This window comes from Mytilus edulis, chromosome 4 (assembly GCF_963676685.1).
Source record: "Mytilus edulis chromosome 4, xbMytEdul2.2, whole genome shotgun sequence".
Taxonomy (NCBI): domain Eukaryota; kingdom Metazoa; phylum Mollusca; class Bivalvia; order Mytilida; family Mytilidae; genus Mytilus; species Mytilus edulis.
The window spans coordinates 22,272,792-22,403,960 of NC_092347.1; the positions used below are offsets into that span (position 1 = coordinate 22,272,792).

The following is a 131,169-nucleotide window of genomic DNA, read 5'->3' on the forward strand; positions in this document are numbered from 1 at the left end:
AAGGTATACTCCTGGAGCAGTGTTTCGGGTGACAACTTTTTGGAGAAAGGAACTGGTGTTTATCAGAACTGATAAACTGATAAACACCACTTCCTTTCTCCAAAAAGTTGTCACCCGAAACACTGCTCCAGGAGTATACCTTACAGTAAAACAACTATTTGTTAAGATTTAAAAATTGTTATGTACAATAAACGGCAAAAATATGTTTTATATAGATCATCAATCAATATGTTAAACTTTTACACGAACTTTGTGTAGCTAAAGCTACAAAGATATTTTTTGTCATGCATCCGATTTCACCTAGATAGATGCACACGCCCGATGAAGCTAATTTGTTTAGCGAAATATTGCGTGAATAATATATAAAATATAACAATTAATTTTATAACACTCATTAGTGTGTTAAAGTTACATTCTTAGACACCTATATATATAGATATATAACTCGTATAAATATCAACCCAACAATGTTAGATCTGTAAATTTGCTTTCGCAAACCTTTTGTTCTTCCCTCGACGGGATTCGAACCCATGCTACCGAGATATCGTGACACCAAACCGCCTGCACTGTAGCCGTCCCGCTAGACCACACGACCACATGGGCTTCATTAAAATGAAGTTTTCGGTGGCCGATTGTTACCTTTCCATGTCAGTTTTAATCTAGCGTCGTACTGCAGTACATGATATATAAGGCATGGAGATGTTATTTTTTACAGATCAGCTAAATTATCTATAGTAAAGGATCCTACAAATTAATGTAAGATACAGTCACAGAAAATAATTATGTTTATAAGTACGTCTGAGCCAGTGACAACTCTACAACAGATTTATCCATCGGATCACCAGCAGTGATGGTGATACATGGCTGTGTACATTATTTATATACAACTCGTCTAAACATCAACCCAACAATGTTAGATCTGTAAATTTGCTTTCGCAAATTTTGTGTTCTTCCCTCGCCGGGATTCGAACCCATGCTACTGAGATATCGAGACACCAAATCGCCTGCACTGTAGTCGTCCCGCTAGACCACACGACCACCTGGGCTTCATTAAAATGAAGCTTTCGGTGGCCGGGTGTTACCTTTCCACGTCAGTTTTAATCTAGCGTCATACTACAATACATGATATATAAGGCATGGAGATGTTATTTTTTTACAGATCAGCTAAATCATCTATAGTAAAGGATCCTACAAATAAATGTAAGATACAGTCACAGATAATAATTATGTTTATAAGTACGTCTGAGCCAGTGACAACTCTACAACAGATTTATCCATCGGATCACCAGCAGTGATGGTGATACATGGCTGTGTACATTATGTATATACAACTCGTCTAAACATCAACCCAACAATGTTAGATCTGTAAATGTGCTTTCGCAAATTTTTTGTTCTTCGCTGTAGTTAGTTTCTAGGGGATATATGTTAAGAATTCCAAGTGAATTATCAATACCTAACTCATTTATCAACCAGTTTATGAAGTGTGGTTTCACACAAAAACAGCAATATATCAACCTCACCTGCATATCCGATTACTCATTCGGAATTTTAAAGCTTGCAGCTACTACTCTGTAAAACGTCACCATTGTCTGAGCAGGAAGTTGACGAACCAGGGTTATATCAAAGAACGTCTCGTAATTTTTCAAAAAAAAAAGTCTATTGAAAGATACCAAGACCTTGATAAATATTCTGTATCAACTTCACAAATAATACACGATGGTCTTTATTCTGTTACGCCATTCCTCAATTTATGTAGTTAGTTTGATTATATTCTGAATCTGTTTATGTGTTCCAGTCTAGGAGGATTATTCATCTTTAACCTTACAAGAACGTTAAAACATCGTATCATCGCTACCTTTCCCTCTCTCACACGTATCCGTTACAGAAAACTGCAAGGTCATGACGATTACGAAGAACATTTCGTTGAGACGTCAACTTGGACACAATGTATGGCTAACCACAGAGTGAGTTATTTATATAACATTGCATTTATAGCCTTTAAATTGCCTTTCGTATAATTGAACCTTTTCTCCTTGAAAAACTGGAAATTTAACCGTTCTTGAAAGTATAACATTTATCGGATTCAACGGACTGTGCAATCAATTATTTTGGACATTTCATACACCAGAAACATTCATTCAACACATTGTAAAATTGTATTTTATTTGTTTTTCAGCTTTTTACCATTTGTTAGATTGACTCTTGACAAAAGTATCAGCACCTGTTAGTCTTTTCTGCTTGAGCCCAATCGTCGGTTATACTAAGTGGTCAGGCCATTACAGTCTTGCAGTTTAAATTCTAGTACTGACGTTGTTTATCTTCTTTATTATGAGTCATATTGTTCTTTTAATTGTCTTTGTAAAGAATTGCTTTTACTATTTATAAAAAAGAAGATGTGGTATGATTGCCAATGAAACAACTATCCACAAAAGACCAAAATGACACAGACATTAACAACTATAGGTCACCGTACGGCCTTCAACAATGAGCAAAGCCCATACCGCATAGTCAGCTATAAAAGGCCCCGATAAGACAATGTAAAACAATTCAAACGAGAAAACTAACGGCCTTATTTATGTAAAAAAATGAACGAAAAACAAATATGTAACACATAAACAAACGACAACCACTGAATATACAGGCTCCTGACTTGGGACAGGCACATATATTAATGATGTGGCGGGGTTAAACATGTTACTATTTAGTCTATTTTTGGTAATATCTTTTTGACATGGCTTGGTACTTATACATCCCGTCATTGCATTATTGTGCTACGATACATTATTTATTTCTGTCTTTCGTTTTTGACAATGAGGTTTGTCATGTTTGTCTTTATGTCTTTTTTGTTATTCTTAGTTTACATATTTGTCTGTTTTAATGGTGAATAAGATTATAAGACAATATTGACTGCTGTTTACTCCTATATTTGATATTTATACATGTAACGTCTGTTCACATATTGTTGTCAAAATAATGGATTTTTTATGTGACTGTCATACAATTGAGAGGGTTAGCTAGCTATAACACAAGGTTTGGTCCACCCTTTTCAATATAGATAGTGCCTTGCGTTCGATATGTCAATATTTTACTTTTTCATTAATGTTGAAACTGAAAAAGTAAGAATTGTATCTTAAACCTCTCTGTCGAGCTGCTATTGAATTAAGGCTACCGTAGTTTACCGATGTAAAATTTTAGAAATCTGTCATAGATTGAGTTTCACTAGTGTTGAGTTTCTTTGTTGTTCGTTAAACAAAAACCGATAACATTTGATGAACTAAATGTTTACTAAAAATTCACAATAAATTTAGTTCTAAGAACTTAAAAAAAAAAAAAGATGAGTTTAAGCTAATCATATTTTCGATTGTTGAGACCTATCGCTTAGTATTGCCCTTGTGATTTACTTTTTTATATAAGTAGTGTAATCAGTTTTATTTTCTCATATTTACATGAAAGCAGCCTTTGGAGCGCAGGTGATGAATTAACACTCTATCATTTCTATTGTTTTCAACTATAATCTGAAAAGGAAATGTGTCTGTTGAAATGACAATCAGTCGTATAATTACCTCAATATGCTGAAATGGATTTAAGTGTCGTGCTTGTTATCATACATTGTCTGGAGATAGATACTTCTGTGTGACAATACGGATAATATTCCATTCGTTTCTGTTGAGTTCTCATCAGTGATTAGTGTTGTAAGTGAACTCCTAGTAGGAGATAAATGGTAATCTGGTGTTTGTCTTTCCATGTTGCATCAGTATATATAAAGTTCTGATATAGTTTTAAAAATGATTTTCCACATGTTGAGTTAAATTAGTACTATTATATTTAAGAAGGAATTTATAATTTTTAGAAAGGTAATTCTAAATGCTCTGGATTCCTTTCTTAAATGGAAATATGATTCAAATTATTAGATAGATTGTTGCACGCTTATTAACTAAAAGGTTATTTCATGTAAACGCAAGTGAAACAGCAAAGAACTGTAACTTACAGATAAAAAAGGGAAACGATATTCAATATCAAACAAGTGCCTTCACAATAGGTTAAGTCCTTGCTTCTCTAAAAATCTTACCATTACTAGAATCTACTTAAAAACTAGTACGCCGTACCTTCCCAACTGAGTAACATCAACAGTTTAAGTATAGACTAAGTACAATGCAATAATGCGTCAAGCATTTTAAGCCGTTTACAGACGATAGTACAAATATTATGCTTGAGAAAGAAGAGAAAAGTTATATTTGAAAAACTTATAATTAAAACATCCAAATATTTAATTTAAAAACCATCACCGAATTTTAAAATCCTATCCTTCTTTCGTAAACACACACGTATTTTGCAGATTGTATGTAAAGTCAGCGAATTCTCCCAATCTAAAGGTATTCATTATCATTTTTTCAAATCAGACTATGTATAAGCGAGAATCTCTATTGCATCTGAATAGTGCAAAGTGAGAAAATGAACAGGGATAGTGCTCAGAACAGAAGTTTTTCGATATATAAATTCCATACGGAAGAAATATTCTTGAAATATGACAGTATTTGATAATAAAGGAATTAAGGGTATACAATATTTGTTACAATAGCAACATATGTTAAAGCACTGGGTATATCATAGTTTCCAGCAAAACTTCTGTTAGGCAGAACATAATATACGTTGACACTAGAACTGTCTTGAGATTTTATTAGAACAATTAAGAATCAAAAGAGACGTGTTGCTTCCATTGATTCAATTTCATACGAAATAAAGTATAGTTGTTTTTCCTTCTGCAAAGTTATGTTTAAAACTAGATTTATGAGATATTGTAATTTATCATTTCAATTAACATTGTTCTTTTCTTTTTTAGTTTGTAAATGGCACGATATTCAAGTTGTGTTATTTATTTTACTACTCTGAAACATAAATGCCCGTTACGTCCTTATGTTCTTTTATAGTTTAGGGTTAATAAGAGTTGAATGGCCTTTAGTCATTCTGTGACCAACATTCTTGTTTCCTTGTAACAGAAAAATGTAAATTGTTTATACAAATTTATATATTGTCAGTTACAGGGTCCCATAGTGTATATCATGCTACTGTCTGCTAAAAATTGTGTGAACATTTAATATTAGATATATATCTTATGAGAATATACCACTCTGTCATATCTTAAATTAATCGACTGAACTTCCCTATCAATCTGCTTCTAGATAAATTTCATTTATTCTGCTGCAATTTTCTGGTGTGAGTAAATAGCAATTTGTCTGTGGGTAAACACAAAGAAAATGGATAGGAATCTGTTCCATAGTTTTTTACTTCTGTTGACAGTTCATTGTAGAAATAATTGTTTCCTGATAATATTGCAAGAAATCAATGAAGAATTGTTTGAAGATAAGTTGAGGCAAATCAAAAATCAAAAATAAACACTAGATAATGAAATAAAACAGACCGAAGACTTCTTAGAAAACTTAAAAAATACTAAACATTTGGCAACACTTTAAATAAATTTACCTGTCGTAATACCCGATTTAGCTTGAATATTCGGAGGTTCAATTCTAGAATTTAGTTTTTTGAATTACAAAATACTAAAAAGAATGTGCATGTAAAATTACACCTTATACAAGAATGCCAGATTTTGAATGGTTGGTGCCAGTGCAGTTTTAGCATATTCTAACCCTTTTTCGAATTTCAAACGAATTTTCCTTTTTTTAACCACTGCTGCTGAATATGCCTCAATTTCTCCTCTATACCGTGATATTTGCCATTTTGGATATTCAATTTGTACCCTCTCGAGTCGTTGCCCGCCAAAATTATTCAGAACATTTCTTACATGTACCTTATCTCGTTTATTATACAACATGCATGATTAAGCAATATTGATAGATATAGGTAATGACGAAATGACAATATTACATATCAGGCAAAGGCGCAAGCTTATATTTGATTCAAATAGTCAACAAATGATATTTAAAATATTCTCTGGCAAGATGCATACACGTGCAATCCTCCATTCAAATATGTTCGTTAATGTTATTATGAACCTAAACAGTGCTAAACTATAGTCCTCAAGTTTTATGATGACATTGGCATATATTTTTTAAGTAAAAGTGTTGTTTATTTTTTAAACAAATACCGCTGTCAATGTTAAAATAACACGCATTTAAATCGTCCACTTACAACGTCATTTGCAACAGAGCAAAATTGTTTTGTTACTCATATTTGTGTTTGTGACAGAAATGATAAAGAGGCAAAAGGACATGCAAACTCAAAAGTCGAAAATAAACTGATAACGCCAGGTTAAAAAAAACCAACAGTTTACAAAACACAACATAGAAAACTGACGACTGAGCAACACAAACCCCATTAAAAACAGGAGGTTATTGCAGGTGGTCCAGAAGGGTTAGAAGATCCTGCTTCGCATGCCGTTACTTGCTCTGGAAAGAAATATGACTAGGACTATTACATCTGCAAAATCAAATGTTTCGTATAAGTATTTAATTATTTAACATATACATTGATATGGTTTGTGGTTGTCTTTATTCTTCAATAATTTCTGTATGTAAAGCAAAATATGCATTTTTTTTCAATTTTTGCGTCATCGACATCTGCGAAGGACCGCTTTGCTCTTACAGTGAGGTTTTCGATAGGTGTCTATGTAAACGCCATACCAGAATTTTGAGATGATGAAAATAACTGCAATAATACCGCTGATCTTTTGATTATTATAGTGTATAATAGTACGTAGGGATTTTGTATTATAAAGTACACTTTATTCTATTAGTTTAAAAAGGCTTCATATGCATACTGATTACATCTTAATATGATCGAGCAATTACAAGAGTGTTATGCAATACGTGCCTGGACGGTGTCTAGTGGCAAGCGAGATTGGTTTCAAGTTTTCTGCACTTCATTGCAATGATTAAATTAAAAGAGACGTAGCAAGTGTTTTTTCTTATAATTACTTTAGTTGTTATCGTTTTAAACAGACAAGGTGCAATCGTCTATGTAATTGTTTGTACCATTTGTACTATTCTAACTTTTATTGAATCTTATATCAAGAATACTTGTTTCAGACCAATATAATTATAAACGTTCGCTGTAAAGATGTTTTCTTTGGAACTGTTCTCTTTCATACAAAAGATGTTAAAAATATCAAATACAATGTAGAGTATCTATTTAGATAAAAAATATAACTACCATATAAAGGAACAGGTAGTTATTTTATTATCAGTTGCATGCATATTGTAGTAACTCGTTCTAAATATTTCATTATAAGTATAGAAATCTCGAAGAATATTTTCCTTCCGATGTCCTCCAAAATACCGTAGCTTTTTTTTTTTTAAACTTATGGTCTTAATAAATGCAGTGGTTCCATTTTCAGTTAATTACTGTTTGATGCCATGCTTTCTTCTGAAAATTTTCGGTTGAAATTAGTACTTCTTTCTCTTGTCATTGAACGAATTTATTGACCTTCAAAGATGGATTTGTAACCGATTTCTAAAATTCTACATTATATATAAATATCTGTACAAGACAGCATTTACAAGGCGATGTCATAACAATGTATAAACATTGTTGTTCGCAGGGTTCCTAATAGAGTAAATATTGTAGCTAGATACTGTGTGAACTCACAAAGAAGATTTCCTTAGAGGAAAAAGACTGTTCGCAACATCTCAAAATTAAACCCAAAGATGTGCAAATGAATATTTTCTTTTTTTTGTTCAACTAGATTATAGAAGAATATTTTGATTTATGGTCAGTTTTTTTTTACTTAAAGTTACGATTAAACTAAGATAGACACTATCAATAATTCTTGCAATCAAATGTTTAATTTGATAATTTTCTTAGATACATTTTTTATCGTAACTATGCTAGGTATAAATATACCTTTTCATGGATTTTACAGCCTTAAAATGAAACTAGACTCAGTAAGATATAAAAATTACCACAATTCTTCCATAATTGTAGCATTAAGAACGTTTTGGATGAATTATTATAAAGTGCAAACGTCCCTAGATTTACAGTTTGACATTGAATTATGATAAATACAAATTTGGCTCGTATATGTTAAAACATCATATAAAGCAACCCCGCCCCAAGATTTATTCAAAATAAAAAATATCTGAATATTCACTTCTTGAAATGAATTTTTAGGAACTCTACTATGTAAACCGTTATGGAATATCTGACGACAGGTATGCTCCAATCGTCATAACCACATTTCCTTGTCCCCGAAAGTGACCTGTTTGTGTTTCGTATACTTTTGTTAGTCTTTTGGTCTGTCTTATTTTTGTCATAGCGCTGTCGGTTTACTTTCGACTAATTAGTTTGGTTGTCCTTAAAATGTAATCAATGCTCTTAATTTGGCAAAATTGTTTTACCATGTAATGACGTCACCCCAATGACATCAAACTTCAAAATATAGTTTCTTTCATTGAATACATGTATTTACCATTAAAGATTGATTTTTAACCGATATCTTTGAAATATTATTCATGTATATTCGTAGAAGACAGATGCATTTTTCAAAAACTCTTATCTAATTTTTATGCTATTTTCAAAATGCTCGATGCAAAAAAAAATTATGTCTCCTACTTGTGAAATATCTGTTCTCGGCAAATGGTTGGTCGAAATATAATTATGACGTCAAATTTTCTTGATTTCTTCTGAATTTCCTGTTTGACGTCACGATTATAGGCGACCATGCCTGATGACGCCGCATAGAAAGATAACAATTTTCGGCAAATCTACGAAAGTAAGGATAAAAATCATCGATGATAACAATGTTTCACCACATTTACTCATGTATGACGATATTTGTCGACTCTCAACAGTTAAAGTTGAATTATTCTAAAAACAAGGTAAGCCTTCCGACTTAAATATTAATCTTATCTGTCTTGAATTAGTGAATATCGTAACACACTTGTTGCAGTGTAACTTAGGCATCTATATTGCTAATATTTGTGAAATATTCCAGAAAGATTTTTACCTCACAGTTACCAATTATCTCTGACAGTTCGAATCCTTGACCCCAACGAGAACGGCATCGCTGGATTTGGTTGATTGGCATTGAACACATCTGAATGTTTCTATGTCAAGGTAGGTGATTTGCCAGCGGCATTGTGTATTAGTGATATTGCATTGTTGATGCTGTTTGTATTTACAACTTATACAAAGGGGGGCGTAGATTTCGAGCTTTGAATATATAGAAGATTCAGCCTGATTTAAAGTTTAGCATATAGTAGACTCGGCGTGATTAAGAACTCTGCATATGGTAGGAATATTTAAACTAAGAGCGTAGCATATAGTAGACCTGGTGTGATTTACATATTGTGAGGCATTTGTGTATCGTTATATGTAACCTGGAACATGTACAAAACTTTACTTTGAGTAGAAGAATTTCTGCCTCAGTATCGTAAATAGTTTAGCTCTTATCGTTCGTAAAATGTGTTACTTAGTATTAAACTTAAAAAGCTGAATGATAAAAAAAACGCAAAAAATTATTTTTGTTGATGTACAGTAAAAAAGACTCCCTTACATACATCTGTTTTTTAAAAACTGTGCTGTATTAAATCTCGAGTTTGTTAATAATTATATAGGTTTTGAAATGTAATATGTCATTCCAGTGTGCTAAGTAAAGTTGTCAAAATACTTCTTAGTTACAAGAAGAGCTGAACGTTCACAAAATCATCTAAAATAAATACCTATTGGAAAATCATACCAACGTTAATTTTTTCTTTTGCCTAAATTTACAAATCTAGATTTTGTTTTAGTCTGCCATAAAACCATGCAAAATCTCATATTTCGTCCAAATTCAATTTGGTAGTTATAACTTGGCAACATTATATAGAATGAAATTCAAAACAATGTGGCTGTGGCCATTGATTGACACATTAAATTCATCCATTGACTGGGACAATTTAGGTGAACGTTTGTATGTAACGACCACTGCTCACTATGTACTTTTTAAAGACACTTAAACTATGGAATCACCAAAGGTTCTCAACACCTTAATAAAATAATTCGAAAAATTAATCAGAAATAACACGATGTTTTGATTTATATCAATTATATAAATCAAAACATAAAGGTTATTCCTGATTATTTTATAATTAAAGGCGTTAAGAAACCTTTGGTAACCCCACAGTTTAAATGTCTATCGTAGGTACGTCGTGAACAGTGGTCGTTACAGACAAACGTTCACGTAAATGGTCCCAGTCAATGGATGAATTTAATGTGTCAATCAATGGCCACAGCCACACTGTTTTAAATTTCATTCTATATTTCCAAAATCTTTGGGTATTAAGAAGTTAAGATAAAAAAAAATGTTTTTGTTAATTCACACTATTTCCCATTTAACAGCCTTATTTGCATATTTGAGAATTATTAAAAAACAAAATGCGATAAAAAAAAAAACCCACCATATTTAGGTACTTTTTAAAGGTCTGGATAATTGACATATTTCTTAAATATAACATTATCTTGCTATATTTTGCAAAGAATATCATTAAAACCAAAATGCATTTTGAGATTTTTTTACCTTTTGGCAGGTTGCCAGAGAGGTTCGTGCAACATATGTATTAGATAACTTGCATGTAGTACATGTACTCAGTTGGGGTTTTCTCTCAAGATCATGTTTATTATTTTTAACTTTTAGGATTTTTTTAAAGGTGCATATCAGTTCTAAGACAAGTGAAAAACTTTTGCTTGGCAAATAATGGAAAGTTAGTAAAAAATGCTCCCAAAATATCTCTAAAATGCACTAATTGTAATAGTTTTGATGAGTTAAGCCTTTTTCAACTGATTTTTATAGTTCGTTCTTATGTTGTATTGTTATACCACTGTCCCAGGTTAGGGGAGGGTAAATGGGATCCCGCTAACATGTTTAACCCCGCAACATTATTTATGTATGTGCCTATCCCAAGTCAGGAGCCTGTAATTCAGTGGTTGTCGTTTGTTTATGTGTTACATATTTGTTTTCCTTCATTTTTTTTTTAACATAAATAAGGCGGTTAGTTTTCTCGTTTGATTGTTTTACATTGTCTTATCGGGGCCTTTTATAGCTGACTATGCGTATATGGGCTTTGCTCATTGTTGAAGGCCATACGGTGACCTATAGTTGTTAATGTCTGTGAGTAGTAGGGACGGTTCAGTTTTAGTCCCCCAAAAAACACAAGGCGTTAAGGCGCTGACCTCATATGCGCATGCCCCGCCCCCAGTATGATATATGGGCATATACTAGCCCTAATGACGTCAGCGGAAGTAAGAAAGATGAATCACGACGGATGGACGCCGGTCAGATTTGATCATGACGCAACCATGAGTCATCAGGATGCAAGATCGGGGCATGACTTACTACATGAGTAATCAGGATGCAAGATCAGGGCAACGTATATGACCATATAAGGAAATAAAGGAGGTTGTCATATGACCATATCAGGAAAATATACCCAAATAGGGTCAACACTTTATTTTCACTGGAAAATCGAAAGAACCACATATGACCATATAAGGAAATAACCCATAGTATGATATGACCATATAAGGCAAACATGTCCAATTAAGGTCAACACTTTATTTTCATTCGAAAATCGAAATAAACACACATTTCCATATATAAAAGTATGATATGACCATATAAGGAAAATATGTTCAGACAATGCATGTCATTCAAAAATCAACCTCTTGAAAGCGATGGAGAGGGGAGGCAACTCGGGAAATGGGAGATAACTCTAGACGAACCGACATTGGTCTAGCATATCATTCTGTTTAATCATATATAGGAAGGAGTGATGAATGGCGTCCACAATAACGACATGCCTAGTTTTAAACGTTTATTTATTCACAAACAAATTCATTGGTAAATGTTTTTCAATTCGGATTCGATCGTCTTTGGGTCTCGGGCGGTGAGTTCGTTCACGATATCTTCCAGTGTGAAGTGCTTGTGTCTGTATTTGACGAAATGTATGCAGTACAATCCACAACTGTCGCCGTCGTCGGGCTGAACTCGCACCCGACTGAACTTGTATCGGGGTACGTTGGCGTCCAACACGTCTCTGATGCGAGATCGATACTTTTCTGACGCTCGACCGAACGAATCGAAAAATTCGCCGGGTCCCTCTCGCGGGAAGTGGAACGCCACTCAGTGAATGCCCTTGCCGTCGCAGTCGTCCGTGTTGACGTCGAAACTGCGGGGCCTGTTCGAGACTTCATCAAGCACTTCATGGGCACAACACACGGTCGCCGGCAGGTCTTCGAGATAACACTCCAGTTCGAATCTGTAGGTTCCCTCCACGCCGTCGTCTTCCGTTCTGCATCGTTTGGCGGATGGTTCGTCGCCACAGTCCCTCTCTTGATGGATCTCGAGTCCCCGGGCGTGCGCAAATACCAGTCCGCATGCGCGGCAAGCCATCGGGTCCGATTCGCTTCCGACGTCTTCTTCCCAGAATTCCATGGTGTTCGATTCGCTTCCGGTGGAATCGACGTCTTCGTCCTCGGCTTCGGCGTCGTCCTCGCCTCCGCCCAAGACGTCGCTACGTAATCTCAAGTGTTCGGGTGTAGCGGCCTTCAGATCCAACAGAAGGTATCCGAAGGGTCTCCTCGTGGCCTCTCGGAACGTTTTCATCAAGAGGTGTTTCAGACTCGGATACATATGTCTATCTAGCGTGGCGACGAGCTGGTGATCGACTAGATTGTCGAAGAAGACCAGGTAGTGACAGTTTCTCCTCTGAGTCGGATCCTTCCCGAAATACAGGTTCTGATTCACAGCCACCACCGACAGGTTCCGATGATGCGATCCTTCCGTGAACAAGTCGTTGATGCGACGGTCTTTGGCCGATGTCGACATCAGGTCGTACAGCACGAGTAAGTTTCTGGTCCGTGCATCGAAGAAGTGATCGGCTTCCAACTCGGTCGGGATACCGCGAACGAATTCCACGGTGGACACCACCGTCTTTCGAATCTCGTCGTAGAGGGGTTGCCGTTGTCAGTACAGCCAGACGATCCTCTCCGGCACCGGGTTGCACGTGGTACTTCGCAATGCTTCCTTCACGAAAAACGTCTTGCCGCAGGAGGTCGGACCGGAGACGATCATGGTGAACGGGTGTTGAAAACGAAAATTTTCTTGCGTCGCATTTTGCGGCGGCGGTGGCGGTGGTTATAAAAGGAAGAGGATCGAATGCTTAATCAAAACCATGGACGAGTTTTACTTATTCGTCAATAGTGGAGACTCGCTCCAACTTTTTCCCCAGAATAGGGGAGGACAGTTCAGAATACGTTTACCTAGATCACACTTAATGAAAGGAACGTGGGAGTGTGCTCTTTTGGAGATAACCTTTGTACCGGCTTTTGAAACGTCTACGCAGATGATGTACGTGTGTTGCGATCTGTCGGTCTGTCTATCTGTCGGTTCGGCAAATCAGACATTTTTTGTGCGTGTAGATTTTGATTTGATATTTAGTTTATTGATTTATCATGACAAGTTACAGGTCAAATTAATTTTTCACTCTTTAAGCTTTTCTCTTTGTTCAGTTAAAGTCTTTTTCCTAGAATGAAATTTTTGATGAAATACTTATTCATTAGAAGATTTCTGTTCAAACGGAAATAACTATTTTTTTTAGCTCACCTGGCCCACAGGGCCAAGTGAGCTTTTTCTCATCACTTGGCGTCCGCCGTCGTTAACTTTTACAAAAATATTCTTCTCTGAAACAACTGGGCGAAATTTAACCAAACTTGGCCACAATCATCATTGGGGGTATCTAGTTTAAAAAAATGTGTCTGGTGACCTGGCCAACAAACCAAGATGGTCGCACACCATGGCTAAAAATAGAACATAGGAGTAAAATGCCGTTTTTGGCTTATAACTCAAAAACCAAAGCATTTAGAGAATATCTGACAGGAGGCGAAATTGTTTATCAGTGTCAAGATCTATCTGCCCTGGAATTTTTAGATGAATCGGATAACCGGTTGTTATGTGACTGCCCCTCAATGGGTAATTTTAAGGAAATTTTGCCGTTTTTTTGTTATTATCTTGAATAAAATTATAGATAGAGATAAACTGTAAACAGCAATAATGTACAGCAAAGTAAAACCTAAAAATAAGTCAACATGACCAAAATGGTCAATTGACCTCCTAAGGAGTTATTGCACTTTATAGTAAATTTTTAACAATTTTCATAAAATTTGTAAATTTTCACTAGATTTTCCACTGAAACTACTGTGCCAAGTTCATTATAGATAGAGATAATTGTGAGCAGCAAGAATGTCTAGTAAAGTAAGACCTACAAACTCATCACCATCCCAAAACACAATTTTGTCATGAATCAATCTGTGTCCTTTGTTTAATATTCACATAGACCAAGGTGAGCGACAGAGGTTCTTTAGAGCCTCTAGTTTAAAGACCAAATGATATTTTGGATGTTTTTGGTATTTAGTGGTTCAATTTTGTTCCAGTCTGAAATTTGTGTGCAGAGTTGTGGTCTTTCGACATAGGTAATTCACTTAGATAGTCAGAATTCAACAAGTTTTTTCATTATGGTTGAAGATTTTGTCTCGATATTTTTATGTTGTTTACACCATGACAAATTATAGAGTTAAAATTTTGTTCCATTACAATGAATTTGTCTCGGGTTAGGGACTATGTATTGCCATGCATTACTCACAAAATGCTTGTTTTTATCAAAATTTTCTCAACTCTGATGCTGCAAAATTGTTTGATATTTAGTTAAAATAGATATTGATGACTTTATTTTGTTAATTTTTTTCGAGATCTATCAAACTTTTACTCTTTTTTGCTAATACCTTCATCGTTTTCATTCATCACTAAAAACTTGTATTTAAACCATGTTTCACTTCTTTTTACGGTTAATGAAATGAATTGTATTGCAATTTGAAATATTTGTGTTTGTCTCAACTGTATCTTACATGTCTCATTCCCAAGCCTCAAATTGCTAGAGATTACATTCTTGGAGGAAACTTAACATCACTGTTATGTTAACTGTTCTCCAAGAATTGACATAGGGATTACTAACTGGTTTATGTCAGCGTCACAAAATTTGTGTTGCATTTATATCAGGAACTATTCGGAGTAGTCTCTTTATATTTGGCATCAAGCTTTATCACAATATACAAAATATAGCACTTTTCTAGGTAAGAGGCACAATTCTATGATATTCATAAAACTATTAAATCTTCCTCTTTTCTGGTAATAGATAACATGAATGTCGTTTGTTAAGAAATTTGTTATCATTTAGCTGTAATTTTTCTATAACAAAAAAAAATCAGGTCAAAATACCCTAAAATAGGCTTAAAATTTGCCTTTGGCAGTACAGAAATGGACAATTCTCGAATGTTCGGCATACACAAATAATGGCTGAATATTTTTTCAAAATATTTTGCACAAGTAGTTATTACATATAAGGTATCTAAAATACAAAATATCAGTCTGATTGGAATATTTTGGATTTGGACCATTTTGCATGGTTTTATCACAGACTGGCTCTTAAGCCTTAGTCCTATTGATTTCATAATTACTATACTATATATAATTAAGAAGAAAAAAAAGTTTTTTCAAGTTTACAAACTAATATTTGTTTATGTGCAAGATACATGTACAATGTAGATCAATAATAATAAAATCATAGGAATTAAAAAGTGAATCATTCACAATATCTACAATAAGATTTGTGTTTGTTCTATAAATCCTGCAAAAAAAGTATTCATTAAAATCATTGCAATAAGATTATGAAACACGTGCTACATTGCTAATAAAACTTCAGTATTGTAAAAAGGCATTTGCAGCAAAGTTCTTTACAAAGAAACCTGAGATCTGAACTCGGTGACGGAGTTTAATGCAGTTCCAGTCACGGAGTATCCATCCTTCTCGACCTGTGTCGTACCATTCGCACCATTCGTTTCCCGCGTAAATATAATAACTGGCACTTCAGTGCCTTCTATTGGTGCACAACAATTTTGTACTGATGCCTTAAATTTATAACAACACTTACAACACAATACTTTTATAAACTCATTTCGAAAGTTTTCATTTAGCCATCCGTAAAGTACTGGATTTGTGCAAGCAGAACTGAGAACTAAAATATGGCAGACGACAAATGCGACGGAAACGTTTTCTTCTAATGCTTTCAGTTTACCATTTGATACATCTAGTAATATATTTAGTATGTTTAATGGAAACCAGCTGATTGCAAACACGCTTGCAATAAAGGCTAGTAAAATGTTTGTTCGTCTTTTTCGTCTTTCTTGACGTTCATTCTTCCTTTTCTGAAAGGGTGACCGACCTGTGTTTTGTGCTGGATTATTTTGATTGACCATTCTGTATTTGAGTTTATGACATATTCTTGCATGCGCAACAACTACAATAGCAATAGGTAATATGTATTGAACAACCATAGATGCGATTGAGTACGCTCCTTTCTCTTCAATTAATGTTAGATCTTCATGACAATGATAGAAATAAACAGGAACAGCAATAGGCTTTGACACCTTATATACGTTGAATATTAATAATGGACTTGCCATGAAAAATGAAATGATCCAAATTGACACAAGTGCTGCTGCTGCGCCTAATTTCTTCATACTGTCTTTTGTTGGATATACAATTACCTGAAATCTGTCAAGTGCAATGGCCGTTATACTAATTGTTGAAACAAATATATTAGTGCCTTGGCACATCGCTACAAACTTGCACATAAATCCTCCAAGAAACCAGTAATGATTTAATAATCTGTATAAATTTAATGGTTGTGTGAAAAGGCAAAGTGTAAGATCTGATATCGACAAATTGATAATAAATATATTCCTTGGTGTCCTCATGTGCGCGTTTCTAGTCACAACATAACAGACAAGCCCATTTCCGGTTGCACCAAATACGATTAAGATGGCGTAAAAAGCAATTATGACTGCTTCTGTTGTTTCGTCAAATCTCCGCGTTTGTGACATTTCCGTTGCCACTTGAAACATATCTTCATAGTTATACTTGGAAAGCCAATCTGTATGATTACAGGTCAGGTTTGTGTTAGAACAATTAGTCATGGTTATATTCTGTATAATGGTGTATTCAGTGTCATTTGTCATCATGAATAATCTGAAAAATAAAAGTATCATATGATTATATCGATCAAAGTTGTTTCCGGCTAAACAATATAAATTTGAATTACAAATGTTTGGGTTAAGTCCAATGATAATACAACTTTTTCTATCAAATATAAACAAAAATAACTACTTTTTGTCATGTTATAGTAGGTTAAGGATGCACACTTCCAAAAATTTCTAGAATTAAACTTTCTTTCTTAACCTGATTTTTGGGTTTATATGACTATGAAAAAATGATTGGTTAAGAAAAAAACCATATGATGGTGCACTTCTTTTTTTGCTACGACCCTTTAAAAATAACCAATTTTGATGATTTTCCCATTTTCATCAATTTTTGCCTATTTTTTGGGCTTCTATCGTGAAAGAAATCACAGTTCCACAATTAAACTTTTTTTATCATACTTTCAATAAAGATGAAGTGAACCTATCTGAATAAATTTAACTTAAAAAAATATATAGATAGATGTTAATATAAGAAAGATTTATCATATTGTGATGTTTCTTAGTCAAATTTACCATGCTGTCAATTTTGTCAATTTGTGATTCTTCTCAGTTTTAAAAACAAAATGTATATCATTTCAACATTCTTGATATAAATGATTGAAAAATACATATCTAAGAAATTTGAATATTTTATGACTTGCTAATTTCAGGAAAGATATCACTGAAAGTCTTAGCCTGAACATGCCGTTTTGACAGGACAATTTTGTTTTAGCCGTCCCCTCTCTTTTTCAAAAGTCCATTATTGCTTGTTTTTTCTGTATACTTTGAACATACATATACTAGAAAATAAAGTGTATTTGCTATTTACTATCAATTCCTAATCTACTATCCACGGCAGTCACTGATATGATATATCAGAGACCACATCAACAACCGCCGTGGTAGTAAACTTGGAATAGTAAATAGCAAATACATTTTATTTATAGAATATGTAAAACCGTGAAAATGATTGTCCTGCCCCAAGAACTTTTGAAATGTATGTGCTATTTTAAAACTGTTCTAAACGGAAGTCTTGTTTATGACTTAAAAGTCCGTCCAATGACGGAAACAATATCCGGACGCCTTTTTTTTTCGTGTTTCTCCTAAAATAACCTGAACTGAATAATCATAAGAATGGATGACAAATGCGACTATGCTTGGTACCTATAGGACACAGGGGTATGATTATTAATTTATTGGGGAAGGAAGAGAAGCTACACACAAAATGAGGTCTTCTCGTTAATAGTATCGATTAGCCAAACAGATTCCATCACTATAACGTGTTTATTACGACATTTCACCACTCTCGACAGTTAAATTTTTTACGATATATGTTATAATTTTGACTAGAGATGTGATGACGTTAAAACGACATATTTGTCAAAGAAGTAGGTTCAGTAAGACCCCTTTTTGGCCCCAAAATATAGCAGTTTTACAAAATTGTGAAAATGTAATCTTTTAGCTATTTACTGGAAATAAGAATGCTTCTGGTACATAAATATGGGTTGTTTTTGACAAAACATTGCACACATATCGGGTACTAGCATCATTAAGTCATGCTAAATTACTGAAATCTTCAAAATTTTAGTTTAATTTTAGACGGTTTCCGTCTTAAATGAAAGTGGCCGCATTCGTGTTCATTCATAGTATTAAAACGTAAGTTGTATTGATGATAATACATAACATATGCAAAGGTTGAGGATAAACACAGATGCGGCCACTTTCATTTTTGACAAATACCATCTAAAAAGTGACGTTTTTTTAGCATATTTGATAGATTTTTCATATTTAAGCTTGAATCGGAGCGTTTTTAATAACAAAATCAGTTAGAATCTTTCACATAAACAGTGTTGTAAAACCTTTATAACTGTAAAAACAAACAAATATGTAAAAACAAGAAGCAAAAGGGCATAAAGACAAAGCTCATTACCCTCCCCCCCACCCCCACCCCACCCCCAAAAACAGTATACTGAAACTACCAAAGCACACCAATACAATGAAGGGACTTAAAACACAGAGCTAGGTAAAATATATAAAACCAAAAGTAGACTGAACAGTAAAAAGAATAATTTACAATGACAAATAAAAGAAGCACACTATAGCACCTAATTAAGATGATAAGGAATCTCAGTACCTAAAACCTATACATCAAGACCATCGTGTATATTTTGTGAAGTTGATACGAAATATTTATTAACAAGGCCTTGTTATCTTGTATAATTTTTTAAAGAAAAAGAACGAGACGTTCTATGATATAACATCGGTTCATAAAATTTCTGCGCCGGTTCATAAAATGTCTGCGCAGAGACTGATAAGATATCCATTGACATCAGGTCAACTGTCAGTTTAATTGTATGAGGCTATATAATTATATATTATAATTATATAATTGTCGGGTTTCAGTCATTTGCTCTTTTCGACAGTTCACAATTTGTACGATGTAGACCAATGTCAATTATGGAAAGTCAAGTGCCCATAATGCATTAGTGATTATTAAAACCAAAAATGACATAAAATGATACGACCTTAAACAATGAGCAAAAGCCATATTGTATAACCAGCGTTAGATGACAACTAATTGACAAATGTAAAACATTGTAAACAGGAACACTGAGAAGGCCCGAATTATATTCAAAACAATAAACAAAAAACACATATGATATACAGTAACAAACGACAACCACTGAATTACATGCTCCTGACTTTGGACAGACATTACCATTACCTGCTACTGTTGGGTAACAAAACAATATAAGAACAAACTACAAAAATAAGATGAAACGGGCTTAACTCATTAGATCGATAAGCAGGTCTTTTCAGAATACACCACATTTTATGTTATTCTTGAAAATCATTGATGACGTCACGGTCCATGGACAAAATTATGTCTATGGGCTGATTGACAAAGCATTGTCAGCCAATCAGAAGACGCGTTACATTCATAACTTAATTTATAAAAATAGTCTACTAATTTAGAGTCCTAATGACATTTACATGTAGGTCACGATAATACGGGGGATACTTTAAAGCTGTTAATCAGGTCTGTTGGGACAAGACCGTCTACAAGCCGTGAATGCTATCCAAGTAAAAAAATGTGAATAATACTATTTCATTGTGCTCGCAACGTGTTTTCCAAAACAATATTATAAATTTCAAGACAAAATATTCAGAAGGGCAATTAGACTGTGCATAAAACAATAGCATTTTAAACATTGTACTTTCTAAGATGACACTAAAAACGAAACAAATGGAATTTCAATGCAATCCTCTAAGCATGTATAATGCAAACAATAAAATTGTGGGGTGTTTACAAAGGTTTGATATTGTAGGGGCTGCTTCATTTGTTCTAGGTCGGGCTATGCCCGGTTCGCCCTATCATGTGACCGGGTTAAATATGGCTGCAAATAAAACGAGTGGAACCGGCTGATTTAAAGATGGCAACAGAAGTTCAAATTTATACTTTTTTGCTTTCTTAGCTATGGAATATAAAAGATGAACCTATTAACAATAAATATATATTTTTAAAATGCAATCTTTTTTTCTGAGGCCTTATTCATCATAAAAACGTTTTTCGGAGATAATTTTATAAATTTGAAAATAAAATATAGCATGGCAATTTAATATCGTCATAGTGAACCAATGCAGTATCATGTAATATACTAGTCTGATTGACAAAAATCAATCTTCACCTTTTAAATTCCGATAATTTATCTAAAATTGCGCTTCCCGTCATACTTTTATGACCGGCTGATTGCTTGCCGGTGAGTGAAGACCGGCGAGGACGGCGTATGCCTATTAGCGCCGGCGGCTGATTTTACAGCAAATGAAGTGACTGTGCCTATACCGGAAGCATCGACCGGGTTAACCCGGGTTAAGCCGCTGTGGCAAATGAAGTACTACCGTTGTGTCTGTTTCCCGTCCATTAAGTTTATTCGTTTTATAGACACGTGACCTTTGTTACATCAATGATTCCAGTCACGTTACATAAGACATAAGACATATGATGATAGATAAAAAATACATCTTCCTCGATATTGTTTATGAAGACAATGTTAGTAGATTACGTATGCACTACCATTGACGATTACAAAATATTCCCTGTTGTCGAATGACTTTTGACAAGGCAGACAATCTTAAAGACACGATCAGTGTGATATTGATATCGTTTCGAGTTTTACACCATTCAATTCCGATAAACAGTGCTTATGGGATTTAAATCATTGAGTAAGGCATGACTGTAGGTAGCCTTTCAATGTTACTGATTGCAGCCGATCATGTTATCTTTTCGAGTGTTTAAGCCATTCAATTTCGATCGGGAATCTAAATCATTAAGTAAGGCATGGCTGTTGGTAGCCTTTCCAATGTTACTGATTGCAGCCAATATTGATATTAAACGTACTTTAAAATTTATAGAGTTCGGTATTTTTTAAGACTTTTTTGCTGGTCTTATGCCAATTTTTATTTCATTTGCGAATGTGTGGTTTCAAGTCGAATCTCGACCTCCATGTGTTGACATGTGAAATGCAAGAATTTTATTGAAATCGAAATACAGCAATAACTTTTATAAAAAAATAGTTTTTTAGATGTTCCTTAAATATTCAAAACTAAATATCAAACATAAGACTATACATGTTCAATTTAGATGACACTTCCGTATTAATTCCAACTGACTTATTCAGACCATAGTCTATAGAAAGCAACAAGTTAGTAATTTTGTAATACACCGGATTACATTTTGTTTAATCATTTAGTAAGAAGCATATTTCTTACAGTATTTCTACAAAATGCATTTTCTTATTTGTTTTGATTGTTTGTGTACTGTTATTACACATTATAAAGTATAATAATTGAGAAGAAAATATAAAAATGAAAAGATCTCCTAGTGGTGCTTTCTATGTGTATATTTTATTGATTCTCAATTTAAACTGTTTATCTAAACTAGCGTCTCCTGAAACATTTTCAACATTTTGAAGCTCTAGGTAAAAACCTTATTTGAGTTTTACAGGTACAAAAACACAAGGAATTAAGGAAATTAATTTTTTTTTATGCAAAACAACAAAGTGAAGAGAGATTGATTCAAAAATGTATTATGAAAACATCAAAGAGTTTTAAGTGTGACAATGTATGAAAACGTTTGTCAACACGACATTCATGATTATGCTTAAAAACAATTTCATGTATCAATTCTTTGTCATGCATTCTCAAAACAATTATTATTAATTAGTAGAATGAATTTCCTGGAGATTTTACAATAAGGGTGCATGCTAGACTTAACAGGAAAGACAAAAAACAGTTAATGATATTATACACAAGTCTTGCGTGTAAGACATTGTAGAATAAGAGTACATGTAAACTTGCTTTCATGTTCTTGAGATAAATAAAGATGGAAAAATATATCCAAATGAGGCAGATACAAATCGTTGTAAGATAAATAGACAATCAAAAGAACACTATAAAGACTGCTTGTAGATAAACAATAGATGGCATATAGAGAATGTATAATTGAGGCACCTACAGGACCGTCAACGTGATATGAACACAAATATATATAAAGCTAACTACATAAATAACACACTATATTGTAAACATATGTGCAATTGATTTTCTAATAGATTCCGGTAAATACGAGAAGGCAGATTACATAAAACAACAATATAATATATTTGGAATAAGTGTATTATATAACAAAAAAAAAGAGTTATAACGTTTCTAGGATAAGAAATACAATTTTAAAAGTGCTCAGAAGACTTTCTGTGCTTGTACCAGACGACAAAGAAGTTATTAAACAAAATACGCAGTCGTTATATAACGTAAAAACTTTTGGTTGTTATCAAAAAAATGAAATTATCAATTCCTTTACATGAAAGACCGTTCGCTCCACATACAGTCAAATAAAGATTAATATCATCATTACCCTATCACAGCTTCTGGTCTCACCAATGCATATACAGATCCCTACTGTGTATTATATGCATTAACTACACAAAAAAGTACATGACAATGTTTCCTTATTTCTGGTCAGTGAACTACAACTAATTTTCAAGATATTTTCAGATTGCAATTAAAGCGTTCAGCAATAAAGTTTGCAATAAAGCATATGACAATCAAGAGATCATCGTTTTCTGAGGTATATTTAACTGTTTGGATATTAAGATGGTTTAATGCCGTTGTTGATCCATTCAGTTCGGTTGATAATCATGGCTTTTGGTTTCTCTACGCTAATTTTTTCAAACAGTCTATCCAGAATTGATCGGTGGATACGATATGTCTTTGCCTCAGTTCACGAAAGACATGTTTTCACATTACCTGATCTTTAGATACATGTCGTCTAATCTGTAATGCTACTGATTGTTTCCTATTCCCGGTTGCGAGATTTTAGCTCAGTGAGGATTTTCATTGCGGTTAATGCATGTTTAGCAGGAGATAATCATAGTCGACGAACACGATATCGCTCCCTTTGGATTTCATACGATTACCACAGTTTTCGTTTTTTACCTTTTAGTTTTATTTTCAAAATCGATTTACGGGATTTGAACATCGGAAACTACTAATGCCTTAATTTATCAAAGAGAAGTTTTTTTATTTATTCAGATATATGTAGTCTTTTGTAGTAGAACTGTGATGAGATTATAAAATTTCTCAATCAGCAATAAAGTTTATCAGTAGGTTGTAAGTATTCATTTGAGGGGCAATTGCGTCCTTTTTAATTGCAGACTTGTTCAAGTAATGTTGTGAGGCACATGTTTTGGCCAAACTAAGCACCGATTCTTCTTATCCTTTTTAATAGCTCCAGATAATCAAGTGTCATCCAGTTCTACTGCGAAAATTACTCTATTGTCCTTTTATAAATTTGACTGTTTCAGTTTTACAGGGGAAACATTCACAGCAAATAAGAAGATTTGTCTTTCCGTATTGATAGTTTTCTTTTTGATAAAATGACGATCCTTTCTCTCATAGTTATGGTATTTATAACTCGATTACATGTACCTTGCTCGTGTCTGTACACATATTTATTTCTATGAATGAAAACTATGTATACCTTAAATTGGTAAATTGTCAGGAAAAAGTAAAATCACAAAAATACTGAACTTAGAGGAAAATCAATTCGGAAAGTCCATAATCACATGACAAAATCAAAAAACAAAACGCATCAAAAACGAATGGACAAGAACTGTCATATTCCTGACTTGTTACAGGCATTTTCAAATGTAGAAAATGGTGGATTAAACCTGGTTCTATAGCGCTAATCCTCTCACTTTAATTAACCACAAATGATCTTTTATTAAACTTTTACAGATACTTTTATATGATTTAAAGTTGGCAGTACCTAATTGATTTGAAAGACAAAAATATGTTAGATTGCTATTTTCTATTTAGTTATTTGAATAACTATTATCTTCGATTAGTTGCATGGTAATGTCGTCTTCATGTCAGTATGTAAAGATAATAATTATTACTAAATCTTTAATATTTTTTTCTACATAATCACATGACAGTTTTGCAGGTGTTTTGATAATTGGGGTCCTTTAATTGCTAATCATAAAATATTGTTAGTAGAGATAATTCAGCTGTTGTAAGATTATCTATAAACATCTTCACATTAAAGGAATGTTATGAAATTGATATAGCGATTTGTGCTAGCAGCATTGCATTTCAACATTTATTTTTTTAAATTAACATATTCTTGGGAAATCCAATGTTACTAGTGACTTTTTAAATTTTTCTTTTCATGAATAACGCTAGTTTTTTTGCTATTTTGCTAATTTCCTCTCTTGTGGCTATTTTATCTCAATGTTTACATTTTATTACTAATCAGCTCATTAGGGCATCAAACTAATATGAATCCATATTTTTGTATGATAAACTCATCATAAATACCAGGATTGAAATTTCATATTTACGTCAGACGCGCGTTTCAACAAAAGACTCATCAGTGACGCTCGAATTAAAAAATGTTAAAAAGGCCATATAAAGTACGAATTACTAAAAGTTAAGCAAAATACAGCTAAGGTTATTTATTCCTGAGATAGAACAATTTTGTAAACAGTTAGTTTATAATTTGAAATATCAATGATAACTCAAGTCAACAAAGAAGTGTTGACTACTGGGCTGGTGATACCCTCGGGGAAATAAATCTCCACCGGCAGTGACATCGACCCAGTGGTTGTAAATAAACTCATAATTGATTCCAGGATTGAACTTCATATTTACGCCAGACGCGCGTTTCGTCCATATTTTTGTATAATTGAATGTTAAATATGCGTTTAAAAATGTTGCTTAAGATTTTTTGTGAAGTTCTATTAATTCAATCTACTCATTTAATTCCATTTTATTTCACAGTTTTCCATTTAAAAAGAGTACCCATCTGCCATTGTATCAAAGATAACAGTAATCAATTTAATATACACGAATTAGTTTTGTATTGACCCAAAAAACATTATGTGTTGATAAACTTTGTTCTAGCTTACAGTTTACATAAATTGTACTTTTACCATTACCATTTTGTTGTGTGTATTTATGTTTTTTTTTTGGACCATGTAAAACTGTTTATAGAGGTCAACGTATTTTGTTTCAACTGTTCACTTACTATCACATTATTTTTTATTTGTAGTGACAAATAAGTAAGATTTAATTCTACATTTCAGATTTCAGTTTCATATATTTGTGGATGTTATTTTTTGTTATTAACAGGAATGTTGGAATACAATAATAGTTAATAATTTTAAAAGGTTGTTTGTAGTTTGAAAACAATGGCATGATTTATTTCCTTAGGTTGCCAGATAGTTGAGTTATAGATATAAAACAGAGTTAATACTACTCAAAAAGTATTTTCTATGTTAAAAGGAAACATGTCGACTGTTTTCGACCTAGTTGATGTGTTTACTTCAGTTTTAGTTTGTTACCTGGATTTGTTTTGTCCCAATCGATTTATGACTTTCGAGCAGCGGTATGCTACTGTTGCTTTTTTTTTCATTTACAAGATTAAGTACCTTTATGGGAAAAGGTAAACAAATCCTAAAATTGGGCTCCTCTCTTCGGGGGATATTTAGCATTTTTTATTTCAAGATTTGCTTATTGAAGAAGTTATCATTTTTTTACCATATTGTATGTGTTTGAAATAATTTTATTTTCCTTTTTGAAATAATTTTTAGATACATAAAGTCTTACTTCTCTTAATTAATACAGACAATCGGCAGTATAGCTCTGATTTTTTTTATTTAGATGCATTATTATTTTAAAAAATCTGTTTCTTTTGTTAGGAATCATAGCTGATAAAAATACAGATTATCTCAAAGTCAAACATATTTGTTTTTTTAAGTTATATTTTTGATCATACGGAAGTCTTAGTGAATGCAAAGAAGCTCTAGGAGATTATATTTTCAATATATATATAAGCTTGTTGACATCCACTAAAAACGTGAAAGTCCATTGCAAATACCCGCAATAACTGACGAATTACTTTTAGTATTATCTTGATTAGGATTGAAGTGGTTTGAAAGATATACCTTTATGATTTCTGTTTGATGTTTTTATAATTATTATTCGACTACCATTATAAACTTACATTTTGCTGAAGTACAAAAAGCTTGATATAGGCAGATACCGCGAGATTTTAATCCTTCCATAAATATTTTTTGTTTGAATCATTGTTTAATTATAATTCTAAGATTATTTGTCTATGCGATAGTTATTAATGTTGTATGTTATTCCGATTGAAAAAGATTATTTGAAATTCTAGTAAAATGATGTAATATTTCGATGACAGCAAAAATTAAAATCACAAAAATACTGAACTCGAATGAAAATTCAAAACGGAAAGTCTCTAATCAAATGGCAAAATCCAAAGCTCAAATTTGCCGTTTTTATGATATTTGTATTCATATAGCCGAAACATTAAAACACACCTACAATGGTTTACTTTAAAAAAAAATTGTGACTTGGACGGCGAGTTGTCTAATTGGTACTCATACCCCATCTTCTTACATTTATCTACAGAGACAATTTATATTGTGTATGTCATTGTCAATGAGATAGAAACCCATCAACACTAGTTCACTAAAGGATTTTGTGCAGGTTAGAATATCAATTGATCGGAAACATTCAGTTTCGGAAACATTTTGATTCGTAATTTCAGACCACATTACAGATATATCAATACTAATCTGCTTGGAAGGTTAAGATATTCTTTTATTCATTTTTCTATTGAAGATTCGACCAGTTTGATTTGAGTTGTTGTAATCAACCAACGTTTCACCATGATATACTTCTCTTGATGAGTTACGCACAAAATTTATTTGCTTTTCAAAGTAAAGAATAAAACAAAATTGTTTAGTTCTCTTAAGCATTGATCAGTCATCTGTAAACAGACCTTGTTAGTTGTGATGTAAATAAGCTCCCATCTCGACTAATCAAGGAAAGCAGTTTATCAAATCTTAGGAGAAAACTCGCGTAGAAAAAATAACAATATATAATGAAAATTTACGAAGTCAATTAAGATGCGTTAATTTAAATTTATAATCGTAACCTTACCTAATGCTTCCTATCAAAAAAAAAATTTTGATAGATAAAAACCATTCTTTGTAATTATAAGATGTCAGTCTTATGATATTGTCTTGTAATATAAACATGTGATGGGTCGAAAATTTTGAAAAAATATCGTGGATATGTCATATTGATAATAAAATTGAGAACGAACATGGGGGATGTGTCAAAGAGACAACAACCCGACCATAGAAAAAACAACAACAGAAGGTCACCAACATGTCTTCAATGTAGCGAGAACTTCCCGCACTCGGAGGCGTCCTTCAGCTGGCCTCTAAACAAATATATACTAGTTCAGTGATAATGAACGCCATAATAATTTCCAAATTGTACACAAGAAACTAAAATTAAAATAATACAAGACTAACAAATGCCAGAGGCTCCTGACTTGGAACAGGCACAAAAATGCAGCGGGGTTAAACATGTTTAAATATCAGTATTTAGTTCAAATATATAATCTTAAATTAATCCTAATTCTAATGACGTCATTTTTTCGTCATTTTTCATTTTTTGATGCTCTGTTTTACTAATTCTAATGACGTCATTTTTTCGTCATTTTTCAGTTTCAAATAGGACGTCACTTGGCGTAGAGGTTTAAACGTATTCGGATGTGTCTACTTTTGTGTTTCAAATGTCTGGTTATGTAAATGTATTTCAGTTGTTTCCTGTAATTAGTTAATACTTCAGCTTTATCATGTACATCTTTTGAATATTCATTTTATTAAATTTACTGTTTGCAAAAGTATAAATTACTCTAAATTATAGGGATTTTCTGGTAACTTAACGGAAAACCCTTGCCGTTTTTGGCACAACCTTTTTGATCTTTTGGTCCTCGATGCTGTTCAACTTTGTACTCGTTTCGGCTTTCAAACTTGTGTATCTGTGCGTCACACATAGGTCTTGTGTGGACAATATACACTTCTGGCGTATTAAAATTTTGAACTTGTTGCCTTTTGTTGGCTGTTGTTCGTGTGATTCTTTGTCAATTGTGTTCTCCAATTTATTTATATTGTAGTCCTGTGTTGTCATTTTGATGTTATATTTCACATGGCCATAAAAGTGCGAGGTTTGGCATGCCACAAAACCAGGTTCAACCCACCATTTTTTCCTTTAAAAATGCCCTGTACCAAGTCAGGAATATGGTCATTGTTATATTATAGTTCGTTTCTGTGTGTATTACATTATTACGTTGTGTCGTTTGTTTTCTCTTATTTTTGAGTGTAAATTCACATTGCGATAAGACGTGTCACGGTACTTGTCTATCCCAAATTCATGTATTTGGTTTTGATGTTATATATATATGTTATATTTGTTATTCTCGTGGGATTTTGTCTATATGTGTTACATTTTAGTGTTATGTCGTTGTTCTCCTCTTATATTTAATGCGTTTCCCTCGGTTTTAGTTTGTTATCCCGATTTTGTTTTTTGTCCATGGATTTATGAGTTTTGAACAGCGGTATACTACTGTTGCCTTTATTTATGAGATCTCAACCCCCCCCCCTATACCTCTAGCCAATGTAAAAAAGTAAACGCATAACAATCAAAATTTAAAAGTCAGTTCAAGAGAAGTCCGAGTCTGATGTCAGAAGATGAAACCAAAGAAAATAAACAAAATGACAATAATACATATATAACAACAGACTACTAGCAGTTAACTGACACGCAAGCTCCAGACTTCAATTAAACTGATTGAAAGATTACAATATACTACTTACACCTTAAAATAATATATATCTGTGTCGGTGCATAGGAAGACTTTACAGTTCATCCACTATTTAAACATATATAAATTGATACAACCTGAAAATGAACATCTTATAAATAAAGTCCGACGTAGACATTATTGAAGAGGTCGTTTTCCATAAATTCATTTTTATCGAAATGTTTGAATCAATTGAAACAGTATTGTCATTCTAGTACATGTACATGATGCCACTGCTGGTGGAGTTTTAATTCCCCGAGGGTATCCCAGCTCTATAGTCAGCACTGTTCTAATTCGAGCGCCGCTGACAAGAACATGTGACTGTAAGCATAAACACAACATATTGTTTATGAATTTCAGCAAGGCGAACTTATGAAAGAATTGAAAATTTACAAACGTTCAACTGCGGATACATTGTGCTGTACAATTTTTCCATTTTCATCTATGACTGAGTTTATCTTCAATTAATGTTTCACGGTATACTTTTCGTATTGCATTAAATAAATTAATTTCTTATATCTTCAGTTGTTGTGGCATTCGTGTTTATCTCATATCTCTTTTTGATAGTAAAATTTTGAACTCTTCCCTTGTAAATGAAAATGTAATATGGAATTAACAATGGAATCTTATTTATAATTTGAAATGTTTAAATAATTAAAAACAGTTTCCTTTTTTGTTCCTTCTATCAGATGAACAGAACCGTTACAAATTAAATGTCAATAAAATTAAGCTGTACAAATAAACTCATTATTATTTTTTTCTGTAAGATAATTACTTTCAATGTATGTAATCTACTGAAATGACATTCTGCTATTCAAGTTAACACCACATGTCATAATTTTGAAAATATTCGATGAAATACTATACTGCTGTGATTGTTTATTATGTGTTATATTGCTTGCTAAAAACATTTTACGATTCAATGCTCAAAGTCAAATCTCTAGGATTAATTACTAATGCAAAGACTGAGATGCTTTATATTTCATCCATCTCCTTTTTGCATAGCAAGTAAGAACCAAAAACATAAGTATCCAATTGAAAAAAATTGAAGACTAACATTGTTCGGCCATTTTAAACATTTTTTATCAAGCATCACTGATGAGTATTTGTAGACAAGGCACGTGACTGACGTTCAACATTTTAAGCCTTGTATTCATGATGGTATTAATTTCAATAACATTTGTTTATGAGTTTTTAAATTTAATCTCGCCATTGTTTATGTACAGAATAACAGGATTTTTCAAATGTAAGGATTTTGACCGAAAGGCTTTAAAATGCAGCAACTTGTTTCATTAGAAATTTAAAACCTGAATAAGAACAACCTTTGTTGATTAAAATTATGTCAAATATGTTATCCGTTTATAGTTTTGTACATTGGCTTTTATCCATGCCCTTGATGAATGCACTTGTTTATACCTAAGTCACGTCATGCGACAATAACATCCCACTGTTCTGTTTAGTATTACAAACAGAAGACTGATTCATACGTTTTTTGTATTAAGGGTTGGAAACAGACTTGTGTAGGAAAAACATTCTGTATTGCCTTACGCTTGTCTGCAGATTCCCCAGTACTATTATGTAATTAATCTAGCAATAACACTTTAATAGTCTTTACTGCAAAACAATATGACCCAAGAGTTGGAAACGGATCTTTTGAAAGAAAACATCACGTAATGTCCAGACGTATGTAAGCAGATTTTTCATTACTATTTGTTATTTAATAGTAATCTAGCAATAACATTTTAATGCTATTCTGCGTAGACCAATATGATCGATTAAGACATTTATGTAATTTAAATTAAGATGCAGTACGATATACAAGTAGACAACTATTCACCAGAGACTATATGACAAACATCCAGATGTAAAAAAAATAAAAATTACAGTGTGCCCTTCCAAACGCTATACCTTTTAATAAGTTATAAAAGCTCTGATCAATTGTAAAAAAAAATCAGAAAACAGAAACAAACACCGGCCTGTTTTATGTCCTAAACATCAAAGGAAAAACGGAAACACGTATGATATAAAGACAAAGACACACCGGAATACAGAGTTTGAGAGAGCTCAACCCTCCTGAAAATAGAATAGAGGTATACGATAATTACAAGAATACATGTTGCTAGTCACGACAATACTGACACTAAAATTATATGTTATTCATTCAGTGCGTGAGTGACGTTTTTCAGAATTTTCCTTCAACAGAAACCCTATAACCCACAAAAGTTAAAAACAAGAATGCATGAGACATTAAAATGTGAAAAGCTATATGACCAAAATTGTCCTTATTATAGCCAAATCCATCTATGATCAACTTTTAGTTAGCAAGCACTCTACTCATTGAGAATAAGGGGTAATTAACTTGTGCATCTTAAAGAAGGCGGTCATATAATGTATCTTGTGGGTCTGAGCACCGTTACGAAGTTAATATTAGAATTACATACTTGAAGTTGAGAATTTGTTTATTCGAAAAAATATTTTGTTTTGTAGTGAATCATGATCATAAGTAACGAGTATCACATACATCGTCACCGTATACATTAGGATGTGAAATTGCAATTTCAGAAATAATTGCTAGCGCTCATTATAAAGATTGTTGAACAATCGATAAAAATTCGTAATGCAATTTCAAAAAATACTGCATAAAAATAATGCTATCAAAATTCAAAATGTCATTACTCGTCACAATTTTGACAATAATAAAAAGTAAAATATTAAAGATACCGGACTTCGAGGAAAGTTCAAAACGGAAAATAAAAAATAAAACTGATCATAATTTCGGTTTCAATCTTATTCATTTTATTCATTTTATTCATTTTATTCATTTTATTCAATTTATTCAATTTATTCATTTTATTCATTTTATTCATTTTATTCATTTTATTCATTTTAGACAAATATCGGTAAATATCCAAAGAATACTTGACATATCAATAAAAGTTACCCTTGATGATCTAAATATAAACCAACGATACATGCAACCGATATTATTTATCTGCGCATGAAATGTTTTAAAGTAATTGTATTCAAACGAGTTAGGTCAATGAGAATTCTATGCGTGTCCCTAATTGTTTTCAACTGTATTATTCGGTTAAATATTGCAGTTTTTCTCCATTCGTCTTATTCAAGATAAAGTCCTTGCAGAATGTTTTTTCTTCTTCTTAACCATCATTTAACATTATCATTGGTATGTTGACAATTTGTCATTTTATAACACATGCCTAAAGATGAAATCGAATTCATTCCTTATACAGCTAATTGATTACAAACCGTACTTATTAATTCGTACCTTATTACGTCATACTATATGTGATAGATGCAGCAATGCGAAAGGAAGACATTGTACATAATATATACAATTACATTACAGTGTGCCCTTAATAATAATGTCTATTTTTTGTGTTGGATTGTGTTGGATTTTGTCGGGTTGTGTAATGTATCCGGTTGTTTTCTGTAATTAATTAATACTTCAGTTTTATCATGTATATCTTTTATATAGTCATTTTATAAAATTTACTGTTTGCAAAAGTATAAATTATTCTGAATAATAGGGATGTGTTGGTACCTAACAGAAAACCCTGGCCGTTTTTTGGCACAACTTTTTTGAACTTTTGGTCCTCGATGCTGTTTAACTTTGTTCTTGTTTTGGCTTTCAAAATTTTGTATTTGGGCGTCACTAGTAAATAGTTATCAAAGGTACCAGGATTATAATTTAGTTCGCCAGACGCGCGTTTCGTCTACATAAGACTCATCAGTGACGCTCAAATCAAAATATTTATAAAGCCAAACAAGTAAAAAGTTGAAGAGCATTGAGTATCCAAAATTCCAAAAAGCTGTGCCAAATACGGCTAAGGTAATCTATGCCTGTGATAAGACAATCCTTGTGTGGACAAAACACACTTCTGGCGTATTAGATTTTAAACATGTTGCCTTTTGTTAGCTATTATTCGTGTGTTTCTTTGTCAATTGTGTTCTCCTATTTTTTTGTATTGTAGTCCTGTAATGTTGTGTTGTCATTTTAATGTTATATTTAACATGGCCATAAAAGAGGGAGGTTTGGCATGCCACAAAACCAGGTTCAACCCATCATGTTTTTCTTTAAAAAAATGTCCTGTACCAAGTCAGGAATACGGTCATTGTTATATTATAGTTCGTTTCTGTGTGTGTTACATTTTAACGTTGTGTTTCTTTTGTGTCGTTTGTTTCCTCTTATATTTGAGTATGAATTCACATTATTATAAAACGTGCCACGGTACTTTTCTATCCCAAATTCATGTATTTAGTTTTGATGTTATATTTGTTATTCTCATCAGATTTTGTCTAATGCTTAGTTCGTTTCTGTGTGTGTTACATTTTGATGTTGTGTCGTCGTTCTCTTGTATTTAATGCGTTTCCCTCGGTTTTGGTTTATGACCCGGATTTGTTTTTTTTTTCTATCGATTTATGAGTTTTGAACATCGGTATACTACTGTTGCTTTTATTTACATGCCAATTATTTTGTTTTCATGATAGGAATTTGCATTTTAAAGATATATTTTTTTATATTATTTTATTTTTGAATATACTCTTTAAATACGATATAGCTTGTGTTGTAAAATGCCTAAAGAAAGTAGCTGTGTCTTTTTCTAAGGAGTACATGAACAACATACATAGTCACGTATTTTTACTCAAACAAAAGGGTCTGCTCAACATTTTGATATATTTTTTTATAAATTATAAAATAATCAAGAAACATGATGATTCTTTTTCTTACTTCAGGAATATAGATGTTGATTTTAACATATCTCATACCAAAAAATATGATATTTATATGTCTCGCAAAATGGAATTAATCAAATAAGAATTAGGAAAACTTTACCAATTTATGTTTATTGATTAAACTTCAAAGTACATATACAATAACGATACTTCGTAATCATTTTGAGAGAGGGTTTGAAAACAATTGGAAACAGCTTTAGCGACTTCACGATTGATCCCGGGTATTCTCTTCCATTTATATAGTCTGTCTTGTACGACATATCTGATCTGTTCCTTACGACTCGTTGAAACCGCCCTTTACAACATATTTAATCATATCATTGTTAACACAAATCTTGTTACGAAAATCTAATATTTCCTTTATGAAATATCATACATCTCGTTTACGATATATCGAGACAGCTGTCGTTTACGATATTTCATAGTGTCCCCATTGGCCGGAATTTAACGAATACCTGGTGGTCCCATTAAGCTATATCTAATACATCACACGACATAATATATACGGCTTTCCAGAACTTTAAACCTATCATTTATACCAATATAACAATTCTGTACGCCTGACTCATGTTGCTACTACTAAAGGCGTTTCAGTGACGGTCGAATCAAAAATGTAAAAAAGGTCATATTAAGAAGGATGTCGAAGAGCATTGAGGACCAAAAGTTACGACATATCTATACATGTACTGTACTCGTTGAATTTTTTAATCTGTCCTTAAAGCCATTACTTTTTTGTTTTTGTTTATATATCTTATTACACAGAAAAGAAATATTTCAGCATTGAGACTAAAACAATCGAAAGTGATGCTCCAAGTAATATTTTTGGTTATGTTTCTATGATTCAAAGTATTTATGACAGAAATATGTATTGATTAAATACTGTGCCGAAACTTTGTTTTCTGTCGACTATCACGTTACGGTAAAACTGACAATGATTTGCTAATGGACTTTCGACGAAGAGAAATTGTTTTCATCACTCACCTAATTAAATAATATATTTACTTTTAATCATTTTAGTGACAAGATATACCCAATAGCAACAGCAAAGAGAACAAATGATGTAAACATGACCTTCGGAACAGAGAGTTATTGTTTACACCATGACGTAAACATCCATATAACAGCGTGTGTTTACACAAACATATGAAAGCATTGTAGAGACAATTAGGACCTAAAGAATCAGATAATTGCGTTCATTGTTTTACTCAAAGCTATTTTACATGCATTGCTTCTTCAAATATATTCGGATAAACATTTATAACTTATTCATTGTTACAAGTATGTTAACATTTCTCTAATTGTTTCCTGCCCTGTCATCTTCAAAGATTTATACTCGGCAGTACACAAGATCGGGACTTTCTTCACTGATCATTTTTATTATTTTGTTGTTTGAAATCAACTATATATTTATGTACTTTTTAAGCGAATTTGACATATCCAATTGAAAGTGCCTTATCATTGCATACTGAATGTTGTTATCTACATACTTGAAAAGAGGGACAATATATATTCATTCATTACATAAACTTCACATATTCATGAAGAATAAAAATCAGAACCAATGAAGCAGCACTCTTAAAGTTAGTTTTTATTTACATTCGTATTTTGGGCTTTGCGAAAAACTCACATATCACTGAGGTTTAAAAACTCTTTAAAAAGAGGCAAAAGAAACTAGGGGGACAAGTCCAAACAAACTGACAACACCATGATTAAAAACGAAAAAGATTACAGACAAATAATAGTACAAAAAAAAACAATATTAAAAACTAGAGTAAGCAATTCGAACCACACCAAAAACTGTGGATGAAATCAGGCGTTCCGGAAGGATAAGATCTAGCACAGGTCATGTTGCTTATGTTACTATAAACCTTGTAATAATTTTCATTCGTATGTCAAATTCAAGAGAAGGGGACGGGATTGTAATTTTGACAGAAGGAACATGTTCGTTATCATCTGTTAAACGGATATTCTATAACGGTCAACCAAGTCGTGATAGCGTCTATAGATCTGACGAAGGAATGGTTTCTACTTTTTGCTGAAACGTTGCTACATAGAAATTGAGAATCTCTTTTGTCGTAAAGTTTTGTTATCCACCCATCATTATTGTCAAATTTTAGATTTCATATCTCTTGTTCGATAGAATAGATGCGTAGTAAATATGGTACTAGTATTACTCAAGAGATAAAGCATCTTGATAATGTAAGTTTCAAGGAGTTTATTATTTATTATAAGAATCAGAGTGATATTCTTCAACGTAGGATTTATCCCTCCTTACGAAAAGACAATTGTTTCTACGTTGACCATTCTTTTTTATGAAACAATGCAGGATGTGTTTTTTTTTTAATGGAAAATACTTGGAGAAAGTGTAAAATAGTCAATAGTTATCAAAAGTACCAGGATTATAATTTTATACGCCAGACGCGCGTTTCGTCTACATAAGACTCATCAGTGACGCTCAGATCAAAATAGTTAAAAAGCCAAATAAATACAAAGTTGAAGAGCATTGAGTATCCAAAATTCCAAAAAGTTGTGCCAAATACGGCTAAGGTAATCTGCTCCTGGGGTAAGAAAATCCTTAGTTTTTCGAAAAATTCAGTTTTGTAAACAAATGTTTTGATGTAATAGTAAGATGAAAGAGTCTTAGATTGTATGCACTGTATAAGATCTTTTTACAAATTTCAGTTTTCATATAATTTATGAAATAGGGCAATTAATAAAAATGCCAATTCCGATAAATTACAAATCTGAAATATTAATATTCAGTCATCTCTTAAATGAAAATTACATACCATTAAATAAACCAAATTAAAAATCTTTTAGTATATTCTAGGATTTTACAAGTTTTTCTCGGTATCTCTTATCATTAATATTCAACAATCTTGTATTCGTAAGCAGTATACACTGAAATTGCATTTCCATAGAGATTTTATTATTACTTTTACGCCATAGATATGCCATTTTAAACTTTCCTTGTTTGAATCTAATGAGTAGTTTTCTGTCATTATCAGAAAACTAATAACACTTAGACAATAATTTCCTATCTAAGTCATATTTGACCACGGGCATGCGTTGATATTGTCTGTTTATCAGCTGTAAACGTGACCTTGAAGTAAACATTCAACAATATGTATCACTAAACGATTCAAAAGATATTGAAAAAAAAGTCGATTATTGTTTAACATTTCACATTAATATGTTGTATAAAAACAATAACACAAAAGTTCCATGATGCACATTTCTGGTAAACAAACGTATAATGTTTCATGTCAGAAGATACTGTTCGAGTTCCTCAAAATGCAAAAAAAAACTTCTTCCTTAAAAAAAACATAATCGGAATGACCGGTAACAAAGTTATGTTCTCTATTGAACAAAATAAGTATTTCCATGAATTAATTGGAAATATTGCATTGAATCAGATTTCTTCCATTTACTCCGTATATAGGCCCCGTTGGAACGTTGCTACATAGAAATAAGAAAGTTCACAATAATTATTGTGATCTCCTATGTCGGTAAGTTTTGATTTCAACCATCATTGTCAATTTCTAGTTAAGTCAAGATATGATTCAGACTTAACTGTACCTTGGGTAACTTTATCCCATAATTCGATGTGATAGATGCTTAGAAAATATGTTGTTACTCAAGAGATCATGAATCTTCATAATGTCAGTTTCAAGGAGTTTATTGTTTGAATCAGAGTGATATTCTTCAAACAAGGATTTATCCCTCCCTACGAAAAGATACTTGTTTCTAAGTTGACCAATATTTTTTATGTAACAATGCAGGATTTTTTTTAATGGGACATACTTATAAAAAAAAGTCGAAAGTTTGTAAGATGCAACAGTCTTGATTGTATGCACAATCTATGAAAATTTCAGTATTCACATAATTTATGAAATACGGTAACAGATTCGAAATGTCAATTCTGATAAATTATTAATTTATAATAATTTGTAGTCATCTCTAGAATGAAAATTAAATACATTTAAATCAACCATAATAAGAATCTACTATTATATTTTAGGGTTTTAGAATTTTTTTTCGTACATTTTGCCATTCGGTTTATGTCTTATTCATTAATATTCAACCATCTAGTTTTCGTAAACTGTATACACTGACATTGCAGGGTAGTAATTATGGTGTTTACATAGGAAAAAGACTAAGGTTTTATTGAGATGTTATTATTTTTACAACGCCATTGGTATGCCATCTTTAACTTTCCTTGTTTAAATCTAATGTGTAGTTTTCTGTCATTATAAGAAAATTAATAAGTGATATATTCCAACGGTGATGCGTAGATAATGTGTGTTTATAAGCTGTAAACGTGACCTTGAAGTAAACATTCAAAAATTTGTATATCTAAACGATTCAAAAGGTAATGAAATCCGTCGATTATTGTTTAGCAAGTCACATTATTTCGTATAAAAACATCACACAAACATTCCATGCCTATTTCTGATATATATGCATATTATTTGTCATTCAATATATTGCTTGAGTTCCTCAAATAAAATGCATAAAAAAATACCTTCTTCTTAAAAAATTGGATTGACCGGTAAAAAAGTTATCACTGGGGTAAATCTGATGACCGTAACTGCATTCACGGTCATCCCAAGATGTCGGATGAAAAAAATTAGGTCAGTATCTGTATTGTCTGTTAAAGTGTTTCTATATCATTTTCTTTACAAATAATACATTCCAACGATGTAAATTTATAAAAGATTCACACGGAAATCACTAATTACTACCGAGAAATGTGCATAAAATAGGAATTTCGATTTGAAAAAATCGCTCAGATGACCGTAAATCACAATCGAGATGACCGTAACAGAATCAGCGATTCATAACAAGGGTAACCGTAATTGGTTTTAAGATGACCGTAATTTGGAAATGATGACCGTAACTTTTAAAGGATGACCGTCATTTCTAAGAAATATCCGTATTTATATAACTACCTTTTTGTATCCAACTAAGTTAATCGTGTTAGTATAAACGTATTAATATGAGAGTTTTATGCTATAAGTAGAAGAAACTAGATGTGCTTCAAATGCATAGTTCATCATATGTATCTTTTTTAAAAGTAGAGGGTTGAATTTTTAAAATGACATGCACATGAAGAAGTGGGGAAAACATGCAACAAAAGCGCGATAAAATGACACCTTACAAGTATAATTGAAAAAAATGCGGTGCACAGCCTCCAACTACAAGACGAAAGATATTTTTTTTTATTTCTGGGATTCCTTTAAATGACGTATAATAAATACACATTTTTAAAAATGCCAATGCATGTACACCCATTGATATTATATCGTCTTCCATTTTGTCGTGTAAATAAAATAACAGAAAATATTGTGATGTTGTCAATTTGTATATATTTAAGGAATGACTGTAATATTTTTTCTGTCTATGAAGAAATAACATAAAAAATTTGGTGCACACGGAATAACGTGCGTAGCGGGTTGTTTAACAGTGTGCACCACATTTTTTATGTTATTTCGAATAGACAGAAAAAATATTAGTCATTTCTTATAATTTAATTCTAAATTCCATTTTAAACCGAAGAAAACCATGAAAAAACGTTGATCACGTCACGGTCACATGACTAAATTATGTCTATGGGCTCATAACAAAATAACGTCAGCCAATCAGAAGACGCGTTACATCCAAAATTAAATTATACAGAAATGTTATTCATACAGTCAGGATTCTACTTCGTCAAAATTATCTCCCCATTACGTCAGGCAGTTCATTTTCACAATCGTAGAAATAGAAGCCATTGTAGGGATGACGCGCTGACAATTTTGCTCTTGAAAACCGATAAATTTATCCACATAACACCATTACGATCCTTATATGTCAGTTGTATTTTAAAAGACAAATGTATCTACTAGCTAATGAGTATCAGTTAATGATCTTGTTTGTATTGATTCAACTTAGGCAGCAACCATTTGATTTTCTGGGGGGCTATGGATATTTTTTTCGGACAAACTTTTTTTTTCACGACAAGTCGAAAACAATTGGTTTTTTTTCAATTTTAGCATAACAAATAGTGGCAGCTGAGGGTGAAACACCCTGAGAAAAAAAAATTGTTTGTTTCACCCTCAGCTGCCTTTTAAAACTATTGTATTATCGGATGTCAGGTGGAATTTTTGAAAATTCTTAAACATTTTAAAAAAAAACTGATTAAATATGTCGTGGAAGGGGGGCTGACTAAAAATTTTCAGTGGTTGACGATCATAAACCCTAGTTTTTTCGAAGATATGCATTTTCATCATCCAAATTAAAAGACTGTCGTCAAGTACTTTTAGAAAAAAATAGCTATTCGAACACACCAACTCTGTTTTTGTGATTCATTAGATAGGTATTTCACTTGACCCAAATATTTTATCTTTTCTTACTGTCATTTTTTATGTTATAAAGTCAACCTGTAGCTTTGATATATTAAAATTATAGAATCTGAAGCGAGATGCTATATCAAATACTCTTGCTTTGACTGTACGTTTTTAAAAAGACAAAATATACACCTCAAACACGCCCTAACATAAAAAGGTGCACTCGATTTTCTCTTTTCGATACAACCGTTACCTTCTTGTGGGATTTTTTTCTTGATTCACATAATGGAAGAGCAGACCGAAAATTTCTGAACTAATAGGTTGATATGTTGTCCCTCCGTGGTAAAAAAAAATCGGAGGTTATGCATTTTCTACATCCAACTTATAGTACCCATGTCGTCGACTTGATATCTTATTGTTCTGCATTACTATGTAATAGATACATTGTAAACTTATGCAAATGGTGTTTTTAAGTTAAACCTCGTAATTGAGAAGAAAATTGTCGTTTTATTTGTTTCTAATAACTTTTAAAAAAATTTGTTACTATAGTAAACATTACACTAAACATTTATCGCCTTCTCTAACAAACAGCTACGAAAATTTTAACGTCGTTATCAATGAATATTTCATTGTTTACGAGAAATATGCAATTTACTAGTATATTATGATTGTCATGAACCCAAAATACGGCCAATAGTTAAAAAAAAGAATTTTATGAATCATATTAATATCCGCTAACCGAGCCCCTATTGAGATCGACAAACTCAACAAAAAGCTTGGAATACAAGTACGAATATTTCTTAGAATCGACGGTCGTCCTTTATAAATTACAGTCAGCCTTTACAAATTACGGTCATCCTTTACAAGTTACGGTCATCTTTTTACCAATCACGGTCATCCTTGTTATATGTTACGGTCATCTTGAAAATATTTTGATTATGATTTACGGTCATCTTAACGATTTTTTCAAATCGAATTTCCCATTTCATGCACATTTCTCGGTAGTAATTTGTGATTTCCGATTGAATCTTTTATAAATTTACATCGTTGAAATGTATTATTTGTAAAGAAAATGATATAGAAACACTTTAACAGACAATACAGAAACTGACCTAAATTTTCATCCGACATCTTGGGATGACCGTGAATGCAGTTACGGTCATCAGCTTTACCCCAGTGAAGTTATGTTCGCTATTGAACAGAATTAGCATTTCTGTGAATGAATTGGAAATATTGCACTGAATCAGATTTATTCCATAGGGAACTACAGATAAAAAAATCCATCATTAATTTCCTTGATATTGTCGTAATTCACCCGTCTATAATATACAATTTGCAAAATACTTTTTTTCCTAAACTAGAGGCAATCATCATAGAATTGTTCGCGGAGAAAGTAAAAATGCGACGAAAACAATCAAATAAATGCGTTTTATGATATCTTCCATTTTCATTATTATAGTAAGTACAGATGTGACACTACGATTTAACCTGTATCTTCCATATTTCAAAAGAGTAATTTTATATGAGATGCAGAACGATAATTAAAACAGTTAGTCATTAAGATTCATTCACATGCTTTGATTGTTATATATCTGGAAACGGACAATGTAAGACATAAATATATTTTATTACATTACATTTAACATGCATTTAACATGGAACGATATTCCTCCATGCGATATAAGAATAACGAAGCCTATAGTTCTACGTAAAATTGCTTCGATGAATATTATAAAACACAGAATTATACTGCCGAAGATATGGTTGAATAGAATCAAACGATACCCAATAATTATATAATTTAACAAAGAGGACACACGTAAACCATAAGCAGCATATTTCAGATTGGTAACTGAACTCAATATAAGTACTCAATTATGAAAAATGTGTACAACCAATAACAGGCAAACATTTGCATGTAAGTCTAAACGACAAGCTGTCTGCCAAGTCATACAGAGTCAAACATACAACCGTAAGTGTAATCACACGCATACATTTGAGTGTCTGTCAAGTCATAAACAGACAAAGATTGGCATGTAAGTTTAATCATAGGCATACATTTGAGTATCGGTCTACTCATAAACTGGCAAATATTGGAAGGTGATCAAGTCGAAATTGATTAACTAAGCCTTACCTGTTGGTCAATATCACATTCGCACAAAGCGGCAAGGACCTTCATTTGGAACATGACACATTAGGGAGTGATGATATTTTTTTTGTTTTTCGTGCTGAAGATTTAGATTTATCTTTTCTTCTTTTTTTCTCAAGCTATGGTGTTTAATTTTCCCAATGATATCTTTTTTCCCCTTTTTTTTGACAGTTGAATGACCTAGATGTTGATACTTATTGACTTAGTGGTGTTCCTTATGGACATATGCAGTGATAATTTTTATATTCTTCTTCTTAATTACCTCTGCAGAATAGTTGTCCCCTATCCACTGCGGAGATAGAGGTCATGTGTTTCCTTCTTTGTCTATTGGTATTAGGACTTCTCTACATCTGGGGACTGAGTTAAAGTAATTCCCTGTTCGTACATTTATACTTGAAATTACCAATTTTCTGAGATTGAATTTATTTATTGCCTTTCTTTTTTGTAACATAGGGACAGAGAGTGAAGAAGACGAAGCGCTTTGAGAGGCATATACTTTAATTAAGATACAAAAGACATCCACTGGCGGAATCGCTGACTTAGGACTGAAGCAGGAGTAGGGTAGCGAGGTAATAATACTTGTTGTGACATTAACTATTTATGTGATGTCTTCTTTGTTTAATTGTACAAGGACTACCCGACTCCAGATACTGAATTCATGTGATTGCTTGATTCCTAAGATCGTCGCCAAGTGATTCCTTTTTTGTTTATTTATAACTAGACTACCTGACTCCCCAAAACTGAGTAATTGTTAATCCAAATTTTTCTAAATGAACCTGGACTTTTTGACTTACAGAAAATGAGTTCTGATTCCATTTTCGTCTATTTTTCCACTGACTTTCCGATTTTTAGTAACTGAGTACATATGAATGAATCAATTTTTTTCTGATTCACTTATTATTTTATTAGTAAAGAAATTTCCTGATTAAATTAAGGTTTGACTGGACATTTCTTTACCAAGTTAAGAATTTGAAAGTAGTTTTTCTACTCGTTCCGGTAGTAGATAACGTTTGATTTGATATTTATATAGAATTCGTTTTTTTTTTAAATAATATTGGAATTCTTTAATTTTTTTATGGAATATACAGATCATATAGTAACAAACTTGAGAATATTACGCGGACAATAGAATGGTTATGGTAAGATAAGGTCGGCGGATAGTATGTCATCATTCCGTACGTAAACAATATTAGTAAGCAATATTGACAGGGAAACAAAACTCATAGCACAAAGAACGAGCAGTGTCGTATATCTGACAGTTCCATCTAAGACAATTTGTTATAACATAGACTCGTTATCGATCCTTTTTGTAGAGTGAAGCCAACGATAAATGAATTCAAAATTAAAAGAATACTTGGAAAGAATTAAACTTATAACACTTAATGAAGCAATTATAGGGAAATGTGTCGGCTGAAGAACGAAAACAGATTCCCTGGAGAAGTAATTGGTCTAGTAGGGTCGAACGTTTCCTTGCTAATCTACCTCGCGATGAATTTTAATGAACAACAAAGGCTTTATTGGAAGTAATTTCCTTTCTTTTCCAGGGTTATAGATGCATGCATGTATTATTCTGTTCAAGGATAGCTGTATAACTTCGAGCTTTTCTCTTTACACGTTTAAGAATGTCCTTTCTAAGAATTTACTATTACAATATAATTGTCGCCTAATTGGTTTAAAATCAATTCTAATAATCAGGCTTGCGTGCATGATTTTGTTTTTTCCATTATTTGTATCTGGCTTTGAAATAGCTTTTAGTTTCTGCGGGTACCCTCAGATCTGTATACAATCTACTTCTTAGTTAGTTTGGTCTTTTTTGGTCGATCTGATTAAAATATTCTATTTCAAGTCATTTTGTTGAGTTTGATTTATAAATAATAGTATTTGCTATTATACAATTGTTTGTATATGTTGTGTTGCAGGTAATGCTAGTGTTACATTTTGTAGGCACCAGTAAACAGGTTAAACCTCACCACATTATGTATGTTTCTGTCCAAATCCGTAATTTTTAATGTAGTCTTTTTAAGGTTAATGTTTTTCTAGTGATTTGTCGACTTTTGTATTGTCGGGTAGTGTTTTAAAGACGTGTAATGTTTTGTATGCTGTCTGTCGTGTACTGTTTTAACTACTTTTCCATGTAGTGTACTATTTTGTCAACGTTTGTTTGTGGTGTGCTCTTTGATGCTTTTGTTTGTAGTAAAATGTTTTCAAAATTGATATTTCAAATGTAGTTTTTATAACTTGCTTATTGTAATGTTTTATTTTTTTTTTTGTAGAATTTTGCTTGTTTCTGTTATGTAGTATTTTAAGGCAGTATTTGTCGTGAAGTATTTTTGTAGAATAAAAGCAACAGTAGTTTAAAAACTGTTGTTTGTCGTGTATTGTGCTTTTCTGAAGCCATATGAAACAGTGAATGAAAATGTGTAGACTTTTTATAACAATGAAAGGGATAACAAGATTTATTTTGATCGTTACAACTTATATGGTAAAAAAGTTTTGAACGCTTCTTAAAGCAACCATTTCTTTAGAAAAGAGGTCAATATATTTTTCTCTTTATTTGTGAAGAAGCTTTTAAAGTTTGTTTTTTTGTATTATGTAGCTACAAATAGTTGTAGAAATCGTCTGTAGTATGTGTTTATTGATATAACAGCTGACGGAATCATCATAGTCCTTGTAAATTTCTTTATCCATCCTATATATTATTTTATCTAACAAAAAGAACCTTTAATTATGATAAGTTTTAATGTATAGGAAAAAAGTAAAATCACAAAAATACTGAACTAGGGGAAAATCAATTCGGAAAGTCCATAATCACATTGCAAAATCAAATAACAAAACGCATCAAAAATGAATTGACAAGAACTGTCATATTCCTGACTTGGTACAGGCATTTTCAAATGTAGAAAATGGTGGATTAAACCTGGTTTTAAAGCGCTAACCCTCTCACTTTAATGACAGTCTCATCAAATTCAGATATATTTGTATATTTGTTTTTTTTCTCCAAGATTTTGTAGAAACATATCAGTATTTATCTATGAAAATGTGCATTTTTGTTGATTATCAACATTAAAACATATATAATGAAGGAAAGAAGATACCAATCAAAAATATGTCAGGATGAAAATACAAAAAGTGCCGACAACAGACAACATAACAGTAAATTGAAACTGAATAGTATATAATTTAGTTCAAAAGATTCAATTTGTAATATATCTAAATTTTGAACGATCGAACAAAAAGTGAAAATATTGAACTCCAAGGAAAGAGACAACACGGAAGTTCATCAAATGGCGAAATCAAAAGCTCATATACATTAACCGATTGGAAAACAACTGTCAGAACTAATTTAACTAACGCCCTTTTTGGTCAGTATTTACTTCATCATTTAAGGTAAACAATATCTGCTATGTTTTTTTGGAGAATATTATGTTATTTTACCTTTGGTATCTACTTCGACTTCAACATATTATTGGGTTTGTTGTCTCCATTAGGTTTTTAGTTCTATTTGTTTCATTTGTCATGAAGCTTGACCTACGTGTTCGAATATCCAGAATTTATTTACACGAATTTGAATTAATTCTTATAAATATCAAAATTATTATCTTTAAATATGTAAATGTGAATAGAAGTATTATCTATAAATTGAAAGCATCGAAATCATACATCAAAATGGGGAAATATTTTAACGGTCTAACAGATCTTTATAACAATAGTCACCAAATTAAAAAGAAAACAGAGTCAGTCTGTTCGTTTATCTGTCTAAAATTACTGTTAGAACTTAACTACCTTTACATAATTGTAACATCCACACTCAATATAGTTTTTTTTTTATTTTTTCAGTCCCCCATCTCTTGCCAATATTAACACTATATATCATAAGAACGACAGAGATATTATTATACTTGATAGACGTATCTGAAAAGTATCAAATATGAATACAAACTAATGCTTCTTACCGTTAAAATGTCAGAAATTAGTCCTGCAGGTTACCGCCATTTTCGTAATACAACTCGATTTTAATGGTATTTATAATTAAACCAATGTGTTCAATTTTAAACGATTACTTCCTTGTAAAAGACATTTTCTATAAAAATCAAGCCGAGTTGAATTGGCATATCGATATTTTACTGTAGACTGTTGTGAATGTTTCAAAGAGTGGCAATTTAAGTAAGTGTAAAACCCCTTGTCAATAAGATTGAAGTATATTTCATTCTTTGACACTTCTTTTCCGTTTTGCATTTAATCAAACTGTCAGTTGTAATGACTATTGGCTTCATTGTTTTAAATACTTTCTAAAGACTTTTTTAGAGTGGTGTTACTATAGATTTATAATACGTTTTCTGCACTTTAGATCTTCGTATTAAAATATCAGATCAAGACAATTTTATAGATAAAAAAAAGACATGCAAATAAGATTAGAATTGACTTACACGAAAGACCAATTTATTGACCAAATAGAAAGCTAAACCCATTACAAAAAAACGGGTTCACATATGTTATTCCTTAATCCTCTCAATCAAAACATGTTTCAGTACATATTCAAATTATTTGTCCTTTAATATAATAAATTTTCAGCATCATTTAATCTTCAATTTGCTAAGGACTATTCGTTTGGAATTTTCATCTGAGATGGGTATTTTTGTTATTTTACGTTTTCCTAAGTTGTCATTGTTATTTTCGAACTAGTATTCGTTTGAATTAGAAATTCAAAAGTACACCTTTTGTCAAAACAGAAGGCAATGACTCAAACATGATGCGACAAGGGAAATATGTTGACGTATCGGTATTGGGAAAGGATAAAGCCTTTCAATTATGACCAGTAAGATAAGAAGTTTATACATTGTTTACATTGAAATATGTGAATCTTGACCTGACCATGTAATCCTTAGGAAGTATATTGATGAAACGTGTGTCTAAATTGAATACAGTAAGGATGCTGACCATCAATCAAGATACCATTCAATCGTGTTAGGAGATGTTCTGTAATCTTCTAAAACTGCTAACCCTCACGATAAATCCTCCTTTTTTCATATAGCTATTTATTTGATTGTATCTTCACTCCAATATTTTTTCAATATAAATTGATTACAACAACGCAATTGTTAACAGTGAGTGTTAGTACAAATGTTTTCTGAAGGTTAACCAACACTATTCGACTCTAAATAAGTTTAGTATTGGTTTAAAATATATATCACTTATTCTGTTTATTTGGATTGTAATATCATTCCTAAAAAATGTTTAATCTAATAATGATGTTAAATCTCGATACTAATGATAAGTATAACGTCTATAACTTTTTAATTTATTTTAACATAAAAAGAAGTTGAAATATATAGAGATCAAATACAAAAGAAATTTACTTTAAAATATGGGAATGGTTGAATGTAATTTGCTTAATAAGAATAATATCTTCTGCAAATTGTTTTGTAAAATCAATTGCATGTACAAATATGTACTAGTACATAATGCTTTGATCAATTTATGTAAATGGTGGATGAGTTAAGCCTTTTTCAACTGATTTTAATAGTACGTTCTTATGTTGTACTGTTATACCACTGTCACAGGTTAGGGGAGGGTTGTGATCTCGCTAACATGTTTAACCCCGCTACATTATTTGTGTATGTGCCTGTCTCAAGTCATCAGGAGCCTGTAATTTAGTGGTTGTCGATTGTTTATGTGTTACGCATTTGTTTTTCGTTTTTTTATTTATAAATAAGGCCGTTAGTTTTCTCGTTTAAATTGTCTACATTGTCATATCAGGGCCTTTTATAGCTGACTATGTTGTATGGGATTTGCTCATTGTTGAAGGCCGTACGGTGACCTATAGTTGTTAATGTCTGTGTCATTTTGGTGTCTTGTGGACAGTTGTCTCATTGACAATCATACCACATCTTCTTTTTTATATGACACTTTATACAACAAGGGCGATTTGCAAACATAAATTACTAAAACACGACAGGAATATGAGAATTGATATCTATTCGTTTGATATGTTTGAGTTTTTGATTTAGCAAATTAATTAGGGACTTCCCGTTTGGAAATTTCCTCGGTGTTCGGTATTTTTTCTATTTTACCTTTTTGCACTACTTTTGGAGACCTCAGCAATGTTACATGTAATATTTTAAGCAATGTCAGAGATGAAGAGTATTAAATAAATTGAAAACAACACTTTTAATAATTTCATGCGTCCGAGGCGCTTTTTTGGATTAATCTTCTTCAAGAACGATCAAGGCCAAACATTTGAAATCCGAGGGATGTATAAGTACTGAAACCGTTGAAGAGCTATATGACAAAAATACCTAAAATAAATAGCCCAATTTATCTAAAGTCATCTTTGTCTCAGGGAGTTAATTACTAGACAATGACTATAAAAAAGAATTTCAAAAAACTAAAAATGATTATGATAAAAAAAAAACTTTAATAAACCCATCATATATACCAAGATTAAATTTTGTATTTACGCCAGACACGCGTTTCGTCTACAAAAGATTTAAATTGTTGAACTATAACAAATTTCTGTATTTGATGTGAAATGTATTTTAGGAAATGATAAAATGACGTTCAGCGTTGACGTCTACGTTTACTCTTAATGTCATATCTATATAAGTATTAAATTGTTGCCCAATAAATGATATTTGTATCTGATGCTAAACATTGTTTTAGAATTTTGGAAATTTTACCTATTATGTGTGTTTGCTTTTTTACGTATCGTTGTCAATATAATGAAATGTGATGCGACTGTCATAAAAGTGAGAGGTTTGGCTAGCTATAAAACCAGGTTCAATCCACCATTTTCTACACAAGAAAATGCCTGCACCAGGTCAGGCATATGACAGTTGCTATCCATTCGTTTGATGAGTTTGAGCTTTTGATTTCGCCATGTGATTAGGGACTTACCGTTTTAAATTTTCATCGGAGTTCAGTATTTTTGTGATTTACTTTTTTATAGCGTTTATCGGAGACGTCTTCTTTCACTCTAAAGGTCATCTTTATTTCAGGTATTTCTGAAGCCCGCTAAGTTAGAATCGGTACATATTAGCAGCAAATTATATGTATGGCAAAATATTAACGTCCTGTATCCATATTGTTTTTTTTTTTTTTTAAACTTTTCTATTCCGTCTCAGTAGAAAATCAAAGAACGGGATATGTTTTGCCCTTTGTTTCCTTTTTTTTTGGAATTAAAGCAATGGAGAGTCTAAAACTTTATTAAGTTAGCAAATAACATATTAAGGAAAATACTGTACTATAGTACTACTTATAATGACAAAGAAAATAACATTCAGATCACACATCAATCAACTTTTGGCCGATAATTTATTTAAATATAATACACAGCGTGTTGATGAAAATTTTTGAGTTTTTTTTCCTAAATAGAAACGTTGATCAATTAGGTTCATTGATGTGTAAATTGTACTGTGTTTAATTGCAGTAAACAATACTTAACGGTCACTATCGTCATTAAACCTCTGTGAAATCAGACGTAAAGTGTATCTATAGGGAATTCATCCTTAATTTACAAAGCTAACAGAGATTTATTTACTGCGGACGAAGGCTTTATTCATGAAAATGAAAGACATTACTTGGTTAGCAAAAACAATTACTGTCGTATCGACGTATAACCAGTACTAGCGCTTTGTTGAGAAATAAGATCAGTATGTCAAAATTGTGGATTAACGTATTTGCTTGTATACAACATGCCCTAGTGGCCTGAAGGCATCGAACATTCAGCTTCTGAAGAAAGAGAGACATTAATGTATAGATTGATTGTAGCTTGCTTATGGTCCAGTGACAAATGTATAATTGATGTTCAGGACAAGAACAAATTAACAATAACTACCATATATAACTTTTTATATGACAGAAGATAAATGGCTGAAACTGTGGGAAAAATTGTATCTTGAATAGTCATAAAGAGAGAGAGAAATAGAGAAACAGAGATCGTAAATCTCTCCTTCATGAAGCAACGTTCTCATTCCCAAAAGTTAATCCATCGCAAAGCACTTTAGCAGGAGTTATGTTGTCGGAAGTTAGAAATTTAAGGATGACGATATTTCTATACAATAATCAATCACAGTGATTGTTGTTCGTGTATAACATATTAAAACAGGCCTTTTTCCATTTTGTTTGAATCTATGTAGTTTTTTTTGTCCGTGATCAACAGATTGGTCGGTACCTAACAATACAAAAGTACGGCCTTCAAATCTCCATTATCTTTATAAGAATAATACATTTTTTAAAGCCAAATAGCAGTGATGTTTTCACATAAGGTTCTTAAAGAAAGCAAAAATACGAAATGCAATCTGTTTTTTCTAATGAAATCATATAAAGACGAATTGTTGGTTTTGTAATTTAGGTTGTTTTTTTACGTTTTAGTGCATTTTTATCTACCAACGAATAGATATTGGAAGGGAAAATTTCAACTAAATTTATTTCACACCAGGATCATTTCTTTTTTTAATCTAATTATCACAGTCCGATGTATACTGAAATGTTTTACAATATTTTGGCTTATAAACAGGTCATCAGATATAGTTTTGTCTTTTACATAACGATAAGAAGATGTGATATGATCGGCAATTAGACAATTATCTACCAAGGTTAAAATGAAGTGAGTTTGAGCAATTATAGGCAACCGTGACACCTTCAACAATGAAATATTCATACCATATAGTCGGCTATAAAAGACTTCGACTGAAGCATATATAAAACAATTAAATAGAGAAAAATAACGGTCTAATTTATAATTAGACTTTTTACCGGGTTTGTAATAAAATGAACAACACATGTGGAGCAAGATGTGCTTTCTTCGTACTTTATTTGGCTTTTTTCAACTTTTTGGGATTCGAGCGTCACTGATGAGTCTTTTGTAGACGAAACGCGCGTCTGGCGTATATATAAAATTTAGTCCTGGTATCTATGATGAGTTTATTTACCCTTGCGGAGCACCTGAGATCCACCCCAGGTTTTTATAGGGTTCGTATTGAATAGTCTTTAGTTTTCTATGTTGTTCTTGAGTACTATTATTTGTTTGTTTGTCTTTTTCATTTTTAGCCATGGCTTTGTCTGTTTATTTTCTATTTATGAGTTTGACTGTTCCTCTGGTATCTTTCGCCCCTCTTTTATAACAAAACAATTTACGAAAAAAAAACATGACGGACGTAAACCAATGATAACCATGCGAAAACTACAGGCTCCATGAAATTATAATGTTTACCTGTATTTATCCTACGCTTGAGTTTCTATAAAAGTCTTAAATTTTGTATATATTTATTAAGATAAACAAATAATAAAATTTACGACTTCATATTGTTTTCTCATGAATGCTCAATAAACGGTCTAGTGTTTAGATTTGTTATTTTAATTATTTAATCCCCAAAAGTTTACATTCTACAATACACATTATTGATTTTCCATGAGGTTTTTTTTTTCATTTCTCTTTGAAAACTATATCTTATATTTTCCAAGGTGGCGAAAGTGATTGAAGCAAAGTTTTATATTGTCTGCTAATTTGATTTTCAATGATCGTTTGCCAGATCCGTCAAAGCATTTTTTTAATCTAATCTTAATTGAATTGTTATATATCGTCAGCTGATATAGTCATTTCGTACGTTCTTGACTTGTGGGCAACTAACCATTCACTAAATCTCATCCAACGTGTTTGCCACAGTGATTCTATGGGTTTTCTTTTCAACGAATTGCAAAGAAGAGTTTTTTTTTAATTGTTCAATAATCATTCGTCATCGTTCAAGGCCTAAATTGTTTATTAACAGTGTTGTTTTCGGAATGATGGGGAATAAAGATAAAAACATTGCATCGAAGACGGCATAAAAGAGGGGCGAAATATATCAGAGGGACAGTCAAACTCATAGACCGAAAATAAACTGACAATTACATGGCTAAAAAAGAAAAAAAATACAAATAATTGTACACAAGATACACTATAGAAAAAAGACCAAGCAAAACGAATTCCACGATAAAATATTTCTAAATATGACAATTTGATAATGATCATATTCAATTTAAAATATTCTACTGGCACCTGAATAAATATCTGGGATGTATGAAGGAGACAAATTGAGTAATGAATTTTGCATGTGTAACAACGGTTTTCATTACCAATTGGTTGATAATCTTTAGTGATATTGTCATAAATCATACTTATTTCTATACGATTAAATCGGCTAGTGATTTATTTTTCATTACATCTGCCACTGTTGTTTCCGAACCGATAATTTTTTTACCTTTAGTGACTTACAATTTATAAATGATTTTTCCTATTAGAAGATTATATTCAAGCTCCATGTCTGATAGAACACATTTGTTATGTCTCAGCGAGCTTTCAATATTTCACCCGTAGACGGAAAGCGGGATGATTTCATAATTTGTGATAATTTTCAAATGCTTTCTTTTATAATTTTATCAGAACAATACTGTAAAGTAATTAATTTTCTTGTTTGTTTCGTGATACAAAGTAAAATGATAAAAAAAAACTAACTCTATAGAAAAAATCAAAACGGACAGACCCTTAACAAAACCAAAGAATAAAACATAACAAACGACTGGAATACAACTGCTATCTTCCTGACTTACAGGTGTTTCATTTAATCAAAAATGGTGGTTTAAACCTGGTTTTGTATACAAATGTTCGGGTATTTCATAAGTAAGGTTACTACTTCATTGTATAAAGAAGACATTAATGATTGCGTATTCATTGTGTCTGCATAAAAAACAGTGGCGTACGAAATAAAAAATGACTCAACGATGATGATTATTTCTCATGCATTTCTTTATATTCATTATTTAGTCCCTTTTGGTCCAATTATATCGCTTCTTCCTCACAATTTGAGCAAATTAGGCTTATAAATCATTGTTTTATGGTAACTGTTACACATACCTAGAAGAAGTGTGATAATGAATGAGCTATTGAAATGTTCAAGCTAAATGATCTAGCCCTATAGAAATTTACCGACTGCATGAAGTTTTCATAAGTCGGTACTTTAACATATAGTTTCCGTTTGTTCAAGGGATGCAAACATAACGATTTTCTTTTTGATTTATAGTTCATTGTTGGGACTTTTATAATAGTTTCTATTGCTTCAAGTATAACTATTTAATTCTTAAAGATTTCTTTTGTAGCCTTAAATGAAAGAGAGTAAACAAGAACCCATTGAAGATACCAGGCTTAACATTGTGAACGGCTTACATGCGTTTCTTTTACAAACAACTTATATTTGACACTCGAATCAACAAAGTTGAAAGATTAGATAAAATTTGATGAGTATTGTTGAACAAAACTGCCATATAAACATTTAATGACAAAATGATAGATATGACCTGGTTTGGCTACTAGGTTACTACTGATAATTCATTCAAAACTCCTAAGCGGTACCATGTAGATTCAACACGGTTCCTCTTTTATCTAAATTCTTCAAATCAATTATGGAACATAGAAATTATCTCTTATGTTACAGGTTTTTAATTTATTAATCTGAATATATTGTTTATATTTCCTTAGGAGCTAAAATTGAGTTCAGTACCACGAAGGACTTCCGCTAGATTGTGTTTACGAATAGAAAGCTCCTTATTAAATTTGTTTGTGCCACTTTTTACTTGTCTTATCAAGCCGTTCCAAAGTGTCAATTAATTGATGTCTTTCATTACAGGTAGTATAGCCCCATCTTGCAATTAAAATACTCCCGCATGACCTTTTACTAAACAATTACTATGTCCGATGTATAGAACTAAGCAAATTAGCTTGCTTAATGTGGTAGTATCGACGGAGAGAGTTTAACCAAGCAATTATAATGCAATTTATATAGCCATAACCTTACTGTGAAAGAAAACATAATGGAATTATTTATTCTTGTAACAATATTAAGTGAGGCATCAACAAAAAGTGATGATGAATACGATATCAGGGAGAAACTGATAATGGCGTTCTTCGTGTAAAACAATTATTTTTCTTATTAATCTGAAACTTTTCCCGATGCATTTAAAACCCCTTTTGTTCAGCTAAGGAAAACAAAGCAAGTTACAATCGAATAAAATGCATTTTTTCTGCTTATTACGAAGATAAACTAAAGCAACAACTCAATTGAATTGTTCATTCACAAAATAGAATAATAAAACACACAGTCATAATGACTGCTGCTTTTTAAAATTAGTTCATTTTGTAAGCTTATAAATGTAAAGAAAGAAGATTAACAGATTAATAAACAATGTCCTTAAAAAGAAGATTGTTTAAATAACTATGGTTGATTCGGTTATATCGTTTACATAAACCGCAATATCACAATTACTCGTAAAAAAGTAAAATAACAAGAATACTGAACTCCGAGGAAAAATCAAAACAGAAAGACAAAAAAAATTGTTTTAAAACATCATGTTGATAATTAAGGGAAACGTTATCTTCTGTTTGCGCCTCTTCAAGGGTCAAGCTTCTGTATTGCAGTGGTCGGCTTGATTTAAGCTATAATTTATAAACGAGAAACAAATATAATAGAGAGCAACCACCGATAAACACTTTCGACAGATACACCTAGAACGTTGCGGGATAAAACGTGTTTAAAAGCCCTTAATCATAACCCTTCCATGGAATAGGTGTATAATAGTACAACAATTTAACTCCGCCACATTATTTATGTATGTGCCTGTCCCAAGTCAGGAGCTTGTAATTCAGTGGTTGTCGTTTGTTTGTGTGTTACATATTTGTTATTGTTCATTTTTTTTATGTAAATAAGGCCGTTATTTTTCTCGTTTGAATTGTTTTACATTGTCATATCGGGGCATTTTATAGCTGACAATGCCGAATGGGCTTTGCTCATTGTTAAAGGCCGTATGTTGACCTATAGTTGTTAATGTCTGTGTTATGTTAGTCTGTTGTGGACAGTTGTCTCATTGGCAATCATACCACATCTTCTTTTTTATAATAAGTACACAATTTTACCAATCAGTTAAAAATGGCTACTCAACAGATCGACACGAAGCACAAATAAAAAGTTTACGGAAAAGAACTTTGTTCCGATCAAATTCGATCCGATCTCAATTTGTCATTATTTAAGATTAAAAATTACATTTGCTCCAGTACAAGATCAATCACGATATTAAGGGTACATATGATTTGCTCTACAGAATTAAAGTTTTAGATAAAACGTTATTTGTGTACGGACTCATCAGATCTCATGTCCTGGACATGTTCAAAAGTATTTGACATATGTGAAGAACTTTCTAAATGGATACATTTAAAAGTTCATCTTGAACTACCACTAAACTTAGAAATAGTCTATTTGGGATAATAGAGTAAAAAAGGAAAAAAACACTAAATGAAAAGCCTTATAATAATATTAACTAGATCTTATATATACAGAACAAAAATGCAAAGTGGACGAGTAAATTGTGTTGCTTTAAAAGATAATCTTAAAGAGCACTTGTTATTATTACAAAAACAAATTGTTATAAAAAAAAGCATAGCAAAGAGTGTACTATTGCTTCAATCCCTGGTTCTAACATATAGAATAGTTACACAAATACATTTTAAAAGTAATAAAAAATATCGTCCCAACCCTAGGGTGCATAGCTAGAACTTCAGTGTATTCAACAAATGTTTGTCTATCATGTTGTTGTTATTGATTTTTTTTTAATTCAAATGTTTCTTCATTAACCTTTTACCTTATCGGTGAAGCATCGTTTTATCATTTGTTATCACATAAGCAACACGACGGGTGCCACATGTGGAGCAGGATCTGCTTACCCTTCCGGAGCACCTGAGTTCACCCCTAGTTTTTGGTGGGGTTCGTGTTGTTTATTCTTTAGTGTTCTATGTTCTGTCATGTGTACTATTGTTTGTCTGTTTGTCTTTTTCATATTTAGCCATGGCATTGTCAGTTTATTTTCGATTTATGAGCTTGACTGTCCCTTTGATATATTTCGTCCCTCTTTTATATTTCCTTAATAAAACCAAATTAAACAACGGAAGCTCTGCACATTTCTCTGCGATTTCTTTTTAAAGCTTTTTTTTTTGTTTTTTATAACACATGACTTGTACTTATATAAAATGAAAAATAATCTGTTTTACGCAATTGTTAATTTATTCACACATTTAAAGCAGCTGTATCGCCCGAGCATGTGCATCCTATCATTAATGATCTGTAAGTGATGTTTCGATTACTTCCCTATTCTCTAACACACTAATTTTAGGATTCATTTTACATATTTCCCTAATTCAAATCACTCAAATATGTACATGTTAAGTTCATAACAAACAAACATAATTCATTAAAAAGAAAGCAGTTGATAAAGGAATGGTTTGACCCAAATTTGTCAATTTATTTTAAAACATAACAGTTGACAAAAGAATTGTCATACTCCTCTATTTTAAAATTATCTATGAAGTTTCCACTAAGTTGCATGATGATAATTTAAACATATAATTTCAGGGAATCTGTAAATATCTGTACTACAAATTAAACATTCTATTTTTTAGACCGCCATAATTGTAAATAAATAACACAAATTGTTATAATCATTTAAAAAATATAAATATAGACTCACCACTTTCATAAATTCTTTTTGGGAAAATCCAAGATTTTGTTTGTAAAATTATGTCCGTCGAAAAAAAGTCATAAAAACTGAAATATAAACGTCATTGTCAGAATCACACTGTCTACGTTTAACAGTAGATACAATTAGATAACCGTTCACTTGAAGCTGTTTAACAGATAGCTTGCAACAATACTAATGCAATAATGCTGATTGTCTTTGAATGTAGCTCGTTGCATGACAGTTTAGTGACACCCACATCGTATGATCACACATCTCATAAACCCAAATGATGTAGCAACAGCCCTATAAAATCCAATATTTTGTCAAATCAATACGCTTAGAATGATGATCATACTAAAGTGTTAAATGTCAGCATTGTGAATTTTTTTAATTCATTTTCTAAATAATTGATTTCCTTGATTCTAATTTTTAAGCTTATTTTATTCGCTTAACTGAGCATTGACTGTGCTACGACGGAATCATTTCATGCTTAAGCCATAGTTCTGATTTATTTCTATGAATGGCAAATAAGAAATAAGCAACAAATATACTGTGTTCTTAGAATAAATCTTTTTCTCCAGCATTAAAATGAAGGTTATTAACCCTAATCACATAATACTTTCCGCTATCTTACCGAAACATTTGCATCTCTATTCTTTTCTTTAGACAATCTGATTTCATTGAACAAACAGTAAACAGAATATATTTTGTATTGTTATAGACATTGTGTTGATCAACCTTGATAGAAAGTTAACAAATGGAATGATACAACTGAAATGAATGTTCTCGTCAAATCTTGTGAATGTAAAGTTTAATTTTTTAAACCGGAGGTAATGTTTCAACAGGTACACAAACTGTTGAATTATTTCAGTTTAGATTTTTAAAACAATATTGGGAGCCTTAAATGGTGACATTTCTTGGCTTTTGGTTTAACAATACTTGGTCATTTGGTTCAACTGTACTTTATGAAATTGTTTTCTGGAAAACGGTATTCGAACGCAATCATACTTGGTTTTATAATAGGTGAGTTTTTTTCCAGAGTTGTTCAAAAACATTATCACGTATTCGATGTTTCAAAACCTTCAGACGACGAAAACCTAAAAATGAATCGAGTCGGCCAATATCATGATTCGAAAGAATATATCTAAATGAAACTACTTTTTTCTATCTTTCTATGTAAAATTTTTTTAAGAGGAACTATCTTTTTTCATTTTTAAACATTAACTAATCAATTCATTATTTGTGACAATAGTTTTTGAATGGCTTAAAGGCATAGCTAACTTTTATAGGCGCAATCATAATTCCGCTAATGCAGAACCATAAAAAAGGACCAATAATCAAATAAAACCATTCATAATTTGAATAAAAACAAATAATACCATGGACAAAAAAAAACCACCAAATAGAAATGCAACGGTCGGAAAAACACTTTCTCGAAAACTAATGATTGTTTTTTACAAAATTTTCACAGAAGTCTTTCAAAATGATAGCTACTTCTGAAGAAAATCAGTAAAAAATATAATCACAAAAATACTGAACTCCAAGGAAAATTCAATCGGAAAGTTCCTAATCACATGGCAAAATCAAATGACAAAACACTTAAAAAACGAATGGACAACAACTGTCATATTCCGGACTTGTTCCTTCATAGGTATTGGTAAAGTTCATTATAACAAGAAATCAGTCAATAACATTTTGCATTCGGGGTTTTCTGAACTGAATTGAACTGATTTGTGACTAGAAGTAACATACTTTTGTGGTACATTGTGACACATATATTCCATAACAGTGACTTCTTTATAACTTTCGAAAGGATGACAAACTTAACTTTTCTAATAAAATTCATGTTTTGGCTTACCCGTTATCCCACAATATATACATTACATTTATTGTGACATATATTATATCCTTTATCATTTGGTAAAGAAAATTTATATCTGTTATTTTGTTTTATAGAAATTAATCTTTATCATTATTTCAATAAGCGTTTTATTGTGAAATATCTATTGCAATACTGAAATTGATACAAAAAACAAGTTCGCATATACTTTTTCCTTTGTAAAATTGTTATTGAAAAATAATAAGATGCTTCATTACATAATTGTATTGTGTATTTGATTCAGCTTATCAAGTGCATCTATCGATGACAACCCAATTAAAGATACCGAATTAAATTTAAAGAACCATTTGCTAATTTGATTATTCCTTCAATGTTTCATTTACATTAGCACACGAAACCTTTCATTGGAAATTAAAAGAACCAGTATTAAAGTTCAATGAACCAACAATTAAAACCCAAAAGGATACTTGATCCGATATTATTAACAAAACCTGTGTATTATGGAATAAAATGTGAATTCGACACATATTTTATATAATAGAGGCGGAAATTACCGAAGGGACATCCAAACTCATCAGTCTAAAACAAACTGATAACGTCATTGAAAAGAAACATAAGACAAACAACAGACTACAAAACACAACATCACAACATAGAAAGCTAAATAATGAGTAGTAAAAACCCAACTTCAAACTATTTAAGGTTGCTGCTCACAAGGAAGCTATTAAACCAAGAGTTCCAAATTTTACGGACGCCATCACGAGTTGATTGACCATTATGGAATAACCGTTTCACAAATGTTATCGGATATGTTCCTTACGTCGTAACTACAATCCCCTCCCCTTTCAGGAATGTGTCCTACTGAATAAGTTTATTTACCAACACGATGGGTGCCACATGTTGAGCAGGATCTGCTTACCCGTCCGGAGCACCTGAGATCACCCCTAGTTTTTGGTGGGGTTCGTGTTGCTAATTCTTTCGTTTTCTATGTTGTGTCATGTGTTCTATTGTTTGTCTGTTTGTCTTCTTTCATTTTTAGCCAGGCGTTGTCAGTTTATTTATTTTTGGTTTATGAGTTTGACTGCCCCTCTGGTATCTTCCGTCCCTCTTTTAAGGCACATGCATCAAGCACCAACTACAAGGTCAAATAATATGACTAAAAGAAGACAAAAACCATTTGTATGCAATTTATAAAATGTTTACCCATATGACTATCCCGATGTCGATACTTTTGGAGTTCATGCAACTCCCCCAGTTAGTGTTTGTCCTCTTGTTTTGCCACTTCGTAATCGATTTGCTAGATTTAAACATCGATAATATATTGGTATCTCCTGCACACACGATAAAGTGTCCCCTTGTTGTCCAATAAACTACAAATATTTAAAAATTCTTGAACACCGCGGGGTCTATTTGTGGGAATAAATGTATAAATCAGGCTCAAGTGACAAGAGTTTATTAAGAAAGTTGATACAATCTCTCGTATCAAAATGTACCGCATTTACATGGATAAGCTCCATAATGATATTTTCTATGAGGAAATAGCGCGAAATTATACTATGAATTTCCCCTAATGTTGAGGATCGACAGGATTCACGCTTTTGTTACTGTTACATTTGGGTCGTTATTGAATAAAAGATATATATGATCTATTACGATATCCAGTCAGAGACCTTGGTGGACATATATATATATATGTACTTCTTGAACTGCACGGTCGTAGCCTATGGATCCATCAATTATAAATCACCACTAGCCTTAGCTTCAAAATTATTTAAAATATCAATTTATGTTTGAATCAATGACGTTGAATAAAACAGTTATGTACTTATTACTTTCGTTCATTTTTCTATAGTATAGCTTTACCGAAAATTTTATATATTTGATGTCAAATTGGTGTCTAGAATCATAATGTTGTTGTCTGATTTCTTTGTTGTTTGTTATTAACATTTTATCCCCTTTTTTGCCAAACTTGCAATTCCAAATTACGTCGCATTAATATTGTTTTAACCTTTATAAGGATTCCCTTAACTTTAATCCACTTATCATCAAACAAAGACAACTCCATTATAAGATAAAATCTTCATCAACATGATTTTACGTTAAAAATTTTAGTGATATGTATTGATTTTAGCAGTCATCCTACAAGGAATGTTTACATAAATCTGAAAATTGTAAAATGTCTAAGATACACGACAGCCATTATTTGCCTACATCTTATAAGGTTCCGCCGGCTAAGTAGAACATTTGTAAATTGAGGTCGTTACTTTCATTGATTCGTGTGTTTCTTATAATGGTTCTGACAAATGCAAGAGTTCGCTTAAATATTGCCATTATACAGACTACAATATTTTATCTAATCAATTTGCAATTTTTCATTAATATTTCATGTCATTAATGTTTATTCGAAAAATTTAATAATTCATTTTTCATGTTGCTGTCTATGACATTTCGCAATGAGAATATTAAAAATCAGCTTTACAAATAGAATGAGTTTTTACGGATTTTGAATGCCAAATTACTAGCATTTATCTTTTTATTTAACTATTTATATTCTAACTTTTTTTCATATTACACGCCATGTCCATTGATCAAGTTGATATTATTACCGTTTTCACCATGCTCTCTAAGCTTTTACACTTGCTTACAGATACTATTTTTGGATGAATGTGAAACTTGTCGATGCATATGGTTCTATCCGTTGGGTTTTCATGCAAGAACTGTTGTTTAAGGCAAAGGAAACGAAACGTATTAAACTCATTTATCAAAAACAAACTGACAATGTCATGTTAAAAAAAGGAAAACGGCCAAAGGGCAAAATATAGACAACAGGATACAAAACACGACAAAGAAAACCAAATGATTACGTCATATCTTTGAAAGACAGTCACTCATCCTATTTCCTCATATAGTTATTTGGTAATGTTTGTCTTTCGATATCTTATGGGGTTTTTTTTTCTTCCTTAATCGTATTTGTAAAAGAAAACTTCCTTTTATGCTATAGTAACTAGCAATTTCCTGTTCTTTGCACATTAACAAAATTTTAAGACTAAAATAGATTCAGTTAATATCCTTTTAAGAATATGCGAGATATCTGGTTGTCAATAAAAATAAAATTTTGGCGTTATTTTAGTTTTCTTTGAAGTGTTCTGTTAAACGCTGTTTATCTTTCGTTTTCTTTCCCTTTCTTCGTGGCGTTGTCTGATTTATAATTCTAAATGGTCCAAATGTATAGCTGTGAAACCGACCGCGCTTATGGTTGCAGTATTTTATAACAAAAGAAAACCCATTACGTTGAGCAGACGACAAGGCTGAAATTGGTATAAGAAGGGTTCTTATTGGTCTGCTATATGTCATGTATATGCATAATATGAAATGGACAAAGTAGGGCTTTTTTCTTTGATTCCACGCTGTCGATCTTTGTTAGTACAAATCCAAACATTGAGAGAAAAAAAAAAAGAAAAAAATAAAGATAATCAAGTAAGCGCCAACATTATTAAAATGACGGAAGATTAAGACAGTTCTATAAAGATGGTATTCTTATGAATTGACATGCCTCCGTTTGTAATGCAATGTTTTAAGATCATAAATAGCCATAAATCCTCCTGTCCCGATGCACTGTGCAATCTTCATTGCGTGGTTTGTATTGCAAGAGGAGTCACACTTAAATATGTTTCATACAAATAAAAGCAACAGTAGTAATCCGCTTTTCAAAAGACATAAATCGATTGCGAAAAAACTAATTCAGGCTACAAATTAAAACCAAGATAAACACATCAACTATAAGAGGAAAACAACGGAACAACAAAAACAAATGCAATATACATAGAAACTTACTATTAGATAACAACTGCCATACATATTCTTGACTTGGTACAGGACATTTTAAAAAACAATGGTGGGTTGAACCTGGTTTTATAGCAGGAAAATAAATGTTCTTGATTGACTGTTTAAAATATGTGCGTACATACGTGTTACACTTCAGATGGTCGGTCAGTAACTCTAACAGGTATAATAATAAACATAATTTTTGTTATAAGACTACAGTATAGTATCTCTCTGGTGGGTTTAATTGAAGTGATGATGAATGGTTGTCTTATATTTAAGCATTGCTAAACCGTCATAATAGTAGTCGCCTTATGAATTTATTCCAGAATTATGAATTTAATCATTCAGTGAGCTATGGAAACGTCAAGAATAATGTATCAAAATTATATATTATATTATAAACGTGCGCACAAATATTTGATATTGGTTCTTAAATTTGACTTACCCCCTTTCAAAGCGTTCATGTTCCTAAGATTTTGTATTAATTTTGTCAGATACTTATTTATTTGCACAATATATTGATAATAAGTTCATGCTTGCTAGTGGCCATTTCTTTATGTATATCATACATATTAATTGACGACGGCTCGAACTTTGAAAAATTATGTCCGTCCAATTTTAGAATTTTCTTTTCATAAAGACATATTTATCTACATTTGCATGCTAAGGAAAGAGAATTAAATCGTGAATAGATAATAAACATATATGTTATGTCAGCAAAAGCTTTATTGTTAAAGAACATATTTGGGATAACTTAAGACAAAAAACAAAGTTATTTGTCAAATGTCCTTGGTTTTATAAGAATAAAATATTTTTATACTCTGTTTAACACACTCTTAGTAAATTGATTGTTTTGTTCACTGAAGTATGGGGTTTAGAAGAAAGATGATTAATGAAGAATAAAAGTTCATGCCCTTAAATGGTTGCCTTTTATGATTTATTAATAATCTTCCTGTCGAGAAATTAATTAATTAATTAATTGCTGTATCTAAATAGTAAAAAAGTACAAATCTACGCAAGTGATTAGCAGGACAACTTTATACATTTGCTTTCATGTTTGTCATGATATTTGTGTGTATCATATACATGTGTGCTTAGTATTAAATCCAGGTTAACTGTATGTGTAATATAATAATTGGGTGGTATCAGCCATCCGTTATGATATTGATATCAGTAACTGTTGTATAAGCTATATCAAACCACTTCATACCTCATACTTCTCATTTTCGATATCGGTAACGCTTTTGAAGGCTTGATCGCAACTTTCAACTGTATTACATCAACGCACGTGAAAAAAAACATCTACTTCAAGTTTATAATATAATGTATATGCTTTAAATGTGTTTTATGAATTTATTTCAATCTTCATCAATTTCTTTGTCTATTGAATCCTTTAAGCCTTTTTCTCGGTACCTTTTTATTTTTATAAAGGGACGTAACACCACTACTAACCGTGTATAGAAATAACCCTATTAACCTAATATGAAATATACACGGTCTCCACGCGGACGCTTTTAACCCCTCATATTCCTAGAAATGTATAGGATGTAAGATAAAGGAGTTATTCTTCGTATACGTATAACTTGTTCAGTACCAAATCGACTTTCTGTTTGATTGTGAAAGTTGTGTATAAATATGTTTTATTGTACTGAAATAAAGCTTATAATTATTTCAGGGAAAGTTACCCGCAGACTTTTTAACTCCTGTCTTTCTGCCTTTGCTAGTTTGATGCTCATAAACATTAAGAGCATTTGCCATCTTTCCTTAAGTCTCGGGCATACGAACAGAGAAATTTCACTTAGCACTTAGGTATCATGAAAAAACAAATAAATGTTGCTGTGAACTTCGATGGAAACTCTAGAATTAGAAATTATTTACCTCGTGAGAGCTAACAAGTCGAAAAGATGAGAAGTTTTATCCATAAAAGCATAATTAAAAAAAATATATCACTTTTAATTTCATGTGCTTTTGCTATCAATTTTTCATTGAAACACTCAAACCTAAACATTTGAAAGCCAAGGATGTATAAAACTTAAACACATAAACAGTCATGCTATCCCAAAGTAATCTCAATTCGTAGGGGTCAATGATGGGAACATGACAAATGATTATGCCAAATGTTTTATAGTAGACTCGTTTGGATCTCTTGCAGATGTCAAAATTTAAAACAGGAACCTCCAAAAAATAACAAGACACATTAAAACCCAAATTAGTTATGGAAACAGACAGTATGTCGAGTAATAATGTCAGTGTTTTTGTTTCTTCTAATATTATAAATGAAGTAATATAAGAGTATGGGGTTTAAATTTTCGCTTCATATTGATTTCTATCTTCATAACAAGAAGAATCTGGTGCATGTATATGACGGGCAGGTATGGTAACCATAAGCCCAGAAATTCTATTCTGTCAAACAATATGTTTTTTCCAAATTCCTTTAGTTTAACAATGTTGTTAATTCTGAGAATTAAATGTTCAAGTATTGTATTTTCATACGAACACGGATGTGGAGATTCATCTACAACCGTTAGTATTATGCTGTCAAACGGTTTATATGTTTCCCTCAATTTTACAAATACTGATTTTAGGGAGAAAACGGGTAAATCGGTAAAACCAATTGTATTGACTTCCTCCGTAATTGATCAGTTTGACAAACTGATCCAGATTAATGTTTCGGTACTTATTTCAACTGATATATACTTTGTGTAGTGCATACATTTCTTAATTACGGTTTGTGGATTAAAGCGATAAGTTTCAAATCCCTTAGCAAAATTAAACAAGAGGTTGTGCCGTTTAGTGTACGTATTTTTTAAAGTTGAATATTAGTTTTTCCTTTTGTTCTTTTATCCTTAAAAATATAGCTCAGTTTCTAATCTAATCACTTTCTGAAAACCAAATTCAATTTTAGAAGAAATCTGTAAGATAATTAATTCTATAAAGTTTACTTTCAAGCATTCCATAAGGGTAATTGAATTTTCCATGACGAGATTTTTAGAAGCGTAAGACAGTATATAACTCTTTTATTTTTATCAACATTTCTATGTGATGCTTGCATTAAGTTCGTTGTTGTTGTGATTATGGGTAATGCTATAAGCAATTGGATTCTATCAGAAGACTTTTCTTATGGAATCATTTTAGTTTTTGACTTCACAAACCTAAATAGGATTAATGATTCTGTTTTTGCTTTTCGCTGTTTCTTTTTATCCGAATTTTTTATTCCATTAAAAGACTTCTAACACTACTACTTAATCGCATGAGACTTTAGAAAGTCGTGGATTTTCATGTCTTAATGTGATTTCTATCGCCTTGTTTTTGTCCAGACATTCTCTATGGGAATGTTGTTATACCAATTTAAAATCTCATTTCCTCCATTTAGAGACTAGTTTCAGCAATAAATCACAATATTTGTCACATCTTGAAGACTATTGATATTCTGTATCAAATTAATCTAATAGTATTCATCATAAGTAAGGATGATGAAAAATATAGTTATATTAGATATAGGTATATAACTTTACATCATCGTACAGTGTTTTCATAATAGTAAACAAAATGATTTTATTTATCAAATTGACGACTCTACACATTAGTGATTAATAAAACATGATTCTTGTAATAAACACGTGTTTCAAGAATAACCTTTGATAAGTAAGATTTTGAACAAAACTTTAAGAACGTTAAAAGAAAAAAACTTCTTATGAGTATGACAACTTTAGGGTCCATAAAAAATATTTGAAAGAACATGTCTGATATCAATTTGTTTTGTGTAGCTAGATGTTCGAAACATAACAGCTAGCCAAGAAAAAATAAACATACAAAAATAAAAATTACTCACAAAATAAACGAAGCATGTGACCATGAGATGCTTTGCTTTTTGTGTGTTTCTTTGTCGTGATTGCACCACTGATTTTGTGTCATGGATGGATTTCCAATATTTGGGTGGTTTTTTTATCATACAGTTTGACATTTAAAAAAATTAATATCAATCAGACATTTCAATGAACAACTTATCATTATCATTTAATATATATCTTTTTAAAATATGATGTATAACATTCTTTTGACTTGAGTTCAAATGTCTTCTAAGAATTTTATTTTTTTAGATTTTCGAAAGTTCGTCTAAAATGTGTTTGGTTTAGATTTTTATTCGTCCCATAAAAAGTACCTTCCGAAAAATGCAAACAAAGCCACTTTGACCAAACTCTGCGCTTTTGATTTGAGAAGATGTACCGAATATTAAAGTTTAATATAGAAAGACTTTATTTTATAGCGTGAATACAACCCTATTTTGATAATTTATTAACGAAATAAAAATTAAGAACACAACAAATGCCACGAAGGTACGAAGGTACGAAGGAGCAATAGCATAAAGACAAGTGATGAATTCAATGCTTTTATCATAACATCTTAATTATGAAATCCGTGCATTCATTTCAGTCTGAACAGTGTTTTATTCATCCCATTTTTAAAAATGTCGTATTGCATATAAAACATCATGTTAAACGTGAGATGATATGCTGAAATGTGTATTTTACTTTATAAGATCGATAATCCCTCAAATTAAAGCATTAACATTACATTAATAGTCTAGAATCACAACGGTAAAGTTGGTTCATTTAGCCTGTGCATGAAATCGCATCGAAATTAATGTGCTTCCAAATTTCTATCGCAATCATGTTGGTTTATCCATAAATTTTCCTGAGGCTCCAAAATTGCTACGTTTTTAACAGATATGTTGTAAACAAAGCAATATAATCTGATCAAATTTCCCCTTCCTTCCACTTTGCTCTGTAAATTACTCGTGTTCGTCTATCTTCCATTTATTTTTACCATTCGAAGATGGTCACTTATCAATTACCGAAAATTGCAAATTAAAGACTGTCATTGACAAGAAGTCATTTATAAAAATGATAGATGTATAGTTCCGTTCAACTAATTACAGCGGTCGAACCTAAATAACATCCGGTCATTTGTCCCCCCGACCTACTTTTTTATGTCTTTAGTTCTATAGCTGTTAATGTTACGTACAATATATATATACATCACTTGACAGATTACTTATAGTTGTAAATATAGTTTATGGTGTCTTAGGGTTGATTTATAATAGAAAATACTGCTCATGGTTATCCTTGCTTTGGTACAACAGGACTAGAAAACTGTTTACCTAAGCATACATAATTCAATAAGATAGGCTAAATCAGAAGTTTGTGTTCGCTTTTTACAGATTCGATGTTCTTGACATATATTTGCACAACGTTTTGATTAAAAGCTCTCCATACTGGTTTTCATAATATCGGTTTGAATTCAAATCATCTTTATCAAGAAAAACGATGGCTTTATGGAAAAGTAAATGCAATTTAGAAGTCAATCAGATGAAAATAGTTTTTCTTGATTATCAATCATAACGAAAGCCAAAAAGTAAACGTCTAAAAGCCTAAAACAATAATATAGACGTCAAAATAAAAAAGCATAAAGATTACTTTTCTTAAAAAAAACAAAAAACAATCAAGATGATACTGGAAGAGCAATATAGCATACTTGAATAAAAGACAGACAAATGTCAGGGCCAAAATAAATTGGACTAGCAGAAAAACCATTCGAAATTTTTTAAACATAATGTATTGCTTACATCAGATAACAATCTTTAACAGTCAAAGTATCACTGTTCCGTGTTTTAATAGTATTTTTCCAAGAGGAGCATATACTTAGCTGTTAGGTTATATAGATAAGTTAACATAGCAAAATTTGTTTGAGTTTCTATTCCACGGAAAAATTTCAGACCTTTCCAGTATATTATCTCTTAAGTGACAGTCATAACTGCAAACTCTTTTAAACGGTTAGCTTTCCTTTGCAGAACTGCCACTTCGATTCATTGTTTATTCGTACTCGTCATTAGTGAACATGTTAAAAAGGAAAACACGACGTTATAAACTTCTTGGTCCGAAGTTCTTTCCTGTATTCACTTTCATCAGGAACGCTACATGCCAAAAAAGGAATTTAGAACCCGACTTTCTAGATAATTTCAAAATTTATAAACACGTAATTTAGAAAGGTTTAATATAAATCATGTCAGTACCGAAGTGCTGACTTCTGAGCTAATGATACGTTCGGGAACTGATAGTCCACCAGCACAGGTATTGCCTCTTTTTGTTAAGCAATCAAACCTTATTGTTTAAATCAAAAAGTCTTTTCTCAATATTTCCCAAAATAACTTTAACAGTCATCATTCATAAAGACTGAACATATTTTGTATTGCTCCTTGTATCCATAATGTTAGTTTACGATTCAGTTGACATGTCAAAAATATTACAAAAATATATAAATAAATTCTAAGTCAATTTTTAATGCAAAACTAAATAGATCAGTGTGACTTTTTGTGTATAGAAATTGTTTACTGGGTTGCCTTAAATAATATGTAAGCTAATACTATCAGACTGGAACATCAAATTGTTTCAGCGTTACCGAACTTCCAATCCTTGGACTTGAACTTCTTAGTAATCAATCTAATTTGACACGAAGCTTTCCTTAAGGCAATGTAATCTTAATATCAATAGTAATTTGTTTTTGGATGAAGGGTAAAAGGAGTACTCGATCATCCTCGTACATTGACATTATTAGATTCCAATGTGCTAGAACTCTAATTATATGTTAACCAAATCATATTGCCATCTTGTACACTATGTGTGTGTGCTTCTTGAAAGCATGCAGTAATTGCAAAAGTACAGTAAAATGTAAGAAAGAAACTTGAATCGAAAACATCAATACCATTTTATCTTAATCCGTAGATGCTAAGATTATTCATGTTAAATTTGATTAAAACAATGGCCCTTGGTATTCAACTATATATATATATAAAAAGTGATTATTTTTGTATATATATATAATTCTATAAATTTAGTATCAAACTTCATGTCCTGTAATATTATAACCCACTATGTCATTTAAAATTGAATGTGAAAATGTTCAATACAAAACTTTTAGGCAATGAAATGGATTAACTGCAGATTTCTTCGTGACATCAATTTGCAATCAATTACCGTTTTAAAACAACCCAGCAAACGATCATTCAAAGAAGATAAAGTTTGCCCGCGGAGATCCTAATGGAACTTTATTTTGAACATGATTTTACCTCTTTCATTGAGAAAATAATATCATGCGTGATTAAATTGTAATTAAATTTGAATAACCAGTAATAGCAATTTAAGGAATATTTTAAAGTAGAATTACATTAGAAAAGCCCGTGGAAAGCAATAATTTATACGATAAAACAGAAAATCAATCTTCATTGAGGAAAACGTGACTTCAGATTTCTTTTGTAGAATGCAATACTCATTTCAAGAAGGACAAATTATATATCTTAATTACAATACAGTTTCTTCACGGTAACCCTGACATGATCAATTATGTGGATCATAAGTACGAAGTAACACGTGACAAATTATGTTACAAAGAATCCATCAGTTAATAAGACGGTAATCACATTGTCTAAATTAACAAAATATATTGTATTAGATGAAAAGACGGTATATCTCATGAGTTCCAAAATAATATGTATATAGGCAGGGTGTGTCGACAGGGTAAGGATCTTCTTAAGAACTACGTTGCAAAAGAAAACAGTTGGTAAGACGGTATCATATGGGTATGGCAAATGTACTTTGTAACAATGAAAAAAGTTGATAAGATGGTATAACATGAATGTAGAAATATGTTGCAATTAACCAATGAATAAAACGGTATGACCTGAATGCAGAAATACTGTGTCGCAAACAAATCAGTAAGTAAATCAAAAACAAACATGGGATGAGACTTATTACATCGGTGTACAAATAAGAAACAGTTAAAAGAGGATATCAGATGATTGTATGTATACTTCGTTTGTAAGAAACAAAAGATTGCATCACATGCGTTTATTTACACTATATGCCAAAGAAACATATGATAAAACGGCATCCAATTGGTGTATAGTTAACATGTAACCTACCGAATAAAACGATTTGTTTTAACAAGAGAAACACGACGGGTATCACGTGTGGAACAGGATTTGTCTAACCTTTCGGAGCACATGTGATCACTTCCGTTATTTGATAGATTTATGTTTCTCAGTTTATGTTGTGCCTTGTTTTAAGTATACTGTTGTTTGTCTATTTTTTTCCATGGCGTTGTCATTTTATTTTCCACCTGAAGTTCAATGTCGAATTGATAACTTTAAACCAGTATTTTACGAAGAAATACTTGATAATACGATACAACATTTGTGTATATATGGAAACCATGTTACTTATATATTTAACAAGACCTTATAAGCCCGGGTGTGCATGAGTAAGGCTTTGTAAGAATTGCGTAATGATAAAAGGCAACTCAAGTATACAACTGTTAAAAAATCGGTACTATCTGTTGAGTATGTTGAAATAATTATTATGGCGAATCCTTTGAATGGCCTATATTTTGATAAGTCGTATTTATTGTTGTTCGAGTTGAATTAACTTTTTTCTGTAAATTCGTTTTTCTTTATCTGGTTTAATGTCATTTATGAATTTTTCCCCCAGGAAAAGAACATTCAATTTGAATATCAAATAGTATTTTTCTCTATTTGTATTAAAAATTGAAACATTTTATTGACAGATTTATTGCAAAGATTCAAATTTCCACTCATCTAAAGTTGACAGTTGTAAGATTATTGAAGTCATAGAATGTCAAGGGTTCCATTACCAATTAATGTTGATGTCAATCAAACCGCATCAGAAACACTGTTTATTATGCGTTATATTGTTTTGTTTCTGAAATTTCTTAAGTCTATTTCAACGATATCAAAAGGGTATCTGTTTCTAGAAAAGGAACTATTTAAAGTGGTATTCTCAATGATATGAGCTTCTTTAGTATTTACTGTCCAAAGAAAGTACAAAATAATAAAATGCTAGTTTCACAATATGATTTCTTCATTATTCTGTAGATCTAAAATATATGCTGATCTGTAGATTTTTTTTTAAATGCAGGTGTTTAACCAATTCATTTTCGTTCAATTTAGTTGAAATATGTTCCAATACACAACCTGAATTTTGTGTGCCGATCTTCATTGTTAAATGTATCTACTTGCACGCAAACGAATTAATTCAAAAATTAAGATAGGGAAAAAAACTTAATAACTTGATTTAATTGACGGTATGAATCCATATTTACTAATTTTACCTACAAAATGATAAGGTTGGGATGTAATCAAAGAGGTCTTCTTCATACCAGCATATACCCCTTATCATAGACAACTCTAATGCTAGAAAACAAAACTGAAAACAACCATTTAAGCTTAAGTTTTCAAATTGAGAAAATACTTATCCCGAATAGAATTTCGTTTTTATCTTATTTGTATGTGCCCATTACGTTCCCCTTCCTGCAAATTTGCTGTATTTCTTTCATATGCACCTCCTCAGTTTGTGTGTTTTATACCTTTGGCTGTTTCCCGCTCTTTGATCGGATGGTTTCCTCTTTGACACATTCCCCATTTCCATTTAAATTGTATTTCATACAACATTAATCATACATCTGAATGTCGCTATAAAATAGCTGTTGCAGTGGAGTGTTCAAATTGAAACATTTGGTTTTAAAAAGATGTGTAATGGTAGCTATATCTCTAGTTCTTATCATCATTACGTACACATTTCCTAGACTGTCTAGCGACAAGTTTCAGATGTTACATAGATTAGTCAAAAACTTCAAATTTAAAAAAAAATTAACAGTACTATTGCAGAAGCAGGAGTCAATACAATTTCATGTCCAACTTTTGTTTTTTGAAAAGCTGTTTAGCGAAAGTTATATATTTATTAAGTAGACATAGAGAAAGGAAGTAGAAAATGTACCAAACTGAATAGAAGGAAATTCGGCTTAAACATTCCTTCTATCCATTTAAACCTCTTTGTACTTTTACCGTTTTGAATGCATTAACTTTTAACTTCCGCATCAAGAGTACTTACCCAATGACAAATTAATTTATTTTGATTCCTAGTTTTATTGTTTATAGTCAGGAATATCAAAGATGTTTTCCATCTGTTTGATGTGTTCTAGCTGTTTATTTTGCCATTCCATTAGGGACACCCCGTTTTGAATTATCTCGTAGTTCGGTATCTTGGTTATTTGTACTTTTTGTTTAGACTGGACCTTGTAGTAAAATTTTAAATACGGTTTAACTTCTATTTTTCTTAATTTCCGTATAAAACTCTTAACAAAACAATAATTACTTCAATACTGCACGATTGTATATTTCAATAGCTTTTGACGTTATGATTAACAGATGAAAATACAGTCAAATGGACGAATATACTTAAGGGGTAATGGAAAGCCTAAACTTAAACGACAACACCATTAAAAAAAAAGAATAAAAAATCATCAGCTTTAACAACACACCATAGAAATTAATTATGATGCTTATCAAAAAGAGCCAACAAAACATACATTACACAGGTGATAGACTAGTTATATTTGGGAACTACGAACATATCGCGAAACGTGTTTTAAGTATTTATGTAGTTGCACCAATTTTTCTATCACAACATATATGTAATTTCGTCTCGCACAGCATCTTCTTTTTTTCTAAAATAAAATTCTTTGATTTTCTCAAGACCATTTGCTAAGCAAGCAAAAGATGTTAGGATGCACCAAAAAGGAGATTTTATATACACGATTGATAAACGGTCAAGGGTCAACTTTGTTTGAATGCGTTACAAATAAAGGCAACAGTAGTATACCGCTGTTCAAAACTCATAAATCCATGGACAAAAAACAAAATCGGGATAACAAACTAAAACCGAGGGAAACGCATTAAATATAAGAGGAGAACAACGACATAACACTAAAATGTAACACACATAGACAAAATCCCACGAGAATAACAAATATAACATATATATATAACATCAAAACCAAATACATGAATTTGGGATAGACAAGTACCGTGACACGTCTTATCGCAATGTGAATTTACACTCAAAAATAAGAGAAAACAAACGACACAACGTTATAATGTAATACACACAGAAACGAACTATAATATAACAATGACCATATTCCTGACTTGGTACAGGGCATTTTTAAAGGAAAAAATTGTGGGTTGAACCTGGTTTTGTGGCATGCCAAACCTCGCACTTTTATGGCCATATGAAATATAACATCAAAATGACAACACAGGACTACCATATAAATAAATTGGAGAACACAATTGACAAAGAATCACACGAACAACAGCCAACAAAAGGCAACAAGTTCAAAATTTTAATACGCCAGAAGTGTATTTTGTCCACACAAGACCTATGTGTGACGCACAGATACAAAAGTTTGAAAGCCGAAACGAGCACAAAGTCGAACAGCATCGAGGACCAAAAGATCAAAAAGGTTGTGCCAAAAACGGCAAGGGTTTTCTGTTAAGTTACCAGAAAATCCCTATAATTTAGAGTAATTTATACTTTTGCAAACAGTAAATTTAATAAAATGAATATACAAAAGATGTACATGATAAAGCTGAAGTATTAACTAATTACAACATCATGTTAGTACAATTAACATAAAGTATAAGAAACTTTTATTGTAATTATATCTTTAAATCTCGTGCGACTGATATGAGATGGAGTTAGCAAAAGCTTATGTTTAAATGTGTGATTCTTACTCGCTCTTTTATTATACATAAAAAGTAATTCTGCCTTACTACGCTCATGCTACTAATTTTGCATTTGACGTTTTGCATTCTTTTTAATATATATGTAGTTTGATACATGCTTCCACCTATTTGCTGTATGTCTTTGCTTCAATAGTATCTTTAATGTCTGCATTTTTCATGTTTCTTGATAAGCAACTTCCTATGTTCTTTAACCGGGTTTATATTCTATACTTCAAGGTTTTACTTCCGCTTCAAGAACACTTATCCAATGACAAACTAATTAATCTTCAAAATCAATGACCTACAAATCCATTCTAAAGAAGATATTTTCATCTGATAAATATCTGCAGGGGAAAGAAAATTCTTAATTCCGGGTTCAACTGATCATGATATATGTTATGTCAAAAAGGTCCAATTATTTATGTACTAATTATAGTAGAAGGTTTTCTTAATCACATATCATCCATAACGTATACAATGTTGTTTATTCTATAAAACCAAAACGAAAATAAAAATACAAAAAATTAAACAGGTGAGAACATAACAGAAGAAATAATAAAACGGATAGTCTAATTGAATATCTGAATATAGATTTCACCTCATCTGAAAAAATATTTTCTTCATCAGACATGTAACATACACAGGCAATATTAGAGGTAAGTGCCTGTTAAGACTTCCAATTGATATTTTACGTGTGGTTTTCTATGTTTTGATGTTATGCTTTTGTTTCAGAAAAAGGAGAACGTTTGGTACCATTAAAACGTTTAATCCCGCTACAAATATTTGCACCCGTGCTAAGTCAGTAATCTGATGTACAGTAGTTGTCGTTTGTTTATGTAATTTATTCGTGTTTCTCGTTTCTCGTTTTTTATATAGATTAGACCGTTGGTTTTCCCGTTTGAATGGTTTTACACTAGTAATTTTGGGGCCCTTTATAGCTTTCTGTTCGGTGTGAGCCAAAGCTCTGTGTTGAAGGCCGTTCATTGACCTTTAAAGGTTTACTTTTATACATTGTTATTTGGATGGAGAGTTGTCTAATTGGCACTCACTTCACATCTTCCTATATCTATATACTGTGGATTCATTTATTTTCGTGGGTACCAATTTTCGTGGATTAAGGAAAATTTACATGTTCGTGGATATTTGATTTCGTGGTTTTGCAGAAATCTGCTTACTAGCCTATAGAAAATGTGATATTCGTTGAACATTTAATTTCGTGGTTTACCTGTTCCCACGAATACCACGAAAATTGATATCCAACGAAATATAATGAATCCACAGTAAAGGCAAGGTATCAGTTTTTAAGAAGTGCCTGTGGTCAGATAGCGGAATATTTAACATCACCATATGTGTATACGTTCCGAACAATATCAGTATTTGGACCAAATACGTTTTATACTTTTTAAAAATCAATCTCGATATTAACTGTAAAGCAAGAAGACAATTATTTAACTAATAGGAATGTTGGTCTTTCTTTTTAAGTAAATTGGTGTTAAACGTTGTTTTCATAAAACAAATCTGAAAAAAATCAAATTGTTTTTAGTTATTTAACGTGTTACTTGCTTATATGCATAAGATCTAACAATAACAATAAGAGCGTATGATTAGGAACAAATCTTCCTCAATTAAACGTAAATTAGTTAAAATGTTGTTACTAAAATAATAATTTAATCACTACGAAACAGGAATATAAGTTCACTCACGGACGAACAAATTCACAGGAGAAAGGCGGTCTTTGAAATTGACTCGTGAGATGGCAAGATAACAGATACACCGAGATTTAGACAATATGCAAAAGGTAGTGAAAAGTAAAATCACAAAAATACTGAACTCAGAGGAAAATCAATTCGGAAAGTCCATAATCACATGGCAAAATCAAATAACAAAACGCATCAAAAACGAATGGACAAGAACTGTCATATTCCTGACTTGGTACAGGCATTTTCAAATGTAGAAAATGGTGGATTGAACCTGGTTTTATAGCTAGCTAAACCTCTCACTTGTATGACAGTCGCATCAAATTCCATTATATAGTCACCGATGCGTGAACAAAACAAACAGACATAATAGGTAAAAATGTCAAAAATAGGGGTACAGCAGTCAGCATTGTGTTATCATCTTAATCACTATAAAAACAACAAATGTAACGAAGAAGCACAAAAAGGCATACATCAAATTAACATCCTCATTTTGATTATATTATACGATTATATTTGTCTATGTAAAATGCACCCATCAAGGAAGGAGGGTATGGGTACTGGTGTAAAATTGCGCGTTTGAAATTCGCACAGGTAGACATGAAATAATTTTGTCGTTTAAAGTATGACGGGATGCATAAATAAAGTCACGCAAAATAGATATAACAAACACTGACTTAGCAGTTAAAGTAATAATAATAAATAAAATAATAGTGTGGTTCAAAGTATGACGTGATACATAAGTACAGAGTCACGTAAAATGTATATCACAAAAAAAGTTGGTTAACAGTAAAAGTTTTTGACAAGTGTCTGAAGGAACTCCGATTCATATGAAAACAAGAAGAGGTCAGCAAGGAGAGGCGCGCAGTTCGTTCCCATAGGAATGCCGACAGATTGTTGAAAAAGTCTACCTCCAAACTCAACAAATATGTTGTCGATAAGAAACTCCAGCATACTGACCACTTGTTCTTTTGTGTAGCAGGTTTTACCTTTTTGTTTGTCACTATTAACGAAATATGCCTTATGAAATCCCAAAGTAATAAATTTATAGCGTATGCTACCATTTTTATGTTGAAAGGCATTGTGGATTATTTCTTTTAGGCGATTTTTCAATTTCACATGGGGAATGGTGGTATACAGGGTTGAAAAATCAAAAGTTTTGATAGAACTAATTTCAGAAATAGACCGAGATTTAAAATTGTCTAGAAGTTCTTTAGAATTTTTAAGAATCCACATATGGTTAATACCACTACGCGAGTAAACAGTTTCACAGTATTTCTGAAGACCCTCTTTCACTGCGGATAAAATTTTAGTCAATCTAATGGACATTTCTTTAGTGGAACATGAAGATGAGCCAGCAATATACCGTTGTTTGTACGGAATTTTATGAAGCTTTGGTATCCAATACAAACAAGGTAAGTCCTCCGATTTGGTGTTCAATGTAATGTTTATGGAAGCCATGAAGGACTTATGATTTGCTAAAATCTCATCCTTGTCAAATGATATGTCTTTGTATGTGGGATTACCTGAGTGCTCCTTTATACCCAATTCTTTTACAAGACATTCGTAGTAATACGATTTACATACAAAGACAATATTATTTGAAGCTTTGTCCGTCATGGTCTTTAATAAGTGTCAATCGCGTGCTGGAAATTCACGCCAACTTTCTTTTTTCAATTAAGTAAAATAAATAGGAATCACGCTAAGTTATAAACATAACATTTGTAAAAATGGTTTGAGTATTTTAAAGGCGATTATGAAATAACACCAAATACGAATGTTTCTACCCATTCGTGTTGACTTATTATATAGTCTTGCCTTGGACATATTATGCCCCAGGTCTTGCAAAAAATAAATGGTATTTGTTGAATTTGTTGGCTTCTTGTATTTGAATACATCCAATCTTCTTTTGGGAAAAGGTCATTATCATGCTTGTACTTTTAACTAAGTACACAAACCCTAAAATGGAATTTATTCTAAAGGATTAACGTAATAATTACAAACGTCTACAGATCAATTCTAAAGAAATTTACTGCGTGTCTTTGGAATCCTGAGACAATTACTAAACTGAAAAATAGAATGTGCATGAAACTCAAACCAACGAGGGAAAACGTCTATAAATCATTATATTTACAGAAAACACATTATGCCAATATTCTTCTGCCAAAAGTCTATAAATGTTCTACATACAGATCAGTTATACTATACAATGGTCAATATGCACTTTTCATTCCAGGGAGATAGTAAAAGTAAAAATTTTGTTGGTTCTTGTCATAAACTTAAAAAAGAATGACATGTCATTTTGAAGTTTAGAGATTGTCTCATCATAATTGACTCAACTGTTGATGTTCATAAAGATTAAAGTTCCCCTATTTAGTAAACCTTAACCCGGATTTGTTTGGAAGGCAAATTAAAATTTTCACACAATGGGAATTTTATAGAAATTCAATCGTCACAAAAATGTGATAACTTTAAACGTGTAGTTGAAATATCTCTAGTATATGGCTACGCTTTACAGATGCAATAAAAGGACACTACGGGCAATATCAATATGTTAATTATCCTCATCATTGTTATTGTAAATTTACAAATCGTAATTGTGTTCCTCAATCTAAGTAAGTAAAAAAAAAGTCGTACTTCATATATAACAATAAAAAGGGATAGAAAATCAACAACACAAATGCAAGAAATGAACAAAACAAAGCATAGCATAACTCAACATTTTCCTTTTATATGTCGCTTACTGTCATGATATTTATCAAAGGTAGCAGGCTTATAAATCGATAGCCAGAAACGCGTTTCGTCTACATAAGACTAATCAGTGACGCTCAGATCAAAATAGTTAGAAAGCCAAACAAGTATAAATTTGAAGAGCATTGAGGACCGATAGCAAAGTAACATAAATAACGTACAATACCAGAACAGAAACGGTCAAATAAAAAAAAATAACAGAACTAGTTTAAAAAAGAAAAAACATATCAAATACCACATCATCATGCAGTGACTAAATTTTAACATACAATATTTACCCTCTGATATTGGCATATAAATATTACAGTAAGACCATTTGGTTGTGCATAGACTTTAAACAGTACAATCGCCATTTCTATATGTTGAAGTAGAAAACTCATTGTCAGTACAATTGTCGATGAATTCTGTAGAAAATTACAGTCTCTGTTCAGCAAAAAGCAATAATTAGTAAGAATTCTTTCACCAAGACACAATGTCAAATAATGAAACAGAAAGATATTTACAACGAGACAGGTTAAAAAAGAAATAATTAAGCTAAGAAAAAGACGGATATTATCTTTTTAAATTAATAACTCGTATGTGGGATTATTTTTTCTCGTTAAAACAAATAGCTATTCTGGAAAATGTGTTGAAACTTATTTAAAGACATCCGGAACGAGCAGATATCAGATATTTGTATTTAGCTCTACTCTTGGTATGGTTTTGGTTATGGATCTCTTTTACTTCTCATTCCGAAGATTAATTGAAGGAGTTTGCAAAGCGTTTTCATAGTAACATTCAATAAATTGGTATTACTTAGTTTTATTGCCAAAACATTTGTCAAAAAATATTTTGCATAGATCTTTATTTGGTTTATCATATTAAAATCTGAAGACGGAGAAAACCTTTTACTGAAGTGATAAACCCAGTAAAGCCGTATGAAATTATTTTCGTCAAACTCCTTCGACTCATCTTAGAAATGATGTTTGTTTTTCTTCGTAATAGTGATTAAAAATTCGGGAGATTCGAACTTAAAATCAAACACAAATATTCAGGTTAAATTTTAGTGGATAACAGAAGGCTAGCGTAACAAGGATTCTTTCATTATTACTATTTTTATTTTTATTTTCTATTAATTAATAATATTGATTAAACTTACATTTGGTGTTGTAGTCTCAAATATTTACCCTTGATATCTTATACTTTCAATGAGAATGCTGAAACTTATTATAATATTCATCAAAATTCCAAGATCACTTCCAAACTCAAAAACACTAATAAAGCAATAAAAGTAGATAAAAAGGAATGTTCGAACAATAAACGTCGGTGAAGACTACTATTAATCTTTATAATGAAGTACTAACTTCATCAAATACAAACTACAGTGATAAACATCTTTGTTTTCCTCATCACGGAGTTATGATATTTGTATTAAACTTGAGCTTCCTTTTAAACGTGATATAATTGTTATTTGTGTGTCTACAAGAGACATAAACAAAGTCTCAGTTACCCAGCATACTACTAGTTTCTTATCCCAATGGACTCTCAAACGATATGCATTAGATGTGTGAAATAAATATCCAAAGCAAATTACATTAAGGGGGCTATAAAAATCGCCATGTACGGTAGTTTTTCATCCTATTAATGTGTTTTTGATTTTCATCTGATATATATTGAGGTAAAACTGTCACAAAAACAAGATCAATGACTCATATTTCACTATTTTTTCCGATAAAAAGACCTTGAAACTTTCAAGAATTAAGATAAATATTTATCTAGCAAGAGGATCGAAGATATACGACTACAGATTTACTTATACTAGTGTCAAGTTTGATATAGTTTATCGTTTTCCGCAAAAACAAAAGGCAAAATAGTAGTAAATCTATTGAAAAAGAAATTGTTTTTCCCGTTATCCATTACATATTTTTAACATGGTGCCAGAAACTCTTCGTCAGAAATTATCTAAAGGATTGTGTTACAATTTTCAACCGGTTTTTATTATAATTTAAAAAGAAAGACTACTTAAGTCTCAGCAGTGGCGTCTTATTTGTACATATGATCAATAATGTGCATTTCTGCTAAACGATTTTGATTGTCGTTAATATCAAACTCATCATAGATACCGGGATTTAATTTTGTATTTACACCAGACGGGTGTTTCGTCTACTAAAAACTCATCAGTGACGCTCGAATCCAAAAAAAGTTAAAAAGGCAAAATAAAGTACGAAGTTGAAGAGCATTGATGACCAAAATTCCTAAAAGTTTGGCCCAATACAGCTAATGTAATCTATTCCTGTGGTAGAAAAGCCTTAGTATTTAAACATTTCAATTTTGTTTTTGGTAAACAGCTAATTTATGAATATTGCCATATGAATGAAAATGTATGTGAGCCAGAAGTGCTGACTACTTGGCTGGTGATACCTTCGGGGAATTAAATCTCCACCAGCAGTGCCATCAACCCAGTGGTAATTATCGATGTTTATTTTGCATGCTCATGTGAAAATAGAAAAAGCAATAGGAATTGCAGATAAATTTCATATGGAGTGAAATTAGATTATACTTTAGAATAAACAAAACAAGATTCTAAAGTCACAAACAGTAACATGTCACGCCGCTATGTCGCTTGGAACGCCAGAAATAAACGAAATTACGAAAAACGAGATTTTTTTTTATATAACACGGATTGACATACAGAATAAACATCTCTAAAATGTTAATGTATATATGTATATATGTATATGGAAGAAAAAACAGAAACGTGAAGAATTTATACGTCATAACTAACTCATAAATCATATAATTCATATTTTTGGCTTTAGAAGATAAATTGAAAAAAAATCCCTTCCTTTATACTTGAGTATGAACATTATAAAGTTCGAGAAAACCAGCACCAAGTTTTTAAGTACTAAAAACTTACTAATTCTTAATGGCCAGGAAGTGGACAAACTAGCACAATGACAAGTAGCAAATGTTTCGGCTGCATGTTAAATAGTACCTTAACATTGATATATACACAATGAGAATGAGAACCAGATTAAACCAACGAAAAACGATAAATCGAAGAAATAAGACAGTGCTTCTCTAAAAAGAAAAAGTACGAACAAACAAAACAGTGCAAGAACAATAAACAAAGATACAAAATAACCACTGGAGCTCCAAAAGGTTACAAAAACTCATGTTCTACTAGTGCTCTTGGTAGGTAACGTTGAAAATTCGTTGTTAATTTGTGTTGATATGCTATGTAATTATATGTTTAAGACCTCGAAAACACGGGGATGAGCAAAAGAAATTAAAAAAGAAACCCCTTTTTTCCCAAAAGAAGTCATGACTGCACTTTTCTTTGCTTCTTAGCAAAAACAAATAGAAGAGAATATTCCATTTTTTAAAGTTGAAAACGCCAGATCAGGGAAGGCAGACATTTCAATTTTTCATAGAGTTGTTGGTAAAATGACAGAGTCTCATTCTTATAAATGTCTTCTCAAATTTACAAAACATCAATTTGGATTAATATGTTAAAATTATTAGAGTTGTGTATAGTCAACGAGACAGAAGCTTAACGAAACTTATAAAAAGAAACGTCAAGTGGGCAGCCTATGAATAGATACTTGTGAATGCATGACCAGTTGCCAAACTGGTTTAGCAGTGGTTGATTTGAACCCTTACCACAGTAGACTTATTTGTTGGAAAGTGATCCAAAAGTATTAAAAATAACTTTTCCTTTTTTCTTATTTTGAATTTCGAACCTCTTTGACCATTGTTGTTCATCAATGATATATATATGTTGACAACATCGAAGACAATTAGCATATGTATTGCTTCGCAGGTATGCTGAAACCGATTGAAATAGAGATAATTGAACTAGGTTTATTTCTATGGTTCCCTTCAGCGAAGCATGAGACATTCTTATTAGTTTATTCCGCTATCAATGCAATTAATGACTAAAAATCTCAATTACATCTCATTTTTCTGTTTTCAAGGAAGTTCCCAAGAGAGTATTATGGTTAACAGTTTAATGTTGGAAATTAGATAATTGTATAAAGAATTATTAAATCTCCAATGCAGCCACCTATACAATTACAAAACCTACTGCGAACGAGATGAGAATACTTACAGACAATATATATTAAGCTTTTTTTGTATGTATTCATTCTTATAAATGTCAAAATTAATGTTATTCATTTATAACTGATGAAGATATGATTCATTATAGTTTTGTTTTCCTACTTTTTTTAAGCCAGAAAATTTCTTTATCATGCAATTTTATCTATGTAAAGCATCCCGCTTTGACTTTATTGCATATTTGATATCAATTAAACTTTGGTTTGCAAAAGTATAACGGTACATTGTAATACGTTTTTGTAAACAAATCAACAGTCGTCGTTCTCAAAGGGTTATTCTTTAGTAGGTTAGTTTTATTCAATATTGCACGTGTATGTCTCCCCAATGCAAACAAGTTATATTGGCCTTGGTATATATCTTTGGACCTTGAATCGTAAACAATAAAATGAATAACATCGAGAGTTTACTAGGTGCTGACAACTTATTCCATGTAAGTGATTTTATTAAACTGTGGTAAAAATCAAAAATGTTAAATATCGTTAATGTTTGAGATCAAATAATGCTCCAGTCAAAGGAATGCGAATGAAAAGAAAATAACAGAAAACGCTACATCTATGATCAGGAAACGGGCTTTTGATATTCGGTAAGGTGGAGAGGAAAGGAACAGGGGGTTTGGAAATTAATATTTCGGTTTGTAGGTGGGTGGACTTTTGGCGAGATATGTGTGTGTGTATTTGTGTGTCAATTCTCGGCTGACTTTTATTGACAGTTTTTATGTTTTGCTGTTACACTGTCCCATTTTATTAGGTTTGTTTTTGTGATCTCTTCACATTCTGTATACATTCCAAGTCAGGAAGCTGTAGTTCAGTGATTGTCATGTGTTGCTGTATATCAGTTTCATTGTTGTTGCTGTATATCATTTTTATTGTTGTTGCTGTATATCAGTTTTATTGTTGTTGCTGTATATCAGTTTTATTGTTGTTGATGTGTATCAGATTTATTTTGCGTTCATTGATTTGAACATAAATTAAACCGTTCGCTTTTTTAATTGATTTTTTTTTGTGTGTCATGTCAGGGGCCTTATACAGAAACGTCGCAAGATACTTGTGTCACCTAACGTTACTTTTAAAAGTACTGGAAGACGTTATCCAAAATAAAAACGTTAGAATGCACGTTTTTCAGATGGCTTTCTAAAATTAACGGATTTTATGAGCGAAATTTATGAACCTTAGATTCATGTTCTCTTAGATAATATACTTAACTTTTTATTAACAAATAAAAAAATAAAAATTGAATTAAAACTATTTGTTTAATATACATTTTACTTACAAAAGCAATCGATTTTTTTTTAATACACTACGCACTGCTAACATGGCTGATGCACTCATTTATACACTGCAGAATGTCGAGGCGAATGGACTACGGTATATATAGCATGACAGTGTCATTAAGTTCTGAACAAATATATACAATTTACAAAGGAAGCAGCAGGAACAATAGCTGTTTTCTTTTCTATGGTTATGTATTGTAGCGGATCGGCCTATCAATCATTATAAATTCCGGAAAACACTTCATGCAGTTCCGCGAGGAACAATTGCCCCTTCCCATGAATCGGTATTAAGCTTTTACCTAAAACATTTGAAGTTATCTCAACAAGCAACAAAAATTACCCGTATTTTGAAACGTCTGTGAAAACCGCAATAATGAAAATTGACGTAAATTTTGTATATTTTGTTACATAACGTTAAAATCGTATGTGGGGACATTGTATCGGACATTATAGTGTTATGTGATATCTTGTATTTTAGATTAAATTTATGAGAATTTACTATCAAAATAGAGATAACTTTTTGTACTTCCACTTATATTTTGATTTATGTAGCGAATAGCACTGTACTAAATAAATATCATGAAAAAGACAGAAAAACGTCATCCTACGTCAATTGGGTTTGAAGGGGACAAATTGTCGGACATTGATATTCGACTCGAGGAGTGAGCTTTGTACAAAATGCTAGTATAATAATTATTTACTTACGACATCGTGATTGCTCTGGTGTCCCTATTTTATTGGAAAATCTAGAAAAATTACGGCAATTTTTTGTGCATGGGACACATACTTTGGATCATCTAGATCCTTTTTTCTCGACATTCCGTCTTTTCAAAGAAAAACCGATATTACATCATCGACCAGTTATGTCGTGCTTGTTCTAGACAGACTTTTATATCGTTTGGTGGAATTTTTTATATTGTTTTTACAATATTCCGAATTTCCCAAAACTTAAAGTGTAACGCGGGACAAGGAAATAATATTAAAAAATGAAGGTTTAATTGATTTTCACTTAATGAAAAAATTCTGTTACATATACAAAATTGCTATTTTCTGAAAGTAGAATTTAAAAGCTTTAAAATGATATATAAAACTTTAAAAGATCACTTTTAATATTTATTAATTAATGACTTGAATGTATCTTGTCCGCGATTTCACTAAAATAACACCAGCTTGCTTAGAGTTGTATACGTCTACGTCATTTGTCTAAGATAGAAGGTCGTCTCATTTACATCTGATTTTCTATAAATTCAAACAGTTCATCAACTTGTAATTGCTTTCCACTTATACCTACATGCGATGAGGTTTACTCAACAAGCGTTGTCAAACAGGTGTGAATAATATCCAAGCGGGGCAAATTGGGGGAACTAACTGTCAATCTATTTTGAGGTTTGGTTCGCTTTAAAACCTAGTCCAATTCCAAACTTTCATTCGCAGTTACATGTGTCAATTCTTGGCTATAACACGTCGACAATTGTTCCTAGGATTATTGATCCTAGTTTTTTCTTTAACTAGGCCGTTTATTTGACATTTGTGACAAAAGCAAAATGAGGTTGTTAAATTTGATGTTTATTTGTGCTTCTTTGTAACATATGTTTGTTTTTATAATGATAAAGATGGTAACACAATGTTGACTGCTGTACCCCTATTTTTTACATTTTGACCTATTGTGTCTGTTTGTCTTGTTCACGCATCAAAATAATTGAATTTGATGCGACTATCATACAAGTGAGAGGTTAAACTAGCTTCAAACCAGGTAAGGAATATGACAGTTGTTATCGATTCGTTTGGTGTTTTTTAGCTTTTGATTTTGCCATTTTATTATTTCCTTTTTGAATTTTACTTGGAGTTTTGCAGTTTGTGATTTTACTTCATACATAATGATAAACCAATATATTGAACAGTGAAGATTCAGAATATATATATATACTTCAAGGTCACTCTATTGCTATCTCTTTTCCAGTTATTGCACTTCAAATACAACCAACAGTTTTTAATGCCTCCCAATATAGAAACTTGACCACAAAAACTATTCCAACAAAATTGCAATAATATTAATGTAAAGGATTAGAAATAATGTTCATTTTATGATATTTGTAAAAATGTTAAAAGTATTTGATGTATATTATTTGGAATAATTGATCTTTCAATTCCCTAATGCGTCATTCAAAACTTCAGACAAACATTTAAAAAAACAGAAACAAGAGATATTATATCTGGGTTTTGAATAATTTTCCGTATAATTTGTATCCGAATAACACTAAGTACATGTATTTGACGTCTCGTTGACCTTCTCTATAGATGTAAATGAGGATTAAGGCTTAAAGGCTTAAATTATTCTAATTGCATTACAATTTTATTACTTTTTCTTCGTTTTCCTTTGTATGCTCAGAACTCAGATAACATTTATTGGTCCTCTGTGTGTAATTTGTAACAGACAATATATTTGTACGTAGTAAAAAGTATTATATTCATTCCTCAGAGAGTTAAATTGAGGATTGTGAAATATTTTCACTAAATTTCCATAATGGTGTAAAAACAATAGTTTAACAAAATATTTGTGTCTCTCCTTCTCAAATTATGAGTTTTTGACTTTATAATTGCCCACTTGGTGTCTCTTTTGGTTCATTCAATTCAAAACAAGGAATAATAGAAATTTAAAAAAAGCATGGAATTATACACAGTTACTGTTAAGTCGTTTTATTATTTTCTGAATCTATAAGATTTTCAACTTTCAACTATGCCAGATACGTTAAAACCCTAGCTTTTTTACAATTTCAAAATCTGTAATCGGGCAAATTTGTCGGGGAACTTTATTTATCATGTCCGTACTAAAGTACTGACTTATAAGCTGATGATACCCTCAAGGATTGGTAATTATCCAGCATCGACCCAGTGTTGTAAAAAATGACAACAAAAACAATTATAAAGCATTTTTTTCTGGATTTACCTTCATTCAACAGAGGACACTGTAAAGCGCTTAAAAATGACGACATTAAAACTGATTATATCGAAATAATATTTTTAAATCGCACAGAACAGTTACCTTTTTACAAGATATTATCCTATATCTAAGGCAAAAAAAAATAGCTCGATGAAAAAGAGACACATTGACGGTATGATGTGTGAATCTTTCATTTATTCTTTGACATATCGTTCAATCATTTGATTGATGACGTCATACCGATAGTTCGAGGTTAAATTAACCATGTTAACGTTCTTTCACTATGTTCGACAAAACAAAAACAAGTAGTTTCTGCGATAAAGCTGTCTTTTTATTTATATTCCGTTTGCTCTTAAATATTTGGTCCTCATAGTTCTACGATAGACTATCGAGATCATTGGATTCATTAGATGTGTTTAGCAAAGAAGTTTGGTCAATTGCCCATGACCTTATTTTGCGCTAGAGTAAGTATAAAAATCCATTTAATGGTTAATAAATCGACAGTATTGCATCTTTACGTTTAAACAGAGAGGTCTTTAAACTCTGAAAATCATAAAATCTAACCAACTTAAAACTGCTTATAGATGGTTCAAAATATCAACTTGAAAGATTTTTGGAATTGTTAGAGTTTAACCAAAAAATTAATAGGAATGTCAATCTCAAAATTCAGACATTTTATCTAAAGATGCAATATGTCTTTTACATCGAAAATAATTCATTTTTGCTATTTTCTTCATTGCGAAACTTTATCATACATTTATTACCAAATAAATTTATAACATAATATTAAATTGTCAAAAACAAAATATATAATTAGGACTCTTTGATAATCAAAAGTTTTCATCAACTGTATTAGTGACTCCGCCTTTGAAATTGTGATCCAAGTTTTGTCGATTGCTATCAAATGATATTTGACTTGTCCAACATATGACCCATAATGTTCTAATTGTGCCCGTATTACTCAGTCAAGTGAGGAATATAACAGTTGATTTTCATTTGCTTGATGTGTTTGAGCTTTGATAAATGACTTTCTGATTTGAATTTTATTTGGAGTTCGGCATTTTTTGCAAATTTACTTATATGCCATAGTGTAAATGATATGATATATAATGACTATCTCATTTCGATGTTTTAATTGTTTGGTTATTTAAAAACCATATTGAATGGGTTTTTTTTAAGTATATCTGGTAATGAACCGTTGAAACATTTTTAAATCGAAATATTTTGTCTCGAGCATATTCTATAGAAGTTATAAATATCTTACTTTATTAAATATCCCTTTAAAGGTAATACTTTCTACATACAGTTGCATTCATTATGAATTTTGTTTTTTAAACGATTGGAACACCAAACATAAACGGTAGCAATGTTTCCGGGATCAACTCCGCTATTGGTATGTGCCCTTTATTTTTATAAGAACTTGTATTTTTAAGAATTTCGACTTCAAACAATGCTGCAGATATATTTTTGAAAAGATAGATAAATTGGGTTTTAAGTGTGTTTTTCAATATTATAGTACAACTTTTTTTTAATCTAAGACTGAATGAAATCATGATCAAAAGGCTTGATTAGTGTGAAATTATAAGTTATTCCTTAATCAATAATTTGAAGTACAACCGTTTTCCTTTCGAATATGACATCGAGGCTTTTATCCTTATATATATAAGTTAATAAAACTAATAAAACCGGACACTTCAACAAGATGTCAAGACAGAAGTTGATCCGGATTATTCACAGACAAATATCCTTAGACATGACGTGTTTACCGTTTAAATTACATATATTTACTCTGTTTGTTTGTCTGTAATATCGCCAATGATTTTCTGTTTATTCGGTTTTATCTTGTGGAAAACAAATCTGAGATCAAAAGTTATGAGTAATAAAAACTAAACCTGTAATAGTTTTATCATATATTCTCGAAAACAAAGATAGGGAAACAAAAAACAAAAGCGTTTCATATCACCAATTAAACAAATCAGGCGTTTCAAAGATAGACCATGCTTCTTCTGTAAATGCCTGTACCAAGGCGGAATATTGCAGTTGTTTTTTACTTGCTTGATAGCGCTTGACTTATTCAGTTTTTATGGAATTCTACTTTTTTGTTAGCCTTAGAGTTCAGTTTTTTATATATATTTATGTTCTGCTTTGGAATGTCGCATCTTTAGTTTTGATTACACAACATTTTAACTGCAATACAGAAAAACATGCTGTATTTTTTATGCTTCCATTATGTCAGTTCCCATTATATAGTTGTTCAGAAAAGATATACTAACTTCAGTTCGAGTGTAAGATTCCTTATTAAAATTAAAATATTCAATACTTTTTTCTTCTCTGTTTTTTTAATTCAACCCATATACCTTTTTTATCTGCTGATGGTTTATCTTTGCCTACAAAAGATGAGCAAGTAATTATATTTTTCATCATACGAACATTCAAATCTTATATCTAGTAAACGCTTCTGTAGTAACATTTCAGCAGCACATTCGAATGTAGTATATATCATCACTTTCTCATGGTACAGCTTAAATCCGCCTTTCTATTGTCCTCTCTTCTTCCCCTTTCATGTTCTGGCTCTTTCAGATGGAAAACAGGTAAATACTTTAAAAGTCATCTGTTTATGGTTCCCGAAATTTCAAATAAGGTTTTTTTCTTAATATAAAATACTGCTATTCAATATACTAACGGTTTTCTCTGTTTGCAGTTCGTACTTAACAACCTGGGCTTTCACTGGTCGTCAATAAATCTAAAAACGGAAGGTTTAATCATCTATGTACATTCCTCTCAGGCAATAGTGGACAGCTCAATTCTATCTAATTAAATGGTAATAGCATATATTTTGTCAGACTCCATTACGAAGAAACTCAATAACAAAGTGTTTAGGTAGGATAATCTGTGCAACACACCAATAGACAGGAAAATAGTAAACAACATTTTAAAATTTGTTTTTATAGCAAAAATAGAAAGATAAAACCATTGACCAGGGAGGGAAAAACACAATCATCAGTTCTTTAAACATACCACAGAAATTTAAGAACAAAAACGTCAAGCAATTATAACAAAACTACATAAATATGAATTTGAAGGGTGAGCAGTGCATCTTCTACACTTACCAAAGAGGAAATCCTGGATATTCATAGGTCTGTTCTTTGTTCCTTTGGTATTTCAACCAAAGATGAAGAACTGGATCTTCCATCACTGTATTGGATACCTAAACTACATAAGTGTCCTTACAAACAACGGTATATTGCTGGGTCTTCCAAGTGCTCCACGAAACCTCTTTCTAAATTATTAACATCTATTTTATCAGCAATCAAAGACGGGCTTCAAAGTTATTGTGAAACTGCCTATTCTAGAGGTGGCGTGAATCAGATGTGGATACTTAAAAATTCCAAAAATCTTTTAGAGTACATACAGTCTCACTCTCTTTCATCTTGTAACAGTATTAAAACATTTGACTTTTCTTCTCTTTATACAAGTATTCCACATTCCAAACTAAAAGACAAGTTGAAAGAATTGGTATTACTTTGCTTCATAAAAAAAAATGGCCAACGTAGATACAAGTATCTTGTCTTAGGGAGGGATAAATCATACTTTGTAAAGAATCACTCTGATTCAAACAAAAAATTCTCTGAAACCGATATTATCAAGATGCTTGATTTCTTGATTGACAACATATTTGTAACGTTCGGAGGACGTGTTTTTCAACAGACTGTCGGCATCCCAATGGGAACAAACTGTGCCCCTCTACTTGCCGACTTGTTTCTTTATTATTATGAGGCTGACTTCATGCAGAAACTTCTTAGGAAGAAAGATAAGAAGTAAGCAATATCCTTTAACTCTACTTTCCGCTATATAGATGACGTTCTTTCACTAAACAATTCAAAATTTGGTGACTATGTGGAACGCATCTATCCCATCGAATTGGAGATAAAGGATACTACAGATACAGTTAAGTCGGCTTCATATCTTGACTTACATCTAGAAATTGACAATGAGGGTCGGTTGAAAACAAAACTTTACGACAAAAGAGATGATTTCAGCTTTCCAATTGTGAACTTTCCATTTCTAAGTAGCAACATTCCAGCAGCACCTGCATACGGGGTATATATCTCCCAATTGATACGATATTCCCGTGCTTGCGTTTCCTATCATGATTTTCTTGATAGATGGTTACTGAGGAAGCTATTAAACCAAGAGTTCCAAATGGTGAAGTTGAAATCATCCCTTCGTAAATTTTACGGACGCCATCACGAGTTGGTTGACCGTTATGGAATTACCGTTTCACAAATGATATCGGATATGTTCCTTACGTCGTAACTACAATCCCCTTCCCTTTCATGAATGTGACTAACCGAATTAGACTATTTACCGGATTTGTAATCACATAAGCAACACGACGGGTGCCACATGTTGAGCAGGATCTGCTTACCCTTCCGAAGCACCTGAGATCACCCCTAGTTTTTGGTGGGGTTCGTGTTGTTTATTCTTTAGTTTTCTATGTTGTGTCATGTGTACTATTGTTTTTCTGTTTGTCTTTTTCATTTTTAGCCATGGCGTTGTCAGTTTGTTTTAGATTTATGAGTTTGACTGTCCCTTTGGTATCTTTCGTCCCTCTTCTACAAATGAAATCCGTATTGCGCAGTATAATTTTTAAAATATTTTGTTATTTCAGAAATAATAAACGAAAGTTGGCATTAATTCTACTTAGATAACCTGATTTCATTAATTTTAAATGTATTAACGGTTAAGGTTAAACAACTAGATCTTCTTTTTATTTGATCTGTATCCTTTTTTCGGATAGAGTTGGATTTCATGTGCGCAATCTACTTTGAACCCACTGTTTTTCAATGATTGACAAAAAAAAAAGAGCACACCAAGTATTTCTCCTTAATGATTAACTCTCTTCTGCCTTTAAGACAGTACTATTCTTAGTTTCTACCCACAAAGAATAACTTGAGTATGTAAATGTCTAATCGAGTTTCATATGCGACAGTAAAGTGGCGCGTTTTGGATTGCGGAATGTATAATTTAAAAAAAATGTAAGCCGATGCCTCATGTAGAGATGTGCAATGTTTTATAAACGTTTGAATATAATAGGGAAAAAATTACCCTTCTATCATTGTTTATGCCCCAAAAGGTCAATCATAAACATAACCATTTAATTTAAAGTAAATGTGGTTTAAGGTGACTATTTTTCATTTGAGGATTTATAAAACTTTTGTTTCTTTAATATTTTCAGGTATTATAGTAAGTAATAATTGTTTTGGAAGTCCAACTAATGTATTTTAATTGCAAAATTACTTACTTAAAGAATAACAGGTAAATTTGTCTCCATCGAAAGATAAAATAAGAAAATTGTTTCTATATAACATTACATGGTTTTGATATACTGAAAAGAGAAAGTGTACCTATCAACGGAGATAAACTTTATCTTCGAATGAACGTGCCTTTAACAGATTTTCAAACAATGATATGTACTTTTGAAATATGTAATACTGCTATTGATATACATGTAATTTCATTTGGCATTTAATATTGCCTCCTTTAATAATGCAATTGATAAATCGATTTATAAATATGTAATTTTCATAAAAGAAAACAATTGTAAGGATCCTAAATGTAAAACAATAGTTGGGGTAAATACCAGACGACATATAGACATATTTATTTGTAATTCATTTAGATGCATAGCACTACGTTGGATGGACAACAATAACTAAATTGCTGGATACATTCAGTACGTAGCGTTTACAGTTCAAACCAAAAAGAAAATGAAAACAACCCTTTATACATCTCATGCATCCGACGCGCTTTTCTGGCTTAACTGTGATCGGGAACGCTGAAAGCTGAACATTGGAAAGCCAAGGATGTATATAAAAAAATAACTGAAGATCTGTTTGACCAAAATAGGACCAAAAACAAATCAAAGTCAAAACTATCTAAGGTAAACTTTGCCTGAGGGAATTTTAAACAGTATTTCTAAATTATTCATAATCGAAAAAACTTTTGTTACAAATCATGTTACTAACAAAGGATTGACTAATAAGTTGATATTACCCTCGAGGGACCGAGAAAGAATGACAATCGTAGACAATGACTTTATGATGAGATGCATAGCCATCTGAGAATACAAAATTAGAAGATACCAAATATAATTTGGAAACGTATAAAATCAAATCAGTTGTACAATGTATGATCAGAAGGCGTTCGGGATTGGTTTGGTTCCGTTTAAATTCATTTCTTACTGCATGTAAAGTTCTGTTTTAGGTAGCAATACATAACTAAGTGTGTGGTTTGGCATGTTTGCCCAGTTGGATTTTTCCAACAGGAATATCATTTTTCAGTAAAATTATTTTGTTTTACCTGAAGATTAATATAGCTTAAAAAATGAGTTAACATGTACATTAAAACAGTTTAAAATATGTTGTGAGGTATTGGCTAAATGAATAATCCATTGTGTTTTTTCTTCCATTTAACTTAGTAAAATTGTAAAGAGGAACGTTCTGAAAGTAAAAGCGGAACGTGAAATTTGAGCTAAAACTACGCATGCTTATGTTTTTTGCCAGATACTAGCATCATTAGAAGTTTTCTTATCTCATGATAATGGTGAACATATCTGAAATGGAGTTGGTTCACAAAGGGTACACATTGGCATTGAGATTTTATTGCGTTTTTAAAAATAGGCCAAAATGATTAAAATTTCATTTAAAATGGTTGTCATATTTGTTTTTATACAAACGATTTTTTTTTGACACCTCACATTATATTTCGAACTAATAACCTCTTATATAAGCATTAATTGTGTTGTAACGTCAGTGTTTGTTTTATTTTCCCCATAATTTATTTTACAGCTATAAACATAATTTAGTTTGATCCCCATTCCTTATCAAGAATTTGTTTGTGTCTAGGGTTTCAATCTTAACTTATGCTATGTTTACAGAATATTATAGATCGTAGGTTGCAGCCAATGTTTTTCTGGATCCTTTGGGTCTGAAAAGTACAAAGCGTCGCATTTTGACACCGTCTCCAGAAAGTGCTAACTTTGAAGTCTAATAGGTAACTTTATGAAGATATTTGTTTAACATAGCTTTCAGGCTGTTGAAATAGAGCTATTTGAGAACCAGATTTTGGGTGTTTCTTTTATTTGGAGTAGGTCCGGTAAGGCCAGATTTCGGCCTCAATTTTCAAGTTCATCTAACGAAAAAATTTAGACGCTTTTTAATTACTCAAGTGTCTATTTCAATTGATTCAATTAGTTTATGGGAAAGATTTGAACTGATTACGTCATTAAAAACGCTCCGATTCAAGCTTAAATATGAAAAATCCTTAAATATGCCAAAAATCGTCACTTTTCAGATGGTTTTTGTCAAAAATGAATGTGGCCGCATCCGTGTTCATCCTCAACCTTTATATATGTTATGTATTATCATAAAATACAACTTACATTTCAATATTATGGATGAACACGAATGCGGCCACTTTCATTTCAGACGGAAACCGTCTAAAATTTAACTAAAATGATCAAATTGTGAAAATTTCAGTAACTTAGTACGACTTAATGATGCTAATACTCGATATATATGCATTGTATTGTCAAAAACAGCCCATATTTATGTAGCAGAAGCATTCTACTTTTCAATAAATATCTTAACGATTACATATTCACAATTTTCTAAAACTGCTATATTTTGGGGCCAATTATTTGCACATTTTCAATATGGCATAACAGACATTTAAATATTTTTTAAGCTATCTCCAGTTGTCAGATTCCACATATGCATTGTCAAATAAATATTCCAACAGAATATCCTAGCTCAGAGTTAACTTTTGAAATGTAAGATGACTCTAATTGAAACAAACATGTTTTGTATTCTAAATGCCTGCTGTCAATTAAATGTGTAAGAAAATGTGTTTCCCTCAAATGAAAAATGTCATTGTCACTACTAATATACATGCAGTACAGACTTAAGTGTAATCACGTTTGTTATGGCTTTACTGTGACTTTGGAATGAAAAACAGAAAAAAATATATTCTTTTACCTTGAAAGTAGATGTTTTTAAGTCATAAACTAGTATGCTATCACCTTTCTTTTGAATTTCAACAAGGAAATAACTATGAAAGTTATAAAAATACCATAACGATATAATTTAATAATAATGCTCCAGTTCTTCAATTAGGTTGCTGGTGATTTTTTATCTAGTCAAAGTTATGAAAATATTACAATTAAACTATACAATTTATCTTCAATTCTATATTTAAATGATTGTTATCCTCATCTCATTTGTGACATAATTTTCAAAATATTTATTTTTATCGTTCTAAAATTAAACTAATTTAAGTCACTACAAAATGATTAACATGACTGATCACTAATTCCAAGTATTTTTGTCATCAGGTAATATAATCAAACATGAAGAGTCAACCAACTGAATTTATATAAGAAATAATGCACTTGTTATCCAATCTTAATCAAACTGTCATATTTGTAATCCTTATGTCGTTATCTTCATAATAACATATTGTGTACTCTAACCAACTGACCGAGAAAAAGGTCACTGACGGAAACTGGACACACATTTTAGATAGGAAGTCTTACAACGATTCCTAATCAAAACTACTGTGTTGTCTGTAAGAATTATTTTAATGAAGAGATACATACGACATCAATATCTAAAATTCAACATATGATATTAAAGAATAGACATATAAGGAAGGTGACATTCTATATATAAAAAAAGAAGTCTACAAAACAATGCAATCTAAAAACTAAGCATCACCAACCCTACCAAAACTTAATGATCAGGTGCTCTGGAGGGGAAGGCAGATTATGGTCCATTAGTGACACTCTGCTAATTGCTCAAAGCATGCACAACTTTGATGTTTATTCACATGCGTTGATTTAATCGTTGACAAAGAGGACGGGTGTATGACCACGATAACATCAACTAGAATCACCCAAAAACTATCCTAGATAAGAAGTGAAATCAAAGTTCAATAACGGTAAACCAAATCGTAATGTTGTCCGTTAAACTTTCGAAGAGATGACTTAAACTTTATTAATATAAACCATCAGTTCAACAGCTTCCTTATATAAGCAGCAACCTACATAAAAAATCGTAATAAGAACATCAAACTCTTGAATATAGTTACATTTGTTGATGCATAATCCATATGCAAGAAAAGTTCAATGTCAAAAAATAGAAATAGAGAATTTACAATTGGAAAGCTGTATCATCACTTTACGATCCTCATTTTCAATTTTCAATATCTAGATGTCAGTCAAGATATGATGTAGAATAACCTGTTTATATGGTTATTCGATGGAATACTAGCATCACCTCAGTTTGAAATATTAAGAGAGGACATTATCTAATAAGCAGAAAGTTGTTAGGGCGATAAAATACTAGGTTCGTATATAATCATTCCGAGAAGCTCTTGTATGAAATTTATATCATATTAATAAGATAAATCTACAAAAATTGTTGTTCGTTTTAAGAATGTTGGCTATTGGTTAAAAACCTCGCCTTCCAATTGTAACAAATCATAAAATCAAGCATCTTGATGATATCAGTTTCATGGAATGTTTTTTTAAAGACATTTTCTGATTTTTTTCAAATTAAGATTTATCTCTTTTTAAACAAGATATTGAATCTGTATAAGTCTTTAGGTTTCACAGTCCTTGGATGGTGTAAGCTTCCCAATAACACCATCCCCATACACCATTACACCATTACACCCTGTGCCATTACACCATACACCTTACATCTTTGCTGTATTTGCACCATACACCTCACGTATTATATCTACGCCCTCCAAAATGACCCATAATGCAATTTAATTTTAAAGAAAGCGTGCCAGTACAAAATGATTTTTTTTTATTTTAAAAAACGAATTTTTATGACAATATTGTAAATTAATGTATAAAATTAAAATCAGTTCTTATCAATATTTGGCATAGTTTTGAACTTCGATAACCACATTTTATATGCTTGTTACACAATCACACCATTCCTAATACACCATTACACCATTTCCCTTACACTATACACCATAGCACTATACACCTTTCCCTTTTACACCATACAACGTAGCAACATACACCTTCAACCATTGATTCATATCCCATACACCATTACACCATACACATTTTCGGGGGAAGTTTACACCATCCAACATGTATGAGACACAGTTGTATCTGTTCTTTTGAGAAAAAAAATAAAGATAAGAAATGCTTATGTAAAGGGTGAAAGATTGAAATGAAAAAATTAAAAGAACAAAATACCGCATTCCAGGGAAAATTGAAAACGGAGAGTCCCTTATCAGATCAACCCGTCAAAAGTATGATAAACACCTGTCATATTCAAGGCTTTGTACAGGCATTTTATTATGTAGAAAATTGTAGGTTAAACCTTGTTTTAAAGCAGTCTTATCCTCTCACTTGTATGACAGTGGTATATTGTTTTACTTTTGCACGAGGCAAGATACTTAGATTGTTTATATTCTTATATATCTGTGGCATGTTATGTTCATAAGATTCGAGGTATGTCCTGGACACGATGTAAGATTCAGTCTACCCTTGCGTAGAAAGTTCATAGGTACTCTGAATTGCTGTTATAATAGATGTTTATCATTGAAAGGTGTTTTTAGTGGAATACTTGAAATACCTAGTAATTACAAGTTGTTTTACAAGAATATCCAGTTCAGTGAAGCAATATGCAATTCAACTTGATCTCTAGTAGACATTATAAAGTAGCATAGAAAATAGCAATGCATCATCGGGTTTTCCTTTTGGTATGTATCATGGGGTTATATGATGGGTTTCCAAAATAATTGTGAATAGCAAACTACTTTATTAAACAGTTTATTTAACATGATTTACAAACGACAAATACACTGTAGGGACAGCGTATATGTTTTCATAGAGATGGTGATATGAAAGGTGCCTAGCAAATTTTTATTATTGAAGATAGATGTAAAATGAATGTACATAGACCTGTTGTGTTTTTCTTTAAATCTGATTTGTATCAATTACCTCACAGCCATACAACATTTAAAAAGACTATCTACGTCGTCTTTGTCACATTTTTTTTCATTTTCTGGCATATAATGATTCATTATTATCACAAAGAAGTGTTTCCAATCCATTCATTATTGCTTAATTTATTTCGATCCATTGGTGAATGTATTTTGAAGAGAAGAGTTTTTTTAACTGTTTAAATCACCAGTTATAACTTAGGCAGTTCGATCACACATGATGAGAATAGAACTTTATAAATTTGGAAGGCTCAAACCCAACAAATCGAAAGCCCATGAAGTATAAAACTGGTTGTATTGAGGTAATAACTAAACAATAACTATGGTCAGACAAATTAAGCCACAAAAAGAAAATTGTGACGACTACAACAGAGACATTAACACCTATATTACTATTATTATTATTATTTTTATTATTAATATTATTATGCATGTTTTATATATATAAATGCATTTCAAGTCAGCATGTATTCTTTTGTCGTATATCACGTATTTGAACTAAAAATGTATTTATATTTGTTTATTTCTGAAAATCTTTTTAATATGATTTTATCTATAGTATTATCATTATGTAGTAATTAATAGCATTGGTTTGCTGTTTTTTAAGGTATTTTGATGTTTGCTCTTACAGAAACAATCTATCGTACTGACAGTACATCATTAATTTAAATATCTTAGTTGTGCAGGTTCGATTTTAGTTCATATATTTATCATTGTAGGTAGTCTATTCGTATTGTGTGCATCACTAACGTATCAGATTTTCAGTTTCAAACAACTGACGGAACTGAATAACAAGAAAGTATATACAGACATCCCATTTTTTAACTAAAAAAAAGATTTAGTCAAAATTTTAGAGATAACATGATTTAACACATAAATAAAACTAGACCATTTGTAATATATTGTTAAGTCGCACTCGTTACAAATAAATATTTGTATAGGTCTTATTCTTATTAACGTTTAAATGAGTTTGAATATTTAAATATCAAAATTATATGCATATTATCATAATTATATGTATATATTAAAACGTGAATTCATCGCACAATTGAATTATGCTTGTGATGAAAAAACAAGAAAATAAGTAAACCAAAATTAAAACAAACCACTTTTAATCTAAGGTTATGAAGAGTAATACAGTTTAACGTATGGGATTTTATAACGACATGTCTATTAAGAGGCAAATCTATCTGAGATCAACCTGAGGGAGTTGCAAACTTAGTTTTTGATGATTTCAAAATTATAGCACTGGATTGATACCTCAATTGGTGGACTATTCTCTCTCTCTAATATTGTAACTATTTCCAAACGTGTCATTCATAAATAACATTTAAATAGTGGGGACATTTTGTTACGAAAATAAACGATTGAAATGAATACAAAGAAAATATATCAGTATAACAAAGAATGTGTTATTAAAACACAGCTTACTACTAAAAAAATAGTATTTAAAATCATTTATAAAAACCAAGAAAATATAAAAGACGATCTAAGTTTTCTGTAAATATGAAATTATACGTCCTTTGCTTTAGGGGAAGACCTTATCAAAGTTTAAAGCAGGACTAAAGTATTTCATTGATTTTCTTGTCTCCTTGACACTTTGTGTGCAAATTGTCCTTAGGAATTGCACAAGATCATCTTATCTGCACTGTATAGCACCTTGCTAAATGGAAGTTATTCAAAATATTTCTACTAGAACGGAAGAACGCATATTTTCTATTTTAAAAGAATAAGTACCTTCAGGATATTTGCTGCTATTATTCTTACGTAAAAAAAAATAAAGGTCACGGAACATTGCAAGCAAAATGAAAAATTTAGGATAATCTCTGACCGTTATGGAATAACCGTTTCACAGATGAAATTGGATATATTTCTTACGTCGTAACTACACTCCCCTTCCCTTTTTATGAATGTGACCTACCGAATAAGACTGTTTACCGGGTTTATAATAACATGACCAAAACGACGAGTGCCACATATGGAGCAGGATCTGCTTACCATTCCAGAGGACCTGAGATCACACCCAGTTTTTGGTGGGGTTCGTGTTTCTTAGTCTTTAGTTTATCTATATTGTTTCTTCTGTACTATCATTTGTCTGTTTGTCTTTTTTTATTTTAAGCAATGGCGTTGTCAGTTTATTTTTGATTTATGAGTTTGACTGTTCCTCTGGAACCTTTCGCCCCTCTTTTATGCTAACATAGCATAGGAATCCTTCTGTGTTATCAACTATTTTTAATATTCCGTTACATCCTTGAAATAAAAACAGAAAATATTTTCATATAATTCAAAATAACAAGATACCGTTATATTTGATTATAAATCATGATGACAATTCCGAGGAGAGAAATTTAGATTCAACAACTGTAATTAAAACAAACACATTGAAAATAATAAATGCACATTTCAATTTCTTCATCCCATGAGAATTTGCATAGCAATTTCAAATACAATTAGAATTAAAGAATTTTCACAGGAGTTTTCTCACAATTATATTTATCATTTGGTTGATTTTTTTTAAAGTATGAATACTTATGCTACATGGAAGGATCTTCTTGTGTCTTCTGAGTTATGAATCTTCAATCCAATCTCATTAAATTCAAAAAAGAAAAAAAATACCTTATAGTCCTTATCATCGGTGTCAATTAAATGTGGATAATAATTTTTATAAAGATTTGTCGAAGAAACTTTGCTCATGTAAGTATGTACCGTGTGGAAATTCCAATTCTGGAGGCCACATGCCAGGAGTAATCTCTTTACATGCCTCTTTAATTTCTGTAAACTTATCAGTGATTACACGTAATCAAGAACACATTCCATTGTTTAGTTGTGACATACTACCTTCCGTAGCTGATGACGTTTTGCATCTCCGTTGATCTCTGGTGTCCACAATGAGTTAATTAATAATTAGCAGCTGCACCATTCTTAAATTAAGGCGAATGATTATCGATCTTTAAAACTTGTAGTCGATTAGGAAGAGTTAAACAAGGTAACAAACAAAATCTATGGAAAAAAGTAAAATCACAAAAATACCGTACTCCGAGGCAAACTTCAAACAGAACGTCCCTTATCAAACGGCAAAATGAATATCTCAAATCCACAAACGAAAAGACAACAACTGTCACACTTCCGACCCGGCTCAGGCATTTTCCTATGTATAAAATGGTGGATTGAACCCGGTCTTACAGGTAGCCAAACCTCTCAACTGCATTACAGCTGCATCAAATTGCACGATATTGACAACGATGCGCGAAAACAACAAAAGGACAGAATACGCAAAAATGCCAAAACCAGGGATATCGCATGAACGCCAAAAAGAGCGAAACCGGGGTGTCCACAGGAAAAACGTATTCTGCTATGAAGACATCAACCATCATCAAGCGTCATGTGTTGTAATAAAACCTATACTAGTGATTTATCTAAATTTAACTTGAGATAAACCTTATCAAACAGAAATTGTGTAATTTAATTAAATACATTTGCTGCAACTTATATAATTAAGCCTTCTTCTATAACTAAAAAAGTAACATTGTTATAGATATAAATTTAACTGTCATGAGATAAAGAAAGCTGCGAATTGAGTCCCTTCAATAGCGGTATAAGTATAGAAATGAATCATAGTGTATTGTCAAACTCAGTTAAGAACAGTCCATAAATTATATTTGATTGAAAAAAATGTATCAAACTTGCAGTTACCTTGATAGAGTTTTCATTACTTCAATCATACTTTGGAAAAATACTGCCAATTCAGAACTATTGGTAGGTTTCTATATATGATAACAAACAATGCGATTATTTGAGTATAGCAATAAGAAGTACTCGCATTCTGAAGTCGGACAATTATATTTGCAAGCAGCATTTGCTGACTCGAAATTATTATTCTCACATTTTGGTCTGTCACGTCGAAATCGCATGAAAAATGCAAACAACAACTACTGACCTCACAGTATCGATGGAAAATAACTATAAAATAATCTTATTTGAACAATAATAACTTTCAATTAGTAGGTATTCTTTTCAAGATTTGGATGGCGAATAGCTAAAACGGCTATTGTGTATAGAATAATTGTCTTTCTTTCCCTAAATAATATGTTTAAAAGAAGAAGGACCGAGGAGATGTGCACAGGCACTTGTTTCGATCTATCAATGGTAAGGTCGACTATCCATATATATATATATATATTACATATTGATAGTCGACCTTCCCATGGATAGAAACAAGTGCATGTGGCGATGTCCCTAAATAAAAAAAATTTAAAGAAAACAGAAAAAAATGCCTCACTTTTCAATCTTTAACTTCCCCTCCCCCTTCCAAATTTTTTTTCTACTGTATTAATTTTTTAAAACATGTCGCATCTACACAAAGTCTCATTGATCTGCAGCTTTTTTTGGCCGAAATTACAAAAAAATTATTATTATCTGGATTGACTGTGAAACACTGATTTCAGATTTATATTGTACACATAACTTTAAAAATGGGAATAAAACATCCTTCTTTAAACGTCTAATCGATTACCACTGTGCCTGTAGTGATATAATTGTAAATAGATTTCAGAACGCGGACGTGATAGAAAGCCTATTTATTAAATTGTTAAGACGTACGCCGGTAGGAAATAAGATGAGTAAACAATGAATAATACCTTTACTGTTGAGTTTTATAAATTCTTTTGGAATGATATTAAAATACCACTGGTAAGATGTTTAAATGAGGCTTTAGAATATGGAAAGTTCTCAATCACACAAAGGCAGGGACTCATTACTTGTATACCAAAGGAGGGTAAGTCAAAATTTTATTTAAAGAACTGGCGACCTATCACACTTTTGTGTGTAGACTATAAGATTGCTACAGCAAGTTTAGCAAATAGACTAAAAAAAGGTGCTGGTAAATATAATTAGTCAAACACAAAAAGGATTTCTTAAAGGTAGGTATATAGGCAAATGTACTAGATTTATTTATGATCTGATGGAAAAGATGGAGGAAGACGACATTCCTGGACTTTTACTTTTAGTCGATTTTGAAAAAGCTTTCGACACGGTCGAATGGTCTTTTATACTAGAGGCTTTGCAGTTTTATGGCTTTGACCATACATTTATAAGTTGGATTAAGGCATGCTACTGTGATGCCTCTAGTGCAGTGTTAAACAACGGATATATTTCAGAATTCTTTTCATTGAAAAGAGGGGTTCGTCAAGGGGTTCCTCTGTCTCCTTATCAATTTATATTAGTTTTGGAACTACTTAGTGCTGCTATTAAAAATGACCCTGATGTTGCTGGGGTATCAATTAATGACTCTGAATTTTTATTGAGTCAATATGCTGATGATTCTTCCCTAGTCCTGGATGGTGACCAAAAGTCTCTAAATGAATGTCTCAATTTGTTTGATAAATTTTCAGAATGTGCTGGACTTAGGTGTAATGTTGACAAAACTGAGGCCATATGGATTGGGTCAAAAAAGGGTAGTATGGAAAAACTTTTGCCAGAAAAAAATCTTGTTTGGAACCTTTCTGGGAGGTTCAAACTATTAGGTATATGGTTTGATCTTGCTAAAAGGGATAAGACTCTATGTAATTTTACAGCCAAGATAAACAGTATCAAGTCACTTCTTAATACTTGGGCTTATAGAGAACTAACATATATTGGGAGGGTGGTTGTTATTAAATCTTTAGCACTTCCCATTTTGGTCCAAGTTCTGACTGTCCTTCCTAACCCCCCAGATGGGGTTTTGAAGGAGATTCAAAATATATTTTTCAATTTTTTATGGAAAGGAAAACCAGATAAAGTGAAAAGAACAGTGGTTATGTCCGAACACTGTGATGGCAGTCTTAAGATGCCTAATATTTACTATTTTTGTTATAGTGTAAAAATGTCTTGGCTGTATAAATTACTAGACCCCCAAAATTATTCTCCTTGGAAAGTTTTGCTGCTTAGTTATATACAAAAATTTGGGGGGGACAAAATTTTACATTTAAGTAAGGAAGGATTGCTTTATTTAGCAAAAAAAGTCAATCCCTTTTGGCATGATATCCTGGTAAATTTTTCAAAATTGAAAAATAAGTTGAAAGTTGAAAACAATACCGATATTCTGGCCCAGTCCATATGGCTAAATCCAAACATCAAAATGGATGGCAAGATGATTTTGAAGGGTAAATATATTGAAAATTGTATATTTTTTATCAATGATCTGGTGTCAGATAATAATACATTATTCTCATATGAAGAATTTGAGAAAAAGTATAATATCAAGACTAATTTTGTAGAGTTTTATGGTCTTTTAAGTGCTATTCCAAATAGATGGAAAAGTAGGATAGAATGTAGTTCTAAACTTGATAATATTGAAAATAAATTAGTAGATAAAGTTAAAAAAGAACCAAAATCTTGTAAATTTTTCTATAATTTATTTCTGGAGGATAATAAAGTATTATCACTATCTTTCCGTAACAAATGGGAAATAGACTTAAATATACAGATTGAAGATTGAAATGCTATTTATTCCATGCAATTCATTATAACAAGAAATTCGTTTTTACAAAATTTTCAATTTAAGATTGTTCATAGAATTTTATCATGTAATTCCTTTATATATAAATGTAAATTAAAAGAAACTGAACTTTGTACATTTTGTTCAGAAGTTAGAGAAAATATTTTTCACATTTTTTGGGAATGTAATGTAACAAAAAACTTCTGGTTTTCCATTATAGATTGGATTAGAAATTATGACATCTTCTTGCCTTTTAGTGCAAAAGAGGTCATTTTAGGTGTGTCTGAGGATTTTGTCAACAGTAAAGCAGTTAATAATATTTTGTTGTTACTTAAATACTATATATACAAATGTAGATGTAAGAGCGTATTGCCCACAAAATATGGTGGGATAGAATATTTAAAGTATTGGATCAAAATAGAAAAATACTCTGTATGTTTCTTAACCCCTACACAAAAAATAAAATTGGATCAGAAGTGGCAATTGTTAGAAGCAGCATTAAATTAACAAAATCAATTGTAATATTTATATCTTATTATACCATTATGATTTAATTGACCTTACAAGTGTTATTTAACTTCTTATACTTGTGTCTAATACGATATTATGTAATATCACATGTTTCATCTTCAAAAATAAAATAATTACAAAAAAAATGATTAATACCTTAGATTTGCATTAAGTTAGTTGCTTGAATATACAAAATAATCAAACGAAGAAAGACTTCAAGTGTAGGTCTATAATATTGAAGATTCTTCTTCGTCTTCTCACATTTGAGGCATCTTGACCAAGAATAAAGAACGCTGCAGCCATGTTAGATGGATTAATTCATTTTCGTAGAAAAAACTACGATGGAGTTACGACTGGGTATAGCTGTAGTAAGTTACGCCAGGATTTACGCTTTATTTACGATCATCTTAACTTACGACGGCTTTGTGAAACGGCTGTAAATCCTACGATTTATTTACGATGGACTTACGATGACACGTAGACTTACTAAGGCTTTGTGAAACGGTACCCTGGAGGCCACATTCGAGAAATAATCTCTTTACATATTGCACTTTTGTCTCTTTAATTTCTGTTTTACGTATTAGTGATTACACGTTATCAAGAAAACATTCCATTGTTTAGTGACATACTACCTTCCGTAGCTTATGACGTTTTGCATCTCAGTTGATCTCTGGTATCCACAATAAGTTAATTAATTATTAGCAGCGGCACCATTCCTAAATTAAGGCGAATGATTATCGATCTTTAAAACTTGAAGTCGATTAGGAAGAGTTAAACAAGGTAACAAACAAAATCTATGGAAAAAAGTCAAATCACAAACATACCGTACTCCGAGGCAAACTCAAAACAGAAAGTCCCTAATCAAACGGCAAAATGAATATCTCAAATACATCAAACGAATAGACAACAACTGTCACACTTCCGACCCGGCTCAGGCATTTTCCCATGTATAAAATGGTGGATTGAACCCGGTCTTACAGGTAGCCAAACCTCTCAACTGCATGACAGCTGCATCAAATTGCACGATATTGACAACGATGCGCGAAAACAACAAAAGGACAGAATAGGCAAAAATGCCAAAACCAGGGATATCGCATGAACGCCAAAAAGAGCGAAACCGGGGTGTCCACAGGAAAAACGTATTCTGCTATGAAGACATCAACCATCATCAACCGTCATGTGTTGTAATAAAACCTATACTAGTGATTTATCTAAATTTCACTTGAGATAAACCTTATCAAACAGAAATTGTGTAATTTAATTAAATGCTAAAAAAGTAGCATTGTTATATAATATATAAATTTAACTATCATGAGATAAAGTAGCTGCGAATTGAGTCCCATCAATAGCGGTATAAGTATAGAAATGAATCAATAAATGTATTGTCAAACTCAGTAAAGAACAGTCCATAAATTATATTTGATTGAAAAAAATGTATCAAACTTGCAGTTACCTTGATAGAGTTTTCATTACTTCAATCATACTTTGGAAAAATACTGCCAATTCAGAACTATCGGTAGGTTTCTATATATGATAACAAACAATGCGATTATTTGAGTATAGCAATAAGAAGTACTCGCATTCTGAAGTCTGACAATTATATTTGCAAGCAGCATTTGCTGACTCGAAATTATTATTCTCACATTTTGGTCTGTCATGTCGAAATCGCATGAAAAATGCAAACAACAACTACTGACCTCACAGTATCGATGGAAAATAACTATAAAATAATCTTATTTGAACAATAATAACTTTCAATTAGTAGGTATTCTTTTCAAGATTTGGATGTAAGCAATTTTAGGCAACTGTATGGCCTTTAGCAATGACACAAATCTATACTGTATGGTCGGCAATGAAAAATATGAAACAATTCAATAGGGAAAATGTACGGCCTGATTTATAAGAAAACACTTTTTGTTTCTGCTTATTCAAAACTTATAAAAAAAATACCTTTGCCTGTTCATAATAGAAAAAGCCTTTGCAGACAAAATAGTTAGATCGGTTATTTTTTATTCTCTATATCGCTTACATATCTTGATAGGTTCTACGTATGCAAAAGGCAGACACAAATTTCACTGAAAAACAAAAATATTGCACGATTATAAGAAAGACAATCCATGGACATAATTTTGTTTTGACATCATCAAAAACTTGATCCTGTATTTATCTCTTTTTGAAACAAAGGGGATTTTATGCGGGAAAAGCATATTCACACGCGAGGGTCGTGGAAATGAAATAGTATCAATCTCCAGAACGACATTTAAAAAAGACAAGTGTCAATATAATATCCTCATCTCTATGAAGCCACAGGATCACATAATATGTGAATTTATTTAAAGTAGATACTTATAATCTACTATCAATACAAAGTTCCATATTTCACAGAACAAAACATTGAAATATAACAAATTATATCAACTGACGATATTCCTTACTTCGCCAGCAATTTTAAACTTGTCTTTGTTCATTTCAGCCACTCATCTCTCTTGTTAATCTCTTAACAGATATAAACAGTATATAGACAGTATAGAGGTACATAATTAGCATGTACAAAATATCAGTACATAAAAAGCACTAAAACTTTAAGGAAACAATAGATACTGAAACACACAAAACCTTGCATACAAGCAAAACATTAACTATCAAATTATAAATTTGTAACAAACTGTATTTAGGAATTAAAATGCTGCCTTTGTTGAAATCTTAAATTTCACTTCGCATGTTGTACCTACTAGCAATTCAATAAGATAAATCTATTAGAAAGACATCATTTAGCCATGAAAAAATTACAATAGGTAAGGAAAAAAGTGTCAATTATTGTTTCTGGCCACATCATGATATTCGCATGCATGCCGTGTTCACCCCCCCCCCCCCCTCCCAAAAAAAAAACCAATCATATGTCAATCTAGACATTAAACAATACTACAAATATTTAGAAAATAACTGTCTAAAATATATCGAAACTCATTATATGAAATTATATTTTTGTAGTGTAAATTGTTTTTTAAAACATGCAACTTAAATTGTGTCAACATAATTACCTAGAAAAAAATAATTATATCATCTTCTTCATTTTACTCCTTTTTTATTTCTTAATCATCATTACTGTTCTAAGTGTTTTAGTTTTCGGAACATTTAGTGTTTTTGAATTAAATAATCTTGACAGATAGTTGATTTATAAGACGTTCACATGAACAAGGACAAAATTACAGTTCAGATAATTCAAAAATGATATTTCTAATAGGTTTTGTCACGAGCAAATGTCGTAATCTTCCTTTCTTGGAAATTAAAACAAAAGAATCAAGTTCGTTGTTCTCCTGAAAGTAATGTCCTTAGTGACAGATACAATTTTAAATGCTGTTATGATGAAATCCAACTGATGTTTTTATGTTTAATACAATTTCAATTTGGAATTATCGTTTAGGTTTAACCTCCAAAACTCTTTTCAATTACAATTGATGTTTCAGGAGTAACTACCTTTTTTATGAAGTTCAAGCAATGGAATTCATAAAAACATTAATGCATAACTGCAAGATCAAAGTTCATTAAACGGTCAAAAGAACAAATTAAGGAGTATTGAAAACCAAAATTATCAAAAAACAATTTTTAATCTGACAAGTTAACCTCAGTTTTGCAAAAGAATAAATTCACACAAATAATAGTCAGTATCTACGATGTGTGATACCAGTTAAAAGATGCTGACTACGGAACGCTTACCAGCAAACCATTAACGCATTGGTGTTAAACTCATGAAATATACAAGGTTAAGGGCATACGATACAGTTTTGATCCCGTATTTTAAGTTTGATGAACATTTCCATATAGGCTATGTTTTGCCTGATTAAATCAAATATGTGCATCAAAAATATACCTTCATGTTTTATTTTTGAGTTAAATGAGGTCGAAATTTTGTATATTTGCTCAAACTTTGGATTTGTGGCTGTGTTTTCCTTTTCGAAAGAAAGACATAACTTTTTTGTTTTAAAAGATAAACACAAATTGTTTTTTGTTAAATAATTTGTAATTTCTGATTTTTATAAGTATCATAAAAATTTACGCATTTTTTATTCAGAAATAACTCATATTTATCAAATGGTCATGAATTGAGATAAAAACGTCATTTTTTGCTGTACATTTATCAAAATTTTTAAAAAATGCATTATTTACAGTTTTTTTTAAAATTTGGTCCACATAATCTCCCTGCAAAATGAAACAAAATGTCGTATAAAAAATAGGGGTCCAAGAACTCGTTTTCAAATCAGTTAAGCAACGTCATTACCTCCCCTGTAACTGTATCGTATGCCCTTAATCATTGAGTACGCAAGACGCATATTTCGTCTATCAACGAATCATCAATTGGGCTCAAATCAAAACATTTTGAAACGTTAGCACTCCCTAAATTAAAAGCATTAAATCCAAAAATTCGAAGAAAAAAAAATTGATAGGCATCCAAAAACTTGTGTCGAAAACAAACTGACAATGCTATGTTAAAAAATAAACTAAATAAAACGGAAATGAAAAAAACAACAAAGAACAGTGTATAAAACGTTCCATCAAAAACTAGACTGAACAATAAGTACCCACAAATAACCAGGATGATATCAGTGCTTCGAAACGGTAATTATATAATAACTCTATAATAACTGTATAGTACAATATAGTAAATAACAAAAAATATCTATAACAAGATTTTAATAAGAATGCTGCAATTACTTATAGCAAGATCAAGCCGGATATGGAATCATATCGTCGTTCATTATTAATTTGATGGCTGTTTATTAGTAGTTTTCAACCTGCAACTTTATAAACAGTAACTGTAGATACGATCTTATGCAAAACAAATCAATTCAGATTTAATATTAAGAAAAAAACATATGGAAAGCTTTATTCTTGATTCAAACTACAATATTTCATATTTATATGTTTTATTTAACAAACGTAGCAGATTAACAATTGTTAAAAAACATCAAAGAATGGAAATAACACTGTATTGATGAAGTCTGTGTGTCATTACGTTCTTCATAATCGGTCAGACCTCAACATTTTTGAGTCAATGATGTGTAGAAGCATAGAAACGTTAGGGAAAAAGGGACCAAACAAGTATAAACTGGTATGTTTTATCAACAGTACTACTTCGTTGCATGTAGTAAACGGTTTACAAAACTTTTTCATCTGCTTTTGTAAAAGTCTCCAAACAAGGGCCGCGGATTTCTCTTCACTCGATTAAGTAAATTAACAGGAAAAATATCCAATAAAAAGACAATCATTCAACATAAAGGAAGTAATTGAGACTGGTACTTAAAGCAAAAGAATACATTCCTCTGTAAATAAACTCATCATAGATACCAGGACTAAATTTTACATATACGCCAAACGCGCGTTTCGTCTACAAAAGACTCATCAGTGACGCTCGAATCAAAATTTAAAAAAAAAGCCAAATAAAGTACGAAGTTGAAGATCATTGAAATCCAAAATTTCTAAAAGTGTTGCCAAATACAGCTAAGGTTATCTATGCCTGAGGTAGAAAAGCCTTAGTATTTCAAAAAATTCAAAATTGTAAACAGTTAATTTATAAATATAACAATATCAATGATAATTCATGTCAGAACAAAAGGTGCCGACTACTGGGCTTGTGATACCCTCGGGGAAATAAATCTCCACCAGCAGTGGCATCGACCCAGTGGTTGTAAATAAACTCATCATAGATACCAGGACTAAATTTTATATATACGCCAGACGTGCGTTTCGTCTACAAAAGACTCATCAGTGACGCTCGAATCAAAATGTTTAAAAAAAGCAAAATAAAGTACGAAGTTGAAGAGCATTGAGATCCAAAATTCCTAAAAGTGTTGCCAAATACAGCTAAGGTTATCTATGCCTGAGGAAGAAAAGCCTTAGTATTTCAAAAAATTCAAAAATTTGTAAACAGTTAATTTATAAATATAACAATATCATATGTAAATGATTAAAACAGTTTTAAATACATAATTTGTTCATTAATCTTCCATTCATTTCGCTTAATGGAATGGCACTCATTATTAATAACGGTCAGAACTAAACTTGCCAATTACTAGCTGGTTAGTTGTTTACTCTATCGGAGAATTATTTGAATTGTTTAGGGGCAAATGTTAAGCATTTAATCACCTATGTCGTCTGGACCAGATGCGTTGTTAATTTTCCTAAAATTAATATAAAAACTATCTATCATTTAGTCTGAATCAATTATTCAACATAATGTTTGCTTTATATTCAAGATAAGGATTAATCTTTTCTAACGATTAAAATATATTTATTTGATTAAAAGGGTAGATCTATCGTCGCCGCAATAATCTTTATCATCAAGTCTATCGTCTATATACATGTGAATCAAAAGAGATTTTACTCATTTACTTATCTATATGTTTCATATCAAAACAGTGTTATATCGCTATAAATGATAGTTTGCATTAGGTTTCTAGAACTATGGAGTTTTTCCGAACTATCGAAAATAATAAGATAACAAGAAGGAATTCAATATACTACTGTTGCCTTTATTCTTCCTATGCTTTTTTTTATATTTATCGAAATCGGTTCTGCTTGCAGTTCCTTGAAACTCACTTGCCAATTTGCTAGTCGTGGGACAATTTTGACTGTCTTGTTATCATAAAGACACAGGTCTATTGTATGTTGACATCTACTTATTATATAGTGTTTTTCGTTTCATTCAGCTGACGTCTCTGAGTGATCACTGATATCTCCTTGATTTCAATATTAGCATGGTTGCTTAAAAATGTGTTTTATTAATTTTTTACCCGTTGTTTTTGTGCCTACAGCTAAATACGTTAGTCGCACTCTTTCGACTAAGTTTGAAATTTTTAAATGCTGCACTATTACACTACTGTCCGATGTAAATGGTTTGGTAAAATACTCAAAGCATGTTTAATACTGCCATATTTCCTATATGCTTTTGCCAAAGTAATTGCCACTAATCCAGTTATTTTCTTTGGTGACAGTCTGTAATATTTATTTCAATTAGGAGTGATGAGCTAGAAAATGTTTCACAACTTATCTGTTGAATTTGTATACACTTTGTAATAGAGTTGGCTTATATCACTAAGGTGTTTTGATCAATATTGAAAAGCAAAGCTGTTATGACTTGTGTCTCTACTTTTTATTATGTTTATAACACCATGTAGCGATACAATCATATGTAAACGCATTTGATGTAATTGCAAATATTGCTCACCAGAAAGTTATTATGTGTCAAAGAATTAGTTCAGGTCTTTTACAGTTTCAATCCTATATTTTATTAAAGTCATTATATTAAGATTTGCGTTTGCATTTTGAAAACTAGATCGAAAATCAAATTAGGAAAATGAAAAACGAAAAATCATGTCAATCTACATCTTGACATTTAATTCTTTCAATTGTTTTAGACATCATCCTTTTAAAAGTCCATCCCTACTCTAATTCAACTGTTTTCACAAAACCATTTCTAAAACTGCTCACGTAACAAAAAGTATAGCATTTTTAAGATGTTCCATTAACTGTCATGTTCCATTCTAATATTTATGATAACAACATTTTTATATAGACGTTTTCTCTGATAAAGCTATAAATGAGTTTGAACACCAAGGTAGAAAACTAATAGTAAGATATTGCATGAACTAAAAAAAAAACCACCAAAAATATCTACGGGTTAGAGTCTTAAACTATGCGTGTATCAGCAGCTATGCTTATCCATCTACCGTCAAAATGTCAAATCGGGAATAAGATAATTTGTATATTTACAGTTAAGATGACTATCCTGGAATTTAAAGATCTAATACCACGAAAACAGGTCGGTAGTGAGTTGTGACAGAGACACATCGTGGACCATCGTGTTGGCCAACATAATCATAACGTTGGTCGTAAAACATATATTAAATAGCTTTCGGTAGTTTTACCTAGTAACTCTGATTTTGGAGAACTTCGTATAATGCAGACTTGCACAGCCGTAACGTTGTAATTGTGAATTGTATAAGCCATACGAAGGAGATAAAACAACACAAAACAGGTGCAAGTAAAATACTGGTTATCCTCATTGACTAGTGACAGTCATGGATACATCAGACAAAAAAAAACTAACAAAATCATGGTTTTTCTTCACATTTGAATTCCTATATGGTTATCTATGTTAATTAAACCGATCGATCTACTAATATAAGATGCATACTTTATACCAAACATTGCTGTCAGTACTGAGAAATGATAGTATAACATCACAAGTCTATTAAGACAACAGTACTATACTGCTGTTCAAAGGTCAAAAATCGATTGAGAGAAAAAAATCCGGTTTACAAACTAAAACCGATGGAAACACGTCAACTTCAAGAGGAAAACAACGAAACACTAAAGTGCAACAAAAACAAACGACAATGCAACATACATATAAACGAATTATTAGATAACAACTTTCATATGACTTGGTACCGGACCATTTCAGAAAATATATTATTGAATGTGGTTTTGTGGCTAGCCAAACCTCGCGCTTTATGGCACTGATGAATTCTCTACGATCATCTACACGCTTTTATTTTCTAAATCAGCGGCAATTCATATTTAAAAAAAAATACCTTATGAAAAAAAGTCATTATTTAAGGTAGCACTACAGTCAGAATTTTCTGACTCCAATCAACAGTCTTTAAAGATTAATTTCTCCAAAACTACTCAATGGATTTTTAAAATCTTTAACTCATTTTAAAGCTGAAACATGACTCTTTCTTAATTTATATATAAATATATTTTTGGTTTGATTTATCTCAAAATATAGCTCTTTAATTGCCAAAAAGTGTTTTTTTTAACTTGGATGAAAATGGCACATTCATGTCAAATGGTAGTAAAAATTTGTTTTCATCCCTTTAATCAACCATATACAATCTCCAAAACCGTGTCTCAGATTTTTGATATATGCCTCCAGTAAGAAGATATATTGATTCAACTGCTGGGTGCCAAACCTCATTTCACCTTTCATCTTTGGAGACCTATAAATTCATTTAGAAACAAATTATCCAAAAACTGGGACACGGTATTGTAGAAAATACACCCTTTAATCATATATATCAAAGTCAAGCCAAAGGGGGTACCCATAAAGTTTCTATTTTCATTTTTTGCTTACAATTCTCATGAAAAATTGTTCTGAGAAATGACCTAAAAACTGAATTTCCCCTTTAGAACCCCTATAAAGTCAATATAAATACAAACGTGCCACTGGGAACACCCCAGGAGTGTTCTGATACCATTACTATATCAATAGAACCACACACTTTGTGTCTTTGATGCTTTAATGCTGTAAATTTTGCATTATATGTGAACTGTCCAACACTAACTTGGCATTTGGCGGGAGTTTGACGTCACAGATATGACCAACATCTGTGATGAAGTAATTAAATATAGACAAAGCTCCGCCTCTTTCCAGACAGTCTAAGATAAAAGAATAACATGATTGACCAGCTGTATTTAATCAATGTTTAACATCATTATTCTCTATATATAAAAAATAATTTTCATTTGAATTTTAAAAAAGAAATAAACTATGTCTGAAATTAGCTAGAACATTAAAAGTGTGCATCAAAAAACATGTTCATAAAAAGATCAAGACCACCCTTTTCTTGAAAATACATTTAATTTAATGGGACTGAAAAAATACACATAACCTGAAAATTAGTTAAAATTCATAAAACTGTATTTAAAAGAGAAGAAGACCAAAGAGAAGAAATTTATACAGGCAGTCAGAGGCTTTCAATACTTCCCCACTCTTTTCCATAGTACTTTTTTTTCTTTTTGGTAGATTTTTTTTACCTTTAGTTTTTTTTTTTCTTTGTTCACTTTCATGTTATATAAATAATTTGTGTTGCAAAACAATGAGATAAGACTACAATATTTATCTTGTGGTCAGGGATTAACAGCTGGATACTGGTATCAACAGATGATTGACATATTAGCCCCTCCCAAATGCCTATATATTTAGATTAATTACCATGCGCTTTTATTTACATAAATTCATTATCAATTTACTCGCTGCTGTGATATGATAATGACTTTGGGATTTTTACAAACTGTGCAGAATAATACTTACTTCAAAATTATGTGATCAAAAAAATATGATCAAAAAATCATTGTTAGACTGTAGTGCTACCTTAATTCAGTAGGAGACATATAACTATAGACGAGACATTCACTTTCACAACCTATACGGAATATAAATTAGGATTTGTGTTCTTGTAAACTGGTTTAAACGCACCATCTTTGTGGTTGTTGTGTGTTTGTTGTACTGTTCAAATTTGTTTTTGTAATTTGTGTTGTAACTTTTATGTGTTGATGACTAATAAACACTTCAAATTTTAACTTTAATTCGACTTCATGCTCGTATAATAATTTCTATAATTGAAGTCAATTATTTCAAGTATTGAATTTTATGTAGTGTGATTTGTTTTAACATTTTAAGATGTAGTATGTGTTTCCTTACTGTCTCTTTGTTATTTTTACTGCATTTTTTACCAATTATCAATGCCGTTGCTTCAGCCGATGGATTATCGTACATGTGCCTACCTCTTATGGAATGGTGACGATTGATTCAAACGAACTTCATTAATGAGTTATGAGTTATGACTGTTCCTCTGGTATCTTTCGCCCCTCTTTCATTAAAATAAAATAAGCTTCATGGTTTCCTTGAATATTAGCAGTAGTTAATATGAATAAAAGAAGGACGAAAGATACCAAAGGGACAGTCAAACTCGTAAATCGAAAATAAACTGACAACACCATGGCTAAAAATGAAAAAGACAAACAGACAAACAATAGTACATATACAAAACTAAAGAATAATCAACACGAACCCCACCAATAAAGGAGATGTTAGATTTGACGTCAAAATACAAAATAGATACCTAGAGGTCGATTATTGTCCCCAACAATAGATGGTAATTAAATTGTATTTAACAGGGATTAGGCATAATAACTTAAGAATAGGGCATCCTGACCCTTTAACAAATTCGTTGACTTATGGTTGCAGTGCTCATTTAATCTAGCTTTTTGGATTTCTCCTATGTGGTGAATTTACGTATAGTAGTAAATTGCAAGGCAGGACACACTCTTAATTCAAAAATTTTATTTAGACATAAAATTTTCTAAATTTCACATAACATCTGAATTCCTCAAAATGTGACCTATTTCGAGAAGGTATATTTTCAACCCAGTTGATTTGATGCGAAGATATTTACAGTACGAAAAAATTAGGGAGCTAGACCAGATTCCTATTTATTTGTTAGTGATGAGTATAATAACGCTCCTTTGTCTAGAGATACATTAATATCTCTGCTTAGAGATTTGCTGTTTAGATTAGGGTATAATGATAGTTAATTTTGTGGTCATTCCTTTTGAATTGGTGCTGCTACATCAGCAGCAGCAGCAACGGTTGAGGATCACATTATCCAGACTTTAGGTAGATGGTCATTTGATTGATATAAACATTACATTCGCACTGATCCAACAACTGTTTGCAAAGCACAAGCAGAATGTGTCGTTCCTAATTCTTATACATGTTTTGTTCTACATCAAAGGAGTCCTAGAACTACATTTTGTTCATTATTTTAGTATTGTAGTTATTTTATTTTGCGTGTTTTCATTTTCATACATGAAATTATATTCAGTACTTATTCTTTAATGGTATATTGAATTATTTTTATCTTTTATTTTAACTATATATATATGTACCTGTATCATTTCTTGGGGGCTTTCACTCATGCTACTCGTTCAATTTGGCCTACTTAATTTCAGGGAAATTATTTTCCCCCAATTCATTCATACATCTTATAAATTATTAAGGCTTTGTTTTATTTAAGGGTGATAATTAAGTTAGTTTTGGTACCTGTTGGGATCTACCGCAGGAATTCTCATTTTTCAAAATTCATACTTGTCTGGGCTCTACCACTCAGGTTCTAAAAGTACCTGTTGGGATCTACCGCAGGAATTCTCAGTTTTCAAAATTCACACTTGTCTGGGCTCTACCACTCAGGTTCTAAAAGTACCTGCTGGGATCTACCGCAGGAATTCTCAGTTTTCAAAATTCATACTTGTCTGGGCTCTACCACTCAGGTTCTAAAAGTACCTGTTGGGATCTACCGCAGGTATTCTCATTTTTAATATTTATACCTGTCTGGGCTCTACCAGTCAGGTTCTAAAATAAATTTTTCACCTGTCAGGGCTCTACTGCAGGTTCTTAAAATTGCATAATTTAGGCAATTTATTTTCTAATTAATTTAGGTAGTGTTTTTCGATTTGGTTATTTTAATTAGTATTTTTGTAAGTTTTAATGAGTAGCCCCCTAGAAAGCCAAATGATACATTTATTATTATTTATTCAGTATAATAGATTTAGAATTGATTGTGAATATGATACTAGTATAATGTGTATACAATATGGTGTCTTAGTATATTAGTTTGTTAATAAAATTAGAATAGTTATTATACAGTTTTGCATAAATATCAAGTATCCAGTATGGCAGGATAAATGTTCCATTCAAGTAGAACATTTCCTTTTCTACTCTTAGTATATATATTAGTATAGATAATGTGGTATGATGCATGAGACTAGTAATTTTCAATAGGAGACATCCTCTGTTCAATGTGGTATGGTATATGAGACTAGTTATTGTCTATAGGACACATCTACTGTTCTTTGTGGTATGGTATATGAGACTTGTTAGGTTTTATTAGGGGACTACTACTGTTTCTATGTGGTATGGTATATGAGACCTGTCAGTGTTCTTTAGAAATATCTACCGTTCTATGTGGTATGGTATATGAGACTTGTCAGTGTTTTAAGGAGACATCTACGTTTCTGACAGGAATAGGTATAAATAGATGTATATATAATATGTCATGCTCTAAATCAAAATATTTAGATCATTATTTGAAATTTCTTAAACATTATGATCTCTTTAAAGAAACTTTTAACGTCCAACGTACGTTATTCTCTTCTCTTGGAAATTAACACAAAAGAATAAAGTTCGTTGTCCTTTTAAAATTCATGTCCTCGGTGAGAGGTATAATTTTAAATGTTGTAATGGGTTTTAATGGGTTTTAATGGATGTTTTATCTGAAATACATTTTAGATTCAACAAGTTAATTTCATGAAAGCGAATTTCAATTTGCAATTATCGTTTATGTTTAATCTCCCATACTATTTTCAATTATAGTGTTGATGTTTAAGCATATTTATCATCTGATGAAGTTTATACTTAACACATATTATGTTATTATCAATGTTTCTTTTTGTTTTGTTTTTTATAGAGTTTTCTGTTAACGGAAATTTTATGCTTATGTTTTTATATTTAGTTTTGATAAATAAGTAAATAAACAATTTTACAATACCAAATCTTGAATGCAATACTTTAGATAAAATATAAATATGATTGTACCCAAATGTTTTATTTTTTGTTTTGGGGAGAAATATTGACAATTTCAATCTTATATCAAAATGTATTTACGCACGTACTGAACAAGGTATTCACATTCAAAAACAATTGTTTAACCTAGCTAATATAAATCAGAGACCTAAGATAGGGTTTGACACACAAAGCTGTTATGATTTGTATCACTCCTTTTTAATTAGATGAAGAATACCCTGTACTGAGATGATTAGAATTAAATCGTATAAGATGTTATATTAAGTCTCAATCAATTTCAATCAGATATGCCATTTAAGTTAGTACACTAAGGTTTGTATTCGTATTTCAGTAACTACAGTCAATTTAGGACTGTAAAAAACGTGAAATGTCAAAAAGTTATTTAAATTACTATGTCGTATTTCTTTTCTCTTTTTGTCTATATCCTTACAGAATCCACCCCTTGTCTAATTCAACTATTTTTAAAAGCCATTTCTTAAAATAAGCAAACACGAACCATACTTTCATTAAAATGTCCATTAACTACCAATGTCTTTAAAGATTCTGATTTAACATTTTCATTTGTAGTTAACGAAAAGAGAACATATGAAATTAATTTTGTTTTAAAAAATTAAAGAAAAGAAGGAATAAAAACCAAGTCATGATTATTTAAACGATAAGTCTTGGTTTTGATCGAGTTATAAACATTCTTTGAATTTGATAACCTGTTTGAATTGCATTACACATCCAGAGTATGGGAGAAATTTGCATTAAATGTAGCAGAAAGAACTTGAATTTGAATAAAATATCACTGTAAATTAAAAGCATATGCAGGTTTGAAACATATATTGACTTTTTAAGAGGTTGTTCGGCATCAAAGGTATTACACTATAAATGGGGCGTCAAAAAAGTATGAAGGTTATTAAAGTGACAATCAAAGCGTCTGACGCAAATACAAAGTTTCTATCCTGGTATGAAGATGAGTTTATTTATTGACATTTTAGGCTATTGCTTGATTAATTGTCAGCTTCAGAATCAAGATGAAAAAAAAAATACAGAGAAAATATCAAGGAGCACCATCAGGTGCGAGACTGGATGCGTCGACATAGTACAAGTCACAAGATATGTAGAAATCACCAAACATACGAATCCACACTCGATCAGTCAAAGTCGGGTATAGGATAACATTTTCATATCACATAAATATAGAATAATAGGTAGTTTCGTTTTTGATACTGACTTTATCATGTGAAATCCAGCAATTTGATTGGTTGATTTTCGAGTCTGAGTACAAAAAACATGCTCGCAAGTTTTATGATCGTGAGGCCTGGCCTTGCGGTCATAAAACTTTCGAATCAGTTTTCGTACTCGTACTCGAAAATCAACCAATCAAAATGCTGGATTTCATGTTTCGAGCATGATTTTTGTGCTCCAAGCACTGAGCAAAGGTTTATGCCTTCAAGGCCTGGTCTTTTTGATGAGTTTATTTCCTTAAATGTTAACAGTATTTGATATGAATAACAGAGATGTGAAGTGTGCATCAATAAAACAACACCACATTACATTGCTACTCTGTTCATTTCATTCTTCCTTATTGCTAACCTTATTTATTAATATAGTATATTGAATTTCGATGAACTATCGTTTCCTCTGTTATAAGTTACAATTTGTAATATAATGTCCGCTCAAAGATTTCAATTATTCGTTCGTCTCTGCAACCTGAGGCATTCAGTTTCCTACAGAATGTATTTGCCTTAATTTCACCTTTGATGAATACACTATCAAAAACGTTTTGCGTAAATAATCCTATATTGTCAACAACTTTTTTATGACTTTCACGGAAACATTTTATTGGACGTTTCTATTAAACTACATAAACAAGTTGATTTAGGGTACATTATCTAATGTTTACGTCCACATCGTCTGCTTACTGCGTATCTTTTGAATAAAATGTGTCCTAAAAAGAATCAGCATGTAAAAATAAAATTCATTAATAAATGTACTTATTATTGTTCGGTGTGAGCCAAGGCTCCGTGTTGAATGCCGTACATTGACCTATAATGGTTTACTTTTATAAATTGTTATTTGGATGGAGAGTTGTCTCATTGGCACTCCAACACATCTTCCTATACCTAGTATATTAAAAACAATGTATGTATATAATAAACAAAGTTTACGTCGACACTCACTCAAATATTACAGTCAGATTTCTAAAGAACTATAAGAAAGAAAGAAAACGTGAATAAAATAATTTACAACCACTTTAATAGTCGATATAACTGTGGCACAGGTTTCCTCAAGGAAGGTTTTGAATTTTCAAACCACCGACGATTTCCTACCCCAGGAATAGATTACTTTAGATGATTTGGCAAAAGAACTTTCAGAACTTTTGTTTCACAATGATTTTCAACTTCGTACTAAATTTGACTGTTTTACCCTTTATTTATTCAAGCGTCAATAATGTGTCTTTTGCAAACGAAATGAACAAAATGTTGTACATTAATTCTATCTCAAAAAGATACCTTCATTATTTTAAATGTCTTTTTGTGACTGCGACTTTATTCTTAAAGTGTATATATTAAGGATGTTTGTTCGTGAATTTTTTCTTGTTGAGATATTTAATATGGTATTGTTTTTTTCTGTGACGTTATCCTTCATTAAATTATTACAAAAAAATCGATCCAAAACAGCCTTCAGCTACAGAGGTATGAACATCATTAATGTGTGTTATCATCGGTCTATCAGATAATCATCAGTTTCATTTTTATTCATGTGTAAATAACAGTTTAGATATAGCGAATTTGATTTTTACTAATACTCGATCAATTGTGCCTTGTTTCGCTCAAAAGCTGTAAATATATTTAAATTTTTTATTTTAATTTCGATGAAAGTTTATTACAATATACAGTTATAAAACTTATATATAATGGTCTTTTTGTCCTTTGAGTTAGAACACATTTGATGAGACGAGAGTGGTTTAATTGAATGAAATACCAGAACAAAAGGCAGATCATCTGGTAGTTTTCACTGTTTTTAATCTATTGCTTGAACTTTATTTCCCAATATGTCGTGTTTATATGAAATTAAGTGTTGACTACAAATGCATTAGCAGTTGCTGAGCGGAATGATCTGTCATTTCCTTCTAAAATATCGGTCTTTGTGCTATGTTTGGTAGTTTAATTGAATGGATGCCATTGTAAGATATGTCAGTGAAATGGTAAATATGTCATTAAATAGATGGGAGTGTTTCCAATTTCTAATAACTTTCAAATAATGTACTTTTGAAAAATTGACTTAACCAGAAAGAATAAAGAATATTGAAGGGTGCTTATAATTACACACCCTGACATTGACAATCAAAAATACTAAGATTACAACAAAAATGAGTTAACAAAGCTGAAATGTAAATAGTGGAACACTTTAAATGATGTTTTCTCATGACTCGCATGTAGCATGTACAAAAAATTTTCAACGATATTGAAATTAATAGAGGATGAATCTATGCCAAATGTATAAGAAAAGGGGTCTAAAATCATGACCGGGGTCAATGTGTAAACCAGACATGATCAGACATGATCAGAGAACAAACAAACAGGAAGAATATGTTGAAGATACTTTCAAAATACATGATGTCTATAACGCAATGTGAGAAGATAGTTTGGCACAAAATGCATACACAGATCACTCAACATTTACTACTTCACAGAGAGGGTGAATATTTAACAAGAATTAAATCAGGAATACTGGATCCTGAATTGCTGACCTTGCCACAAGTTATCTTTGGTAGAGCCATGTATTTTTTTTAAAAAGACCTGAAAAATACATCAATAGATTAATAGCCATATAAGTATACTTATTGCAATTAAACAATTAAAATACAAATATATAAAATTTCTGTTAGACCCACTATCAAACAATTTATGTCATAATGAATAGTCTTGGTGATCAATTCAGATGAAGTTAGGTCGAATTGCTATCACAGTTGATGTCATAAATGGGCATTATGTTGTTTCATGTGACATTACTTTAAAGGGATACAAAATAAAGAATGTGTCCTTCAGATTGCTTATTCTCTAAATTAATGTCAAATGACATTTTTACTGCTGACGGGCCTCAAACCATAGATTCAGCGACGCGCCAGATCAGATGTCGAGCATTTTTTTCTTAATATATGATTATTCGTACCGTAATTGGAGGTTATTTTGATGAAATCTCATTAAACATCCTTCTATTATTGTCTTTTTATATTTATAACTTCCCTGATGCTATAATTGAATCATTATCCTTGTCATAGTATATGTACATTAAAAATATACTTTAGAAAATCATTGTCGGAATTCCAGACTTGAGTCATTATTATTCCGAAATGGTGTTTATATGAAACTTAAAATTTGTTATATCTTTCCGGAACAAATTATTCCGTTGTTTTATATTACTCTATCAATTATTTGATCTGGTTTGTGGTAGCTAATTGGTCGTTCACTTCATATCGTCTAGGAAATACGTGATGGTTATACAAAGCATTATCTTCCGAACAGGAAAGGTTTTTACAGCAAACAATACTACAACCAAAAACTAGGCAATATAAACCACTTAAGGGAATATTTACGTGACATTAGTGACAAGATAGTCTGTTAAACTGATTCAGAATTCGACCAGGTCAAGATTACGATTATGTTATCTGTTGTTAACACACATTACCCGATTAAGCTTGCTGTTTTTAGTCAAACAGGATTCAATGCCCTGTTAAACTTTAAGTGCCGACCGTTTTATACCGTCTGGGATACATTTTGACCGTTTTCTTGTGAAATGTAAAATCAGTGGTAAAATTACCAAAACAAAACAAACTGTAAAAAAGGTATTGTATTGGCGTTGATCTCAAAAATATATCGCACATAAATTTGGGAAGCATATTTTGATGAAAACACGTACATTTTGTCAGTCAACTAATAAGGTATTTAGATTGCAAATTTCATTAAAACCTTATATGCCATAGTCAGATTACAGTCATTGCCGAACTTGCAACGATAGCTGATGATGTTCTGATCGGTTACAATGTACTGGATATGAAAATTAGATGGGGAATCATCAATCGCAAATTGTTCTCGAAATCTCAAAAGTATTTGACTTGAGTTAGAAACACTTGCTCATAAACATATTTATTCTCACAAAAGTTCATCTGGAACAAATATGTCATTTGCACAGATTCATATTTTTAGGTTTGCAGATAAACAGAAAAACTTCCTTAGGACCGGTATAAAACAGTCATAATTTAATACAAGTAAATAAACATTCTCAATCTATCACAAACGAGTGACCCGGAAATGAAATGAAACGTCATCTACTTAGTAAAATAACAAACCTGAGCGTCGACAAAATATAGAATTTCTCCTGGTATGTAAACATTTAGCAATAATTTTACCAATGAAGATATGTTTGAACAAGTCTGATATCGCTTGGCAGGTTATACATGCATTATAGACATAAGTAAAATAACAAAAATACCGAACTCTGAAAATAAATTCTAAACGGAAAAAAACATACGCAAATGGCAAAATCAAAAGCTCTACCACATCAAACGAATGGATAACAACTGTCATACGAATGGATAACAACTGTCATTAAAAAAAAAAGATCATATAATTGATATTCATGTCAACACCGAAGTGCTGACTACTGGGTTGTTGATACCCTCGAAGACGAAGCGTCCACCAGCTGTGGCATCGACCCAGTGGTGTAAATAGTTATCAAAGGAAGCTATTAAACCAAGAGTTCCAAATGGTGAAATTGAAATCATCCCTTCGTAAATTTTACGGGCGCCATCACGAGTTGGTTGACCATTATGGAATAACCATTTCTCAAATGATATCGAATATGTCCCTTACGTCGTAACTTCAATCCCCTTCCCTTTCATGAATGTGACCTACCGAATTAGACTATTTATCGGATTTGTTAAAATATGAGCAACACGACGGGTGCCACATGTGGAGCACCTGAGATCCCCCCTAGTTTTTGTGGGGTTCGTGTTACTTATTCTTTAGTTTTCTATGTTGTGTCATGTGTACTATTGTTTGTCTGTTTGTCTTTTTCATTTTTAGCCATGGCGTTTTCAGTTTTTTTTTCGATTTATGAGTTTGACTGTCCCTCTGGTATCTTTCGTCCCTCTTTTATGAAAGGGACCATGATTATAATTTAATACGCCAGACGCAGCTAATTGAATGGTATTATCCTAGTCAATAAAGAAAAGAGATAACTATGTGAAAAGTTATACAAGATACGAGGCTTATTATTGATACGCCAGACGCGCGTTTCGTCTACATAAGACTAGTAAGTGACGCTCAGATCAAAAAAGTTAGAAAGCCAATCAAATATACAAAGTTGGATAGCATTTCGGACCCGAAATTCCAAAAAAGTTTTGCCAAATACGGCTAAGATAATATATGCCTAGGATAAGAAAATCCTTAGTATTTCGAAAATTTCATACTTTTGCAAACAGTAAATTTATACAAATGACCATGTAATTGATAGTCATGTCAACACCGAAGTGCTGACTACTGGGTTGGAGATCCAAATAATCCAATATAACATCGAAAATCACCGTGTTTCACCCTATTGTCCAGTTAAACAAGTAACAATCAAAATAAATTACTTAACCTTGTAAGAAAATATATTCTTTTTTTGTGATGAAACGTCATCTACTTAGTAAAATACTAATGTACTTAGTCGAGGATAATGCCACCCCATGGGCTAAACATGAAGAAGAGAAGACGTAGATATTCTTTTTAAATGACATATAGCACTGTAGTCATAAAATCAAATCACAAAGAGAAAAAACAAATTGATATGGTCACTTATTTAACATCTATCTGTAAAGACCCAAATCTCGCTAAATGCCTTTCATCTCTCCTTGACAAATGTATTGTTGTCCATGTAAACAAAACCTAAAACATTGTCATTTGTTTAGAAATCACAGTGTATGAAGTGCCTCAGAAGGGAAAAGATATTTGCAAATCACTTGTACTCTCTTTAGAATTACTAAAGAGATTATTTTTTTGTATTTTACATATTAAAGTGTCATGTAAGGTAGATAAAGGGTCTTCTGCCATCTTTTATAGTTAAATGGCATACTTTTAAATATATCTTTGAAAATAGCATGATATCAAATATATTGTAGCAAAGTGTCAAAAATGTCCACCGGTTCTATTTTTAGAACTGTCCATCCTTAAAACAAGCATTATAATAAAAATACCCTTAACACATAATAATATACTAAAGTACTAAGTTACAACGAGGTATGGTATGCATGCTGTTTTCCTCAATCTACTCATTCATAAAATATATGACTTATATCCTACTACACATAAGACTCACCAGTGGCCACAAATGAATTAAAACAAATGAAAGGCCAAATTATTAAAGAAGCTGACCAGAATTGACATTCAAGAAAGTTGTGAAAAATCAGTGAAGTTTCATCGCCGAAAACAACGTATTGTTTGCCTAGTTTTAAATAATTTCAATTTAATTCATTAGACTAAGGACATGTTCTGACTTAATGAGGTCAATATTTCTCATTATTTTCACATTGTCAAAACTAGAATTATTTTGAGATATTATTATATAACTTTATTTTTTGGTATTAAATAATTTCATTGTAATCAATTTTGGAAGCAGGAAATTCAATCAAGTATATCGATCTTTGGTTTTTTTTCTGGTACATTCAAGTCGATACAAATCTTGCATACACGTATGTTAAAGATACCACATATCTGTTTCTTTTAAAGGTTTCAATATCATATACTTTTATGTGGAATTCATATTTAGCTTTTACAGTGAACTTTAGAAGATTAATACAGAGTAAGAACTACTATTGATTCTACATTTAAAAAATCAGTGGGTTACTTTTTTTTTATATCTTAACAGTTAGTATGATTCATTTCTTATGTATGTTAACATATATATGCAGACTTAAAAACCATAATTTTCGGTTTTACAGATTAAGTTTTCGTTTCATGAAAGAGTACCACATATTACTCAATTATTTGTCTACAGTCAGACAATCCATTGTCAGTTTAATACTATCAGTGGCATTCATTTTGACCGTTGCCTTATATCTATTTGAAAAATAAAAACCAGTCACTTTGAAATCTAGAGTGAAATTAGCTGCTGTTTTTTTTTCTGTAAGTACAGATATGCGTTAATTCGGCCATTGTAAAAAGATCTGAAAAAACATAAACCGGAAATCCACATCTTACATAGTATCAAATTTCACAACGGCTGTTTTCGTCAATTAATAATCAGAAATATAAATATCGCACCAAAATTTACAATTTGTCAGTCAACTATTGGGGTAATTAGGTTGCAAATTTCATTTCAATCTTATATCTGCCATAGTCAGAGTATTAGAATTGTTGTAATTACACTGACAGCTGATGTTGTTCGAATAGGTTACACAGTACTAGATATGAGATATAAATGGGGGAATCATCAATCGAAAACTGTTATCGAAATTTTAGTAAGTATTTGACTTGAGTTCAGGTGTTCCCTAGATGCACCTGTTTATGTGTTGATGCTACAATCAACAAGGTGCATGTTTTTTTTTAAATATGTAAAATAAATTAATGCGAAATTATCCCAAAAGTCGCAGATTGTTTATTGATATACCTATGTACCGATGTACAGAAAAAAAAACCTTCATTATTCCAGGTTTAAAACAGTCATAAATAAATATTTAAAGCATTCTCAATATTTCACAAACGATTGAGACCCTGAACGTCCACAGGATATAAAAATTTCTCACACAAACATTTAGCGATTATGTCGTCATCTCAATAGAAGTATGTTTGAACAAGTCTGATATCGCATGCCAGGTCACCCATGCATTATATAATTTCCGCAGAGTGTTTTCATGTTTTGTTATTCAAAAAAGATAAACAAGTTGAAACATTTGTCAATAAACTACTTTTTGTAATTTATGGATGACTGAGTGCAAACGTTGCTCGTAAGATGGAAAACTTAGAAACTTTAACCATTGGAAAATGTTTGAATTAAAAGAAATAGTTATGTGAAAAGTTATCAAAGGTATCAGACTTATAATTTGATACGCTTGACTCGCGTCTCGTCTTCTCAAGACTCATAAGTAGAAAACCAAACGATTATACAAATTAGGAGAGCATTGAGGACCCCAAATTCCAAAACAGTTGTGCCAAATACGGCAAAGGTAATATATGAATGGGATAAAAAAAATCCTTAGTATTTCGAATATTTCATTCTTTTGCAAACAGTAAATTTATAAAAATGACCATGTAATTGATAGTCAGGTCAACACCGAAGTGCTACAACTGGGCTGGTGATATCCTCGGGGGACGGAACATCCACTACATCATAATTTACCATGTAATTGATATTCATGTGAACACCGAAGTGCTCACTACTGGTATGATGATACCATCGGGGACGAAACATCCGTTATAACATCAAAAATCATCGCGTTTCATTCTAGTCTTAATTGAACAACAGCATCAATCAAAATAATTTACTTAACCTCGTAAAAAAAATATTCTTTTTTGTGATGAAACGTCCTCTACTTAGTAAAATACTAATGTACTTAGTCGAAGATTATGCCACCCCATGGGCTAATCGTGAAGAGGAGAAGACGTAGACATTCTTTCTGAATGACATATAGCACCGTAGTCGTAAAATCAAATCACAAAGAGAAAAAACTCAATTGATATATGTTCACTTATTTAACATCTATCTGTAGAGAACCAAATATCGCTTAATACCTTTCCTATCTCCTTGACAAATGTATTGTTGTCCACGTAAACAAAACTTAAAATCTTGTCATTTGTTTAGAAATCACATTGTATGATGTGCATCAGAAGGGAAAAGATATTTGCAAATCACTTGTACTCTCTTTAGAATTACTAAAAAGATTATTTTATTTGTATTTTACATATTAAAATGCCATGTAAGGTAGATTTTAAAAGGTCTGCTGTCATCTTTTATAGTTAAATTACATACTTTTAAATATAACTTTGAAAATACCATTATATCAACTATATTGTAGCAAAGTGTCAAAAATGTCCACCGGTTCTATTTATAGAACTGTTTATCCTAAAAACTAGCGAAATAAAGTAACTCAGATGAAAAAAGTTCGAAAGCCAAAACAAGTACAAAGTTGAAGAACACTGAAGACCAAAAGTTCCAAAAGGTTGTGACCAATACGGCTAAGATTCTGTCTTGGTTCTGCTTTAGTCCAGATATGCGTTAATTCAGCATATTGTAATTGGTCCTAAAAATACATAAACCGGAAATCAATATCTTACAAAGTATCCAATTTTACAACGCCTGTTTTCGTTAATTTATCTGTATTTATACAAATCTGTAAACTAAATATTGCACCAAAATTTAGGAAATAGATTCCCATCAAAACAAGTACAATATGTCAGTCAACTAATGGGGTATTCAGATTGCTAATTTCATTTTAATCTTATATATGCCATAGTCAGAGTATTACAATTGTTGTTATAACACTAGCAGCTAATGTTGTTCGAATAGGTTACACAGTACTATTTATAAAATATAAATGGGGGAATAATCAATCGCAACCTGTTCTCGAAATATTAGTGAATATTTGACTTGGGTTCAGGTATTCCTAGAAACACCTGTTTATTTTAACACTTGTTTATGTTTTGATGATCCAAAACATATTTGTGAACACAAAATTTGATCTCGATCGAATTTGTCATTTGCACTGATTCATGTGTTAAGGTTATTAAACTTGGTTATCAAATATTTGGTTTCCAACGTATCAAACGTTCCCGACGAAGTAATCCAGAAAGTTCCTTGAACGCATACAATCATTAAGGTCTCTATCTTTAAAATAGATAAAAAATAAATTCATGCGAAATTATTAAAAAAGTGGCAGACTGTTGATCGATATGCATATGTACCGATGTACAGAAAAAAGTTTATTATTCCCTGTAACAGCCATAAATAAATACTTAAAACATTTTCAATATTTCACAAGCTATTCAGACCCTGGACGTCGTCAGGATATAAGAATTTCTCCTGGTATCAAAACATTGAGCGATTATGTCTCCCTCCAACTAGAAGTATGTTTGATCAGGTCTGATATCGCATAACAGGTTATCCATGTATTATATGAATTCCGCAGTGTTCTCATGTTTTGTTATTTCAAAAAGATTTAAAAGTTTGAAACATTTGTCAATAAACTACTTTTTTTTTTGGTAATATATGCCTGAGATAAGAAAATCCTAAGTATTTCCAATATTTTATACTTTTGCAAACTGCACATTTATAACAATTACCATGTAATTGATATTCATATCAACACCGAAGTGCTGACAACTGGTCTGGTGATACCATCGGGGACGAAACATCTGCTATAACACCGAAAATCATCGTGTTTCACTCTAGTCTTAATTGAACAACAGCATCAATCAAAATAATTTACTTAACCTCGTAAAAAAAACATATTCTTTTTTGTGATGAAACGTCCTCTACTTAGTAAAATACTAATGGACTTAGTCGAGGATTATGCCACCCCATGGGCTAATCGTGAAGAAGAGAAGACGTAGATATTCTTTCTGAATTACATATAGCACTGTAGTCGTAAAATCAAATCACAAAAGGAAAAACTGAATTGATATATGGTCACTTATTTAGAATCTATCTGTAAAGACCCAAATGTCGCCTAATGCCTATCCTATCTCCTTGACAAATGTATTGTTGTCCGCGTAAACAAAACCTAAAACCTTGTCATTTGCTAAGAAATGAAATTGTATGAAATACCTCAGAAGGGAATAGATATATATATATTCTTACATCACTTGTTCTCCCTTAAGAATTACTAAACAGTATTTTTTTAAATGTTACATATTTTAAAAAGATACCATGTAAGGTATATATTGGGTCTTCCGCCATCTTTTATAGTTAAATGAAATACTTTTAAATATATCTTAGAAAATAGCATGATATCAACTTTATTGAAGCAAAGTGTAAAACATTTCTAACGGTTTTATTTCAAAGACCGTCTATTCTAAAAACAAGCATACTAAAATATACCCTTTTACACATCATAATGTTCTTCAAAAAACTTTACTTTAAAGTTCGTTAGGTATGGGATGCATGCTGTATTCCTAAATCAACTAATTCATTAAATATTCATGCTTATGTCCTACTACATAAGACTCACCAGTGGCCACAATTGAATTAAAACAAATATGAATTAAAACAAATGGAAGGCCAAATTATTCACGAAGTTGACCAAAATCGAAATTAAAGTGAAGTTTGAAGCAAAAAAGCAAAAAATACGAACAATATAGATATGACATCTGAATCTAGTGTTTAACTGCTGGAATAATTAGGTACTAATTTATACATCAAATAAGCTATAAGAAAGTTGTGAAAAATCAGTGTAGTGTTATCGCCGAAAACCACATAGTTTTGGCTTAAAACTAAAAAAATTCAATTTAATTCATTAGACTAAGGAAACGTTCTGACTTAATGAAGTCTCAATATTTTCATAATCTCAAAACTTTGTTGATTTATTTTGAGATGATATTTTATACCTTTATTTTTTTGGTA

The 131,169-nt window shown here is 31.5% G+C and overlaps 1 protein-coding gene across 1 annotated transcript; it reads right to left on the reverse strand.

The window, feature by feature from the left end:
• Positions 1–15,193: 15,193 nt before the first annotated feature.
• LOC139519220 (neuropeptide F receptor-like) lies at positions 15,194–57,333 on the reverse strand. The gene is made up of 2 exons (XM_071311164.1): positions 57,086–57,333; positions 15,194–17,071 (listed from the first exon to the last, which is right to left on the reverse strand). Exon 2 carries the CDS (start codon positions 17,062–17,064, stop codon positions 15,778–15,780), a length of 1,287 nt encoding a protein of 428 aa, XP_071167265.1. The 5' UTR covers positions 17,065–17,071; positions 57,086–57,333; the 3' UTR covers positions 15,194–15,777.
• Between the last annotated feature and the right edge of the window lie 73,836 nt (positions 57,334–131,169).

Excerpts from the sequence above, each read along its gene's own strand:
- LOC139519220 (XM_071311164.1), bottom strand. The coding sequence starts at position 17,064 with ATGATGACAAATGACACTGAATACACCATTATACAGAATATAACCATG.